The following is a 121876-nucleotide window of genomic DNA, read 5'->3' as shown; positions in this document are numbered from 1 at the left end:
AATTAATAACCAAAGTTACAACATACTTAGATACTAATACACTTATCCTGGGAGACTTGAACACGGAGCTCTCTGCAACTGATAGATCTTCTAAGCACAACATCTCCAAAGAAGCAGGAGCTTTAAATGATACACTGGACCAGATGGATTTCACAGATATCTACAGGACGTTACATCCAAACGCAACTGAATACAAATTCTTCTCAAGTGCACATGGAACTTTCTCCAGAATAGACCACATACTGGGTCACAAACCAGGTCTTAACAGATACCAAAAGTTTGGGATTGTGCCCTGTGTATTTTCAGACCATTATGCTTTGAAATTAGAACTAAATCACAAGACAAAGTTTAGAAGGATTTCAAACTTGTGGAGGTTAAGGACCATCCTGCTAAAAGATGAAAGGGTCAACTAGGAAATTAGAGAAGAATTAAAAAGATTCATGGAAACTAATGAGAATGAAGACCCAACCCTTCAAAATCTTTGGGATACAGCAAAAGCAGTCCTGAAGGGGAAATACACCGCAATAGAAGCATCCATCCAAAAACTGGAAAGAACTCAAAAAGAAAAGCTAACCTTGCACCTGAAGGAGCTGGAGAAGGAACAGCAAATCCGACCTTCACCCAGCAGAAGAAGAAAGTTAATAAAGATTCAAGCAGAACTCAATGAAATAGAGACTGGAAGTACTGTGGAAGGGATCAACAAGACCAGGAGTTGGTTCTTTGAAAGAATTAATAAGATAGATAAACCATTAGTCAGCCTTATTAAAAAGAAGAGAGAAAAGACTCAAATTAATAAAATCACGAATGAAAAAGGAGAGATCACCAACAAAACCAAGCAAATACAAATGATTTTGAAAACTTATTATGAGCATCTATACACCAATAAATTAGGCAACCTAGAAGAAAGGACGCATTTCTAGAAAACCACAAACTACCAAAACTGGAACAGGAAGAAATAGAAAACCTGAACCAGCCAATAACCAGGGAGGAAATGGAGACAGCCATCAAAAACCTCGCAAGACACAAAAGCCCAGGGCCAGATCTCTTCCCTGGGGAATTCTATCAAACGTTTATAGAAGAAACAATACCTATTCTATTAAAGCTGTTCGGAAAGATAGAAAGAGATGGAGTACTTCCAACCTCTTCCTATGAGGCCAGCATCACCTTAATTCCAAAACCAGACAAAGACCCCACCAAAAAGGAGAATTATAGACCAATATTCCTGATGAACACAGATGCAAAAATTCTCAACAAGATACTGGCCTATAGGATCCAACAGTACATTAAGACGATTATTCACCATTTCTAAGTGGGATGTATCCCCGGGACGCAAGGCTGGTTCAGCACTCGTAAAGCAATCAATGTGATTGATCATATCAGCAAGAGAAAAAACAAGAACCATAGGATCCTTTAAATAGATGCAGAGAAAGCATTGGACAAAATACAGCGTCTGTTCCTGATCAAAACTCTTCAGAGTGTAGGGATAGAGGGAACATTCCTCAGCATCTTAAAAGCCATCTACGAAAAGCCAACAGCAAATATCATTCTCATAGGTGAAACACAGGGAACCTTTCCCCTCAGATCGGGAATAAGACAGCGATGTACACTCTCAACACTGCTATTCAACATAGTACTAGAAGTCCTAGCCTCAGCAATCAGGCAACAAAAAGAAATAAAAGGCATTCAAATGGGCAACGAAGAAGTCAAACTCTCCCTCTTTGCAGATGACATGCTACGGGCCATAGAATACCCAAAAGCCTCCACCCCAAGATTGCTAGAACTCATACAGCACTTCGGCAATGTGGCAGGTTACAAAATCAATGCCCAGAAGTCAGTGGCATTTCTATACACTAACAAAGAGACTGAAAAAAGAGAAATTAAGGAGTCAATCCCATTTACAATTGCACCCAAAAGCATAAGATATAGGAATAAACCTAACCAAAGTGGTAAAGGACCTATACCCTACAAACTACAGAACACTTCTGAAAGAAATGGAGGAAGACACAAAGAGATGGAAAAACATTTCTTGCTAATGGATCGGAAGGATTAATATTGTGAAAATGTCAATGTTCCCCAGGGCAATGTACACATTTAACGCAATCCCTATCAAAATACCATGGAATTTCTTCAGAGAGTTGGAACAAATCATCTTAAGGTTTGTGTGGAATCACAAAAGACCCCGAATAGCCAAGGGAATATTCAAAAAGAAAACCATAGCTGGGGGCATCACAATGCCAGATTTCAGGTTGTGCTACAAAGCTGTGGTCATCAAGACAGTGTGGTACTGGCACAAAAACAGACACAGAGATCAATGGAACAGAATAGAGAATCCAGAAGTGGACCCTCAACTTTATGGTCAACTAATGTTCGACAAAGGAGGAAAGACTATCCGGTGGAAAAAAGACAGTCTCTTCTGTAAATGGTGCTGGGAAAATTGGACATCCACATGCAGAAGAATGAAACTAGACTATACACAAAGAATGAAACTTGCACCATACACAAAGATAAACTCAAAATGGATGAAAGATCTAAATGTGAGACAAGATTCCATCAAAATCTTAGAGGAGAACGAGGCAACACCCTTTTTGAACTTGGCGACAGTAACTCCTTGCAAGATACATACACGAAGGCAAGAGAAACAAAAGCAAAAATGAACTATTGGGACTTCATCAAGAAAAGACGCTTTTGCACAGCAAAGGATACCGTCAACAAAACTCAAAGACAACCTACAGAATGGGAGAAGATATCTGTAAATGACCTATCACATAAAGGACTAGTTTCCATGATCTATAAAGAACTTATTAAACTCAACAGCAAAGAAATAAACAATCCAATCATGAAGTGGGCAAAAGACATGAACGGAAATCTCACAGAGGAAGACATAGACATGGACAACATGCACATGAGAAAATGCTCCCCGACACTGGCCATGTATACAATGGAATATTACTCAGCTATTAGAAATGACAAATACCCACCATTTGCTTCAACGTGGATGGAACTGGAGGGTATTATGCTGAGTGAAGTAAGCCAGTCGGAGAAGGACAAACATTATATGTTCTCATTCATTTGGGGAATATAAATAATAGTGAAAGGGAATATAAGGGAAGGGGGAAGAAATGTGTGGGAAATATCAGAAAGGGAGACAGAACGTAAAGACTGCTAACTCTGGGAAACGAACTAGGGGTGGTGGAAGGGGAGGAGGGCGGGGGGTGGGAGTGAATGGGTGACGGGCACTGGGGGTTATTCTGTATGTTAGTAAATTGAACACCAATAAAAAATAAATTAAAAAAAAAAACCACAATGAGATCCCACCTCACACAAGTGAGAATGGGGAAAATTAACAAGGCAGGAAACAACACATGTTGGAGAGGATGTGGAGAAAGGGGAACCCTCTTGCACTGTTGATGGGAATGTGAACTGGTGCAGCCACTCTGCAAAACTGTGTTCAGGTTCCTCAAAGTGGTCAAAATAGAACTACCCTACGACCCAGCAATTGCACTGATGGGGATTTACCCTAAAGATGCAGATGCAGTGAAACGCCGGGACACCTGCACCCCAATGTTTATAGCAGCAGGTTCCACAGTAGCCAAACCGTGAAAGGAACCTCGATGTCCATAGAAAGATGAATGGAGGGATCACGCCGCCTCCCCGAACCCGTCCCCGAAGCCGTCCCGGAAGCCGTCCCTGCAGCGAGCGATTGAGCGAGCCCCAAGGCGTGGGGAAAATGGTAGACAGTTTTTCACTTAATGATGCTTTATCTGGGTCTAGAAACCCAAATCCTCAAGGATGGCCTGGTCCATGGGGAAACCAGCCTGCTGGAGCAGGGGGATACTCAGGGGCCTCTTATCCTGGTGCCTACCCTGGCCAGGCACCTCCCGGCGGCTACCCTGGCCCCACAGCACCTGCTTATCCTGGCCCAACAGCACCAGGAGCCCAACCTGGGCAACCGAGTGGACCTGGGGCCTACCCGCCTCCTGGACAACCAAGCGCTTCGGGAACCTACCCTGCTGCTGGTCCCTTTGGCATCCCTACTGGACCACTGACTGTGCCTTATGACCTGCCTTTGCCTGGAGGAGTCAAGCCTCGCATGCTGATAACAATTCTGGGCACAGTAAGGCCCAGTGAAAACAGACTTGCTTTAGATTTCAAGAGAGGGAATGATGTTGCCTTCCACTTTAACCCACGCTTCAATGAAGACAAGAGAGTCATTGTTTGCAATACCAAGCTGGATAATATCTGGGGAAAGGAAGAAAGGCAGGCGGCTTTCCCATTTGAAAATGGTAAACCATTCAAAATACAAGTGCTGGTTGATTCTGACCACTTCAAGGTTGCGGTCAGTGATGTCCATTTGTTGCAGTACAATCATCGTCTGAAAAATCTCCCAGAAATCAGCAAATTGGGTATTTCTGATGACATAGATCTCACCAGCTTCATATGCTATGATATAATCTTAAAGGAGAAGATTTTAAAAAAAGAGAGAAATCGAATATTCATTTAAACTTACACATGTAGACTTCATGTTTCAACTGAAAAATTTTACCTTTATTCATCACTATCCTTCTTGTAAATCATCCATTTAATAAACATTCTAAGAGTTAAAACAAAGAAAGATGAATGGATAAAGATGCTGTGGTCTGTGTACACAATGGAATATTACTCAGCCATTAGAAATGACAACTACCCGCCGTTTGCTTTGACGTGGATGGAACTGCCGGGTATTATGCTGAGTGAAATAAGTCAATCGGAGAAGGACAAACATTATATGGTCTCATTCATTTGGGGACTCTCAAAAAATAGTGAAAGGGAATAAAGGGGAAAGGAGAGAAAAAGAGTGGGAAATATCAAAAAGGGAGACAGAGCATTAGAGACTCCTAACTCTGGGAAACGACCTGGGCGGGGTGGAAGGGGAGGTGGGAGAGGGGTGGGGATGACTGGGTGATGGGCACTGAGGGGGGCACTTGATGGGATGAGCACCGGGTGTTATTCTGTATGTTGGCAAATTGAAACCAATAAAAATAAATTTACATATAAAAAATTAAAAAAATAAAAAAACAATAAAATATTTTTAATTAAAAAAAGAATGGGGATCCCTGGGTGGCGCAGCAGTTTGGCGCCTGCCTTTGGCCCAGGGCGCGATCCTGGAGACCCGGGATCGAGTCCCACGTTGGGCTCCCGATGCATGGAGCCTGCTTCTCCCTCTGCCTGTGTCTCTGCCTCTCTCTCTCTCTCTCTCTCTCTCTCTGTGTGACTATCATAAATAAATAAAAATTTTTTAAAAAAAGAATGTATTTACTCATTTGAGGTTGTCAGGGGATGAAATAAATGTCAACTGTTTCATCACTAAGTACACTATGTACTGAGTATTGCCTCTCCATGCTCACATAAAACCAGATGTCTTGGTATCAATACGAGAACTTTCATGGGGACCTTTGGAGTACTTTATTTTTGCCTCTATAGCTACTGGAAAACTTCCCAAATGAGGACCTTCTTAGATGTTTGGAACAGAACTTCAGACACATATACCAACACATGATTTGGCTTAAAAGGAAACTTCTTTACGAACATGTGAAATTGGGCAATTAATTTCTCCCTGTAATGTCAAAGATTGGATAGCGGTGGAGGACTCATTTGTTCCTGTATACATTACTGCAGTTAGAAAAAGATATTCTGTAAGGGCTTATGTTTGAAAACTTGCAAAACCTTAAAAAAAAAGAAGGTTGGTATACAGGGTTCAGAATTGACAGTAAAAAACAAAACAAAAACAACCCACGACACCATGCGGAAAGACTGGAGAAAATCATTCCTCTCCTCCAAATGGGATTGTTTTGTTTTGAATGATTCATGGGAGGAATTTCAGTAAGTCAGAAAAATACATTTAAAGGGCTTATTCCAAATATATTCTGAAACAATGCCATGTTTATTAAATAACGTGCCCAAATGAAGATGGTGTTATGTTATCAAATGTTAAAGAAAAAAGGCCGGTACAAAAAGAGAGGTATAAGAATCAATTATTCAAGTTCTTAGCTCTCAAATATCAAATCAGTGTTCCATATACTCAACGAATATTAAACTTGAAAACGAAGCACTGTATGTGATTTATCTTTAAAGACAGATGTGAGGGGATCCCTGGGTGGCTCAGAGGTTTAGCGCCTGCCTTCTGCGCAGGACATGGTCCTGGGCACCCGGGATGGAGTACCACGTCAGGCTCCATGCATGGAGCCAGTTTCTCCCTCTACCTGTGTCTCTGCATGAATCAATCTGTCTCTCTCTCTCTCTCTCTCTCTCTCTCTCTCTCCCTCTGCTAAATAAATAAATAAATAAATAAATAAATAAATAAATAAAATGCTTTAAAAAAACAGATGTGAAATGCATAAGCCCTAAGTAATTAAGTACATGCGCATATTAGTGAAATATGTTCGATAAATGCTAAGGGCAGGTGTCATTTAATAGTGAACCAACACCAATTAAATGACATTTTGGTGTGCTTGTGGAAATGACACATTCACAAACCCATGTCTCAGCACTGATATTTATATACGTAGTTCTTTTCTCCCAGCGATTGTAGGCAGTTTAATGGATTTTAAAACACAATCTTATGTTTGCTTGCAATCCTTTTTATAAGGCAGTAGAGTACGTTTTCTTCTGAAACCATATTGGTATTGGAATTGGCTCAGTAAACTAATGAGTAAATATAAGCGGGTGCACGGATAAGACAGATTTTATATTCTTTAATTTTTTCCCTTTAGGCAAAGCAAAGGAGCCTTCTTTCTGTACTTGTGGTTTGAGCCTTTTGGGGATAATACAGATCCACTGAGGGAAAGCTTAAAATTAAATCATCCTTACTGCTAACAGCTAATTGACAGTGTTAAGTACAAAAAGTCTTCATTACTAACAAAGGGTTGAAAGCTTAATACGTATATAATTGTGGAACTGCTGCTCCTCACACAGCTTTTTAGGGTCGGGGTTTTAACAAGAAAAGATTCTTGCACTTAGCAAGCAAGCTATGATAAACAAGACGTACCAATTTCAACTACAATCTTTAAACTACTACAGTGTGGTTCAGTGCAGCTAATGTCATACTTAATAAAACGTAGCTTCCCGTTCTTTCGTTCTCCAAAGTCGTCAGAACAACAGGGAATGAAGAGACTTCCGAACCATTGCCAGCTCTTGCTGCTGCTGTTTCAAGGAAGGAAATATTGGACATTCACCCGTTATTCAGGTAACTGTCATATACATTTTCGCAAACCAAATACCCCAATGCTCACATCCCTCCTTGGGTCTTAATATTAAAGAACTACTACTACTTACAGCTTCCCTCATAATTTTGTTTTGCAACTTGGTGATTTCTTCCCTGACTTCACTTTGTTCATCAGTAAGAAAATGTTCATGGTCCTTGTCCAAAGCCTGTGATCTCTAAAACAAGAAGCCTAGTTCAGGTATAAAGCGCCACTTTTCATCTCATGCTGCAAACATGTAAAATCAAATTTCAGGGAGCGCCTGGGTGGCTTAGTAGGTTAAGAGTCTGCCTTCAACTCAGGTCTTGATTTCAGGGTCCTGGGATTGACCCCGTGTCAGGCTCTCTGCTCAGCGGGGAGTCTCCTTCTCCCTCCCCCTCCGCTTCTCCCCCTGCATGTGCCCTCTCTCAAATAAATACATATATTTTTTTTAAATTCAGTTAGATTTCAAAGGTAACAACCCTTAATATTCAAGGGATGCTCATTAATTTTTCCAAACAAAACACTGTACCTGATACATGGAGATCGGAATGCCCACTTAAGAAATTTTTACAATGTTGGGTTTGAGTCAAATATTATTATTATAGAGGCACAACAGTAGTACACTTGGCTCCAAACAATGCGTTAATAGACAGTTAAGGTCAAGGTGGTGGAAAAACAGATAAAGACTGAACTGGAGAGTATTATGCTGAGTGAAAGTCAATCGGAGAAGGACAAACATTATATGGTCTCATTGATTTGGGGAAATATAAATAATAGTGAAAGGGAATAGAGGGGAAGGGAGAAGAAATGGGTAGGAAATAGCAGAAAGGGAGACAGAACATGGAAGACTCCTAACTCTGGGAAATGAACTAGGGTTGGTGGAAGGGGAGGAGGGCAGGGGGTGGGAGTGACTGGGTGGCGGGCACTGAGGGGGGCACTTGTTGGGATGAGCACTGCATGTTATTCTGTATGTTGGCAAGTTGAACACCAATAAAAAATAAATTTATTATTAAAAAAATAAAGACATTTCTTATCCTGGAAAAAAAGAAAAGACTGACCGTCCCACGGAATGATAATCCATAAACTTAAAACACTCTAAGGAACTTCCTAAACATCACGGAACCCTGCACTTATAATGACTAATAATCAATCTAACAGATTCCATTGGAGGGAATGAAATGATCTGTAACACGGCCTCTTAAGTCATGAAAAACAAACATGGTCTAATCTTTACTGTTCACTTAATGAGTCGCGATCTAGTGCATCCTGCGTAAAAGGTACCGTTAGGTGCCGTGGACTAATTTGAAAATGAATGTCTCCTGCACCCTGATTTTTTTTTTTATGATAGTCACAGAGAGAGAGAGGCAGAGACATAGGCAGAGGTAGAAGCAGGCTCCATGCACCGGGAGCCCGATGTGGGATTTGATCCCGGGTCTCCAGGATCGCGCCCTAGGCCAAAGGCAGGCACCAAACCGCTGCACCACCCAGTGATCCCCTGCACCCCGATTTCTATAGCAGCAATGTCCACAATAGCCAAACTGTGGAAAGAGCCTCGATGTCCACAGAAAGATGAATGGATAAAGAAGATGTGGTTTATGTATACAATGGAATACTACTCAGCCATTAGAAATGACAAATACCCATCATTTGCTTTGACGTGGATGGAACTGGAGGGTATTATGCTGAGTGAAATAAGTCAATCGGAGAAGGACAAACATTATATGGTCTCATTCATTTGGGGAATATAAAAAATAGTGAAAGGGAATAAAGGAGGAAAGGAGAGAAAATGAGTGGGAAATATCAGAAAGGGAGACAGAGCATGAGAGACTGCTAACTCTGGGAAACGAACTAGGGGTGGTGGAAGGGGAGGTGGGCGGGGGGTGGGGGTGACTGGGTGACGGGCACTGAGGGGGGCACTTGATGGGATGAGCACTGGGTGTTATTCTATATGTTGGCAAATTGAACACCAATAAAAAATAAACGCATATATAAAAAAAGAAAATGAATGCACGGTCTCTTCCTCCCTTATTCCAGGGAGAATAAAAAACACGTAAATTAAAAACCACACAAAAACTTTGTAACGATTAAGGAAATACCCCTTGCCATGACTGTGTGCTGGAAGATAAGATTGACTCTGAGTTAGTTGGCGAAAGAATAGGATTTCAGTAGGTAAAGGGAAGAAGGAATTTAAAGTATTCCAGAAACAAGGAAGTAAAGGTGAGTTAGTTCAGGGAAAGCAACCAATCTGGAGGAGTGGGAGGAAAGGAGGAATGTCGACATAAAACCAGGGAGTTCTGTTACTGGGCAGGGGCAGACGCTGAATACCTGAGGTTTTAACATGAGAGGCTAATGACAGGTTTTCAGGTGGGAAGATCATGTTGCAGAACTGTTAAGGATGGACTGGAGAAGAGAGCACTCAGGTAAGCGTTTAATCGGAGGAGCAAGGAATGGTGAGATCCCGAACTAGGGCAGTAGCAGTGGGAATTCAAAGATACAGTTGCAGAAAGGTTGCAAAGAAAGGTACAGATCAAGAGGTAAATGGCGCACAGGGCACACAAACACACACGCACACACAGACACACACACACAGCGCCCATAGGCACACCAAGAAAAAAGAAGGGGAATGTGCAGGATTCCATCACTTCCTAAAGAAGTATATCTCTGCCTGAAGAAGAGGTATGTGTCACTGAGGACAATCTGCTGATGTGCAAATATCACACCAGATCATTCTCAATTCACAAACGGTTAGTCTTCCTCTGGCCTTTTCATTATGATATACATTCTCTTAGACCTTTCCTTATGATATTTTTAAACTTTTTAAAAATTTTGCTTATTTATTCATGAGAGAAAGGGAGAGAGAGAGAGAGAGGCACAGACACAGGCAAAGGGAGAAGCAGGCTCCATGCAGGGAGTCCAACGCGGGACTTGATCCTGGGACTCCAAGAACACGCCCCGCACCAAAGGCAGGCTCTAAATCGCTGAGCTACCCAGGGATCCCTTAAGTCTGTGTATAAAGTCACTATTCCTCTAGTATTCCAAAAGCAAATGTGCCACAAAATACTCATGTAACACATTTGAATATAAAAATCAGGATCCATCAATTACAACTGCCTACTCGTATTTAACAGAAACCATCAATACAAGGAAAAGACACGTAGAAGTGATTCATAGAATTCCTAGTTTTCACTATATGTTTATTGCTGATCTCAAAACTGATGATCGAACCAAAAAATCATGCTCAAAGTGTTAATAGAGTACCAGTATTCTTCACGATACGTGTATTTCTAGGTAAAAGTCCCACGTTGCCATTCCCTGTTTTAAACGACTCCCATCTGGTACACTTAGGATATTTTTTTTTTAGTATTTCTGTATTTTTTTCCTTTTTACAGTCAAGATCTTTAAATCTTCAACATTGTGGGAAAAAAGTTCAAGATCTCAATATCATACATAATCTAATTTACAAAAATAAGAGTTAAATGTGTGTTGTAATAAATAGTGTGAAATCAAAGCAAAAAATTAAATAAACAACTCCCATAAAAGTATTAAGTAATGCTAAAAATAAGAAAATGCATTTCCCAATTATGCTAAATCCAAAGCAGTGAGGTCCTACTGGAAATTGGTTGAAAATTTAAATGTACAACCTAAATGGTTTTCCACCCACAGACTCAGAAAGAAACTATCTTCTACTTTTATATACATATTATGGTTTTTTTCAAGATTTGTTCATTTATTTGAGACACGCACAGCACACGTGCAAGGGGGCAGAAGGGCAGAGGGAGAGAATCTTCAAGCGGACTCCCTGCTGATAAGGGAGGCCCAGCGGGGCTCCATCCCACAACCCATGGGATCAGGACCCACAACCTGAGCCAAAACCAGGAGTTGGTCGTTCAAGCGACTGAGCCACCCAGGCACCCCTACATCTTGTGTTTTCTAAGAGCGTATTGTGTTGCCAAATACAACAGACCTTTAAGAATTCTTTGTATACGTTTCTTAATTTTTCCAGCCTCTGGTTCTGAACAATTCTAGCTTGTTGCAGAATCTTTTGTTGCTCTTGAAACATACCCTAGGAACATTAAAGGAAAAGGTGACAAAATGTGGGTCATGTTTAGTATTCAGAGAACATAATTACCCATCAGGTTGAAAAGGAAGATTCCTTAAATCGATACCTGTCAGCATTTCCTGTTTTAACAACTTTTGCGACCAAGTTTAGATCATTGTGTTCACCACGCATATACAGAAACAATACACGATGACCCTACCCAGTAGCCATTAAGTGGGAAATTGTCTTCCTCACCGATATTGAAGACATGTATTAATTCTGGACTTCCAAGTCCACAAATGGCCCTTTCAGTAATCTGTTTACCACAAGTAGGCAATAACTCTATACAATAATCCTTCCTAACAGTAGTCACAGAGGAGAGATTCCTTCTTAACAACCTTCAAAACATGTGTTAATTCTTGGTGCTTTCAGGACGCATACAGACGATCCTAGCCTCTCTGTTCCTTGACCTGCTCTCCAACAATAATTCTGTCCTCTTCCCTACTTTAGTCACTTACGTAGTCAGACCCAGGATTCCCAATAACTGCAACATCTACATAAGATTAATTAGAGCAAAGACTTGCATAGCAGCTCTGTGACAGGTACTGTTCGGAACCATTTCAAATAGACTTATTACATACGATCTCATTCAACCCTCAAAACAACTCTAAGAGGCAGATGCTCTTACCAGGCCTCCTTTCCTAGCTGAGGAACATGAGTGAGATACAAACAATTTGTCCCTGAGGTCAAAGTACTGGTCAACCAGGATTGGATTAAAAAAAAAAAAAAAAAAAAGCTAAAAAGGTTCCGGGGCCCAGGCTCCTGACCACTGTGCTATGCTGTTTCTCCACCCTGCCCCTCCACCAACATTCTACCTTTACCTCCCTGTTTGTTGTTCTCTCCCTTTCTTACTATGGTTCAGTACTCTTTCAGGATTAATATCCCATTGATCCAAGGAGTCTTCCTTGTCCCCAGTCCCCATTCTCCTAGTCTCTCTTTTCCTCCTTCTTGGCTTAAATTCCATGGTCAATCGTCATACCTCTGCACTTGCGCGTGTACCTTGCCCCCTTTCCACTCTGTCAATCTGTGTGGCCGAACCCCAACCCTGGAGGATCCAGCTCTCTAGCCACTCTGCCACAACCGTGCAGTGTGGTCTCACTTTTAAATTCATGATCACTATGACAGTAACCAAAGCCAGACCCATAATGCTGCTTGGCAATGATATTCCCCTAGTGCATTCGCTGGCCCGCTCTCAGGAAACAATTCCTGGACTTCCTCTCTGCCGCCCAAAGGCAGCGCCTCCTCCACCACTCTAACTCTTAACTGGCGACCTTCCTGTATCACTAAATAGAAGCCATCCAAATAGAATGTTCGGCCTCCCACCACTACCCATCTGGGCTATCTTCTACCCACCCTTACCCATCTGGGCTCACGGACTCTACATTCTCTCCTATGTTTTTGCATGACCTCCTGATACTTGAGACTTTGAAACAGTAAAGAAATCAACAGAATAGATCAATTTTAAAGCCAAGGCTGATACCAACAGCTAGTTTTGCTTCCTGTTCCTGGGCTTTCCTCATGTCGGTATCCCACTCCCATAACAGAGTCAGAAACTGCTGAGAATATTTGAAATGAAGATTCTGCCTGTAAAACATGATAATGAGCACTGTCACACTCCACAAAGAGATGAGAAAATTAACCATATTTTGCAGGAATACTGTAACAGCACAGTATAGTCTCACGGGAAACAGAAAAGGCACACAAACAATTGACTCTTTTTTTTTTTTTACAATTGACTCTTATTTCCAAAAGTATTGTTCCTAAGTGACCAATATAGAAGCCTTCTCACATGCCTTGCCTCCTAAACACTAGCGAGGATTTACCATAAAATCAATTTTCCAGAAAGACTCATTTTATCTAAAAGCAGCTTACTTTTCATTTCTTCTTCCTGAAGAACCTCTACGTTCGGATGCGGTAAGTAGATTCAACAGGACGTTTTATCGAAGATTCCCGAACAGGAATATTTAACTTAAACCGTTCCCCTCTTTGGCACAATAATGATTTTTAAGAAAGAACACTGAATGCAACTTAGCTACAATGTGCAAATTCTTTATGATATAAAGTTAACCTTTTCTACGTGAGGGAATATAGTTAACTTTCACCGGGATAACACTGTAAGACGTTTACCCAAGGTTCGGCTAGTGTAGGTCCAGAATGACTATGAATTAAAAGAAAACTATATAGGAAAAAAACTCCTACAGGAAGAGAACTCAATTGTTCTTTGAAAGGGGGTAGGAAAGGTCACCTTACTGGCTCCTGGAATTACACCCCAATGCTGATAAGGAGTGAGGTTAAGAGAATTTATCCGCTTAGAAAACAATGCAGCAAAATCTCTTTTTCACTGGAAAACTCAATATAATAGCATCTGCCTTCCGTTATTTGCACCAAGGAATACTAAGAAATGATACAAGGGTCCTCGTGGCTTAAAAACAACAACCTCACCTTTGTTCTTGTTGTATTTTCCAACCCTGCTCGATTTTTTCGTTAGTGGTTTTCAGAGAAGCTTTTGCATTTGCTTCAAACATTTTTCTTTTTGCCAGAAGAGCCTGTTTAATGCCAACTGTATAGAACATAGATACTCATTGAAATTTCATGCCGAAAATTATTTGGTTTTCATATATACGATTTGATAGAGGTAAATGTTGCCTCGGCAATAAGCAAAGGTGCTTCAAATCTGTAATGCAGGTATTGCAAATATCTGATCAGTATGTCGTATACCTTTGAAATAATGTCATGTTGTGTGTGCCAATGACGCTCCAAAAAAAAAAATAAATAAAACAAGGAAAATAAAACCTATAACACAGGCGTGGTTTGAAAAAGCCCAGATTTGCTCGCTATTTTCGGTAAAGTCTTTGCAGTACTAGTATCCTGATTCTCATTACTCTAACTGCGGGTTCAGAGATAAGGAAAGGGGGATAATAATCAAACGACATTCCATTCTCAAATGCGTATAAAGAATCCCAAAGATAGACTTTAATGTCCTTGTGATAAGACAGGTAAAAAGCAAACTATTCTGAATTTATAAAATATCCTGCAACTCAGGGGACATGTTTAGATGGATTACCATTAGGATGCATTATATAAAACATCACAAGAGCATTTTCTTAAAAACGACCCCAAAAGGAGAAAAATCATCATATCGCACATTAAAGAATCATTTTTCAAGCGATCTAGTGAGTGATGCTTTTAACTGTGCTTTACTAAAAGAGAGCAAGGCTGTGACTGTAAAAACTCTAACTGGAATAAATGAGTTCAGAAACTCTTTTAAAATATTTTCACGGGGTAGCCCTGGTGGCTCAGTGGTTTAGTGCCGCCTTCAGTCCAGGGCCTGATCCTGGAGACCCGGGATCGAGTCCCATGTCGGGCTCCCTGCATGGAACCTGCTTCTCCCTCTGCCTGTGTCTCTGCCTCTCTCTCTCTCTCTCTCTCTCACCCCTCTCTCTGTGTCTATCATGAATAAATAAATAAAATCTTTAAAAATAATAATAATAAAAAATAAATAAAATATTTTCACGGAGCTTTTTCCATAGCACTTTTATCCATAAGTGCTGCATTTCACCGAATCTTAATACTTCAAATAAAGCTTTGCAAATCGCATGATTTGACTTTTTGGATCTACAGTCGATAGTTACTTTTCAGCAGTCATGAAGGATCTGCAGTCTGATAAAACTATTTTACACACCCGGAATCCCTCTACAGTAAGAAGTTTATTAGACAGCTCACAAAGCCAGCCCTTTGTCGCCACCAAATAGAGCAAAGCTGTCAAAACATACTTGCTTGTAAGGGCGATCCTTATCGAAGAGCCACAGATTGACTTGGGACTCTTTGCTAAGTGTCCCGTCCTGTAGTGCAGATGGTGTGACTGACCTCTGACCAAACAACAAAAAGCTTAGGAGTCTGGATATGACATTTCTCTGCAGCTACGGGAGTTCTCTAGTTTGCAGCTATACGGTTTATTAATGAGAAATGACGACAAAGAGGGTGCTTTTTTGTTTGTTCTTTTGGTTGGTTTTGTTTGATTGATTGATTTTGGCAGGATTCAGTGTGTGCTGCTACTCCAAAGAACAGAGCACTGGAAAGTAATGAAAAGTAACTAAATTAAGAAAAATTAAATTTGACATAAAAACCTGATATGCCACCTAATCTGTGCACACCAAAGGAGGTACGAAGTTTGCTCCGTCCACTCGCTCGCAGAGTACGTTGACGTACCCGTGCATAAAATAACGGCGTCACTCTTACCTCCTCTTGGTGAGTACCATTTTTACCCTTCCAGATCAACAATGGAAAAGGTCAGCACAGAAAGTGGCAAAGTTGAATCACACTAAATACTTGTGTAATATCCTACATATGAGAACAAGGCATGAAAATCAGTCTTGCAGGCCACTCATTAAGATTTCCACCTGTAAAAGCTGTAGGATCTAAAACTTTCCTCTTCCCTGCGGATATCACTTATGCATACCTCCAAGTCCTTGCAGCATCTCCTGTATTTCGTTTCTGTGAAGAAGTTACAGCAAACATTACCGAGGAGACGTAAACCCAGGTCGTATTTGTTTTGGAAGAAATGTCTCATTCTAGGATTTTACAGAGAACAACGGGCAGGCAAGCCGAGTTGACTTGATGTGGCAAGGGAAAATACTGTAAACACGTTACCCCACGTCTTCCTCACGCGGTCCGGGAGAAGACCTCTTTCGCCCATGTTTATCGGCTACTGGATTGTTTCCTGCGTTGAAATAAAAGTGGAGAACATTTTTTTTAATAACACATTTATTTTTTATTGGTGTTCAATTTGCCAACATACAGAACAACACCCAGTGCTCATCCCGTCAAGTGCCCCCCTCAGTGCCCGCCGCGCAGTCACCCCCAACCCCCGCCCTCCTCCCCTTCCAACACCCCTAGTTCGTTTCCCATAGCTAGGAGTCAGAAAGCATTCTTGAGGGAAGGGTGGCCTTTCGATCAGTTTTCGAGGGGGCAATACCGTCACCGCGTGGGCTGCGGGGCCTCTGGCAAACCAACAGCCTTTCAAGGCAGAGCTAGGAAAGGCTGCGTGTCTGTCTGTGCAAGGGCAGAGGAAAGGAGATCGGGGCCCAGGACCACGCGGCGGCGAAGGTGTTCCGGGCCTTTGGCGCGCTGAAACGGCAGAGAACAGCACCCGGCACGTGGGAGGTATTTGGGAAAGAGGGCCTGCAGGGCGCGGGGTGGGGTCGGGGTGGGGTGGCGGCGCTGCAGAAGAGCTGCGTGCGATCTCCGCCTCTGGAACCCTGGTTTGGGACAGGAGGATCCAGCGGGCAGCCTGCGGCAGGTGAAACTGCGCTGGCGCGCACACACACGTGCGGGGGCGCGCACGCTGGAGGACTGTACTGTTGACCTCGCGGAGGACTCGGAGGCAGAGACCTGCCCCGCGTGCGGTCATCTCCGAGCGAGCGCTGTGTCCGCAAAGGTGTGGGGCAGACGGTACCTTCCGCAGCAGCAGCCTCTGGCCCACTCAGCTCTCTGCTGCCTCCTCCGCCCGAATCACAGGCTGCCATTCTCTGAGGCTCCGCAGGGGCTTTCCTCCCCAGGCGCTTCCTGCCAGCCGGAGGCATCCGCAGAGGTGTCTGTCCTCCCTCCGAGGTGTCTGTGTGTCCTCCGAGTTGTCCCGCACCTTGTGAGCCCGAGCACGCGACCGAGAAATGGGGACACGGTCAGCGAGCGTCGGCAGGCAGGGGGCCTCTGCACAGACCGGGCTGCGCGTGTCCTCGTGTGTCTGGCCGGGCCAGGAGGGAGCAAGGAGGATGCGGCCGGCGCAGCCCTGCCCCCCACCGTCCCCCGCCCCGGGGACGGCGACCCGGGGCACGTCAGCTGCCCCGGGCCATCTGCGTGCCGCGCCCTTCCGCCGCACTCTTGCGCCTACGTTGGGACAGAGGCCGGCCCGGCCCCCGAGGTCCCTCCCCGCAGGGCTGTGCTGGCCTGGAGACCCGACCGTGGCCGGGACGAAACCCCCCCGCGTCCCCTGGGGATGCGCGGGGAATAAGCCGTTCTGCACCCGTCGGCAGACAGTCAGGTGGAGGGGGCTCCTCGACGGGCCACCTGGACCCCCAGGACGAGCCGTGGCCCCGCCCCCGGGGGCCAAGATGTCGGGCCCGGGCGGTGGTGTGGCCGGAGGGCCAGGCGCAGAGGGCCCCTCCTCACCAGGTGTCACCCTCCCGGGCCATGAGGGCCCTCGCTCCCGCTCCCCGCCCTGCCAGCTCTGCGCTCAGGGGCCTGGTCGTATCCCGTCGGAGCCCCGGAGGACCCCGTGGGGACGTCACCTCAGAGGTCAGCCCCGCCGCCCCCGTGGCCGCCCCACGCCCTGGTCCCGGACGTTCCAGGATACCCCCCCCCCCGCCCGCCACGGCCACCCAGTGCCACCGGGTCCGCCTGCCTGCCTGGCTGGGCCCCCCAGGGGGTCGCTATGCCCGGCCCCCGGCCCGGCCCCCGTTTGTCTTGACCCTTCCTCTGTCCTATGCCCCTTCCTGTGCCTATGCCCCAGCGCTAGCCCCAACCCCTCTGTCTTGCCCCTCGGTCCTGCGAGCCTCCGTCCCTATGGCCCACCCCCGCCCCGCCCCACCCCCTGTCTCTGTCGGTCCTCCCTGCGTCCCTCCGTCCCTCCGCCCCACCCCACCCCACCCCCACCGCCACTCGCACCCCCACCCCGACCCACCGCGTCTCTCGACGCCCTCCTCCCTCCGTCCCTCCGCCCCACCCCCACCCCCATCGCCTCTGTCTTGTCCCTCCCTCCGCCCCAGCCATCGCCATCGCCATCGCCATCGCCATCGCCATCGCCATCGCCATCCGCATCCCCATCCCCCGCCCCTCTCAGGCCTCCGCGCACACAACGACCTCCACAGCAGGTCCTCCGCGGCGACGACCAGGCTCCTCTGAGGGCCTCGCGACTGACTGGGAGGAGCCAGTCAGCCTCGCCTGCGCGGGAGCGTCGCTGAGCTGAGGGGCTGGCCCAGTGCGCATGCGGGAGGCGGGACCTCGCCAGAGACACGCCCCTCGGGCCCCCTGCCCTCCGGGCGCCGGTGCCTGCCGGCCCTGAGGATCGAGGGTCGAGGGTCGAGGGTCGAGGTTCGAGGGTCGAGATTCGAGGGTCGAGGGAGGTCGAGGTACGGGGCTCACGTGGCGAGGGCCGAGGGTCTTGGGTCAGGACCCAGGGTGGAGCGTCGAGGGCCGCGGGCCGAGGGTCGGTCGAGTGCTGAGGGCCGAGGGCTGAGGGCTGAGGGCCGAGGGTTGAGCCCCGGGGCCCAGGCTGCGCGTTTCCGGCTCTGCAGCCCGAGGACGTTACTTTCATCTTCCTGGGAAATCACTAAAGGGTACTGGGTTGTGGAGCAGGTGGCCGCTCAGGCCTCCACCTTGCTGACCTGAGGCGGAAGGCTTTTCGCAGGTCCTCGTCGGGCTCCTGGCGGGGCCCTTTCCACCCAGCGCTTCCGCTTCCCGGAGGAATAGCCGTCTCCCCGAGGGTCCTGAGCAAACGACCCCCTCCGTTGTCTCGGCTCCGCTCTTGGGTTGGCGGTTGGTAGGTTGCCTTTGGTGCTGTTTCACAGACCCCTGCGCGTGTCCTTCACTGTGCTGGCCTCCCGCTGGGTTGCCCGGGTAGGAGGACTGAACTCCTGTCAGCGTCCTGCCTGACGTTGGCGGTTGCGCCACGTCCCTTTCCACCCAGCATTGTGTCCTAACAGGGTCTGTGCTATCCCGTGGAGCCCCGGGAATAGGCCTGGAAGCGGCCCCCTTCCCCCTCCCCCTGGGAGCACACGCCCCCGCCCCCCGGGAACCGCTCGGTGGAAGCGGCCCCCTTCCCCCTCCCCCTGGGAGCACACGCCCCCGCCCCCGGGGAACCGCTCCTCAATGCCTTCGCCCCATTGCTCCTCCGTCCACGTGCCCTTATTTCCACTGCAGCGCCCTGGACGGCAGCGATGCTACGAAGAATCTCACGTCTGCCGAACGTGTGCGATTACGCTCTGTGGTGTTTAAATGAGCCCAAGAGAAACACATAAAAATAAATGCGCCCAAGGCTTCAGAGGACTTGATGACCTGTTCACAGTCCTACCAGCAGTGCACAGTGGTTCCCCTTTCTCCACATCATGCCAGCTCCTGTAATTCCCAGTTGTTTGGTTTTGGCTTTCGTTTGGTTGTTGCCTCGTGTTTCTCTGTTTGAAAACAGGCATCCTACAGGGTGTGAAGTGCTTGCTGCTTGCGGTTCTGACTTTTCATTCCACTGGCGATTACTCACGCAGACCACCTTTTCAAGTGCCTACGGGGACGGGGCCACGGGTGTCCTTTCTCTAGACATATGCCCATTCAGGTCCTTTGCCAATTTTTAATAAGGTTTCTGTCTTTTTGGGGTGCGCGTTGGTTTTCTTTCTTTCTGTTTTTTTTTTGTTTTGTTTTTTTTTTTTTTCTTTGCACCGCGGGTGAGTTGTAGGACCTCTTTAACGGTTCAGGATTTTATTCTCTTACCGGGTCGGTCATTTGCAATGATCTTCATCCATTCCTCGGGTTGCCTGCGTGGCCTGTTGATAATGTCCTTTGATGCGCAAGGCGTCTATAAACTGTGACGTTTCCGATTTACCCAGGTGCTTCCTGGCCTCCCGGGCCTTTTAGGATGAAAGCTGCCTGTACTCCGAGGTCATAAATGTTTCTTCAAAATTGACTTAAGGGCTTATTTTGTATCTTTTAGTCTCTGCTCACGTGAAATTGGTTTTTGTGCTTGCTGTCCGGTCGTGATCTAATTGCTTCTGTCCCCCCATGGAAAAGAAGAAAAAAAAAAAAAAAGTCACCGTACCGTCCCCATTTTTCTGAAGGGTGCACGCTTTCGCCACTATCAGCTGTGCCCGGTCACACATCAAGGTTCGCTATGTCCCCGATTCTGGTTCTCTGTCCCGTCCCACCGCTCCTTTCGTTTATCCTGTGCCAAAAGCCACAGCCTGTGGCACAATGAAGATTCCTAAGTCGGGGCCGCCCGGGCGGCTCAGCGGTTTAGCGCCACCTCGGCCCCGGGCGTCATCCTGGAGACCCCGGATGGAGTCCCACGTAGGGCTCCCTGCCTGGAGCCTGCTTCTCCAACTCCGCCTCTGTCTCTGCCTCGCTTTCTCTCTGCGTCTCTCAGGAAGAAATAAATAAACACAAATCTCTAAAGAGTAAAAACAAAGATTCTAGGTCAGGCCCAACTCCGAGTCCTCCGGTATTAAGCTTACACTCTGATGACTCAGATCCTTCCGTGATTCCTGACAGCCTCCACACGAGGGTCGACCCTACATACGAGGACCCTTAGCACCTCGTCTCCTTTGACTCCCCCCTTTATCCTCCCCATCCTGAGCTGCTTGCCACCGCCCGAAGCACACCGTGGCTGTTGCCTGCCACTGGGCCCTCGAACGAGCTCAACCAACTTCTCTGCCGAGACCCTTGGTTGACACTCCTTCCTCTGCCTGTCGCTGTGACTTGTGCCGCCTCGCTCCTCTCCCTGCACTGTAATCCAGTCCTCTGTGTGCTAACGGGACCCTATTCCCGTGCCTCACTTTGACCATGCGGGAAGCCTCTATCATTCTACCAAGCAGATTTGGAACTCACAATTCGTATTGGTCACTGTTTGCCCATGAATACAGACAACACTTCAGCGAGCTATGCTGCCCTGGCCTGAAGGGATACACACCCGTGACTCATTGGATGACCTTAATAACCCTCTGGAAGGTGAATTGGTGCAAGGCCCCTTTATAAGTTAAGAGGACCATGGTCAGAGACTACAGATGCTTACCCAAGTTTGCAGAGCCGCACAGTGGAGGAAGGGCCAGACCTTTGGCGTGTTTGTTTGTTTGTTTGTTTTTAATCATGAATTTATTTTTTATTGGTGTTCAGTTTGCCAACATACAGAATAGCACCCAGTGCTCATCCCGTCAAGTGCCCCCCTCAGTGCCCGTCACCATTCACCCCCACCCCCCGCCCTCCTCCCCTTCCACCACCCCTTTGCCCACCCCTGGCCCTCGCCTCTTCACTGTTTTGCGTCCCGTTGCTGCTCTGGGGCTACAGCACGTCTTCAGCTACAAGCCATGGTCTCCAGTAGTGCCTGCCTGTCCCAGTACTGCAGAAAATGGTTTGAAGGCTGTGACTGAGGAGGTGGAAGTCCTTTACAAAGTTCTTGTTTTCCATGTAAATTTCAAAACATGTCAATCGAGAAAGGTGCTGCCTCTGGCATTTTGGAGTGCACCTAAGCGTTATGAAATGACAAACCCATTGAAGAGTCCACGCAGACCAGACCAGATGACGGGAACAAGGGTCTGTCCTCGGTAGAGCAAGGGCCAGTAGCTCAACCACGGCTTTCGGGTTCCAAATTGTCAGGGACATTCTGGTTCCCTATGGCTGGCACCGGGACAGGAATCGCGATTTGTCAGAAGCTCCCACTGGGGATTTGGATGATCAGTATAGATACGTGTAAGTGCTGTGGCAGGTCCTGGACCTCCCCGAGCACCCCTTCCCTCACCCTTTCGTCCTTACTAACAGAACCCTGACCCCATTGCACAGACAGGTGAGCGCGTGGCCCAGTCCAGCCCCTGGGCTGGCCGTGATTCGTGTCCCAGATGACGCCGGTGGCATTCCTAGGAAAGCCCCTGGAACTGGAAAGACGCAGCCGGCATTCCCCTTTGATCTTTCCCACTTGCTCCTGCCAGTGATACAGACGCAGTGCCCGTGGCCCTGGAGACAAAAGCCACATTTAAGGAGAGAGGGGCGAGAAGAGAGGAGATCCTGGCTTCCCGAGGTGTAGTACCAGCCCTGGATTATGTATTCCTACCGTGTGTTACCTGGAATAAACAAAGCCCCTGTATGAGCTGCTTGATTCAACAAGCAGGAAGACGCAATTCACGGTGACAGAGCAGCGCATACCTGAAATTTATTTTTGCCCAGCTTGTGTCAGGGGTGGTAGACTATTACCCTAACACCTAAACCCAAACGTGTACAGGGACTCAACTGGTTTATCTCAACTAGTTTATCTATTACTCTTGGCACATTACTGGGAAAGTGACTGGGTCCTCCTGGCAGGCACTATCCATGCACTTCCACAGGGACCCCGGCTGTCAGAAAGTCTGCCACACCCAACGTGGGGCTCCCACGGGAGCCCCGGAGGTGGCCCCCTTGGCAGTTTGCTAGAAGGGGCAAAGAGCACAGAGGTGCACCAGGTACCAGGTGTTTACAAGTTAGGCCTGGCAGTGGCACGCCTCATTTCCGCTTGCCGTCCCATTGCCTGGATCTCAGGCACACGGTCACACGTAACAGCAAGGCAAGCCGGCGAATGATGCCTAGATGGGGCCCAGGAAGAAGAGGAGAGCAAGGATTTAGGTGGCGACCGGGAGGTCCCTGCAACCTGTGCCTTTCTGAAAGTAATGCAAAACTTGACTACGTTGGGTTTTCTTAAAGGGAAACTCACAAAAATGCTCAAAGCACCAACTGACAGTCCAGCATGCCATTAAACGGGGCTGTCCCGCTCGGGGACTGTGAGACACCGAGCTGACTTCTTGACTTCTCTCTCGAAGCCTTGATCACTTTCGTACTATCTTAAAGGCATACCGACAGTATTTGTCTCGTGATATTTTGGATGCCGCTAAGTGAAATAATGCATAAAAACTCGTACGGGCCCTCAGTAATATCCGGGAACCAGTCAAATATTAGTAACAGTATAGCAGCATTACTGTTTCTGATTCATTCTATCGTAATGGTGATCGGCGTTTCGTGTTTATTGTATTGCCATTATTGTGGCCACTTTGTGAGCCACTGGCACACAATTTCCTGAATATCAAACATTGAATGCAAGCCGGTGCCTGCTACATATTTCAAAGCGTAAAAACTAACTGATTTTCATCATCAGGATTAACTGTAACATTTCATTAACAAATGTGGACTTGGGACGGGAAATATATATTTCAAGTACATGAATAACTTAGGGTGTGTCAGACATCACAAGGGCATTTTTACTCTTTTTTTAAATTTATTTTTCCGTGAGAGACAGAGAGAGAGAGAGAGAGAGAGAGAGAGACAGGCAGAGACACAGGCAGAGGCAGAAGATGAGCACGTGGCTCAGTCCAGCCCATGGGCTGGCCATGATACGTGTCCCAGATGATACTGGTGGCATTGCTAGGAAAGCTTCTGGAACTGGAAAGACGCAGCTGGCACGGATGCAGCTGCATAGGCAGCTCCCATGCAGGGAGCCCGATGTGGGACTCGATTTCGGGACTCCAGGATCACACCGTGGGCCGAAGGCAGGCGCTAAACCGCTGAGCCACCCAGGGATCCCACATTCTTACTGTTTAAGGCAGTATTTCTTCCAAAGAAGTCAGAGAAGATGATGACGGATGTGTGAATAAACTCGATCAAAAATGCATGCAGTCTGGTTGACCCTTCTTATCTCCTTTTTTTCCCTCCCACTCTCTCTGTTTTCCTTTGGCCTCCATAACTGCATAGTCTCCCGTTATCTCCTTTCATTCTGGCGACTTCTTCTTACCATTGCTAGCTCCTTCTCTTCAAATGAGCCTTCGCATGATGATGTTCCTCAGGACTTGGTTTTACTTGATTCTTTTCTCAATCGATACACGTTCCCTAAATGTTTCCACCTATGTGCATGATTTCAATGGCCATTTACATCAGAGCTTCTCAAAGGGTGGTGCATGGGATCACCGATATATCAGAATCCCTGAAAGGAGAGTGTTTAGTCCAGATTCCTTGGATCTGTCCTAGGCCTGCCCAATCAACCATGTGGGCGTGCACTAGGAATCTGCATTTTCAGTAAATTCTCCAGGTTGCTCTCAAACTTGGAACCACTGTATTAGTCAAGAAGGACCTGACTGTCACAAACAGTGGCAGCTCAATATCTCCATCTGGCGGCTTCATAAAACCACTGTCTTTGTTTTGCAAATGCCCACCAAGGATGTGAGGAAAATATTAAAAATCTGAAAATCAGGAAAGAAATTGGAACAAGGGACTTTAGTGGACCATCTGCTCCATGACTAACCAAGATGAGTTATGACACCTTTTGAGTCATAACAGCTTTTGACTTTTCTAACACCGACCGTGAACTTGTCTGTTTTACACTTGTAAGGAGAAATCAAATTGATACATCTCAGAGGTCCTCCGACTATAGAAAAACACAGGTATTGGATGACTCCTGTCTATAGATCATTTCAGCACGTTGTGATTTCTTACGGCAGTGCCAAGAGGTTTTCAGGAATTTTGAAGTTATCCTTCCAGAGGTTAGCTCATAAAGAACGGTCTACTTTCCAAAAATAACTTAATACAGAGCGCTCTTTGTTAACTTAAGTTCTCCTGTCAAGTCTCTCTTCTAATTATAAAAGCAATAAAGACTCACGATAGGATAATTTTCACAAAATAGAAAATTTACAGAGGAAATGAAATTCATGCTTCATTCCACTACTCAGATGTACTATACGATTTGAAAGTGAGGGATACTATCTGCTTCCATCCTTCTCCCCCCCCTCCCTCTCTCTCTGCCCCCTATATTATTTTCTTTGGACCTTTCACCTTTTGGTGCCTGCCTTGATTTGCTACCAGCTCTGGGCTTTTATTTTTTCCGTCTGTTTTTAATCACACATGTTACTTCTTTCATCTAAGATTTGGAAGCAAATCTTCAATATTTTATTCAGTCCGATCCTTCTTCCATAGTGTCTACTTCGAGTTAACGGTCCAGGCTAAGCCAATGATTTATGTTGTACTTCTGATCCCCTTCCTCATAATGCTCAGCATTTCACTGGTTCCCGTAACTACACCAATATGTTGGGTGAGGGATGACTGATGATGACCATCCAGGGGGTAAGGATAGTCTCTTCAACAAGTGGCTCTGGGACAGCGGTATATCCACATACAAATGAACAAACTTGGACACTCTAGTCACAGGATACACAAAACGCCTAAACGTGAGAGCTAAAATTATAAAACTCTTAGAATAAAGGATAGCAGTAAACCTCCATGACCTCGGATTTCTTAAACATTAGACCAAAAGCAACAAAAGAAAAAAAAAATGGGTAAATTGACGTTCACCAAAATGAAAACAAGCTTTTGCATTAAAAGACACCATCTTTGGGCACCTGGGTGGCTCAATCGGTTACCATCTGCCTTTGGCTCGGGTTGTGGTCCTGGGATTGAGCGCCGCATCGGGCTCCCTGCTCAGCGGAGAGCCTGCTTCTTCTGCTGCTCCTCCTGCTTCTGTTATCTCTCTCTCTCTCTTTCTCTTTTTCTCTCCCTCTCTCTCTCTGTCTCTCTCTCTCTCTGTCTCTCACTCTCTCTCTCAAGTAAATTTGTAAAATCTTTTTTTAAAAGAACAAAAAATAAATGACTATCGAGAGAGAGAGAAAGATATCATAAAGATGGGAGAAAACATTGTCAAATCATATGTCTTTTTAAAAAAGATTTTATTTATTTATTCATGAGAATACGCAGAGAGGAGAGAGAGAGAGGCAGAGACACAGGCAGAGGGAGAAGCAGGTTCCATGCAGGGAGCCTGATGTGGGACTCGATCCCGGGTCTCCAGGATCATGCCCTGGGCTGAAGTTGGCGCTAAACCGCTCAGCCACCCGGGCTGCCCATATGATTTTTTAAAAAGTATTTTATGTATTTATTCATGAGAGTCACGGAGAGAAAGAGGAAGGCAGAGACACAGGCAGAGGGTGAAGCAGGCTCCATACAGGGATCTTGACTTGGGACTCGATCCCAGGACCCCAGGATCACGCCCTGGGCCAAAGGCAGGCACCAAACCGCTGAGCCACCCAGGGTTCCCCTTGCAAATCATATGTCTAGGGAGAGTCTAGCAACCAGAGTATAGAAAGAACCCTTACAACTCCAACCAAATGAAAAAACAAATAAAGATGGGAAAGAGATCTGAGTACGTATTTCCCGAAGGAAGATAAACAAATGGCCAAAAGTCACATGATAATATGCTCAATATTATTAGTCAGTCGGAATTGCAAACCAAAGCCTAACAATAGCTGTTAACGCCCCCTAGAATGTCTAACATTAAGGGGAAACAGTTGGTCTTTCAGAAAGCATCTCTGATTTGAAAAGATTGGCCATGGGTGCTTCCCACTATTTTCCCACCCCTAAAACTACATAGGCTACATACATGGAGGCTCTTGGTATGCCTCTTCCTCTCCTCTTCACCAAGAACCTTTCGAAAGCCTTCATTCAGGTGGCACACAGTTCTGTGTAAGAGTCCAGCTTGCCCTGCTCTCGTGGATTGCACGTAGAACGAGAGGGCTTTGTCTGGCTCTGGAATCTGGGGTCCATGGCTGTGCTGGGTCTGTCTGGAACCGTCACCTTGTGAGGGCTGATTTGGGGCATCACTTGCCAAATCAGCATTCGGTGACATCGTGTCAGTGGTTTGAATTCGGCCATAATGGTAGTACTTACAACATGGAAATAGGAAAACCCTGGAGCTCGGAACTGCAATCTCCCCTCCCGAAAGCCTGTTCCCAGCACATCACACTGCCCAGGACTGGCCACAGAAGAATTGCCTGGAGCTCATTAACAGGAAACAAGAGCTACATCACAGGGCAGCTCTGTCCCCTGATGTAGATGACAATGAGAGAGGAAGTGTGCGCTGTGTGCCCTTCTGAGAGGAGCCCTACCTCTGGGCTTAGCCTTCATTGGCAGTGTGGTTGCGGCAGTACAAGCTGAGCGCACATCCCAAATGTGAGAGGCTCATCTCTATCTCCCTATTGTCCTCCATCGGGGACATTTTTGGGGACTCGCCTCTCTTCTCAGGAACCACTGGTGTCCCGAAAACCTTGTCAGTACACAGTCGTCCGAGGGTACACTGAGGGTCATTTGGTCTTGTTGCAACCCGAGTTTCTAGTTAAGGCAAATGGACCTCTGACACCCAGGGCCTTTGTCCTGACACGTCTTCTCCTCTTGGGTCATTTTCAATTGACTGAGAGTCCTTGAATCCCACCCACACAAACACACACGGCCTCATGTGTCTTGGCACGTTGAAAGGAGGTCCTTAACGGAACCTGGATCCTAAGCGTGTGTGTGTGTGTGTGTGTGTGTGTGTGTGTGTGTGTGTGTGTGAAGGGAAGACAGAAGCTGTTATCTTTCCACTTTATTTCTTCCATAACCCATTTTGCAAAAACTCCCCTGCCCTCAGTGCCTTTTCTGAGACCATCAGATATTGTCTTCAATGTTTCATTCATTCATTCACTCACAAACTCATTCATTCATTCACTGGATTGGTCAGGGTGTAATTGACTGAGACCACGATCGACGCTCTGCATCTGAGGAGGTATTAGTACTTCCTGGTTTCCATAGAAAGCGAACATCAGGAAGACCTTTTCTGATGACATTCTGGTTTCCATGACAACTGGGGTAAGCCATTCTTTCCTGGAGACAGAAGAAACATTTAACAAGGATATTTACAGACTGGAGAGATGGAGTACCTGTAGAAACGTCGGACTAGTCAGTGTCTGCTATCAATGTGTGAGTCGTGTGTGTGTTTGTGTGTTGCCAGTGTGTGGGTTTTAGTTGGACTTTAAGAGCTCTAATCCCTCCTGTTTTATCAGAGGGGATGGCAGCTTCTCTTGGGGCTGGGGAGCTTAGGTGACTGAATACCTCTGTCACACCAGGGCCCCTTTCTGCTGTCCTAAGGTGACACCATTGCCCGAGGGCATTGTTACCTGACTTCTTGAAAGCAGAGATCCCCAAATATTCCTCATCATGTACCTCTGCTTGATGATTGTCCCATGAACCCTTAAAGATGTAAGTTGACTCGCTTGCACTGACTTAGAGTCAAGTTATTATGTGTGTGAAATGAGAGGGAGAAAGAAGTCAGCAAATGAGGCAAATGGGTAGGATTGGAAGATCTAATGTGACTCTGTGTAGCCTAGGGGATGATATTGTGCTCACTCTGAGTAGCCGACACACACATGATCTAAGAAACATCTCTAACAGACAAGGTCGGAGCCCACGCTCTGAGGTCTCCTCTTCAGACGTCACGGCTTCTCAGAACCACCGTATCCTCCGTTGCGCTCTCTGGAACTACAAGTGCCCACTCTTCCTGTCATGACACTCTTGCGTCATTGCTCAATTGTACTTTTTTTTTTCTTTTTTGATCTCCAAATGACTCAAGTTCTCTTTCATAAAAATAGGAAGAGAGTGTTGCCTAAAAGTCATGCTGGTTTTCCCTCTTTGCTTTTAAAGCTGTTCTTTTCCCACTGGGTTCTAGAAGTTTAACCATGATGAGCCTAGACCTGTGTGTGTGTGTGTGTGTGTGTGTGAATGTTAGAGAGAGAGGAAGAGAGAGGGAGAGCAGGGAGAGGGACGGAATATATTATGCTTGCAGGTTGGCATCTCAATACACCATCTGATATTTTGGAACATTGTTGCCTATTGTTCCTTCACACATTCAGCAGCCCTTCTCTCTTCTTGGACCGCAGTACAATATATCTTCTGTGGTTAAATATATACATTTTAATAATGAACATTTCCTTTGATCCATAGAAAATGTACCTCAAAGACATTTGCAATGTATTTGCATCGCTTTCTATGCAATGGTTGGTACTGTTTTGCTTGCCTGCTTTTTGTTCACTTACATCCAGGATTTCATTTCATATCACCTTAGAATCTTTGCAAAGTAAGGTTTCGGTGCCTATGTACACGTAAATGTGTCCTCCGTGTAATGTTTTAAAACATTTGAGAAATGATGTCTACCCTCACCACCCACTTCTGTCCTTTTCCTTCCTCTCTTGCCAATGCAACAGTGCCATGACATTTCTGTTTATCATTCTGGACTCTTCTCTTGCATTGACATGTCTTTGTATCCAAAGATGAAGTAGACACCGTTGCTCTCATGTGAATGTGTGCCTTACGGAAAGCGTATTACTTGCGCTTCACTGGTCTCTAGATATATTTTTTTTGGGGGGGGGGGAGTGAATGAATTTTTGTCCTCTGTCAGCACATGAAGGTCTGCATCAGTCCTTGTGTTGGATGCATAACATGCCCTTGTTGGCTTAGATTATCGGTTTGTTAGTCTATTCCCATGGGTAGCAAGCACCTGGCAGACACCCAATGCCGTTATGACAAGCTACGATGCAGTGAGTTGTCTTGTGAATTAGGGCACCTTTTTCTCCTTGTGCACGACACAGGGAAATTAATAGGTTCTGAAATACACACTTTGTCCGCTCGCCGGGCTATCAGTAATTATGGAAGTCTCGCCTGCAGGAAAGACCAGGATGCCCTTGACTTTTTCAGTCCTAAGGCTGTGCATGATTTCATCACTGTTAGAGAGGGAAGTGGAGGTCTCCCTGTGGCAGGTAACAGTGACTGGAGGGGTAACAGAGAATCTCTGGAAGAAAATTGGCCTGCTTGATGGGAGAAACCACCTGAGTTTGCTAAAGGAATGGGACAGAAGTCACTCTAGTCTTAAAATAAGGCCCTGAGGGGAACCTTGATGTTTGTGTCGTCCTTTGCACAAGCACTCATGGTTCTGCTCCTCTGGGCAGCTCTAGAGCTCTTGATGGTGTGTGCCTGCAAGCGTAGTTGCTGTGGTTCCTTCTTTCTTAAGGGAAAATGGGGGGCAGAGTTTGGCAATTTGAATGTGTAGGTGCTCTGAGTGTTGTAGCTGATCATTGGTAGGTGAGAAGCAAGCCTAGTTTTTTTCAGTTCTTTGGTAGAACTGAGGGCGGTTCACGATTTTTCAGTCTGCGCTACTTGCCATTGAAATGTTTATACAAAAATGGTCCACATTTCCAAATAGGTGTGACCTCCATGAGTTTATGAAACTAGTGAGCAACATAAGGGAAAGGTTTGAAGATGCAATTCCCACTCAGTTGCTCTACAAATGGAATGAGGTTAAAAACTTTGACAGGTGGAAAGTTCATGCTGGATTCATGGGGCACTGGAAAGGTGTAACAGTAGGCAAGAACGTGTTTTCTCTCTAAGTGAAATTGCGTGAAATGTGCCTTTATAGCCAAAAGGGGGAACTGCTAACTCGTCCATTCATGGAAATACATGTTTTGGGGACAGTTTAAGGTCACAAAGCCTACAGCTTAAAAGAAGCTCCAAGGTGTGCCTGGGTGGCTCAGTCGGTTGGGGTCAACACTCTTGATTTCAGCTCAGGTTATGATATCAGGGTCATGAGATCGAACCCCGTGTGGGGCTCTGCATTGGGCATGGAGCCTACTTAAGATTCCATCTCCCTCTACCTATGGCCCCGCCTTCCTCCTCCATCTCAGAATGAAAACCACACACACAAAAAGTCCAATAAATAAGCACTGGTTTTAGGGAAGGGATGAGAGGGTGTTGGGGTAAAGATGAGAGAAGTTCTGCCTCTGGGGAGTGGAGGGGTGCAGGAGTCCTATCAAGGACAGTGCCCTTGTTTTGAGACAACACGTTCAGAGGGTTGTTTTCGTTTTTGTTTGGAAGTGATCACAGCCCTCAACGGGGAAAGGAGTTAAGGAACAAAGCTTCCAAAATCATTCTTCCAAAAGTCACGGCGATTGATTGGAGAAATAAATATTCGTTGCCACCACGTTCTCTCATTCCTTAGCCAAGGAGCAAATGGACTAGAGTTAACAGCAGGACTTAAAAATTGAAGCTGGTTCATCTGAGGGTTCTATTTCTTGATGGTCTGGAATTGACCCTGAAGTTACAAATCGTGGAGTTGTTACTTCTACGATTCCCCTTCTGTTTTATTCTATTCATTTTTACTGGGCAGGCATGTTTGGTATGACTGTAAACTAGAATTGTGGATACATGTTCAGATCCAAGCCCTCCGAGAATTGGGGGTCACTTTAATAGTTACTTCAGTGTCATTCAGGGTTCTATTTTTAATACTTGTTCCTGGTGTGCAGAAGAGGATCAACATTTACATGTAATTCCCTCTATCTGTCCCTCTTTCTCTCCAACTGCCACGTGTCTGTCTACACACCCACCTGGATGCACCCTTAGAGGGAAAGAAGAGAGCTGTGCTCCTGTCAGGATGAAAAAATAAGGAAATCATCTGCAACATTATGTGCCAACCCTTCAATGGAAGCTGTTTGGACAGTGGGCCAAAGCACATGGTGAGTAGGCCATGGAGGATTTTATATTTTCATTAAAAACCCTTTCCTTCTGAATGCGTCTCTCAAGGGTGCATCGTTTTGGTAACCGGACAAAATGATTGCAATTGATATTTTGGTTGTCCGCTGCAAGTTACTCCATTAAAGTGCTTCGTAGTTGAACAGATGTACACAAACGTGAATGGGAGAGAATATTCAAATAGGTGCTATGGTTTTTAAAGCCCTTTCTATAGAAAATAGGTTTAAACAGAATTTAAAAGTGCGAGACTCATATATTTGCAGTTCGCATTCCTTCTGGGTGATCAGCTTACTGATCCTTAATGGTTTTCCTACTTTATGGTGTTAAACAGCATTTTAGATTCTCCGTGTGTAATTCCGAGATAAGGAACTGAGACGAGCTGCCCTGGAAGCAACAACATTTGCATGCATGCGTAGAGCAGAAAACATGGATTCCATGCATCAATATCAGGCATCTTGCGTCTCTAACCTCATCACTCTGAGTCTGTGTATGTATCTGTGAGTGTGTGTGTGTCTGTCTTGGGGGTCTGGTTGGAGCTCAGGTGACTCAGGCACTCCTGTTCTGTGTGAGAGACTGGCAGGTCATGCTGCAGGGAGACTGCAGTTGGTTGAGTTACCTGTTTTTCCTTCTCCTCTCTGTTCTGTGTCCTCACCCGACACCCGTGATCTAAGAGCCAGTACACTGAGTTCTGTAAAGCAGAGGACACAATACCTGCATGATCATACATTCTGGCAAGAAAGGGTTTGTGCAGGCTGGGCCCAAAGTCTGTGTCATTAGTCATCATACGTTTCATATTGTAGCTAGGAGTATGTGTGAACAAAGTCCTGCATACATGTGTTTTCTTAGGGAAATAATCTGTTGTAAATCAAAGCGTACCATTTGAAACCGATACTGGATGAACTAAAATCTGTAAGCGAACTGTGATACGTAATTGAACAGTATATGTGGAAAAGTAGAACCCATTAACAGGTATTTCCTGACGGGTCGGAAGGGGGATTGAGAGAACAACTGCATTTTCTGCATGACACACATCTAAAAGTTTGAAATGTATTTAAATGAAGTTTTTAAATGTCAGGGAAACCGCATTGCAAAAAGTGATTCACAAAACTGATGCAAAAAATCAGATTCCCACGAAACAGTGATCCCATACTGCTCTTGAGTGAAGAAATACAGTGCTAGGCATATGTGCACGCGTGTGTAGATGGCGCATTGGGAACATGCGCTGAACGCTCACACCATCATGTTGACAGTAAGCATCTATCATGTATTGCCCCCGTGTATACCCCTCTGCATGGTTTTTCTCTTCACAATTTTACTTTAGAAACACCAACACACACTTACATAATAGACACCGTTTTGTTGCGCGCGCACACACACACACACACACACACAACGCTGCTACTACTAAATCCTTGCATTTAAGACGGACAAAAAGGCTATTATGAAAGCTGTAGTAGTGGCCATGGTTCTGAAATAGGAGGACCAGCCTAAACTAAACAGGTTAACATGGAAATATTTTTGAAATTCAAACGAAGGAAGCAGAGAGACAGGTCTACATTCCAAATGAGATGTAACTAACATTTCTGCTTCAGAATAGCCTGTATTCCAGAGCTGGGGAAGGGAAAATGATGACTCCATCCCCATTTCGTTGACTTAATTTCCCATCTGCCTTTCTGATTTTCTAGATTAACATTAGAGGTACGTACGTCCTGGGTATCTACATTTGAGGCCATTTGATCCCTGGAAGGACTGTGCACCTCAGAGGCACAGAGCAGAGGAAAGGGTCTGCCGGACAAGCAGTTGGAACGTGTGAACCAACAGGTGCCGCGAAAAGACTCACGCCTCCCTCGATCTACGTGCTGTTTTGTAAGACGTTCCTATTTTACTAAACATTTCACTTGCAGTCATTTCATGTTGACATTTGGAGTGTGGCTTATTCTGCTCCTCGCTCTACAGCCATCTCTTTCCGAAAATTTAGCTCTGGGGGCGGGGAGGGGGGTGGGCAACAGCCTTTTGAGCCACCGTAGTGCAATGCAAAAGGGCAGGTCAAGCCAATGGCCCATGCCTGTAGCAATCCTTATGAAGGATGGCACCAGTAACCACCAGGATGATCTTCGTGAACCTCTGGATTCTAAGCTCATGCTCTTGAACCCAAGATTGGGCTGGCTGGCATTCAGGGTCTGTAGGCTGGAGATCGTCCCTGGCTTCCTTGGGTGCACAGGGTGGCATCAGCGCCCCCCAGAAAATAAGGACCGAGTGAAGCATCCCCCCAGGATGAGCCCCAGGGAGCACAAAAGGCACAAGACGGCCAATAACACAAATGAGATCTGGAAAACGACACCCGCCTCCCCACACAGATGCTCTTTAATACGGAGTGGCAACAAGCAGGGCAAGAAGTTGGGTATGGAAGGTTAAAAAACTCCTCAGGTATCTTCTGTATGTTCCCCGATACTTGCCTTGTATTTACCCCCCCTATCTGACACACAAACTCGTTATAGTTCTTTGTTTTATCTCCTTTCAATTCTCAGTGACCGATGTTCTTCTACGTTCACAAAAGTAATTTTTTCTCCTAATGGTTTTCTTCTCTTCCTTTTCCACCTTCCAGTGTTCTCCTATACAGTCCGTTCCGTGACTCTGGGAGACTCAGGTGAAGAAGGAGGGTCCACACAAGCAGTAAACCCTTTGTGGCCCGAGGGCAAAAGGCGTGCTGAAGGACATTGTTTTAGGGAAGATGTGCCGTGCCTGTGTGTCTGACGGCCAGAACCCTCAACCTCTATTAGTCACCTCTTGAGAGGACACCCAAATCACAATGGATGCTGAGTATGTCCTGTGCAACTGGAAAGGCCACTTGTGGCCAGCAAGGGTTTTGTCCAGATCCGGGGTCTCACCAAGAAATAAGAGGAAAGGAGCACTTTCTCTAGAAGTTGAAATACTCTCGGTAGATGAAAAAATGAAAGTGAAAAGCACAGACGTAAAGATCCTAAACGAGTCTCAGATTGAATCCATTACCTCCTTGCTAACAGCCCAGTCGAAGGCCAGTGTCCCAGCGGGACAGGAAGTGCCTTACAGAAACGCTCTTTCAGTGGCATTGGAGATTCTGAAGGAGAGAGCAGATGTGCGCCCAGCAGGAGCATCGGATGATCCAGAGACCACTACACCGTCCCGAAGGGGACCAAGAAAGCGATCTCTTAAAGACTACCGGAAGGCCAAAGGGATCTTACTGAGGCGTCTCAGGAAACGCAGAAACCTCAAATCGCGGCTGGTGCATTCTCGGAGACAGGATGCCCCAGATGGCGGCCAATCACAGGCACACACAACCCTCACTCCCCTTCCAAGGAAAAGGCAAGCAAAGTCCTCACCAAGCTCCAGCAGGCGCCCGAACTTACCGTCACTTTCAGAAGATGGTGGTGAGAAAGAGGGCAAGGAAAAGAGGGACACCTCAAGAGTTAGGTCTTTGCATCGCATAGCCAAGGAGGCGGGTACCGGGGCTGAAGATGGAGGCATCCTTCCATCTCCGCCACCAGGTTTCAACCTCACTGTGCCCGAAGAGGCTCTGAAAGAAGAGGCACCTGACACCCACGCAAAGACCCCGGATGCCTCCTCTGAGCGCTCTGCCTCCTCCGGGAATGTTGAGGACCACGGAGAGGGTCCCTGGGAGCCAGGCATGGAAGGTGCGGCAGCCTCCTCCAGCGCCCCTAACCTGAGGCCGCGTTGTTCACTCCGTCTGGCAAACAGGAGAAGGAAGCTGCAGGTACCAGAGTTTGAGAAAGGGCTGCAGGAATCTCGACCTTCGGCCAGCTCAAAGGCTGTGAACCCCACCACTGCTATTAAGAAGGATGTCAGCCAGGAAATGGGACAACTGACCAGCACGCTTTCTCCACAGGAGCCTTGTCCCATTGAAGGAGGAATGATGGTCTGGTTTAAATTTCAAAATCACCCCTTTTGGCCAGCGGTGGTAAAGAGCGTCAGCCAAGCAGAGCAGACTGCAAGGGTGCTTTTGATTGAGGCAAACATGCACGCTGAAATGAGTGGCATTCGAGTTCCTCTTCGAAGATTAAAGCCCCTGGACTGCAAAGAGAAAGAAACACTGATGAAGAGAGCCAGGAAAATGTACGAGCAAAGTGTGAACTGGTGTTTCTCCCTGATTTCTCACTACAGAGAAGGGCTCACTTGTGGGTCTTTTGCAGGCTCCTTCCTGGACTATTATGCTGCTGACGTCAGTTACCCAGTTAGGAAAGCCATCCAGGACGGGGATCTGGAGGCTGACTTCCCAAAGGTCAATTATGCCGACCTGGAGGATTCTGAGGAGGAGACCTCCGTGGGCGGGAAGAGGCCCCGCAAGAAGATTCTCCCTGACCGGATGAGGGCTGCTCGGGACCGAGCCAACCAGAGGCTCGTGGACTTCATCGTGAAAACGAAGGGGGCCGATCACCACCTTCTGGACATTGTCAAAGGCAGGAAACAGTCCAGGTGGCTGACATCGTTTCTGAATTCCAACAGGTACACGCTCTGCGTTGAAACATACCTGGAGGATGAAGACCAGTTGGATGTCGTGGTGGGACATTTACAAGAAATCTACAAACAAATAGACAAGAAGAGGCTGACTCTGGCAAGGGACGACAAAGTGAGTTTTGTTCTGGAAGTTCTTCTGCCAGAAGCAATCATTTGTTCAATTGCTGCACTTGACGGATTAGGTTATAAGGAGGCAGAAGAAAAGTACCTACGGGGCCCACCCGTGCATTACCGAGAAAAAGAGCTGTTTGATAAAAATATCTTAAAGAAAATGCGATAGAGATCGGCACCAAGGGGCAAAGCTAATAAGTAAGCCCTCCTGTGCCCACACTGCAGCAGGGAGACCTCTCATTGCCTGTCTGTATGCAATGCGGGATCCTTCCATTCTCTATGCCATGTACATACGTTCTAGGAGTTTGAGACCCCGGGAACATGCTGGGTTCATTTTGGATCCATCTGTGGCACTTGTGCGTAGCACGGCCACCATCGTTTCTAGTTCTCAAACGCCTTGCAAACTAATTTGATAAAAAAAAAAATACTGCAGACCGTTGTACTTCTCTCTACTTACTTGGATGTGTCATTGTCTAGATGTTTTCATAAGGTTGCTTTGGAGAGCACTTCATATTTTAAATACGGGACGCACGATCTCTTATGACGTGAAAGAGCCCTGGTGTCAGACATGAAGCAACAATCGCTTTTAAAATGTAAGATGGATTTTCGCAGAAACATCACATGGATTTCTCACTCTCTCTGTGACACCTCGGTGTAAATGAGTGCATTGGTTCTTAGGATAATTCCTTGAATTCGATCTGCCATGCTTATCTGTGTGGAAGAAAAGCCCTGAGGGGTGAAGCCAACGGCACAGATGTTTGCGATTACTGTCACTACCTTCTCATGGTTCCTGGAAAAGCCGTCTGAAACCCAAAGGTAATGACTGGTCATCTGCATGTAGTCCACATGGGAGTGAACGACATCTCAATGTGCGGTGAACATTTTGTCGGCCTGTGCGAGACTGTGACCTCTACACTTGCCTGAGATTCCACTTAGGGAAGCAGTTCTTGCTCAGTGGCTAAGTGGTTTCCTAAAACAAACAGGCTCCTAGCTGTCTTCCTGACTGATGGGATGCTTTGCATGTAGTGGCTTATTCCTCTGTGGAAGACAACTAATCAGACACACAGTTTAGCGATTTTAGACCTAGCTGGAGTCCAGGTTCACTGCTGGGAGCCCATCTAAGTGGCACACATTGTAGGAAAGCATGCACTTTGTTCTGGAACTGTGTCCCCTAAGATGCAGTCATCTATCTCAAACCAAGCCAGCGTTCTCTTTTGATTTATTCACTGGCTAACCCTGACAGGTTCCGGCAGTAATATATGCAGGCTGGTAAGTCGTTCCAAGCTGTGTGAGCAATAGATGGACCGGGATCTGGGAACCAGAAATGAGCTACAGAAAAGCCTCCATTTGGCTAACTGTGGCTGTTTTCAGGGTACAATGAAACGTGCGTAACTAAAAGATAAACCCTGAATCCTATGAATTGTTATCTTAACTTGAAAGTGGGGATAGTAACTTTAGGAAAGTAAGGTTTTTTGAGGAAAAAAATGTTAGAAAAGCTAGTTTGCTTTTAAAATGTGATGTGGAAATGAGCACTATTGGTCTGACATGAACCCGAGTGCATTTCTATTCTTAGAGGGACTCAGCTGTCACTCACGGGCCTATGTTATATGTTCACACGGCCATGTGATTTGTGTGAATATGTGTGTAAAATTTGCAAGAGTTAGCTGTTTTGATTCCCAATAAAACGTTGTATCTTTCACTTTGAACTTGTGCTTCTTCACACTTTAGATTGTACAACTACACAGTTGTGTCTTAATCCATGCACACACACACCTGTGTGTGTGTACATGCTATATTGGAATTTCAGTGATTTAGTCATCATTTTTAAAAGTTCATTATGAATTTTCTTCACATCCTAAATCAATATTCGCTTTCATGTTCATTTTGCATAAGTTTAGAAGAGGGCCTTCCAAATTGTGTAAGCTTCAGGCCCAAAGGCAACTTCTTTGGATGCTGCCTGAGAGATGCCAATGACTCCTGAGGCGTTCTGCTTGGGCTAATCCACATGACATCCTCATGGTCCTGGAATGTACTTGGAAACACACCATCTCATGCTGTCTGTGGACCTTTCACACTGGAACAATACACTCTAGTTCTTCTATGAACATCGTGTCTCCCGAGCCAAATAGACCACTCAACTTCAGCCTTCTCATATGGCCATATCTGGCTCTACATTCTAATATTTTCTTCACTACCTCATCCATCCATCCATCATGCATCCACCCACCCAGCCATCCAGCCATCCACCCATCATCCACTCCTGGCACTGTGAGTCAGTAGATTAATTAAGATACAGTTGAAGACTCTCTCATTTGTAAGGTGACTGTGAGGCACTACTTTGCCTTCTTAGTAAGAAATCGTTATCAGTATCATGGTTTGATGGCCTACATGTGAAACCAGAACCCCAGATTTCCCCATGCCTGTGAAATTGCGGGTGTCCTTTGGTTTGGCGTGAAGGGTGAGGACCCTCTCCCTCTTGGAGTGTCATGTATGCCTGAGGCATCCACTGAAGAGGGCGGACATGCCTAGGACATGCATCTCTTCTCCTCCACAAAGATCCCATGTGAACCAGGATCACATTCGGGATGTGTAGCCGAATTGGGGGGCTGGCTGTGTGGACTCTGAGATACCTTCCAGCCTGAGCAGTTGTTAGGGGGTTCTAAGATCGCCCTAATCTGTTTCTGTAGCATGGGTGCGTGCGTGTGTGTGTGTGTGTGTGTGTGTGTCTGATGGGCTAGTCCAACCTGTCACCCACCCTAACCTCGTGGATTAAGGAGGCCTCCTCTCCTACGGTCACAAGGCAGAGGGTGGAACATCGGGTCCTGACTCTGTTGGTTGGCAGAGCTGCATGGAGACGGCATGCACAGAATTGACAGGTCTCCATATTTAAGTGTGCATCTGACAAAGACATAGTGGAACCTCGAGACACACTAAGGTGATGAGCATGGAAATACTGAATACCCAGAACCCCCTGAAACCTCACCTGGGCATTAGCAACCCCCTGACCCTTGCTACTGGAGAGTAGCTTCCTTGTTCTCGGAGACGCTGAAAAGACTTCATCTAAGGTACCTGCTGGGACAGATGTTGCTTCACTTATTCGACATTAATCTCGGCTAACCTCCATTACCATTGGAATAATAACAAGGGTAGGTGAGACTAGGTTAGAAAGCACCAAAAAAAAAAAAAAAGAAAGAAAGAAAGAAAAAAGGAAGTTCGCTTTGGATGGGAAATGCCTTGTATTCAGAAGAAAACTGTAGGACCTGGCTCTTAGGTACTTGCATGAAGTGAGACAATGTATGTGCAATGGATTTTGAGAATGCTGGACCCCCAAGAGAGAGAACAGAATATAAGTCCGTATGGGGAGAACTTATTAACATGGGGGCACAGAGCTGTGACTCGGGGTTTGATGTCCTGAAAGGGGCCAACTCAGCAGCCTCCTGTACACGTGATATAAGCGTGGACAAGTGTTTGCAGCAAATGACACGGAAATACTAGAACTTCCTAGGCAGAGAAAATGGAGGAATAGGTGAGAAGGTCCAAGGGAGTAGGTTTTTAGATATGATATATAATGTAAGATCAGATGTCCTACCTCCAGCCTCTGTTTCGTCGGAGGGCTGCTCAGAAATCCCTGCTCAAAAAAAGGAATGTGCTGGTGAAGTAGTGGCACCGGCATCGTTGAGAAGCCCAGTGCCGACTCTCCTCTGCAAACCATTGTTGGAAGCAAGAGATGCTAGCATGGGACTGGCAATCAATGGAGACAACAGGATTCTCAAGAGGCAGAGTCCCAGTGGTGGCACAAGCCTATGCAGGGCAAGGTAGGCACCGTTACCATACTGGACTGCAAGGCCCTGGTGGGCCAGTCTCTTGTGACTGACCAGAATCTGCGGCAAGAGAGATAGTATAGAGAGTACATAGTAGTGTTCTGTGGTCTAGATATAGGGGCAGCTGGCTGGGGTATTACTTGATTTCTCTAAGGAGAACATAATGAGAACTGGCAGGCAGAAAGCTGATGTTAGCAGCTTTAGTGGAAAACTCTGGTCCCCCACCAAGTGTCCAGTTCTAAGTCAGCCCATGGGCCCAGGGCCCTGTGAGGAAAGTGGAGGTCAGAAAACACCGGTCAAGCTTTTCCCAAAATCCTGTGTCTATTTACGAAGGTAAGGTTAATGAGCACTGTGGTAAGGACCATACCTGCATTAAAAAAAGGAATATTGAATATGAGTTCTCTACTTATAAAGGGACTTATGAAGTCTAGTCTGCCTCATTTCACCTGACAGGAAACCCAAAGTTTCTGTCGATCACCCAAGGTTTGTTTTTTTCTCTCCAGACATTCCATGTACAGCTGGCATTAATGGACTTGGTAGGTGGTAGGACCATCACATTAGCACAAGTGGCATTATATGGAAAGACACACATGGAAGCCTATGAAGCTGATATGTCCTTAGAATATAAGGAAATAAAAGCAATAGTATACTAGGAAAGGAGAGAAGAGTCAGATTACTAAATTCAGAAATGTTCCCACTAAGATCAGAGTGGGGACATTACTATCAGCCTTGCAGAGATTTATAAAAAAAAAAGATTGCAAGGAAATTCCATGAACAATTGTACACCAAAATTTAGGCAAGTTCGGTGAAAAGGTCAATTTCCTAGAAACACACAATGTAACAAAACAGACTCATGAGAAAATAGAAATTCTCCATTGACCCATGAAAAAAGTAAAGAGAGCGAATCCATCCAGAAGAACTTAGAACAAAGAAAAGCTCAGGACCTGTTGGCTTCGCTGGTGAATTCTACCAAATGCCTGAAGAATTATACCTACTGTTGGTGGGAATGCAAGCTGGTGCAGCCGCTCTGGAAATCAGTGTGGAGGTTCCTCAAGAAGTTAGGAATAGAGCCACCCTATGACCCAGCAATTGCACTAGTAGGTATTTACCCCAAATGTACAAACGGAATGATCTGAAGGGGCACATTCACCCCATTGTCTATAGCAGCCATGGTCACAATAGCCAAACTATGGAAAGAGCCAAGATGCCCATTGATAGATGAATGGATAAGGACCTATGTTCTCTCTCTCTCTCTGTCTCTGTCTCTATCTCTCTCTCTCTCTCTCTCTCTCACACACACACACATTATACACACACAGAGAAGGAGACAAAGCATGAGAGACTCTTAACTCTAGGAAACAAATTCAGAGTCACTGGAGGGGAGGTGGGGGTGGGGTCATTAGGTGATGGACATGAAGGGGGGCACGTGATATGATGAACACTGGGTGTTATAGGTAACTGATGAATTATTGAACTCTAACTCTGATACTAATGATGTACTACTATATGTTGGCTAATTGAATGTAAATTTTTTTTAAAAAGAAGAATTATAAATCCTTCTCAAAGTCTTCCCAAAAAATAGAAGGGGGAGGGGAAAGTTCTGAAATCATTCTATGAGGCCAACTTTACCCTGATAGCAAAGTGAGACTAAGACACCACAAGAAAAGTGCAGACCAATACACCTTACGACTACAAATGCAAAAACATAAAAAGTACACTGGCAAACCAAACCCAGCAGTTTCCTTGATTAAAAGAATTTTAACTAAAAGGAATATACATCATGGCAAAGTGGGATTTATCCCACGATTGTAAAGGTGGCTTAACGTATGAAAATCAACATGATATGCCACATTAATAAAATGAAAGGAACAAACCACACGATTACCACAAAATGATGCAGAAAATGCATGTGACAAAATCCAGTACTCTCTCAGGATGAAAAGCATTCAGAAAACTAGGATTAGAAGGGAACTTCCTCAACTTGAAATTGGGCATTTATGAAGAACGCACAGCTACTATCCTATTCCATGGTAAAAGAATTGAAGCATCCCCCTAAGACCACGGACAAGTCAAAATGTTCACTCCTGCCACTTCTATTCAACATTGTACTGAACATTCTAGGCGGAGCAATCGGTCAAGGTAAAGAAACAAGACGCACCAAATATGGAAAAGAAAGAAAACTATTTGCAGATGCCAGAATGTTATATATTAAAAAATCCTGTGCTCGTCACCAAGTCACCCCCAGTCCCTGCCCACCTCCCTTTCTATCACCGCTAGCACTGAGTGTTATTCTATATGTTGGCAAACTGAACACCAATAAAAAAATAAATATGTAAAAAATCCTAAGAAATCCACTACAAAAGCTATTAGAGCTAATATTTGAACTCACCACACAAAATCCAGTTGTGTATCCATCAGTATACTAGCAGCAAACATCCTTAAAAGGAAACTAAGAGGGGTGCTGCGTGATTCAGTTGGTAAAGCATCTGACTCTTGATCTCAGGGCCTGAGGTCAAGCCCACATTGGGTGTGGAGCCTACTTTAAACAAAAAAGGAAACTAAGAAAATAATTCCATTTACAAAAGCATTGAGACGAATAAAGTACTTAGAAATAAATTCAGCTGAGGAGATGCAAGGGTTCTACACTGAACACTACAAAACATTGCTGAAAGAAGGCAAAGAAGGCCTAAATAAATGAAAAGACACATTGTGTTCATGGATCAGAAGGTGTCCTATTGTTAAAGTTTCAACACTCTCCCAATTTATCTACCGTCTCAGCGTGATTCCTATCAAAATTCCAATGCTCTACTTGTAGAAGCAGAAAAAGTGATCCTCAAATTCATGTAGAAGTGCAAAGGACTCCCAACACCAGGACAAACTTGAGAATAAAAGGCAAAGTTGGAAGACTCACATTTCCCGATTTCAAAACTTACTACAAAGCTGCAGGAACTAAGACAGTATGGTATTGTCACAAGGCTAGACATTTAGACCAGCAGAGTAGAATTGAGGGCACGCAAATGAACCCATACACACATGGCCCTTGATCTTCAACAAGGGTGCCAAGACCATCCGGTGGGAAAAGGACAGTCTTTTCAAGAAGTGGTGCTGGGAAGTTTTGCATGTGGGGATGCACATGCAAAAAGAAGGAAGCTAGGCCCTTCTGTCAGAACGGACACAAAAATCAACTCAAAACGGACCAAAGACCTAGCTATAAACACTAAAACTATAAAATCTTGAAAGAAAACACAGGGGTAAATCTTCATGACCTTGGGTTTGGCAATAGTTTCTTAGATATAGCACCAAACACACAAGCAATGAAAGAAAACAAAATACATACATTGGACTTCATTAAAATTTTAGCATGAAGGGACACTTGCACAAGAGTGAAAAGACAACGTGTAGCATGGGAGGAAATATTTTCAAATCATGTATCTGACAAGGGTCTAATATCTAGAATACAAAAAGAGCTCTCACGACCCGACAACAAAAGGACGACCACACTTTAAAATGGACAAAAGACTTGAACATAGACATTTTTCCAAAGAGGAGAAGATCCACAAACAGCCAACAAGCACAGATGAACAGATGCTCAACACCATTAGTCCTTAAGGAAACGAAAATCAAAACTGCAATGAGACATCACTTCACACCCTCTAAGAATGCTGTAACTTTTTTAAAAGGAAAATAATTTCTTGAAATAAATTTTCTGCACTCTTCCCTTCTCCTTCTGGGATCCCTATAATACAAATGTGGTTCTGCTTGATGATGTCACTGACTTCCTTCCACCCACTCTCAGTTTTTATTCTTCATTTTTCTTTCTGCTGTTCAGCTTGGTTGCTTTCCATTACCCTGTCTTCCAGATTGCCAGTCCGTTCCTCTGCATCCCAGGTATTGAATTCTTCATCTCGGACAGGTTCTTTTTTGTATTCCGTCCATCTTTTTAGAAAAGATCTTATTAATTTATGAGAGAGACAGAGACAGAGAGACAGACATAGGCAGAGGGAGAAGCAGGCTCCCTTCGGGGAGCCCGATGCGGGACTCCATCCCAGGCCCCTGGGATCACGCCCTGAGCCTAAGGGAGATGCTCAACTACTGAGCCACCCAGGCGTGCCTCTTTCCTCCTCCTTTATGGAAGGTCTCACTGCAACAACGTGGATGGATCTAGAGGGTATAATGCTAAGTGAGGTAAGTCAGATAAAGACAGATACCATATGATTTCACTTATGTGTGGAATTTTAAAAACAAAGCAGATTAACAAAATGAGAAAAAAAGAGAGAGAGAAAGCAGACTCTTAAATACAGAGAGCAAAGTGGTCGTTGCCAGAGGGGAGGCAGGGAAGGGAGACAGGTGAAACAGATAAAGGGGATTAAGAGTACACTCATCGATTGCAAAGAGTAATGTATAGAATTACAGAAGGATTATATGGTACACCTGAAACTAATATAACACTTTATGCTAACTTTTAAAAAATATGAAGGGAAATAAGAAGTGTTGGCAAAAATGTGGAGAAATTGGAACCCTCATGCATCGCTGGTGGAGCTATAAAACGGACAGCCACCATGTAAAACAATTTGGTGATTCCCCAATCCATTAAAGATACAACTACCATAGGACTCATCAATTGCATTCCTAAATATACACCCAAAATAACTGAAAAGAAGCATTTAAACGAAGGATGTACAAGAATTTTTGTAGAAGCACTATTCACAACAGCCAAAAGATGGAAAAAGTGCAAATTTCCACCAAATGATGAATGGATAAGAAATTTGGTATACCCATACAATGGAATATTACTTCGTCAATTAGAAGGAAGGAAGTTCTGATATATGCTACAACATGGATAAACTTTAAAGACGCTATGTGGAGCCAACGATGCCAGAGGCAAAAGACCACATGTTATTTGATTCCATTTATATGAAATATCCAGAATAGGCAACTCGCCAGAGACACAAAACACATGCGTGTTTGCCAGATCCTGGGAATTGAGGGAATGGAGAGTGACTGCTTTTTTTTTTTAGGTTTTATTTATTCATGAGAGACAGGGAGAGAGAGAGACAGAGACACAGGCATGACGGAGAAGCAGGCTCCATGCCAGGAGTGTGATATGGGACTCGATCCCGGGTCTCCAGGATCAGACCCTGGACTGAAGGTGGCGTTTAACCACTGAGCCACCCGGGCTGCCCAGAGAGTGACTGCTTAATGGGTAAGGGTTTCCTTCTGGAGTGATGAACATGTTCTGAAGCTAATTAGTTGTGATGGTTGCACATCTTTGTGGGTGTACTAAACACTCCTGAATGATTAAGGTGGCAAATGTTATGTCAACTTTAGCACAATAAGAAAAGAAGGAGAAACAGGAAAAATGGGAACAAAGATCCTATAGATTAAAAGGGGCCTTAAGAGACACCTGTCCCCATCTCAGTGTATGGTACTTATTTGGTTTCTGATTCAAATAATCAAACTGTTTTTCAAAAATCTTTATTTTTTTTTTTACTGTTGCTTCCTGTTGCTTAATGGCTCTGAAGGGTTTTTAACACAATTGAAGAAGAAACGTTATGACTAACTGGATATTTAACAATATTAAGAAAATAGTTTGATAGGGGGCAGGCAAGATGGCAGAGGAGTAGGGTCCCCAAGTCACCTGTCCGCACTAATTTACCTAACCTTCAAATCATCCTGAAAACCTACGAATTCGGCCTGAGATTTAAAGAGAGAACAGCTGGAATGCTACAGTGAGAAGAGTTCGCGCATCTATCAAGGTACGAAGGCGGAACAAAATAAAGAAATAAAAGAGCATCCAAGGGGGAGGGGCCCTGAGGAGCTGGGCTAAGGCCAGGTGGCAAGAACCTCCAGTACAGGAAAGCCTAGACCCAGAGAAGCAGGAACTTTACCAATCTTCCCCGACAGAAAGGCGCTCACAGGGAGCTCCGGCAGGATCCCAGGAGGGGCAGTGGAGGCCCCAGGATCCCGGGGTCACTAACAGAGGAAGCACGCCCCTGGGGAGAGCGCGCCACACTCCGCGGCCGAGCTCCCTAAAGGGCTGGAGCGCACGCCCGGCGGGGCCCCGGGAGCAGCTCAGGCGGTGGCTCCATCGGCGGCTCCATACAGAGGGGGCTGCGCGGCCCCGGGATCAGCTCAGGTGGCAACTCTGCAGAGGGGGCTGCGCGGCCCGGGAGCGTGATTCCAGCGACGCAGGCCCCGGAGCCCAGGGCGCTGCGGAACACAGCCCAAGATCCGTCACTCCCCCCCGGGACAGGCAGAGGCCGGGAGGACACAGGGCAGCAAGGACACTCCTGCCGCCAGGCGGCCCTGAGCTGTGCAGGTCCGCGACCCCCGCCCCCGGAGCATCCAGGCCCCTGCAGACTGGGAGACTGCGGTAGTTACTGCGGGAGCTGACTTTAGGGCTGGGGAGCTGGCCGCTGCCACTGTGGTTGTTTCTTCTGGTGTCACCTTGTGCCTGGGACTGAGCGGGGCCGCCAGGAAGCAAGGGCCTCACAGGGTCAACAGATCCCACTGAGCCGTGCACCTGGCAGGGGGCGGGGCAGCTCCCCCAGGTGCACACACCTGAGAATCAGCACAGCAGGCCTCTCCCCCAGAAGACCAGCTGCAAGGACAGGGGAAGAGCAATTTCTTGCCCAAGGAGCGCTGGAAAGCTCCAGGGGAATTTGAGAGACTTAACAGTATATAGAATCAGAGTATACCCCTCCTTGTTCTTTGTTTTTGTTTGTTTGTGTTCCCCTTTTTCCTTCCTTTTTCCCGTACAACTTGTTTTTAGCCGCTCTGCACTGAACAAAATGACTAGAAGGAAGAACTCACCACAAAAGAAATAATCAGAAATAGTCGTCCCTCCCACAGAGTTACAGACTTTGGATTACAATTCGATGTCAGAAAGCCAATTCGGAAGCACAATTATAAAGCTACTGGTGGCTCTGGAAAAAAACATCAAGGAATCAAGAGACTTCATGACTGCAGAATTGAGATCTAATCAGGCCGAAATTAAAAATCAATTCAATGAGGTGCAATCCAAACTGGAGGTCCTAACGACGAGGGTTAACCGTGGTAGAAGAACGAGTGAGTGACGTAGAAGACAAGTTGATGGCGAGGAAGGAAGCTGAGGAAAAAAGAGACAAACAATTAAAAGATCATGAGGATAGATTAAAGGAAATAAATGACAGCCTCAGAAGGCAAAATCTACGTTTAATTGGGGCCCCAGAGGGCGCCGAAAGGGACAGAGGACCAGAAAGTGTATTTGAACAAATCATAGCTAAGAACTTATTTAGTTTCTGATTCAAATAATCAAACTTAACATTTTTTTTTTTTACTGTTGCTTCTGTTGCTTAATGGTTTTGAAGGGTTTTTAACACAATTGAAGAAATTTTATCACTAATTGGATATTTAACAATATTAAGAAATTACTTTTAGTCCCAATAGTTTATTTTTGCCTTAGTTTCCCTTGCCTGGGGAGACATAAATATGTTCCTAAGGCCGACGTCCAAGAGATTTAGGCCCATGTGTTCTCTTAGGTGTTTTATAGTTTCAGGCCTCACATTTAGTCTATAATCTGCTTTGGGTTTATTTTTGTGTATGGTGTAAGAAGGTGGTCCAGTTTCATTCTACATGTTTCTGTCCAGTTTTCTCAGCACCTTTGTTGAAGAGATGGTCTTTTCTCTATTGTATATCCTTGCCTCCTTTGTCATAGATTGATTTGCCATAGAAGTAAGCGTGGGCTTATTTCTAGGCTCTTTGTTCTGTTGCAGCAGCCCATGTGTCTAGTTCTGTGCCGGGACCACAGTTTTGATTACTATAGCTTGTTGTACAGCTTGAAACCCGGGATTGTGATACCTCTGGCTGTGTCCCTCTTTCTCAAGATTGCTGTGACTACTCAGGGTCTTTCTTTATTATTTTTTTAAATTGATTTTTAAAATCCATTTATTCATGAGAGACACACAGAGAGAGGCAGAGACATAGGCAGAGGGAGAGGCAGGCTTCCTGTGGGGAACCGGACACGGGGCTCCATCTCAGGACCCAAGGATCATGCCCTGAGCCCAAGGCAGTCACTCAACCACTGAGCCACTCAGGAATCCCTGATCCTGATTGTACACAAATTTTGATTGTATTTTTTTTTATTGTATACAAATTTTAGGATTCTAGTTCTAGTTCAGTGGGAAATACCATTGTTGATTTGATAGGGATTGCATGGAATCTGTACATCATTTTAGGTCATGTGGACATTTTAACAATATTAATTAATTAATTCTCACAATCCATGAGCATTATATGTCTTCCCATTTGTGTCATCTTCAGTTCCTTCCATCAATGTCTTACATAGTTTTCAGAGTATTACGTCTTTCACCTCCCTGGTTAAATTTGTTCCTACATATCATGATTTTTGCTGCATCTGTAAATAGGTCTGTTTTTCTTGATGTCTCTTCCTCTTTCTTCTTTGTTAGCGTATAGAAATGCAACAGACGTCTATGTATCAATCTTATATCCTGCAACTTGACTGAATTCATTTCTTACTCCTCATAGATTTTTGGTGGAGTCTTTAGTGTTTTCTTCTAATATATATATATATATATATATATATATATATATATGTTCAATTTGCCAACATGTGGCATAAGACCCAGTGCTCATCCCGTCAAGTGCCCCCCTCAGTGCCCGTCACCCAGTCACCCCAGCCCTCTGACCACATCCCTTTCCAGCACCCCTTGTTCGTTTCCGAGTTAGGTGTCTCTCATGCTCTGTCTCCCTCACTGATATTTCCCACTCATTTTTTCTCCTTTCCCCTTTATTCCCTTTCACTATTTTTTATACCAAGCAATTCTTTTAATGTACTGTTGGATTAATTGGCTAGTGCCTTGTTGAGAATTAGCAATTCTTTTAATGTACTGTTGGATTAATTGGCTAGTGCCTTGTTGAGAATTTCTGCATCCATGTTCATCAGCGATATTGACCTGTAATTCTCCTTTTAAGTGAGGTCTTTGTCTGGTTTTGAAGTCAAGGTAATGCTGGCTACATAGAATGAGTTTGAAACTTTTCCTTCCATTTCCATTTTTTGGAGTACTTTGAGAAGAATAGGTACTAACTCTTCTTTAAATGTTTGGTAGAGGGATCCCTGGGTGGCTCAGCAGTTTAGCACCTGACTTTGGCCTAGGGCATGATCCTGGGGTCCCAGGATCGAGTCCCGCATCGGGCTCCCTGCATGGAGCCTGCTTCTCCCTCTGCCTGTGTCTCTGCCTCTCTCTGTGCGTCTCTCATGAATAGATAAACAAAATAAAATAGTTGTTTGGTAGAATTCCCCTGGAAAGCCATCTGGCCCTGGACTTTTGTTTGTTGGGGGATTTTTGATTACTGATTCATTTTCTTTGGTGGTTGTTGGTCTATTCAAGTTTTCTGTTCCCTTCTGTTTCAGTTTTATACTTTATGTTTCTAGGAATTTATACATTTCTTCCAGACTGCCCAATTTGTTGGCATATAATCTTTTATTTTATAAAACCATCTCTCATATTTATATAATCTCGAACACACTAAATGTGTATCACAGAGGAAAATAATAATAATAGTTTTTCAGTGGAGCATCCTGGTAGATGCTACTTTAAACAAATGGTCCACATTAACATAAACAAACGTAAACAGTAATAGTACATCTGTATGTCTTCTTTCTTTCTTTTTATTTTTTAATTATTTTTTATTGGAGTTCAGCTTGCCAACATATACCATAACACTCAGTGCTCATCCCGTCAAGTGCCCCACTCAGTGCATATAATCTTTTATAATATTCTCTTATAATTGTATTTCTGTGGTGTTGGTTGTGATCTCTCCTCTCACATTCATGATTTTATTTATTTGGATCCTTTCTCTTTTCTTTTTGGTAAGTCTGGCTTGGGTTTATTAATTTTTTTATTGGAGTTCAATTTACCAACATATAGCATAACACCCAGTGCTTATCCCATCAAATACCCCCCTCAGTGCCCATCACCCAGTCACCCCCACCCCCCACCCATCTCCCTTTCCAGCACCCCTTGTTCGTTTCCCAGAGTTAGGAGTCTCTCATGTTCTGTCTCCCTTTCTGCTATTTCCCACTCATCTTTTCTCCTTTCCCCTTTATTCCCTTTCACTATGTTTTATATTCCCCACATGAATAAGACCATATAATGATTGTCCTCCGATTGACTTATTTCACTCAGCATAATACCCTCCAGGTCCATCCACGTCAAAGCAAACGGTGGGTATTTGTTGTTTCTAATGGCTGAGGAATATTCAATTGTATACATATAACACATTAATTTTGTTAATTTTTTCAAAGAACTAGCTCCTGGTTTCATTGATCTTTTCTACTGTGGGGTTTTTTTGTTTGTTTGTTTCTATACCATTTATTTCTGCTCTGATCTATCATTATTATTTCCTTTCTTCTGCTGGCTTTGGGCTTCATCCTACATACATAGCAGCATTGTCAACAATAGCCAAATTATAGAAAGAGCACAAATGTCTACTGACAGATGGGTGAATAGAAAAGGAAGTTGTGAAAAAATATATATATTATATATATTATATATATAATGGAATAATGATGGAATGTTACTCAGCCATAAAAATAATGAAATCTTTCGATGGACACCGAGGCACCTTCCACAGTTTGGCTATTGTGGACATTGCTGCTATAAACATCGGGGTGCAGGTGTCCCGGCACTGGGTGTTATTCTGTATGTTGGCAAATTGAACACCAATAAAAAATAAATTTATTATTTAAAAAAAGAATGAGGGATCCCTGGGTGGCGCAGCGGTTTGGCGCCTGCCTTTGGCCCAGGGCGCGATCCTGGAGACCCGGGATCGAATCCCACGTCGGGTTCCCGGTGCATGGAGCCTGCTTCTCCCTCTGCCTATGTCTCTGCCTCTCTCTCTCTCTCTGTGACTATCATAAATAAATAAAAATTAAAAAAAAAAGAATGAAATCCTGCTATTTGTAATAACATGGATGGGGCTAGAGTGTATTATGCTAAGTAAAGTAAGTCACACAGAGAAAGACAAATACCATATGATTTCACTCATATGTGGAATTAAAGAAATAAAACGGATGAATATAGTGAGAGAAAAAGAGAGAGGCAAACCATAAAACAGACTCTTCACTATAGATAACACACTGAGGGTTGCTGGAGAAGGGAGGTTGGTGTGGGGATGGGTTAAATGGCTGATGGGTATTTAGGAGGGCACTTGTGATGAGCACTGGGTGTGGTGTGTACATGATGAGTCACTAAATCCCACACCTGAAAATAATAATACTCTGTATGTTAACTAACTGGAATTTAAATTAAAACGTGGAAGAAGAAAATAAAAGAAGTAGAAATACCATACAATCCAGTAATTCCAGTAAATCCACTACGGGGTATTGAACCAAAGAAAATGAGAACACTATTTCAAAAAGACAGATACACCTATGTTCATCACAACATTATTTACAACAGCCAAGATATGGGAGCCACCTAAGTGTCCATTGATAGACGAGTGGATAAAGAAATGTCATAAATATATATTATATTCCATTATATTACTCAGCTCCTAAAAAGAAAGGAGATCTTGGCATTTGTGACAACCGGATGAACCTAGAGGATATGATGCTAAGTGAAATAAGTCAGACAGAGAAAGGCAAATACAATATTATTTCACTTATATGTGGGATCCAAAAAACAAAGCAAATGAACAAACAAAACAGAATCAGACTGGTCAATGTAAAGAACAACCTGGTGGTTGCCAGAGGGGAAGGGGTGGGAGAGGGGCATAATAGTTGAAGGGGACTAAGAGGTACAAACTTCCGGTATAAAATTAATAAGTCGGGGAGATGAAAAGTATGACATAGAAAATATAGTCAGTAATATAGTAATAACCTTGTACAGTGATAAATGATAACTACACTCATCATGGTGAGCACTGTGTAATGTATAGAATGGCCAACTCACTCTTTTGTGTGCCTAATATATTTTATATCAAATAAACTTCAACAAGATACAAAGCGCAAGATAGGCCAATGGATTTAGTGTAACAATATATGAAAATTTCAACACACTGGAAGGGATGAGCACTGGGTGATATGCTATATGTTGGCAAATTGAACTCCAATTAAAAAATAAACAAAGTTTCAGATTCCACCTTGCAGCTAATGTTAAAGAAATGTGTGGGAAATATCAGAAAGGGAGACAGAACGTAAAGACTCCTAACTCTGGGAAACGAACTAGGGGTGGTAGAAGGGGAGGAGGGCGGGGGGTGGGGGTGAATGGGTGACGGGCACTGGGGGTTATTCTGTATGTTAGTAAATTGAACACCGATAAAAAATAAATTTAAAAAAATAATAAAAAAGTAAAAAGAGGGGACCTCAGCCCCCCCAAAAAGAAATTACCCTTTGTTGAATTTTATATAGTTCCAAATTAAAAAGTCCACAATTATCTCAAAACGCTCAACCACTTCTCCTAGAATTAATGGACATCTCTAGAGAAAAGTGACCACAATACCAAGTTTTTTTTTACCCAGATATAACTTCTCTTTGAAAATTTGGCCTGAAAATGTTTACTGTCTTTTATTTATTTATTTTTTTGTAGAACTTTATTTTTTCTATTGTAAAACTTTTTTTTTGTTTCTCATCCTGAAATTTATTATTTATTATTTATTTTTTTTATTGGAGTTCAATTTGCCAACATATAGCATAACACCCACTGCTCATCCCATCAAGTGCCCCCCTCAGTGCCCATCACCCAGTCACCCCCATCCCCTGCCCACCTCCCTTTCTACCACCCCTTGTTCGTTTCCCAGAGTTAGGAGTCTCTCATGTTCTGTCTCCCTTTCCGATATTTCCCACTCATTTTTTATCCTCTCCCCTTTATTCCCTTTCACTATTTTTTATATTCCCCAAATGAATGAGACCATATAATGATTGTCCTTCTCCGATTGACTTATTTCACTCAGCATAATACCCTCCAGTTCCATCCACGTCGAAGCAAATGGTGGGTATTTGTCGTTTCCAATAGCTGAGTAATACTCCATTGTATATATAGACCACATCTTATTTATCCATTCATCTTTTGATGGACACCGAGGCTCCTTCCACAGTTTGGCTATTGTGGACACTGCTGCTATAAACATCGGGGTGCAGGTGTCCCAGCGTTTGGCTGCATCTGTTTACTGTCTTTTAAATTGTCTTTAAATTCAATTTTAAAAAATGTAAGGCTATTAAAATACCTCTCCCTTTTCCAATGATATGTCTGTATAAGGCCCAATTTTCCTCATGTATATCGACCAAAATAACACATCTCAAACGTTTAAATGCAGAAACAGTTAATAGAGTTCAGTTGTCCTCTATGAAGCCTCTTTAATATAAGAGATTTGCAAAAATGTAAAATAATACCACTCTTTCTCTAAACTTTTTGGTTTTGAATTTTTCAGAAATTTTTTATCCTTACATAGTTATTTTGATTAAATTAATAAGTAAATACTTCAAAAGTGTCTTCATCTCAAGTCTGAATACACTAAATATTGATGGACATAATACATAACCCCAAAGGTACCTCTTCAATAATCCTTAAGAGTCTAAAAAGGTCATGAGATCAAAGTGTTTGAGGTCCACTGAACTATATATATATATGGGGTCACTTTGCTGGTTTCCTTGGGAGAAAATCTTTATGGATAGGAGACAAGTAAAACTGCAACAAGAGAAATAAATGGTGTAGTTACATGTCCAGAATTTGGGAATCTGGAGGCTTCATTTCTATTCTGGGCCCGACAATTTGACCATGAATAGATCACTTGGCCACTGTGTAACTCTATTTCTTTCTTCATGACTTGACACTCATTGTAACTGCTCACAGCTCAGCCTATTCAGAGGACAGAAGCAGAGGCACACTGGCAGTACTATGGAGCATTTCTCTGACTTGGCCTTCTCAATATTTTCAGGACTTTCAGGTCTCATCAAATCTGTCACCACTGTTTCTAACAGCACTCGATTTATTTCTTGGAGCAAGTTTACAGAGAACACTACAGAGCAGAGTCTAGGTCCGCTTCCTTTAGTTGCCCTGTACACATATTCTGATCAGTGCATGAACAGAATCATTGGGCTATTAAGTTTCCATTTTCCAGGCTCTACTACCTCTTCCACTCTAGAGGTCCCAGGAGACTTCCAGGAATTTCTTGTCAGCCTAGGATGATGGAAGGAACTCTATCTTGGGCAGCATGCATCCTAGTTCTAGTCTTAGCTCTGCTAATGGCCAGCCCAATAACTACTGGAAAGTTGCTCAAACTTGATACTGGAAAGGGATATGTAAAAGCATCTAAGCCAGTGACCTATGCCCAGACCCTGTGAAAAAAACTCTTTACAACAGGTCAAACCCACTTGAAGAGAAGGAGGTTAAGGATTTGGATTTCACTGCCAATCCCCTCAAGCCTCCAGGTGTGGCTCCCTGACTTTCTGCTCTCAACTGTCTGGGACCAAAAGGTAATCCCTTAACCAGGCTTTGGAGTTGGGCTTTTAGGGTATCAGGAAGGGTACAGAATTCTGACAACTAAAATCTAGCAGGAGGCCAAGGGGAAGCATAAATTCAGAATGAAAAGTAGAACCATAGCCAACAAAGGTGTCAGGTTGACATTGGGATACAGACAACATTTACTGCTTTGGACACCAAGTAAAAGAGGAAACTGACTTATGCGTGTGATTCATAAAAGAACTTATTCAAAAGGTAATTTTCAAAAATATACATGTGGAATTTGAATTCTATGTATTCAACTTGATAAGAATAAGTCTGAGGATGCCTGGATGGCTCTGCCTTTGGCTCAGGTCATGATGGTGGGTCTGGGATCAAGCCCTGCATTGGGCTCCCTGCAGGGGGCCTTCTTCTCCCTCTGCCTGTGTCTCTGACTCTCTGTGTGTGTCTCTCATGAATAAATAAAATCTTTTTTAAAATAATGAATTTGGAATACAAGAGAAAGTTGCTAGACCTATTTCACTATTACTTAGATAGGAAAAAAACAACAACAATAACAAACTGTATTATAATCCGCAACCTCTAATTTGCTACCCTAATATTGACAAATTTGAAACTTTACCATGTACCAAGTTTCCATGTACCAAACATATATATAAATGTTACGTAACTTCAAAACATTTGAAAAGCCATAGACTAGATGGCCCCAAATAACCTTCCAAATCCATGGCTTCCCCAACCCCCTCATTTCAGAGTCCTCAGTGTTCTTTACTGAACTTTTCCACATTGCACAATTCTACCCATTGTTAATATCACTTCATCTGTCCCAGCCTAAACATTTTGAAATGTCAAGTGGCAGTCACTGTAGGACTTTTTTTTTCTTCCACTGTAGGATTTTTATAGGGAACAAAAGTACACACACATAATGGGTCAGACCATCATGCCCTGAAAAATCTCAACTGTATTTTCTTTATTTTTTTATTTAGATTCAATTAGCCAACATACAGTACATAATTATTCAGATATAGAGCTCAATAATTCATCAGTTGCATATCATACCCACTGCTCATCACTCCTTACTGTATTTTATTTAAAGTTTCAAATAATACTTTTAACTCAATATTTAAATTTAAGCCCATATTTGAATTTAAACCCCAACAAGTGTTACTCATCAATTCATGCTAACTTACAGGGAGAGAGAGAGAGAGAGAGATTTGCAATAGTGTCCTATCCACACGCCATGCAACACAATCCTGGGCAAAGAGGAGGACCCCAACATTTCTTACGATGACATCTCAGGGTGAGAAGGAATGTTAGAAGTTACTCTGAAGTAATCCTCACATCCAGTGGTCCCACTGAGCATCTCCATTCATTCACAGACTCTGTCTCCAGTATTAACATTCTAGTGCTTTAAAAAGGCCAAGGATTCAATAAAGGAATTATAATATTCATAGGGCTTTTTTGTGTTATGAATTTTCTGATGATGCATAGGGATGCCCACTGGGTGAAGGCTTTTTTACATTCCTTGCATTTATAGTTTCTCTCCAGTGTGCACTCTTAGATATTTTATAAGGTGTGAGCTCTAGCTGAAGGCTTTCTCACATTCTTTACATTTGTGGGGTTTCCCTCTAGTGTGAATTCCCTGGTGTCCAATAAGGCATGTATTTCTAACTAAAAGCTTTTCTACATTTTGTGCATTTATAGGGCTTCTCCCCTGTGCATGTTCTTTGATGCTGAATAAGCTCTGAGGGGCCACTAAAGGCTTTTCCACATTCATCACATCTATAGGGTTTCTCTCCAGTGTGAGAAAAAGAGGTGTCTAGAAAAGAACAAGGTATCAGTGAAGGCTTTCCCACATTCACTGCATTTATAGAGTCTCTTTCCAGTGTGTATCCTGTGATGCTGCGTTAGGTATGTGCTGTGGCTGAGGGCCTTCCCACACTCATTGCACTTGTAGGGCTTCTCCCCTCTGTGGAAGCGTGTGTGGCGAATCAGGAGTGTGCTTTTGTCGAAGGCCTTCCCACATTCACTGCATTGATAGGGATTTTTTCCTATGTGGATTCTCTGGTGGTCAATGATGAGCTCTGGCTGAAAGCTTTGTCACATTCACTACATTTAAAGGGTTTGTCTCCTACATGATATCTTTGATGCTTTGTAAGAGATGAGCTCTGGATGAAGGCTTTTCCATATTCCTTACAAATATATAGTTTTTCTCCAGTGTGAATGCCCTGATGCCCAATGAAGGTGGGATGGTCACAGAAGGACTTTCCCCATTCACTACATTGCCACAGCTTCTTTGCTGCACAGAAGCCTGCTGAATAACCAGGTTGAAATTTGGTGTCAGTCTCCCTACATGTGTACAAGATGTAGGGAGATATTTTTCTCCTGTAGGAACTCCCTATTGTCAAACAAGAACTGACTATAGACTGAAGCGTCCCTCGAAAGCACTGCATTTATAGGTAGTGATCTCCCTGAAATTGTTCTTTGTCAGTATGACTCCTTGTCCTGAATGTCTCTGTAAGTGATCCTCCCATCCCCAAATTTCATGTACCAGAGTCCCAGGTACTGTTTCCTGTTAGTCTTTCTATGGTTGTTCCCTAGAATGAATCTTCTTCAAAAATGTCCCGCTGGGAAGTTGATCCCTTAGTCTCAGGTCTGGTTTCTCAATCTGAAAGCAATACAAAAGTGGCAGTTGGGCCAGGGACATGCAATGAAAAACAGTACCTGTAAGGCATACATGCTGCCAACAATTTTCAGAGTCATCTCTGTAGTTTATTTTTTTACATTTTTTAAATTTAAATTCAATATGCCAACAGATAGTATAACACCCCGTGCTCATCCCATCAAGTGCCCTCTTCATTGCCTGTCACCCAGTTACCCCATCCCACCACCTACCTTCCCTTCCACAACCCTTTGTTTGTTTCCCAGAGTTAGCAGTCTCTCATGGTTTGTTCCCCTCTCTAATTTTTCCCACTCAGTTCCCCTCCTTTCTCTTATAATCTCTTTCACTTTTTCTTATATTTCACGTATGAGTGAAATCATATGATGATTATCCTTCTCCAATTGACTTATTTCACTCAGCATAATGCCCTCCAGTTCCATCCATGTCAAAGCAACGTCTCTGTAATTTCAAATGGGGATTAGAATAGAGAGGTGGACAAGCACGCAGATAAACAGATAATACAAGTGGCACATAAGAAAATCAGAGAGGGGGACAAAACATGAGCGACTTCTAACTCTAGGAAAAGAACAAGGGGTAGTTGAAGGGGGGGTGGGTGGGGGGATGGGGTGACTGGGTGACGGGCACTGAGGGGGGCACTGGATGGGATGAGCACTGGGTGTTGTACTGTATGTTGGCAAATCGAACTCCAATAAAAATAAATACAAAAAAAAAAAAAGAAATGAATTCCAAGGAGAGTACTATGGTCTGAATGTTTGTATCCCCACAAAATTCATATGTTGAAACTTAATCCCCAAAGTGATGGTACGAGGAGGTGCGGCTTTTAGGAAGTAATTAGGTCATGAAGATAAAGCTCCTATGAATGGGATTAGTGGCCTTTATTAAAGACAGACCAAGAACTCCCTTATCCCTTCTGCCGTGTGACATGGAGAAAAGATGAACCAAAAAGATGGCCCTCATCAGAACCCGAGTCCACTGGTGCCTTGATCTTGGACTTTCAACCTCTAGAACAATGAGAAATAAATGTCTGTTGTTTATAATTCACCAAGTCTGTGGTATTTTTTTTTTTGTAGCAGCCCAAAGTGACTAAAACAGACAGCTGCACTAGGCTATAGGGTCACTTGGAAAGAAAGCCATGAGAAAGTCTGTAAGAAGAATTGGAGATAATGAGTAACAGCAGAAGATGATCCCAGAACTTGGCCTGGGAGGACAGGGAGATATGACTGTGCAGGGCTGAGTCTTTTTCTGTATTCTTCTCTATTTTCTTCAGTCATCTAACTAATAGCCTCTTGGTGATTCCCTTCTCTCCAGTCTCTCCTGATTTATCACAATCAATCTTGCATATTGTCAGGCAGAAAACTAAGAACTTAGGGATAAAGGTAGTATTTTCCTCTCTTATTCTAGTGCATACTAGAAACAGAGCATATAGGAGCATACAGGAAACAGATGCTGTGAATTTGCTGGTTAAAATTTTGGAACATGCTTTATAATACTACAATAGACATCTCTTGGCAAAGGACAAAGAGCTTATCTGTAAATGACTTTTAGAACATGTTAATTTTATAGGAGATTCATCAAACTGATAAGGAGTTCTAAACACAGAGAGCAAATTGATGGTTGCCAGAGGGAAAAGGGGTGAGGAGTTGCATAAAATGGGTGAAAGGAAGTGGGAGACACAGGCTTTCAGTAATGGAATGAATAAGTCACAAGAATGAAAGGCATAGCATAGGGAGTATAATCAATGATATTGTAATAGTGATGTATGAAGACAGATGGGCTATGTTTCTGGTGAACAAAGCATAATGTATGAACTTGTCAGATCACTAGGTTATACGCCTGAAACTAATGTAACAATGTGTGTAAAATGTACTCAAATAATAAAATTGAATTAGGAAAAGATTAGAGAAGAAAAAAAAACTGCTGGTAAAACTAAATACCAAAGTGGCCAAGATGCATGACTTGGAAAAATACTGTCTAGTCATTTTCAAGTGACAAGGTAAGACTAGTAGTGCAAGATCTATCTTAAGTCTTCAGCTGTCTATATATAATACACAAAATAGCGGGCACAAAGTTCACATGAACAATTTCAGTATAATTAAACTGAAATTGAAAATAACAAACTGAGGCGGGGAAAGATGGCGGAAGAATAGGGTCCCCAAGTCACCTGTCCCCACCAACTTACCTAGATAACTTTCAAATCATCCTGAATACCTACAAATTCAACCTGATATTTAAAGAGACAACAGCTAGAATACTAGAGTGAGAAGAGTTTGCGCTTTTATCAATGTAGGAAGACCGGAAAAAATAAGAAATAAAAAAGCATCCAAGGGGGAGGGGTCCCCACAAGGAACCGGGCTAAGGCCCGGCAGCAAGTACCACCAGGACAGGAAAGCCCCTTCCCAGAGAAGCAGAAGCTTTTTTTTAATGTTAAGCAAAACGTATATTAATACTAATAAATATTAACATCACATACATTTTTCCTTGTAAAATGTGTAGAACAGAAGATGAAATCCATCCACATGACAGCACACACCATCATACTAGGTTATAGGAAATATTACATATATACGTATATTTTTTTCTTTTAAGATTTAATTTTTCAGTAATCTCTACACCCAGGTGGGGCTCAAACCTACAAGCCAAAGATCCAGAATCCCACCCTCTAGTGACTGAGTCAGCCGGGGCTCCAATAGATGGATGTTTTCTTTTTTAAAATTTATTATTTTATTGGTGTCCAATTTGAAAACATATAGAATAACACCCAGTGCTCATCCCATCATTGCCCCCCTCAGTGCAGGTCACCCAGTCACCCCCATTCCACACCCAACTCCCTTTCTACCACCACTTGTTCGTTTCCCAGAGTTAGGAGTCTCTCTTGTTTTGTCTCCATTTCTGATATTTCCCACTCGTTTTTTCTCCTTTCCCCTTTATTCCATTCCACTATTTTTTAGATTCCCCAAATGAATGAAACCATATAATGTTTGTCCTGCTCCGATTGACTTATTTCACTCAGCATAATACCCTCCAGTTCCATCCACGTCGAAGCAAATGGTGGGTATTTGTCATTTCTAATGGCTGAGGAATATTCCATTGTATACATAGACCACATCTTCTTTATCCATTCATCTTTCGTTGGACACCGAGGCTCCTTCCACAGTTTGGCTATCGTGGCCATTGCTGCTATAAACATCGGGGTGCAGGTGTCCTGGCGTTTCATTGCATTTGTATCTTTGGGGTAAATCCCCAACAGTGCAATTGCTGGGTCGTAGGGCAGGTCTATTTTTAACTCTTTGAGGAACCTCCACACGGTTTTCCAGAGTGGCTGCACCAGTTCACATTCCCACCAACAGTGCAAGAGGGTTCCCTTTTCTCCGCATCCTCTCCAACATTTGTGGTTTCTTGCCTTGTTAATGTTCCCCATTCTCACTGGTGTGAGGTGGTATCTCATTGTGGTTTTGATTTGTATTTCCCTGATGGCCAGTGATGCGGAGCATTTTCTCATGTGCTTGTTGGCCATGTCTATGTCTTCCTCTGTGAGATTTCTGTTCATGTCTTTTGCCCACTTCATGATTGGATTGTTTGTTTCTTTGCTGTTGAGTTTAATAAGTTCTTTATAGATCTTGGATACTAGCCCTTTATCTGATACATCATTTGCAAATATCTTCTCCCATTCTGTAGGTTGTCTTTTAGTTTTGTTGAGTTTCTGTTGCTGTGCAGAAGCTCATGTTCTTCTCATTTAGGACCCTTTCTGGCCTGCCAGGTCTCTGTGGAGAGGTCTGTTGTTAATCTAATATTTCTCCCCATAAAAGTTATAGATTTCTTGTCTCTTGCTGCTTTAAGGATCTTCTCTTTATCTTTGGAATTTGCAAGCTTCACTATTAAATGTCGAGGTGTTGAAAGGCTTTATTGATTTTAGAGGAGGATCTATTTCCTGGATCTGAATGCCTGTTTCCCTTCCCAGATTAGGAAAGTTTTCAGCTATGATTTGTTCGAATACACTTTCTGGTCATCTGTCCCTTTCGGCGCCCTTGGGAACCCCAATTAAACATAGATTTTTCTTCCTGAGGCTGTCATTTATTTCCCTTAATCTATCCTCATCTTTTGTTTTTCACATTTTTCCTCAGTTTCCCTCTTTGCCATCAACTTGTCACCTATGTCACTCAATCGTTCTTCTACCTCGTTGACCCTCGTCGTTAGGACCTCTAGTTTGGATTGCATCTCATTTAATTGATTTTTAATTTCAGCCTGATTAGATCTAAATTCTGCAGTCATGAAGTCTCTTGAGTCCTTTATGCTTTTTTCTAGAGCTACCGGTAGCTTTAAAATTGTGCTTCTGTATTGGCTGACATGGAATTGTAATCCCAATTTTTTTTTTATTGGTGTTCAATTTACTAACATACAGAATAACCCCCAGTGCCCGTCACCCATTCACTCCCACCCCCCGCCCTCCTCCCCTTCCAACACCCCTAGTTCGTTTGCCAGAGTTAGCCCAATTTTGTAACTGTTAGAGAGAGGACTGTTTCTGAGTATTTCTTTTGAGGTTTTTCCTTCTAGTCTTTTGCTCAGTGCTGAGTTGCCAAAACAAGTTATATTGGGAAAAGGAAAAAAAGAGAGAAAAGAAAGAAGAAAAGAATAAGAAAAAAAAAAGGAAGAAGAAAAAGAGAGGAAAAGAAAGAAAAAAACAAAAGGGGCGGGGAGCAAACAAAACAAAAAACAAGGGGGAGTATCTTCTGATTCTATATACTGTAAATCCCTCGACTTCCCCCTTTTCAGTGCTGCTTGGTCAATAAATTGCTTTTCCCCTGTCCGTCTAGCTGGTCTTCTGGGGGAGGGACCTGTTGTGCTGATTATCAGTTGTGAGCACCTGAGGGAGCTGCTCAGCCCCCTGCCTGGTGAACGGCTCAGTGGGAGTTGTTCCCTCCTGTTTATCCTGTGAGGCCACTGTGAGGCTCAGTGGGGGTTGTTTATACTGTGAGGCCCCAGGAGGAAAAACAGTGGCTACAGCCAGCTCCCAAGCCCTGGAGTCAGCTCCCGCAGTAACTACAGAGCTCTCAGTCTACAGGGGCCTGGATGCTCCAGGGGCGGGGGGCACTGATCTGCACAGTTCGGGACCGCCTGGCAGTAGCAGCATCCTTGCTGCCCTGTGCCCTCCTGGCCTCTGCTTGTCCGGGGGGGGGGTGCGGAGTGCTGGATCCTGGGCTATGTCCCCTGATTCCCTGAGCTCCGGGGCCTGCGCCGCTGCAATCGTGCTCCCAGGTCCGTGCAGCTCCCTCCCCGGGAGCCTCTGCCTGAGCCCCTCTGGGCTGCTCCCGGGGCGCGCAGCCCCCTCCGTGCAGAGCCTCCGCTCGAGCCCCTCTGAGCTGCTCCTGGGTTCAGCCCTGCGGCACTGCAGCCCTTTAGGGAGCTCCGCCGCCGCGGGGTGTGGAGCACTCCCCCGGGCGCAGGCGCTCTGTTAGTGACCCCGGGAGGCTGAGGGCATCCCCGCCCCCCACCATCCTGCTCCAACACCCAGCAAGCACCTTTCCGACTGGGAAGATTGGTGAAGCTCCTGCTTCTCCAGGGACGGGGCTTTCCTGTCCTGGGGACACTCGCCGCCGGGCCTTAGCCCAGCTCCTCGGGGACCCCCTCCCCTTGGATGCCTTTTGTTTCTTTATTTCTTTTTTTCTCCCATCTTCCTACCTTGATAGAAGCACGAACTCTTCCCACTGTAGCATTTCAGCTGATCGCTCTTTAAATCTCAGGCCGAATTCCTAGGTTTTCAGGATGATTTGAAAGTGATTGAGGTAATTTGGTGGAGACAGGTGACTTGGGGACCCAACCCTTTTGGCATCTTGTCCCACCTCCCGAGAAGCAGAAACTTCACCAATCTTCCCAGACGGAAATGTGCTCACAGGGAACTCGGGCAGGATCCCAGGAGGGGCGAGGATGCGGGCCAAGCTCCTAAGCGCCCAGCAGGGCTCCGGAGCAGCCCAAGAGGCGGCTCCGCGGGAGGGCCTGCGCCGCCCCAGGAGCACGAGTCCAGCGAAGCTGGTCGCTGAGCCCAGGGCGCCGGGGGACACAGCCCAGGATCCGGCGCTTCCACTGGGACAGACGGAGTCCGAGAGGGCAGCAAGGACGCTCCTGCTGCGGGGCGCCCAGAGCTGTACAGGTTCATGCCCTACACCCCCAGAGCATCGAGGCCCCTACAGACTGGGAGACTGCGGTAGTTACTGCTGGAGCTGACTCCAGGGCTGGAGAGCTGGCCTCCGCCAGTGTTGTTGTTCCTCTTGGTGTCACCTTGTACCTGGGACTGAGCAGGGCACCAGGGAACAGGGGCCTCACAGGGCCAACAGCTCCCACTGAGCCCGACACCTGTCGGGGAGCTGGGCAGCTCCACCAGGTACTCACATCTGAGAATCAGCACAGCAGGGCCCTCACCCAGAAGACCAGCTGGAAGGACAGGGGAAAAGCAAGTTCTTGACCAAGCAGTGCTGAAAAGTTCCAGGGAAAGTCTGGGGAAATACATATATAGAATCAGAGGATACACCTCCTTGCTTTTTGTTTTCTATTTGTCCCCACCCCTTATTTCTCTCTTTTTCTCCTTTTTCCAGTAAAACTTCTTTTTAGCCACTCTGCACTGAGCAAAATGACTAGAAGGAAGAACTCACCACAAAAGAAAGAATCAGAAACAGGCCTCTCTCCCACAGAGTTACAGAATTTGGATTACAATTCGATGTCAGAAAGCCAATTCAGAAGCACAATTATAAAGATACTGGCGGCTTTGGAAAAAAGCATAAAGGATTCAAGAGACTTCATGACTGCAGGATTTAGATCTAATCAGGCAGAAATTAAAAATCAATTAAATGAAATGCAATCCAAACTGAAGGTCCTAATGATGAGGGTTAATAAGGTAGAAGAACGAGTGAGTGAAATAGAAGACAAGTGGATGGAAAGGAAGGAAGCGGAGGAAAAAAAGAGACAAACAAAAGATCATGAGGATAGGTTAAGGGAAATAGACAGCCTCAGAAAGAAAAATCTACATTTAACTGGGGTTCCGGAGTGAGCGAAAGGGACAGATGACCAGAAAGTGTATTTGAAATCATAGCTGAGAACTTCCCTACCTTGGGAAGGGAAACAGGCATTCAGATCCAGGACATAGAGAGATCTGCCCCTAAAATCAATAAAAACAGTTCAACATCTCAACATTTAATACTGAAACTTGCAAATTCCAAAGATAGAGAAGATCCCTAAAGCAGCAAGACACAAGAAATCCCTAACCCTTATGGGGAGGAGTATTAGGGTAACAGCAGACCTCTCCACAGAGACCTGGCAGGCCAGAAAGGGCTGGCAGGATATATTCAGGGTCCTAAATGAGAAGAACATGCAACCAAGAATACTTTATCCAGCAAGGCTCTCATTCATAGTAGAAGGAGAGATGAAGAGCTTCCAAGATAGGCAGAAATGGAAAGAATATGTGACCACCAAACCAGCTCTGCAAGACATACTAAGGGGGACTCTGTAATAGAGGATGTCCAAGGGAACAATCCACAAAAACAGGGACTGAATAGGTACCATGATGACACTAAATTCGTATCTTTCAATAGTAACTCTCAACGTGAATGGGTTTAATGACCCCATCAAAAGGCGCAGGGTTTCAGACTGGATACAAAAGCAGGACCCATCTATTTGCTGTCTACAAGAGACTCATTTTAGACACAAGGACACCTACAGCCTGAAAATAAGAGGTTTGAGAACCATTTACCGTTCAAGTGGTTCTCAAAAGAAAGTAGGGGTAGCCATCCTTATATCAGATAAATTAAAGTTTATCCCAAAGACTGTACTAAGAGATGAAGAGGGACACTATTTCATACTTAAAGGATCTATCCCGCAAGAGGACCTAACAATCATGAACACTTATGCCCCGAATGTGGGAGCTGCCAAGTATATCAATCAATTAATAACCAAAGTTGAGACATACTTAGATAACAATACACTTACCTGGAGATTGAATATGGTGAATTCTACAACTGATAGATCTTGTAAACACAACATCAACAAAGAAACAAGAGCATTAAATGACACAATGGACCAGATGGATTTTACATCCAAACGCAACTGAATACACATTCCTCTCAAGTGCACATGGAGCTTTCTCCAGAATAGACCACATAACTGGGTCACAAGTCAGGTCTTAACCAATACCAAAGGACTGGGAATGTCCCCTGCATGTTTTCAGACCATAATGCTTTGAAAATTGAACTAAATCACAAGAACAAGTTTGGAAGGATTTCAAACACGTGGAGGTTAAAGGACCATCCTGCAAAAAGATGAAAGGGTCAACCAGGAAATTAGAGAAGAATTAAAAAGATTCATGGACACTAATGAGAATGAAGACACAACCGTTCAATATCTTTGGGATGCATTAAAAGCAGTCCGGAGGGGGAACTACATCGCAATACAAGCATCCATCCAAAAACTGGAAAGAACTCAAATACAAAAGCCAACCCTGCACCTAACAGAGCTGGAGAAGGAACAGCAAATGAAACCCTCACCCAGCAGAGGAGGACAGTTAATAAAGATTCAAGCAGAGCTCAATGAAATAGAGACCAGAAGAACTGTTGAACAGATCAACAAAACCAGGAGTTGGTTCTTTGAAAGAATTAATAAATAGATAAACCTTTAGCCAGCCTTATTAAAAAGAAGAGAGAAAAGACTCAAATTAATAAAATCATGAATGAGAAAGGAGAGATCACCACCAACACCAAGGAAATACAAACGATTTTAAAAACTTATTATGAGCAGCTCTATGCCAAAAAATTAGGCAATCTGGAAGAAATGGATGCATTTCTGGAAAACCACAAACTACCAAAACGGGAACAGGAAGAAATAGAAAACCTGAACAGGCCAATAACCAGGGAGGAAATTGAAGCAGTCATTAAAACCTCCCAAGACACAAGAGTCCAGGGCCAGATGGCTTCCCAGGGGAATTCTATCAAACGTTTAAAGAAGAAACCATACCTATTCTACTTAAGCTGTTTGGAAAGATAGAAAGAGATGGAGTACTTCCAAACTCGTTTTATGAAGCCAGCATCAGCTTAATTCCAAAACCAGACAGAGACCCCACCAAAAAGGAGAATTACAGACCAATATCCCTGATGAACACAGATGCAAAAATTCTCAAGAAGATACTAGCCAATAGGATCCAACAGTACATTAAGAAGATTATTCACCATGACCAAGTGGGATGTATCCCTGGGATGCAAGGCTGGCTCAAACTCATTAACCAATCAATGTGATTCGTCATATTAGCAAGAGAAAAAAACAAGAACCATAGGATCCTCTCAATAGATGCAGAGAAAGCCTTTGACAAAATACTGCATCCTTTCCTGATCAAAACTCTTCGGAGTGGGATGAGGGGCAAGATGGTGGAAGAGTAGGGTCCCCAAGTCACCTGTCCCCACCAAATTACTAGATAACCTTCCAATCATCCTGAAAATCTATGAATTCGGCCTGAGATTTAAAGAGAGCCCAGCTGGAATGCTACAGTGAGAAGAGTTCACGCTTCTATCAAGGTAGGAAGAGGGGGAAAAAGAAATAAAGAAACAAAAGGCCTCCAAGGGGGGGCAGCGAGAAGCCGGGCTGAGGCCGGGGCGAGTGTCCCCAGGACAGGAGAGCCCCGTCCCAGAGGAGCAGGAGCTGCACCAACCTTCCCGGGCGGAAAGGGGCCCGCAGGGAGTTAGAGCAGGACCCCAGGAGGGCGGGGATGCTCTCGGGCTCCCTGGGACACTAACAGACACCTGCGCCCTGGGAGAGTGCGCCGAGCTCCCTAAGGGCTGCAGCGCGCACAGCGGGGCGCGGAGCAGCTCGGAGGGGCTCGGGCGGCGGCTCCGCGGAGGGGGCTGCGCGGCCGGGAGCAGCCCGGCGGGGCTCGGGCAGAGGAAGAGGCTCGGTGCACAGGGGGCTGCGCGGTTCCAGGAGCAGCTCGGAGGGGCTCGGGCAGCGGCTCCGCGGAGGGGGCTGTGGGGCCTGGAGAAGCTCGGAGGCGGCTCCCGCATAGGAAGAGACTCCGTGCGGAAGGGGCTGAGCGGCTCCGGGAGTAGCTCGGCTGGGCTCCGGCGGCGGCTCTGCGGAGGGGGCTGTGCAGCCCCGGGAGCAGCTCGGAGGGGCTCGGGGGCCGGCTCAGCAGAGGGGGCTGCACGGCCGGGAGCGCGAATCCAACAGCGCAGGCCCGGGAGCACAGGGCGCCGGGCCACAGCCCAGGATCCGACATCCACCCGAGACAGGCAGAGGCCAGGAGGGACCAGGACCGCAAGGACGCTCCTGCCCCGAGCTGAGCAGATCAGCGGCCCCGCCCCCGAAGGCTCCAGGCGCTGCAGACGGAGAGCTCCAGAGTTACTGCAGGAGCTGAATCCAGGGCTCGAGAGCTGGCCGCCGCCACTGGGGTTGTTCCTCCTGGGGCCTCACGGGGAAAACAACCCCCACTAAGCCCTGCACCAAGCAGGGGGCAGAGCAGCTCCCCCAAGTGCTAACACCTGAAAATCAGCACAACAGGCCCCTCCCCCAGAAGACCAGCTAGACAGACAAATTCCAGGGGAAGTCAAGGGACTTAAAGTATACAGAATCAGAAGATACTCCCCCGTGGTTTGTTTTTTGTTTTTTGTTTTTTATTTTTGATTTCTCTTTGCTTTCCCCACCCTTTTTTCCCCTTTCTTTCTTTATCTTTCTCTTTTTCTTCTCTTTTTTCCTTTTTTCTTCCTTCTTTCATTTTTCGTTTTCTCTTTTCTTTCCTTCTTTCTCTCCTCTCTTTTTCTCCTTTTCCCAATACAACTTGGTTTTGGCCACGTTGCGCTGAGCAAAATGACTAGAAAGACAACCTCACCTCAAAAGAAAGAATCAGAAACAGTCCTCTCTCCCACCGATACAAAATTTGGATTACAATTCAATGTCAGAAAGCCAATTCAGAAGCACTATTATAAAGTAACTGGTGGCTATAGAAAAAAGCATAAAGGACTCAAGAGACTTCATGACTGCAGAATTTAGATCTAATCAGGCAGAAATTAAAAATCAATTGAAGGAGATGCAATCCAAACTACAAGTCCTAACGATGAGGGTTAACGAGGTGGAAGAACGAGTGAGTGACATAAAAGAGAAGTTGATGGCAAAGAGGGAAACTGAGGAAAAAAGAGACAAACAATTAAAAAACCATGAGGATAGATTAAGGGAAATAAACGACAGCCTGAGGAAGAAAAACCTACGTTTAATTAGGGTTCCTGAGGGCACCGAAAGGGCCAGAGGGCCAGAATATGTATTTCAACAAATCATAGCTGAAAACTTTCCTAATCTGGGAAGGGAAACAGGCATTCAGATCCAGGAAATAGAGAGATCCCCCCCCCCAAAATCAATAAAAACCGTTCAACACCTCGACATTTAATAGTGAAGCTTGCAAATTCCAAAGATAAAGAGAAGATCCTTAAAGCAGCAAGAGACAAGAAATCCCTGACTTTTATGGGGAGGAGTATTAGGGTAACAGCAGACCTCTCCACAGAGACCTGGCAGGCCAGAAAGGGCTGGCAGGATATATTCAGGGTCCTAAATGAGAAAAACGTGCAACCAAGAATACTTTATCCAGCAAGGCTCTCATTCAGAATGGAAGGAGAGATAAAGAGCTTCCAAGACAGGCAGGAACTGAAAGAATATGTGACCTCCAAACCAGCTCTGCAAGAAATTTTAAGGGGGACTCTTAAAATTCCCCTTTAAGAAGAAGTCCAGTGGAACAATCCACGTAAACAAGGACTGAATAGATATCATGATGACACTAAACTCATATCTTTCAATAGTAACTCTCAACACGAACGTGCTTAATGACCGCATCAAAAGGCTCAGGGTTTCAGATTGGATAAAAAAGCAGGACCCATCTATTTTCTGTCTACAAGAGACTCATCTTAGACAGAGTGACACCAACAGCCTGAAAATAAAAGGTTGGAAAACCATTTACCATTCAAATGGTCCTCCAAAGAAAGCAGGGGTAGCCATCCTTAGATCAGATAAACTAAAATTTACCCCGAAGACTGTAGTGAGAGATGAAGAGGGACACTATCTCATACTTAAAGGATGTATCCAACAAGAGGACTTAACAATCCTCCATATATATGCCCCGAATGTGGGAGCTGCCAAATATATCAATTAATAACCAAAGTTAAGACATAATTAGATAATAATACACTTATACTTGGTGACTTCCATCTAGCGCTTTCTACACTCGATAGGTCTTCTAAACACAACATCTCCAAAGAAACGAGAGCTTTAAATGATACACTGCACCAGATGGATTTCACAGATATCTACAGAACTTTACATCCAAATGCAACTGAATACACATTCTTCTCAAGTGCACACGGAACTTTCTCCAGAATAGACCACATACTGGGTCACAAATCGGGTCTGAACCGATACCAAAAGATTGGGATCGTCCCCTGCATATTCTCAGACCATAATGCCTTGAAATTAGAACTAAATCACAACGAGAAGTTTGGAAGGACTTCAAAAACGTGGAGGTTAAAGACCGTGCTGCTAAAAGATGAAAGGGTCAACCAGGAAATTAAGGAAAAATTAAAAAGATTCATGGAAACTAATGAGAATGAAGATACAGCCATTCAAAATTTTTGGGATGCAGAAAAAGCAGTCCAAAGGGGGAAATACATCGCCATACAAGCATCCATTCAAAGACTGGAAAGAACTCAAATACAAAAGCTAACCTTACACATAAAGGAGCTAGAAAAAAAGCAGCAAATAGATCCTACACCCAGCAGAAGAGACTTGATTAAGATTCGAGCAGAACTCAACAAAATCGAGACCAGAAGAACTGTGGAACAGATCAACAAAACCAGGAGTTGGTTCTTTGAAAGAATTAATAAGATAGATAAACCATTAGCCAGCCTTATTAAAAAGAAGAAAGAGAAGACTCAAATTAATAAAATCATGAATGAGAAAGGAGAGATCACTACCAACACCAAGGAAATACAAACGATTTTAAAAACATGAACAGCTATACGCCAATAAATTAGGCAATCTAGAAGAAATGGACGCATTCCTGGAAAGCCACAAACTACCAAAACGGGAACAGGAAGAAATAGAAAACCTGAACAGGACAATAACCAGGGAGCAAATTGAAGCAGTCATCAAAAACCTCCCAAGACACAAGAGTCCAGGGCCAGATGGCTTCCCAGGGGAATTCTATGAAACGTTTAAAGAAGAAACCATACCTATTCTACTAAAGCTGTTTGGAAAGATAGAAAGAGATGGAGTATTTCCAAATTCGTTCTATGAGGCCAGCATCACCTTAATTCCAAAACCAGACAAAGACCCCACCAAAGAGGAGAATTACAGACCAATATCCCTGATGAACATGGATGCAAAAATTCTCAACAAGATACTGGCCAATAGGATCCAACAGTACATTAAGAAGATTATTCACCATGACCAAGTAGGATTTATCCCCGGGACACAAGGCTGGTTCAACACCCGTAAAACAATCAATGTGATTCGTCATATCAGCAAGAGAAAAACCAAGAACCATAGGATCCTCTCATTAGATGCAGAGAAAGCATTTGACAAAATACAGCATCCATTCCTGATCAAAACTCTTCAGAGTGTAGGGATAGAGGGAACATTCCTCGACATCTTAAAAGCCATCTACGAGAGCCTACAGCAAATATCGTTCTCAATGGAGAAGCACTGGGAGCCTTTACCCTAAGATCAAGGAACAAGACAGGGATGTCCACTCTCACCACTGCTGTTCAACATAGAACTGGAAGTCCTAGCCTCAGCAATCAGACAACAAAAAGACATTAAAGGCATTCAAATTGGCAAAGAAGAAGTCAAACTCTCCCTCTTCGCCGATGACATGATACTCTACATAGAAAACCCAAAAGCCTCCACCCCAGGATTGCTAGAACTCATACGGCAATTTGGCAGCATCGCAGGATACAAAATCAATGCCCAGAAATCAATGGCATTTCTATACACTAACAATGAGACTGAAGAAAGAGAAATTAAGGAGTCAATCCCATTTACAATTGCACCCAAAAGCATAAGATACCTAGGAATAAACCTAACCAAAGAGGTAAAGGATCTATACCCTAAAAACTATAGAACACTTCTGAAAGAAATTGAGGAAGACACAAAGAGATGGAAAAATATTCCATGCTCATGGATTGGCAGAATTAATATGGTGAAAATATCAACGTTACCCAGGGCAATTTACACGTTTAATGCAATCCCTATCAAAATGCCATGGTCTTTCTTCAGAAAGTTAGAACAAATTATTTTAAGATTTGTGTGGAATCAGAAAAGACCCCGAATAGCCAGGGGAATATTCAAAAAGAAAACCATATCTGGGGGCATCCCAATGCCAGATTTCAGGTTGTACTACAAAGCTGTGGTCATCAAGACAGTGTGGTACTGGCACAAAAACAGACACACAGATCAATGGAACAGAATAGAGAACCCAGAAGTGGACCCTGAACTTTATGGTCAACTAATATTCGATAAAGGAGGAAAGACTATCCAGTGGAAGAAAGACAGTCTCTTCAATAAATGGTGCTGGGATAATTGGACATCCACATGCAGAAGAATGAAACTAGACCACTCTCTTGCACCATACACAAAGATAAACTCAAAATGGATGAAAGATCTAAATGTGAGACAAGAGTCCATCAAAATCCTAGAAGAGAACACAGGCAACACCCTTTTTGAACTCGGCCACAGTAACTTCTTGCAAGATACATCCACGAAGGCAAAAGAAACAAAAGCAAAAATGAACTATTGGGACTTCATCAAGATAAGAAGCTTTTGCACAGCAAAGGATACAGTCAACAAAACTGAAAGACAACCTACAGAATGGGAGAAGATATTTGCTAATGACGTATCAGATAAAGGGCTAGTTTCCAAGATCTATAAAGAACTTAGTAAACTCAACACCAAAGAAACAAACAATCCAATCATGAAGTGGGCAAAAAAACATGAACGGAAATCTCACAGAGGAAGACCTAGACATGGCCAACATGCACATGAGAAAATGCTCTGCATCACTTGCCATCAGGGAAATACAAATCAAAACCACAATGAGGTACCACCTCACCCCAGTGAGAATGGGGAACATTAACAAGGCAGGAAACCACAAATGTTGGAGAGGATGCGGAGAAAAGGGAACCCTCTTGCACTGTTGGTGGGAATGTGAACTGGTGCAGCCACTCTGGAAAACTGTGTGGAGGTTCCTCAAAGAGTTAAAAATAGACCTGCCCTACAACACAGCAATTGCACTGTTGGGGATTTACCCAAATTCAGATGCAATGAAACGCTGGGACACCTGCACCCCGATGTTTATAGCAGCAATGTCCACAATAGCCAAACTGTGGAAGGAGCCTCGGTGTCCTTTGAACGATGAATGGATAAAGAAGATGTGGTTTATGTATACAATGGAATATTACCCAGCTATTAGAAACAACAAATACCCACTATTTGCTTCAACGTGGATGGGACTGGAAGGTATTATGCTGAGTGAAGTAAGTCAATCGCAGAAGGACAAACATTGCATGTTCTCATTCATTTGGGGAATATAAATAATAGTGAAAGTAATATAAGGGAAGGGAGAAGAAATGTGTGGGAAATATCAGAAAGGAGACAGAACATAAAGACTCCTAACTCTGGGAAACGAACTAGGGGTGATGGAAGGGGAGGAGGGCGGGGGGGTGAATGGGTGACGGGCACTGAGGGGGGCACTTGACGGGATGAGCACTGGTTGTTATTCTGGATGTTGGCAAATTGAACACCAATAAAAAATAAATTTATTATAAAAAAGAAAAAGAAACACTGGGACACCTGTACCCCGATGTTTATAGCAGCAATGTCCACAATAGCCAAACTATGAAAGGAGCCTCGGTGTTCATCAATACCTGGAAGGTATTATGCTGAGTGTAATAAGTCTATCAGAAAAGGACAAACATTATGTGGTCTCTTTCATTTGGGGAATATCAAAATTAGTATAAGGGAATAAAGGGGAAAGGAGAAAAAATGAGTGGGAAATACCAGAAAGGGAGACAGAACATGAGAGACTCCTAACTCTGGGAAATGAACAAGGGGTTGTGGAAAGGGAGGTGCGGGGTGGGTTGCGGTGACTGGGTGATGGGAATTGAGGGGGGCACTTGGCGAGATGAGCACTGGGTGTTATGCTACGTGTTGGCAAATTGAACTCCAATAAAAAAATATTTAAAAGAAGAAAAATGTAAACTGAAATTGTTTATGTGAACGGAGTTTAACATTAACTGAGATATACTCACTAATTGATTATAGCAACAGAAGTGAAACTGGAGGAATATGAAAGTGATGAAAATATCAGAAGAAAGTACCCAACTTAACTTTGAATTAGTAAAAGTGGGTAAAAAGAACAGAGTTTGTGACTTTATACAGTCAAACCATCTGACCTCCCTCTGCCCTGTTCACCAGCTCCAATAAACCCTCCCTGATCCTACTTCTACTCTTTCCAATTTAAAATGATCCTTGCCTCTTCTTTGGTGGGGAGGGTGTGTTAAATATATTTTTAAGTTATTTTTTTTTAAATTAATTTATTTATTTATGATAGTCACACAGAGAGAGAGAGAGTGAGAGGCAGAGACACAGGCAGAGGGAGAAACAGGCTCCATGCACCGGGAGCCCGACGTGGGATTCGATCCTGCGTCTCCAGGATCGCGCCCTGGGCCAAAGGCAGGCGCCAAACCGCTGCGCCACCCAGGGATCCCTATTTTTAAGTTATTATTTTCATTCCTGTTAGTTAACATATAGTGTAGTATTTAAATTCTAGTATACAATATAGTGATTCAACACCTCCATACCACACTCAGTGCTCATCAAAAGTGCCTTTCTTAACCCCCATCACCTATTTTACCCATCTCCCCACCTACCTCCCATCTGGTGACCATCCGTGTTTTCTCTATAGTTAAGAATCTGTTTCTTGGTTTGCCTCTCTTTTCCCCACACAATGTTCATTTGTTTTGTTTCTTAAATTCCACATGAGTGAAATCATATGGTAATTGTCTTTCTCTGACTGACTTATTTTGCTTAACATTATACTCTCTAGTTTCATTCATGTCATTACAAATGGCAAGATTTCATTCTTTTTTATGCCTGAGTAATATTCCATTGTGTATATATGCCACATCTTCTTTATCCATTCATCAGTCAATGGCTGTTTCCATAATTCAGCTATTGTATATATACAATGCTGCTATAAACACTAGGGTGCATGTATCCTTTCAAAATAGCATTTTTGTATTATTTGTGTAAATACCTAGTAGTGCAATTGCTGGATTGTAGGAGAGTTCTACTTACAAAGGCTCAAATCCTTCTGTAAAAACTCTCAAACTCTCAAATCCCCAAACCTGTGCCTCCTATATCATCCCCATCTCAGTTACGTCAACTCCTATATACTTCTAGTTGTCAATACTTCTAGTTGTTCAGGCCAAAAACCTTAAAGTCATCTTTGACTATTTATCTCACACCGTACTATCTGACTTACCAACAAATCCTGTCAGCTCTATCTTCAGAGTATCTCTGGAATCTGGCCACCTCTCACCTCCTCCATGGCCACCCCTCTAGTCCAAGTCACCATTACCTCTCTCCTAGATTATTGTTAGAGCATCCAAACCGGTCACTCTGCTTCTGTTTTACTTCCCAACATACCCTCCTCACAACAGCCCAAAAGATTTTTCTTAAAATATTATGGCAGATCATGTCACTTGTCTGCTGCTCAGTCCAGCAGCTTCCTCTCTGGCTCGGGGTCAAAGTCCAGGCCTTTACAATGCTGTAGGAGACTCACTACATCATGGACTCTGGGAAGCTCTTGAACTTATCTCCTCCCACTCTCACCTGCACTCCCTCTTCTTCAGTCCCACTAGCCTCACTACTTTTGCTATAACATATCAGATGCCCTTCTTTCTGCAGGGCCTTTGTCTGGAACCTTCTATAATATATTTGCATGTGTTTTTCCCCAAAACGATGTCTTGATCCAGTTTTGAGGCCTTGGTTACAGGCCAGTCAGTTCCCTTTCTTGAGCAGCTGATTAAGTCTGTACTGCAACTACTTTTAATATCGTGCTGTCATACTCCAGGCTACCTGTCCTAATAATCCTGGGGCCAGATACCAGACAATTAGGGATAGCCTTTATGTCCTGGAACCCAGGAAATTGTGTACTTTATCAAATCCACAGAGATCCCACAAAATCTAGCTAACCTACCCAATTGCCATGTATGACTGCCGCCTAAAGCTCCAGCTTGCTGTTACCCTGTCTCTGACTACCCTCCTTCACCACTGTGTGGTTTCTGCCTGACAGTGTTCTATTATTTGGAGATATAAGTAACAGAGTTCTGCCTTTCATCTATCTGAGTGTCCCACCATCAAAAGAATCTTTAAATCTTATAAAACACTCTCTTCCCTGGGAAAAGTTCGTGGCTTGCTCTCTTAACACTCTCAGGTGATTGACCAACCATTTCATACCAAGGCTTTCCCTGACTGCCTATGAAAATCTGTAGCTCCTAGGCCTGGCACTCCATATTCCCTCTCTGCCTTACCTTTCTTCACCACTTGCCAGGTATCATATACTTACTGTGTCAATTGTTTGCTCCCACTCATTTTTAAAATTTAAATTCAAGTAGCCAACATATAGTACATCATTAGTTTCAGATGTAGTGTTCAATAATTCATCAGTTGCATATAACATCTAGTGCTCATCACATCACATGTCCTCCTTAATGCCCATTCAAATAGCACCTCTATGAGGGCAGAAGTTTTTGACCCATAGCAGGTGTTAAATAAATAGTTGTTGAATAAATGAGTGGATGCATGAGTAAACAAAATGCTAAGAGTAAACTACAGAAGTAGCAGAGATACTTAAGTCTTAAATGAGCTATGACTGCAAACACACACACACACACACACACACACACACACACAGTCATTAATTTCCCAACAAAACAAGCCTCCAAGGGCTTTTTAAGCCATGCATGAAACAAGTCATTTAAAGCCCCTCTAGTAAAAGGTCCCTGTAGTTCACATAGTTGCTCACCAGATATCCTATTTGCTCCTTTACCTTTCCCAGTCCCTCCCTCCCCTGCTTGACCCCATGCAGTTAGGAAGAGCTATATGATCAGTGCTGGCCTGGGGGACATAAATGCTTTGTTCTTTTTTTTTTAATTTATTTATTTATGATAGTCACAGAGAGAGAGAGAGAGGCAGAGACACAGGCAGAGGGAGAAGCAGGCTCCATGCACCGGGAGCCCGACGTGGGATTCGATCCCAGGTCTCCAGGATCGCGCCCTGGGCCAAAGGCAGGCGCCAAACCGCTGCGCCAGCCAGGGATCCCCAAATGCTTTGTTCTTTGAGTATGAGGAGGTCATGAGTTCCAGAGGATGAAGCTACAAAGTACATGGAGCCCCTCCATTAACCAGAGCCTCTGTTGACCTGTGATGAACATCAAGCATGGGCTTTAGAAGGTAAGGTTTTGTGATGAAAAACCACTGGGATTGGAGGCTGTCAGTTTTGTTGCATAACCTGTCCTATCCCGAACAATCTGCATAGTCTGTTGTTAGGCATATGGTCTAATGGAGCTGCTGATTTCTATGTACATTATATGAATATCTATGGGTGGCATCATTTGTGTGGTTAATAGAAATTATGTTTTGGTTCAAAATGGCTCCTTTTTTCACTTGGGAGGCATGCAATGGTGCTTAAGAGTCCAGTCTCTGGCACCAGACTGCCTGGGATTCTGTTCTTGCTTTTCCATTTATAGTTTCACTCTCTGGCCTCCTTATTCTACTTGAATAATGGTAATGATAATGAAATCTAGGTTGATAAGAATTAAGAGTTAAAACACGTACCTTATATATTTGGACAAGAATGTGATGCAAATCTCCTTCTGAACCTGATACTTATTGTTACTTGCAGATCATTCTCCTCCTCTCTTCCATAGAAACACCAAACTTTGACCATCCTCTCATCAGACTCTACTAGCTTCTACCCTTCCCTGCTGCAGGAGATTGACTAACTCCAGGTCAGTATCCTTGCAGACTATAGCTCCTGGATGAATGTTTGATCTCCTCTTCAAGCCATGAAGGGGGATGGCTCTTTCCTTCTATCTTCTGTTTATCTTTCCTCTTACTTTCCTACCCCTGAAGTGTGATGGTTCCCAGAGTTTCCTTCTCTATCCTGTGTTCACTTCACACTACGGTCTCCCTGAATAATCTCATCTTGGGTTCGATTATGACATTTAACAATATCTTCCAAATCTCTCCCTCTAGCTTCTACCTCTCTCCCAAGCTTCAATACAATTTCTAAGACTACTGAAAATTCCATGAACATCTTGCTTTCAGCGTGTCCAAAATCAAACATTATTTCCCTTACTATTCTTTTTTTAAGATTGTATTTATTTATTCATGAGAGATACAGAGAGAGAGGCAGAGACATAGGCTGAAGGAGAAGCAGGCTCCCTGTGGGGAACCCGATGCCAGACTCAATCCTAGGACCCCAGGATCACAACCTGAGCTGAAGGCAGATACCCAACCACTGAGCCACTTGGGTGTCTCTTCCCTTACTATTCTTGAAATACCTTCGGAAAAAGTAAACCCTTCAACTCCATCTCTTCTTTGCATGCTTTGCAACTGTGCATCTTCATTACTGGGACTGCTTTAATTTAACTTTAATCCAACAAATATGTAATAAGCATCCACTAAAGTGTCAAACTCCATCCAATTCAGTCCCAAATCTATACTGGCTGCCTCTTGTATACCTGGCCCAGGAGAACAAAAATGAGAAATAAATAGCCCTGCTCCATCTAGGGTGCATGCGTGTGTGTGTTTGTGTGTGAGAGAGAGAGGGAGAGAGACAGAGAGAAAGAGAGAGAGAAAGCATATATACACAAGTTACTATAGTACAGTGCTGAGTTAAATGCTCTGACAAAATTGAGGGGGTGAATCTACTGGGGGAGAGAGATCAGTGGATCAGAAAAAGCTTCACAGATGAAATAACATCTGGATTGGGTCTAGAAGGATAGATAAGTAGGTGTGTGTGTGTGTGTGTGTATGTGTGTGTGTGTGTGTGTGATTATAAATATGTGTGAGGGGCAGCCCTGGTGGCTCAGCGGTTTAGCGCCGCCTTCAGCCCAGGGCATGATCCTGGAGTCCCAGGATCGAGTCCCGCATTGGGCTCCCTGCATGGAGCCTGCTTCTCCCTCTGCCTGGGTCTCTGCCTCTCTCTGTGTGTCTCTCATGAATAAATAAATAAAATCTTTAAAAAATAAATATGTGTGAGAATGTGCATGTGAAAAAATGAGTAGGAGTTATGTGAAAGTAGTATTTATGAATATGTGTGAGAGAATATGTGTGTATGAGTACGCATGTATATGTGCTTGAGTGCATGTATGTGAAGGCACAAGTGTGTGTGTGAATGTATGCAGTATGTATATGTGCAAGCATATACATGCAAATAAGAATGTGTGTGAGAGAGAGAATGTGTATGAGTCGTATGAATGTGTGTGAGTGCATATATATGAGGGCATCTGTGCATGAGACTGAGTATGTGTGTGAGGGATGGGCATATATGCATGTAAGTATGAGTGTGTGAGAATGTGTGAGTGTATATAAGAGAATGTATATGAGCGGTGTGAGTGTATGTGTGAGTGTACACAGGTGAGGACATATGTGTGTGAGAGTAGGTGAGTCTATTTGAGTGTGTGTGCAGCCATCATGTATGTGAGTATGTGTTTAAAAATATATGTGAACCCGATGTTTCTAGCAGCAATGTCCACAATAGCCCAACTGTGGAAAGAGCCTCGGTGTCCATCGAAAGATGAATGGATAAAGAAGATGTGGTTTATGTATGCAATGGAATACTACTCAGCCATTAGAAACGACAAATGCCCACCATTTCCTTCGACGTGGATGGAACTAGAGGGTATTACGCTGAGTGAAATAAGTCAATCGGAGAAGGACAAACATTATATGGTCTCATTCATTTGGGGAATATAAAAAATAGTGAAAGGGAATAAAGGGGAAAGGAGAAAAATGAGTGGGAAATATCACAAAGGGAGACAGAACATGAAAGACCCCTAACTCTGGGAAACGAACTAGGGGTGGTGGAAGGGGAGGTGGGCGGGGGATGGGGGTGACTGGGTGGCGGGCACTGAAGTGGGCACTTGATGGGGTGAGCACTGGGTGTTATCCTGTATGTTGACAAATTGAACACCAATAAAAAATAAATTTATTAAAAAAGAAAAAAAATGTATGTGAAAATGTGTGACAGAATGTGTGTGTGAATGTATGTAGAATATAAGTGAGAGTGTGTGTGTGTGTGTGTGTGTGTGTGTGCGTGTGTGTGTGTGTGCATTGGAGGGCTTGGAGCAGGGCAGAAGAGGAATTTCAAACAGATAGGAGCCTGAGTGAGAACAGAGCCAGAAATAGGGGTAATTACTAATGGTCATCTTTGATTTGTTTTCTCTTTACTTGGCAACACCAACATAGCACCAGTCTCACCTCAGACCTTTCCTCTATAGCCTCACTACCACGGGTCAGGTCCTGCTCATTTTTCACTGTTAGAAAAATAGTGAAAAAACTAGCCAGCTAGTTAACTGGCTTCTGTGATTCTACTCTCTTCTCTAGACATCGAGCCACTAAAACTTTTGATTCTCAATCTCTGGGGAACTTTCTCTAAAGTACAATAAAGATGTAACAGCACTGTTAAATTGCTGAATAAAAGTTTCTGAATTCTTACTTTCTGTTTCTATATTCATCTCAGCATAGACTGGTACCAAAGAGCATATGGCCTGATACAAGTCTGTGGAACTCTTTTTGAGTAGGGCTCTTCTAGACAACAAGACAGAACTTAGCAAAGCCTGGTTGCTTTGAGGTATAATAAAGAAGAAAAATAAAAGAGACTGGGTAACTAGCAAAATAGCCTGAGTACTGCATTTAGCTAGAAAAGTAGCATGAGTATAGCATTTTGACTGCTTACCAGCCAACATGGAATGGAGAGTGTCAAACTAATAGAAAGGACAGAACAAACTGGAGGGTATGGGTATTTGATGATGTAGAGTACTCTTTTTGTTTGAAGATTTGTTCTGTCTGTTGTTCTGTTGAGACTTGTATTATTTATTTAAAGTTAAATATAAACACGTTTAAGGGAAGCTAGTGAAGAATATATTGGAACCCTGTAATGTCTTTGCAGTGGTTCTGTGAATTTAAAATTTATTTTAAAATAAAAAGTTTTTTAAAGAACATTCAGAAGCTATTTTAGCTAATAAAAATAAATAAATTCATTCAATTACTAGAATAGTGTGTTTCTGAGATTAATAATTTTTCATTCTCAATGTTGACTAAACCTCAAATTATTTTCTTTTGACTTAGCCCTCACACCTTGTGAAAAGGGGGTTACCAATCTCACAGTACTACTGGCTAAATGAAAGTCACACATTCAGTCATTTGGTGGTCAACCCACATCACAGTTTGCCTGGTTTACTCTGGTTGTCCTGGAGTCCCATCCAGTTTAGCCTTCTAGCATTCTCTAAACTACCCTGGTTTGGACAATAAATTATATAGCTACTCTTGGTAGAACTATCACAGAGAAGGTGGCCAATAAATGTCTGGAAAAAAATATAAGATTTCCCCATGACACTTATCAGTGGGTATATATACCTAGTTAGGCTGGGGGAAAAAAGCCCCTTACCAAAGTATTGTCATCCACAGTTCCCACACTACCTTGGGTGACAGATCTGGGAAGAAAGCCACTATCTCCCAATCACTTTTCTTGTGCATCCTGAGAAATTCCCAACTCATTGCAAGTACATCAGAGTCTGCCACCCACTATCTTTCTCAGTTGCAATAATCTTTCAACACCTGCCTCTGTCACTCCCTACTCCCATTCCTGTGTTTCTCCCTACTTCTATGTCTGTTGTTACTTCTGGCAAATTCATTGTCCATGTGGGTTTCCATTCCTCACCTGGCCTTTCAGTATTCTGACCACCACTACCTTTCCCTAAAGCCCATCTTAGCCACTCACTTCCAAGGTCACACCCTTGCCATCACCTTGTTGCTACCAATAACTGCAGTGCTTCCAAATCCTTGGTTTCAAGCATTCCATTCTCTGATCATCACCTCCTGTTTTTTAGCTTCCCACTGGTGTCAACAGTCCACCAATCCATCAATCTAACCCCCTTTCCCTATCCATTACCCAGTACACATGCATGTGTACACACACACACAGACACACATATACATGCCACATTCACCTGCTCCACCACCACACACACTCCATGCCCACACTTCCCTGTTTATCCAGTTAGATGTTATGCTCCAAGCCCATAAATGCTCCTTTGCCAGCACTCTTAGTTTCTTTGCACCCTTTCCCTCCAGTGTCTTTGCTTATCTAAAGCCCCATGGCTTCCTGAACCCTGGGACAAGCCTACGTCCTAGCTGTACCTAAACAGTTGAATTTTGTTGGGGCATATATCTCTACAGTTCTGAATAGCTTTAATTTTAATGGCCCATTTCCTGGTTATACTCCTAGTCCCTCTCTCTAAATTACTCTTTAACAGTATCTCCTCTCATCAAAATTCCAAACTCCCGCCTAATGACTTTGCCCCATACTTCACTGAGAAGACAGGTGCAATCTGCCAAGATTCATGTCATCTTCCCACCATCATACCTACCCATTGCCTGTGTCTGTGTCTCTATTTTTAGCCTTGACCTGGTGATAATAAATGAACTGTCTCTACCTCTAAGGCCAACTTCCATTCTTTCCCACCTCCTAGAAGCATTCTCATGCCCTTCTCCCCTTCTTTTCTCTGCATCATTACTTCTTTTTTTTTTTAAATCAAATCTATCCCATCAGCACACACACATGCTCTTTATCTCACATCCTTAGAAGACTCTCTTTTGTCTTCACATTTCCCTCTAATGACAGCCCTGGTTTTCTGTGCTCCTTCTCAGCAAAACTCTTCAATAAAGTCATCTGCACAACTTTTCTCTTCCTCCTTCACCCACTCCATGAGGACTATTTTTACTCTTGGGAGTGGTGGAGGGGATGTAGGTGCACTAGGGAAAGAGGAAGCACATGGGCCACACGAGGATAGCCTCAGGCTGACAGAGTTCCAGGCCTTCAGTGTGAGCAGGATACGGTGTCATTTCCTCATTATACAGATGGGGAAACTGAGGTCTAGGGAAGAAGTGGACTTGCTCTATGTCCCACAGTGATGGGACTGTATAGCTAAAGCTGAAACATATTCATTTTCCTAGTTCTCATATATACCAGGCTGCCTTCAATTATTATAGTGACTTTCGTGTTTTTCATGGTTTTTGTCCTATAGTAACAGTACAAAATATTATATGTAAAAGAATTTAAACAGTCTAGATTTATGTGGAATAAAATATAAAGAACACACCATGGACTTCTTACAGTTCCATATACTATATCCCTTTCCCCAGGGGTACCCACTGTCAATGATAATAATGACAAAAAGGGTCATATTCCACTGAATTGCTGCTGGAGAGTTTGTTGCACTTTCTCAGACTCCTTCGTCCTGGAGGTGAACTTGACTTGGGCCTGTTGCACTTTCTCAGACTCCTTTGTCCTGGAGGAGAACTTGACTTGGGCCAGCTCCTCTCAGGCTGAGAGCTCACTCTGCCAAACCCACCACTTGGCTCCCTTTTATTGCTCATAGAACAGTCTTTGGGTTATTTTTTCCCTGAAGGACCTCACTATGTCCCAGCAAGACTCCTCAATTTAGAAATGGCCCTTCCTCCAGGTCCTATGATCTTGATAGCTCTCTTCCCCCCCCCATCCCCACCTCTCTGTTCCTAAATGATAACCATATCCCTGTGATAGTCCAAACTAGTGCCTGAGACTAATTTCTCACTTCTCCTCTCCCTCATTCACCCACACTTACTCTATCATCAAGTCTATCTATTCATCTTTCAGCTGTCTTCCAATTATACCAACATCTTTTTATGATTTTATTTATTTATTCATGAGAGACACAGAAAGAAGGCAGAGACATAGGCAGAGGGAGAAAGAAGTAGGCTCCCTGCAGGGAGCCCGATGTGGGACTTGATCCCGGAACCCCGGGATCATGCCCTGAGCTGAAGGCAGACGCTCAACCACTGAGCCACCCAGGTGTCCCCTAATTCTACCAACTTTTATCTCCACAGCCACATCCTAAGTGAAAGATGCCACTATCTTTCTTTTTTAGATTTTATTTATTTATTCATGAGACACACACACACACACACACACACACACACACACACAGGCAGAGACACAGGCAGAGGGAGAAGCAGGCTCCATGCAGGGTGCCCGACGTGGGACTCGATCCAGGGTCTCCAGGATCACGTCCTGGACCAAAGGCGGCACTAAACTCTGAGCCAGCCGGGCTGCCCAGATGCCACTATCTTTAGCCCAAACTACTGGCTACATTCACCTCCTATTTCGTCCTCCTGCAACCTCTCTTTCCCCCTCCATCTTTCTTTCCCAAGGTAACTAGAGAGAGCCTTTAAAAATAAATCCAAACCTGTCACATCCTTCTCTGAAAATATGCCAGGCAGGGGCTTCCTACCACCTTTGGATATAAATCTTGACTTCTTTCCATGGCATTCTGCCTCACTGCCCCAAGTGCCCATCTGACCTCCCCTCATGGTGATGTCCCTACTTACTGCTCCATCCATTCAGATCTCCCAGTTCTGGGGACATACCAGGCTTTTGTGTGTGTGCTATTTCTTCCTCTGGGAGCATTCTTCCTCTTCAGATGCCCAACACCTCTCCATCCCTCAGGTCTTCATCCAACACCACTGTTTCAGCATATGTGGTATGAACATTTGTTTGATCACAAGTCTCCGTTCCCTTCCTGTCCTTGCTATAGTTCACTGTAGGTGGAATATACTTCCATGCCCCATTGCCTTTGGGCTTTGATCCATGACTTACATTAGCCAATAAAATGTGAATAGAGACATGAGGTACACCATGTGCAGCCAGAGGCTTTAATGTGATTGCATGGTTTGGCTTGCCCTCCTCCACCCTTGCCCTAGACCATCGGGAGACCCTGCCTTACTCAGGTGGCCAGTGCTCCCTCCATCTGGGTCCCAGAATGAGAAGACACATGAAGCAGACCTGAAGCTATGTCCACACAATGATGCACACCACAACTGATCTAAAAAGGCCAGTGCATGAGAAATAAATGTTATAAACCACTGAGGTCTGGCAACTGAAGTATTGCAGCAAATGCTGATGAATACCTTGGGGTAGAGGCACTTACTCAAAACTAGAGATTGAAGTGAAAGTCTAGATAGATGGACAGTGAGACGCCCAGCTCCAATTCTCACCCAGCTCCCAGACCACTAGCAATAAGGTGAATATCTCTCAGGCAGAATATGAAAAAGAATTTCTCCATTGAGAAGAAAGGAGGAAAAAAACTAGGTCAAGAGAAAAGACCTGTAGACAGTAGCCTTAAGATAATCCACTATAAGAAAGCCAGTTAACCTCCTTGTGACTCCACAATCATGGCCTCCAGTGAGTAGAGCTCCCTGACCCTTATACACAGAGGCTCCAATCAGTTCCAATCCATTTTTAAGGGCCTCACTCTTTTGTTTTAACAAAAAATGTACAAAATGTTCATTTTGAAGCGGAGGGAAAAGTGAATGTTCATCAAAAGAGGCTCTTTTTCCTTTGCAGAGGGCTATAGTACACAGCTTGGGGCCTAACCATTCGTGCCTTACTGGAGTGTTTCTGCATTGCTCCATGGCCAATGCCTCTCTCCATGCATGCCACTGACATATTTACCCTGGACAACTCACTATGCTCCCAGCCACTGTCTTCTTGTCTGGGTTTCTTCTGCACCCATTTCCAAAAAGGCAGTCAGGGGGTTATTCTAAAACACCTATCTAATCATGTCACTGCTTGGCTCAGAACCCTCCAGTGGCTACCAGACTCCTATCCATGGCCTATGAAGCCCCGTGCCTAGCCTTCCAAGTACAGCTCCCACTCATATCCCTTTCACTGATTCTATTCCAGGTAAGGGGCATAGGCCTTTTTATATCTTGAAAAGCCTGTCTCAGAGATTGCACCCTTGTTGTTCCCTTCACTTGCCTGGGCTTTTTCCCCAGTCCTCCCCAAATTGGGGCTCCTTTTCATCCTTCTCTCATCTTGTTAAAGTGGCTTTTTATTTTTCTTAAGATTTTATTTATTCATGAGAGTCACACACAGAGAGAGGCAGAGACACAGGCAGAGAGAGAAGCGGGTTCCATGCAGGGAGCCCAATGCGGGACTCGATCCTGGGTCTCCAGGATCATGTCCTGGACCAAAGGCGGCGCTAAACCGCTGAGCCACCCAGGCTGCCCTTAAAGTGGCTTTTTAAAACTCGTCTATAGTAATTCTTCCTCAATGCTTAAGTTTCATCTTTTTGTCTTCACACTGACCATGATTTGCAATGACATAAATTTTTTTCCTTGAGTTACTGTCCATTCCCCCATTGACTGTAAGGACCACTGGAGCAGGATTCACTATGACACTCACTGCAGAATTCCCTGTATCTGGTGCAAGGCTTGGTCCAGAAAGGGCCTTCCAGAAATGGCTCTGAATGAAAGGGGATGGTGGCATCAGTATTAGGGTACAAAGTACTTGATGTACATACTGTGTGTCTATGTGTGTGGTTGGGGTGAGCAGGGGCAGGCTTATGGACAAATAAAATCTGAGTGTTTCTCTGCCCCACTGTCAACTCTTCTGCCTTCCCTCTGTAGCATTTCTATCCCCTTGCCCCACCTCTGAGTCTCTGGGCTGAGGACTACAGCAAAGGCAGAGAAACTGGATAAAAAGGAGAGGACTGTGTCCTGTGTATTGAGCAAGGTTCCTGGAGAAAGCGGGAGACCAAAGGGGCTACAGAGAAAGAAGAATACCATCTCACACCAGTGAGAATGGTGAAAATTAACAAGACAGGAAACCACAAATGTTGGAGAGGATGTGGAGAAAAGGGAATCCTCTTGCACTGTTGGTGGCAATGTGAACTGGTGCAGCCACTCTGGAAAACTGTGTGGAGGTTCCTCAAAGAGTTAAAAATAGACCTGCCCTACAACCCAGCAATTGCTCTGCTGGGGATTTACCCCAAAGATACAGATGCAGTGAAATGCAGGAACACCTGCACCCCGATGTTTCTAGCAGCAGTGTCCACAATAGCCCAACTGTGGAAGGAGCCTCGGTGTCCATAGAAAGATGAATGGATAAAGAAGCTGTGGTCCATGTATACAATAGAATATTCCTCAACCATTAGAAACGACAAATAACCACCATTTGCTTTGATGTGGAGGGACCTGGAGGGTAGTATGCGGAGTGAAATAAGTCAATCGCAGAAGGACAAACATTATATGGTCTCATTCATTTGGGTAATATAAAAATTAGTGAAAGGGAATAAAGGGAAAGGAGAGAAAATGAGTGAAAACATCAGTGAGGGTGACAAAACATGAGAGACACCTAACTCAGGAAATGAACAAGGGGTAGTGGAAGGGGAGGTGGGCAGGGGGTTGGGGTGACTGGGTGATGGGCACTGAGGGGGACACTTGGTGGGATGAACACTGGGTGTTATGCTATATGTTGGCAAATTGAACTCCAATAAAAAATTTTTTTAGGAGAAAGAAGAGAAGAAGGAGAAAACTGGATCCACAGGGGGAAGGAAAAGGGACCGTTCCACAAGTGGCAGGGGCTCCCTGAAGGAGGTCCCCACCTCTACTTCCCGATGGCCCCAACACCCCTAAGCCCCCAAAACAGAAGAGGGACATTTGAGCCCTCTTCAGGGGTGATGGCCACAGGAAAGGGGAGCCTTGGCTTCGGTCAAGGCTGGACTGGATAGACTCAGTGAGACAGCACCCTCTGAACTAGGGTGTCACGAATGCCACTCCCACCTGTCCGTACTTAAACAACAGGGAAAAGGAAGACCCCCTTCCCCTCACATCTATGTCAGCAGCTGGTGTGCACCAAGTTGGGCCTGGGGGCAGCCACTAAGAGCCCAAGGTCTCTCAGGAAATCCTGGAGAGACGGGGACACGGCCAGCTCAAGCTGTGCCACTGGGGCCCCCGGAGAGGGAGGAGCTGTCCCAGATCCCCCAGGGATGGGGGTGAGGGGACAGGACAGGGATGTGTCCTGAGGGTTGTGCCCGACAAGCTTGAGGGCCTCCGACAACAGGTGATGTGCTTGGCTCTGGGTAAAGGAAGCGCTGCCCTGGGAACACCAAGTACAATGCACGGCATGGGAGCTCCCCGTTTCAAACTGTGTGGTTGCTGTGGGCCGACGGGGGGGAGGGGGTGAGAGGCCGAGCAAGGGACAGGGTCCTTGGCACAGATGCTGGCTGTGGCCTGGCCCTGCTCACCCCGAGGCCCTGTGCCCTATCTGGAACCTTCCCTGGGCCTCTCCTAGGAGCCAGTTTCTGCCCGGGGAAGGACCCCGAAGGCCCAGGGACAAGCTGGGTGAAGGTGTCCCCTTGGCCAAGCTGATGCCTATTCGCCCCATGGGAGGCTCCCCGTCTCCCTATGCAGCCTCACCTGGCCCCCTGCCCGCGTGTCCAGGTCCCCTCCAATTGTGAAGCTATGCCAGGCCCTTGCAGACTTGCTCCTTAGTCTCTACCAGGGAGCCTGGCTCCCACAATGGGGTGGGAGTGGAGACGGGGGGCATGAGTCCTGTCCGACATACACTTCACACCCGAACCACCAATCTGGCTTCCCTCTGGATGCCCCAACTTGCCCTAGGCACCCACAGAGCTCTGGTACTGGTCCTCACACCTTGTGGTCTGAGGGCAGCCACAGCACAAGACAGAGGGCCTGGGAAGGACGTAGGGGTTCCCCAAGGTCAGGTACAATGGGGTTAGAGCTCACATCTGCAGGCCCCATGTCTGGCGTCAGGTGTGATTTCCGGAACAGGAACTTAGTAAGGTACACTGAAAGGCCCATTCCAGTTCTGCCTTAGCCCCTCTTGCTCTCTTCCTTTCCATTTCCGGCAGGATCTGGCCACCTTTGCTTGGCACCAAGGTTGGACCAGGGTGCCACGTGTGCAACAAGTTTGAGCTGGCTGAGAGTGAGCAAGTGGTGTGCACAGAGAAATGGTGGACAAGGAGATATCCAGCAGGGCCCTGAGTACAGGGAAAGGACGACAGTCCAAAAAATGCCAGAAAGACACCCAACACCAGCCCCAGCAGAAGGCTGGCAACAGGGCCATGCCTAGGAGCAGGTGGGATCTGAAGACCAGGGCCCACCCCAGTGGAGCTCCTCTGCCAGTGCATCTAGAAATGTGCACTTGACTGGAGGCCGCAGAAGAGAAACCGAGAACTCACTGCTGTCATGTCTTCTGCACAAGCACTTGCCATGAACATGTGGCACATGTACATCCAGTCTTTTTCTCTTAGAGGCTTTTAAAAGACATCGATGTTCTTGGGTTTTTGTCCTGATTGCAGAAACAACAACACGTTTACTACTCAGGGAGCACCTGCCACTGCTACCCACATATGGTAGGTCCTTCATTCAGGTATTTCCCAGGACTGTCACCATTACCAATCTGCTGTGTGGCCCTCAGCTCTGCTTCTATGACTGTCATTGCTACCCACATGCCTCGAGGGTCTTTCCACCATTTCCATGGCCTGGGCTATGCAGCCTGTTAGCCTGGCCCTATAGTCCCAGTGCATCCACTGCGGAGCTGTGGGACTTTGAGCAAGTCTCCAAATCTTTCTGCGCCCAGTGTTCTCATTTGGATAAAAGGGGTCATAACAGTGCCCACCTCCACCCAAGACTTCTCTAAGGACTCCAGCACAGTCCTAGTTGTTCAGCCAAGTGTCTGGCATGTAATATGAATTCATGTTACTTTCAGCTATTTTTTCACGGTTAAGGTTATGCTATCTATGTGTACAATTTCATATTTTGGTTTTTTCTTTAGCATAATATTAGCCATATACTCCTGTTCTTCAAGTCTTTATTTTTACATGATTGATTGGTATATTCTATCATATACTATCATATCTAACACAATTTTATGCTTTTGTAATGTTTCAACTAAGCATCTTTTTGCATGACTGTTTATTTGCATTTTAGGTGATCTCTTAGAAATACCACTGGAGGGTTAGAGAATAAAAACATCTTTCAGAGTGTTGATATCTTCTCTAGTAGGCCTTCTGGCAAAAAATATCTATCTGTTTTCCTAATGCCAGCAAATGAAAGTGCCCATTGTTTTCCCACAAACTATCATTTTTGATTGCTCTTTCACAAATGGCAAAACTTATCCCCTATTTGTATTTCTTTGATGACTAATTATAGTAGGATTTTACTTAATGGCTACATGTATTTCTTCCCTGGTAAATTGCCCGTACCTATCAATTACCCATTTAGCTGCTAGAAATTAGTATTTTCATTTTCTAATTTTAAGACTGATTCATATAGTAACCTTTTGTCAATTATATTTGTTGCAGATGTTTTGCTCCACCTTTCATTTACAATTTACTTGTTATGATGCTTGATGTAAAGATTTTTTAAAAATCTTTTATATTGTTGAATTTATTAAGATTTTCCTTCTAATTTCTTTCACTGTTTTTTTTTTTAATTTTTATTTATTCATGATAGTCACACACACACACACACACAGAGAGAGAGAGAGACAGAGACAGAGACAGAGACATAGGCAGAGGGAGAAGCAGGCTCCATGCACCGGGAGCCCGACATGGGACTCGATCCCGGGTCTCCAGGATCGCGCCCTGGGCCAAAGGCAGGCGCCAAACCGCTGCGCCACCCAGGGATCCCTCTTTCACTGTTTTTAAGCTCAGAATATTCTTTCCTATCCAGAGACGATGTAAATATTCACTGGTGTTTTGTCCTAATATTTTTCTTAATATTTAGCCTTCAATCCTTTTGATATATACATTAGAGTATGGCATGTCTTAAGGCTCTGCACTAATTTTTCCTCCAAATACCTAAATGTCCTAATACCATCTTTTAATCATCCTTCCATAGCAATGATTGCAGTTTCCCTTGTGTATATTGTACATATGTGTATACCACATGTAGTCTCTCTTTGATCCACTTATTTGTTAATTTTGATGACACAGTGACTTGGTTACTCTATAATCTAGAGGTCTGTCTTGTAGCACTAGTAGAAATATCAAATTATGACATCAAATGAAGCATAGCCAAAAGCATATGAAAAACAATTTGTAAGTATCAAGTTTGTTGTGAAGATAATCTAAGTTGACACTGTGTTAGTGCCTAAGTTTTAATTTGTTTTAATGAACTGAGTTCAGTTTTGTACCACACATTGGCAAGGAAACTCAATCTCAGCAAGGAGGCAGGAAATCCCTCTTCCTAACTTACAACCCTGAGGGCCACCACTCTCAGAATTTACTGTTTCCCCCATCGATGACAACATTCAATTACTACAAGGCAATCACTAAAAAGGTCTATGTGTCTTCTAAAGTAAACCAAGTGAATAGCAGCTGTGTGCAAGGCACAGTTGGTAAAGGGAAAGGAACCAAGGAACATTTAGAAGAGTCCCAGAAGTAGGCAAAGTTATAGAAAATGTGGCACAATGTGACAAAGCAAGTGTTTTTAAGAAAATCAGCACTATCCAACATGGCAGAGAGGCACAAGAGAACAATGGTGAGAGCCAGCCAGTATAGATCTCATCTCCTTAAGGGGTAGAGGTCACACACTGAGTACACAAGAGGAATTTCACAAATTACACAGACATACTTCATATTAGAAAAGGTAATAGGAGGGATCCCTGGGTGGCGCAGTGGTTTGGCGCCTGCCTTTGGCCCACGGCGCGATCCTGGAGACCCGGGATCGAATCCCACGTCGGGCTCCGGGTGCATGGAGCCTGCTTCTCCCTCTGCCTGTGTCTCTACCTCTCTCTCTCTCTCTGTGACTATCATAAATAAATAAAAATTAAAAAAAAAAAAAGAAAAGGTAATAGGAGTGAGCATGAAGTTCTGATTTTATTTATTTGTTTTTTTAAAGATTCTTTTTTTTAAATTTTTATTTATTTATGATAGTCACAGAGAGAGAGAGAGAGGCAGAGACACAGGCAGAGGGAGAAGCAGGCTCCATGCACCGGGAGCCCGATGTGGGATTCGATCCCGGGTCTCCAGGATCGCGCCCTGGGCCAAAGGCAGGCGCCAAACCGCTGTGCCACCCAGGGATCCCCGAAGTTCTGATTTTAATGGAAGGCAGACATTAGAAACGACAAATACCCACCATTTGCCTCGACATGGATGGAACTGGAGGGTATTATGCTGAGTGAAATAAGTCAATTGGAGAAGGACAAACATTATATGGTCTCATTCATTTGGGGAGTATAAAAAATAGTGAAAGGGAATAAAAGGGAAAGGAGAGAAAATGAGTGAAAATATCAGTGAGGGTGACAAAACATGAGAGACACCTAACTCTGGGAAATGAACAAGGGATAATGGAAGGGGAGGTGGGTGGGGGGTTGGGGTGACTGGGTGACGGGCACTGAGGGGGGCCCTTGGCGGGATGAGCACTGGGTGTTATGGTTTATGTTGGCAAATTGAACTCCAATAAACAATAATAAAGAAAAAATAATGGAAGACAGAGCAGGCATGACTTCAGGAGCAAAGGATGAAGTTTCTGAAGTTACTTGCCCCCATAATTATTACATTATATATGTAATAATTGTACCCTGGAGCCCATCCTAATACCTCCTTGTACTCTTGCCTCCATAATTATTATTACACTCTGGAGCCCATCCTAATACCAAGAGTACAAGGAGGTATTAGGATGGGCTCCAGAGTGCAAGTAGAAGGGCACACTTCAAAGAGGAAACTAGGAGTGAACAAGTCTAGATGTTCAGGTTAAGGGTCTATGGTTCCCCATATCCCCTGTCATTAAAGGGGAACCTGGGGGAACAGGGGAATAAAGCAAGAAGTGCCCAATAAACACCTGAAAAAAGTTCCAAAATAAAACTATTTTGCCCTCTTCAAGCTGGCAGGGATTTTTAAAAACTCTAATACATGCTGGCAGGGTGTGGTGACATACACATTCTCACATACCACTACAAGAATATAAACTGGAAAGCGTTTTGATAAGCAATTCAAAGCACAAATCAAGTATCTTGAAAATTCCTGTTCTAGTTATTCTAGAGGAGAAAAAAAAACAGAGCTGTAGAGATACATCTAAATGCAAGGATGCTCAAAACAGTGTGAGTAATCACTGTAAAAAGGGAAAAATTAAAGTTTCCCATGACAGAGGAATGAATAAATAAATTATATCTAGATGATGAAATACTCAGCCTTTGAAGATCATGATTTTAAAGAATTTTTAATGACTTGTAAAAGTGGGTATGATATAAAATCAAACAAATATTTAAAGGCCAAATAAATAAATAATCAATAATAAATAAACAAAAATCAGTATACTAGCGGCACTTGGGTGGGTCAGGCAGTTAAGCATCTGCCTTCAACTTAGGTCATGATCCCAGGGACCTGGAATGGAGCACCCACCCACCCCCATCAGCGGGGAGTCTGCTTCTTCCTCTCCCCACTCCCTTGTTGGTGTTCTCTCTCTCTCTCTCTTTCAAATAAATAAATACAATCTTTTTTAAAAATCAGTATACAAGTACATGACCATAATCTGTTTATAATTATGATGCATAACTTTAAGTACATACATACTTACATGTGTACATTTAAAAAATGGTAGGAAATACACCAAAACATCAATAGTGCTTTTCTCTAACAAGTGATTTTGTTTGCTTCTTTATATTTTTCTGCCTGTTAAATCTTTTTATGCAACCAGCACATCACACTTTTATGATTAAAGCAAGATTAAGAAACTCTGCCAATAGAAGACATCATTTACAAACTAGAAGGGGAGAAATCCCAGTTTCTTCCAGCCCTGAAGCTTAGAACTGCATGAAAGAATCGAGCTCCTATGCAAAATTGCCCACTGGCTTGAACACAGAACCAGAAGTGAGTTTTGTTCTGGCATGAGTGGGGTTGAACTTGGCCTTGAACAATGGGGAGGGGAAAGAGATGTAGAAAGCAGGATCATATATCAGCCCTGGAGGGTTCATTCACACACAAGAAGAGGCATATGTCCTATCAAGTGAGCACAGGTCACTGCCACATCTGAATTCAACTGGGATGGTGGGGGAGGAGGAGATACCTCTGGCTGCTTACAGAAGTTGGCTAGCTAGAACATGGAGCACTTGTGTCTAACACCTTTGTGAACTGGAAAGGGAAGGCACATTGGCTTAGATGCACCCATAAATGTCTCAAGCCAACTGTACAGGTCTTAACTCCTGGCTCAACCACATATTTTCTGTGTGAATTTGGACCAATTAGGCTTTCAGGGCCGCCATTTCCTCATCAGTGAAATGAATATGAGGGCAACTACTACCTAAGGCTTTCTGGACCATGAACTACGTTATAGAAAAGTATATAGAACTGCATGCCTGGCACACTGGAAATGCTCTACAAGTGTTTGTTATTATTTGTTGCCATTACCCACATACTGATTTGAGATGGCCTGAAATACAAATAGTGAATACTAAGGGGCTCAGTTCTAACATGGAGGAAGTCATTGATCTGTCAGGGAGGCCCAGAAGAAGTAAAAACAAGAAAGTAGAGACTTGGGTGAAAATTAGGAAGTTAAAGAGAACCCCCACATCCCAGCATCATCAATCTTCATCACAGGCCTGGGGAACTGTTTAGAAAATGTTGTCAATTAATTTTTTAAGATCAATTCAAGTAGATTTTGCATTTGGTTAGCAATGATCCAGGATTGTTTTGAGTTTAAAGGAAAGAACATATTTTAGATGACTTGAACTCCACCACTTGCTCCATTAATACCACTGCAAGGAATTTATCCACAGGACCTAGACTGACAAGTCTGAAAATATGTGGTATAAGTTTGTTTAATTTTGGTGTTGCACAGAATAATGTAAACTTGGAAACAACTTTGTTATCAATTGTGGATTGGGGTAGATAGATTATGACATGCTGGTAAAGTGGAATGCTATGCAGCCATTAAATGGGATGAATCTCCATCTACATCTATATATGCACTGGCACAGAAAGCTGTGCACAGCACATTATTGAAGGCACAATACCGTTCTGTAGTTGTACAGAAAGAAAGGGATCAGAAGAATATATAAAGATTGATAGTGATTGTCTCTGGGAGGTAGGGTTTGAAGACATTTATGTTTTCTTCTTTATGTCTCTATTTTTTTAGTTTCTAGAATGAGCATGTATTATCTTTGTCATAGGCAAATCTGATTGTGTAAAAAAAATTTTTTTGTGAAATGAATGAATGTCTTTTAAAAATCCACAACAAATAGTTCCTTTTGTCACCCTCCTCCCACCCCTTTCTTTGGGGCCAAGTTGCCATTATTAAGCATGCTGTTCTTCTGACTGGAATGTAACTATCCAGTGAGGGAGAACGCAATTGGGAATATCTCCCAGATAATTATGAATGCTAAATGTGAGTAGGTGAGCAGACAAAAAAAAAAAACAAAAAACACCATACAACATTTAGAATTCTTAAAATGTTCATTTTTCTTCTCAGAACTAAAATTGCAAACTCTATTTCAATTCAGGGGCTCCAAATGCTTAGTTTTCACTTTCTATGAATGGATTGGGTATGAGTACCTCCCATGGGGTATAAAAATAAACATAAAACTTCTCACACTACCAGAAATTGAAAAGGGCCATTGTACTCTTTTGCTGACCATAAGCGTATCAACTTATCTGGCTTTCACTCAATCACCTGCACAGAAGCCTCATGGCACTACTCTTTTCAGCATCCATAGTTCCTCTGCTGGCTGTAACTTGGAAATTATGTAGTTTGGAAATTGGAATCTCTGATTTTTGAAAAATAAAGAGGATGGCTATTTGTTGTGGGGACACAATGGCATCCCAGAGATCCATTCCAATCACTTGGCCTTCAGGAGGAAAAGGTACTCTAGGATACCCCACAGAGTGGTACAAGAATATCTTCACAGGGCCCAATCTGACTTCTAAGAAGGACAGGAGGAAAAAAAAAAAAAAAAAAGAAGGACTGGAGGAAAGAAAGGAGGATGTGTGTGGGAGCAGGAGTGGGAAACTCCGCTACAATGAACAACTGGCTTTGCCTTCCCAGAAAGAATGGAAATCTGGTCATCTCCAGAGGAGTCTGACATCGAGGATCAGAGGACAGAGAGACCAAAACCTGAAGCAGCATAAGGAAGTTTATCAATAACTCCATTTGCCACTGGGCTTGCAGAAGGAAAGAGAAACAGAAACTATCAGTTTCTGGCTCCCAAGAAAACACAAATCTGAGCCCTGGCTCTCCAGTCCTAGCTCATAGGATCCACAGAAGGAATGCTGTACTTACACAGGGAGACCAGGGTCCTATACTTCACCAGTGTCCCTTCCTTACCTACATCCCTATCAGAAGGGTCCAGCTCACTCCTACCCTCCTGGCAGAAGTCTGAGGGCACATCTGTGAATATCACAGACTCCAAAAAGATCCAAACCATTCCTACTTACCCTGAACTTCCTTTAGGAAGGCTGAAGTTGGTAGTGCCAGAGGAAGAGAAGAAGATGGACAGGAAGGTCTCTCTGCTCCAAGTCTGATGCCTACCGAGGACCTAGTATGTGTCTAGCCAAGTACTTTACTCCGTGGAAACTACAAAAAAGAGTAAACACATATCTCTCAAGGAGACAGTCATTTAATCAGGAAGAAAAGAGCTTAAGCAGATTCTAGTAAGTCCCTACATGCTGGGCATGGTGGAGATGGGAAATTCAGCAGCAAGGAACTGGCTCAATTTGCCCCTCGCGGTATATGATGAGGACTCCCAATTCCAATCCCTTCCAGCCCCAGATCTCTGCCTCCTCAATAGATATCTGTCAGGTGAATAATTAAAACAATCTGAGAACAAAAGCCCTGAGTGCAAAGTCAAATGATGAGTTTTATTGTAGAGAACACATGGCCTGCTGGAGCAACAGAGAAGGAAGTGAAGTGGGGGTGGGGATGATGGATGACTGAGAGTGACTTTAGGAAGGAGGTGGTCTTTAAGGGAGGGTGACACTTGGATGGGACACTTCACACCTTTGGCCCATGGCATCAGAAGTCCTTACAACAGCAGTTCTGCCACTGCTTTGCAGGGAGGGGTCCCCACTGCCAAGCCTTCTGCTGGATTACTGCAACTGTCCTGTAACTGGATTTCTTGCCACTTCAACTCATGTTCTACCATTCCATTGTCTACACTGGAGTGGCCATTCAAAGTGCAAACCTAGGTATGGCACGCTTCTTTTTAAAAATCCTCTGTAAGCATTCTTTCTCAGATGAAGAAACTACATTCCTTCCGATGACATTCTAGGCCTTTGGCAACCTGGGCCTGATGTACCTGTCTGGTCTCATCTCCTCCTACTCCAGCCCACATAGACTCCATACTCCAGGGAAACAGTCCTCCTCACCGTTCTTGGAATGCATATGTTAATTCTCTTCTAGGTTTCCAATGCTTTTGTACTTGCTTTCAAATACATTCAAGCTCAAAGGTAATTACTATCTGATCTTAAAAACACCCTCGGGGATCCCTGGGTGGCTCAGCGGTTTAGCGCCTGCCTTTGGCCCAGGGCGCGATCCTGGAGTCCCGGGATCAAGTCCCGCGTCGGGCTCCCGGCATGGAGCCTGCTTCTCCCTCTGCCTGTGTCTCTGCCTCTCTCTCTCTCTCTCTCTCTCTCTCTCCTCTCTCTGTCTATCATGAATAAATAAATAAGTAAATCTTAAAAAAAAAAAAACACCCTCAACTGTCTCCTTGGGGATTTAAAACATCTAGAACCTCATAATTACATGCATAAGTGAAAAAGATGACCTGATGACAAAAACAGACACACAAATGGACAAAGATTAGAAAGAAGTGCACAAATGTGAGATAAGGCTTGTTGAGTAATAGAGTTATAAACAGTTTCTTCTACAAGAAGAAATATGTTAGTGTCACTACAACATATTTTTTACTGATTAAAAAAACAGCAAGCAATAGTGTACCAAATGACAGGAGGCATTAAGGTAAAGAATCTGCTTTGGGGGTAATTAATTATTTAACCAAAAGAGCACAGTGGGCTAGACACCATTATGGAAGAGACAATTTTTCAGTTAACAGTAGGAGGGAATGTCCTGAACCGTGTCATAACAGCTAGAAAGAGCAAGAGGCTTGTGCTCAAGACACAACCAAGACTGCTGCCTGTAAGGGGTGGCGGGCGGTGTCAGGGACCACAATGACTCTAGGAGTACAGGCAAAAGGACGGAAGTCAGACAACTCCTAGATGAGAGATAATGTGATCATACTTGGTGCCTGGAATGGCCACTGATATCTAGAAATGGTACATGGCTGTTACCTGAGAACACACTGGTTTTGCTGCAGTTACCAGGGTTGTATTCTTGGGGGTAGGGGAGTAGTGAATTCCCAAGAAGCTTTATGTTCCTTTGGGAATAGCAGAAATATCTGAGAATGAGAGGAAACAGGAAGGAAAATAATATTTGTTGAGTATCTACACATGCTAAGCACCATGGTCAGAAGTTACATATGGTAGGCCATGAAACCTTCACAACAACCCGGTGAGGTATAGACCTCTTATACCCTTTCACAACAGAAGTACATTCAGAGTGGTTCTAGAACTTGCCTAGCCCCTAGCATGTAAGTGACAGAGCTAACAAGTGCCTGTGTATATTTCTGAGCAACCGGAAAGGGATCATAGACAAATGAAAGTAGAGATCATGTTGAGATCATGGGTGCTTTCCTGATGACTTCTATTTTTCTTAATGTTGTTATAATAATGTTAAAGCAATTTCTTCTGACTGGAAGTTATTTTTAAGATTTTATTTATTTGTTCATGAGAGACACAGAGAGAGGCAGAGACACAGGCAGAGAGAGAAGCAGGCTCCATGAAGGGACCTCGATTCGGGACTCGATCCCAGGATTCCAGGATCATGCCCTAGGCCGAAGGCAGACAGACGCTCAGCTGCTGAGGCACCCAGGCGTCCCTTGACTGGAAGTTAAAAAGGAATTAGTTTGATGGGTTCCTAGATACCCTACCCCATATCTATTTAATGTGATCTGAAGACCAGTTTAACAAATTTAAGAATTAGGATTAAAGTCTCAAAAGGCAACTGTTATAATTTTTCAAGTAATTTTTAAAAAGATAAAATAATAGGGACATCTGGGTGGCTCAGCAGTCGAGTGACTGCCTTCGACTCAGGGCATGATCCCAGATCCAGGGATTGAGTCCCATGTCAGACTCCCTGTGAGGAGCCTGCTTCTCCCTCTGTCTGTGTCTCTGCTTCTCTCTGTGTGTCTCTCATAAATACATAAATAAGCAAATAAATAAATCTTTAAAAACAGGTAAAATGATAAAAGCAAGCTTTATAAAAGACAATACAAACTAGGGATGGTAGAAAGGGAGGTGGGTGGTGGGTGGGGGTGACTGGGTGACGGGCACTGAAGGGGGTACTTGATGGGATGAGCACTGGGTGTTATTCTATATGTTGGCAAATTGAACACCAATAAAAAATAAATTTATAAAAAGAAAAAAATAAAAATAAACGTATAAAAATAAATAATAAAAAAGACAATACAGAAAGATCCTGAAATGCCAAAAAAAAAAAAAAACAATCATTAAACTCTATAATCAATTTTTTATAAATAAGAGAATGAAAATATACGACAGTTCCCTAAGAAGCAACCAGAGGCCAGGGATCTTGGCTCAGATAACTGAAGCACTGCAGTGACTGACGCCCTGTGCCAACAGGGCAGGAGAGAATCTGCATGTTGGTGTTCCCAGAGTGAAGAGATTTTTCAAAGTGAAGTGTGTAGAGGAGCTGGCTTTGCCAGAGGCTGCATCTTTGAGTCCCACGTCACATTCTAAATGCAAAACCCACAATTTTATATGATGGGGGCAATAAAGACTAAAAAGGTTTATGCTCCAACTAGTCCATAAAATGCAATTAATGCCTGTTTATTCTCATATCTGTGACAAAACGGATTCCTTTAAGCTGCTTCTCAAATTCTATGTCTCAGGTGTATAAGTCATGTTTAACAAATGGGCCTAAATTACAGAAAGCAATAGTCTTGTTTAGATCTTAAAGTGTCTGAAAGCCTTGTGGCAATTCCTATGCCCAACACAAGAAATGGAGATAAACAAAACTTGAAATCTGTTTATTTTTTGCTCCAAAAGACACTTCTCTGGTCTTGAAAAGAGCTGCGCTGATACTAGATTTGTAGATGTGTATTTATATGCAATGTGAAATGTTTAAAAATTTGCTACTTTGAGGGGCACCTGGGTAACACAAACACAGTTGGTTGATTGTCCAACTCTTGGTTTCAGCTCAGGTCAGGTGATCTCAGGGTCCTAGGATGGAGTCACGCATCTGGCTCCATGTTCAGCAGAAAGTCTGCTTGAGATTCTCTCTCTTCCTCTGCCCTGCTCCCCTTACATAAATAAATAAAATCTTTAAAAAATTTGACACTTTGAAAATTGACCTAAAGGTCAACCTAAAATCACAGTAACTAAAGGTCTTCTTTATTGTGGGTAATACAGTAAAAGACTAAACTCTCTTCTGCCTGTTTTCTTCAATCCAGTGAAACAACTATCTGGCACCAAAAAACTAAGCATTTCCTCTAGGTCTCTGCACAGGCCTGACCAGGCTGTGCCTTTTTTTTTTTTTTTTTTTTTTTTTTGGCTGTGCCTTTTTAGTGGATCACAGGAAATCCTGCAGGAATCCATCAGTGACTACTTAACTGTCCTGGAAAAAGTGGAGGCTTTTCAAAGAGTTAAAAATAGATCTGCCCTAGGACCCAGCAATTGCACTGCTGGGGATTTATCCCAAAGATACAAATGCAATGAAACACCGGGACCCCATGTTTATAGCAGCAATGTCCACAATAGCCCAACTGTGGAAGGAGCCTCGGTGTCCATCGAAAGGTGAATGGATAAGGAAGATGTGGTTTATGTATACAATGGAATATTCCTCAGCCATTAAAACGACAAATACCCACCATTTGCTTCGACATGGATGGATCTGGAGGGTATTATGCTGAGTGAAATAAGTCAATCGGAGAAGGACAAACATTATATGGTCTCATTCATTTGGGGAATATAAAAAATAGTGAAAGGGAATAAAGGGGAAAGGAGAAAAATTGAGTGGGAAATATCAGGGAGGGAGACAGAACATGAGAGACTCCTAACTCTGGGAAATGAACTAGGGGTGGGGAAGGGGAGGTGGGCGGGGGTTGGGGGTGACTGGGTGACCGGCACTGAGGGGGGCACTTGATGGGATGAGCACTGGGTGTTATTCTATATGTTGGCAAATTGAACACCAATAAAAAATAAATTTATAAAAAAAAAAGTGGAGGCTTTTTTTTTTCTTTTACACATTGGTAAGGTAATGTAAATTAGATATTTGAAACCCTTCTTGGGGAAGAAATGTGTGGGAAATATCAGAAAGGGAGACAGAACGTAAAGACTGCTAACTCTGGGAAACGAACTAGGGGTGGTGGAAGGGGAGGAGGGCGGGGGGTGGGAGTGAATGGGTGACGGGCACTGGGGGTTATTCTGTATGTTAGTAAATTGAACACCAATAAAAAATAAATTAAAAAAAAATGAAACCCTTCTTTTTTTCAGTATATTTGTTTTTTTAATAATAAATTTATTTTTTATTGGTGTTCAATTTGGCAACATACAGCTTAATGCCACTGAGCTGTACACTTAAAAATGGCTAGAATGGTAATTTTTGAGATATATAATTTTTAAAAAAGAGTATAAACACCATCTGGGTCTATTCTTATGTATAAACATCAATTTATACTCTGACATACCTTCTATTCTAGCCTGTCTTCTCACTAGTTCTTGAAAAAAAAACTGTTCAGAGGGTACCTGGGTGGCTCAGTGGTTGAGCATCTGCCTTTGGCTCGGGTTGTGATCCCAGGGTCCTGGGATCGAGTCCCACATCAGCTTCTCCCACAGGGAACCTGCTTCTCCTTCTGCCTATGTCTCTGCCTCTCTCTGTGTGTCTGTCATGAATAAATAAATACAATCTTTAAAGAAAAAAAAAAAAAAGAAGAAAGAAAAAACTGTTCATTTCTTCTCCTGAGCATTTGTCATAGTATTATCTAGCTTAGAAACTATCATTTCTACATCTCCAAAGGCAGCTTAAATTTCTCCTTCTTTTGTTTCCCATACTACTTCTTATTTAAACTTGCGATATGAGTGGTTAATCATGCAGTTTCTTAATATTTCATCATTGCATATTCAGATCTTGTCCTGTTTTCTCTCCCCCAACAGGCCCTAATTTCCTTCACACCCAGGACTGGGTCTCACATGTGGCATAACAGAGAACTCTGAGGCACAGAGTAGATGTCAAAGGTGTAGTGAATGATCAAATGGTGGGTGGAGAGGAGAGAACTGCAGAAGGGTGTCCTATGGACTCCATCTTCTTTCAAGATGGGCAATCTGTGAGGAGTTTGAAGCTCAACCTCTTGGCGGCCACTGGCTTAGCAGAGACACTGCAGGGCAGAAAGGATGATACACTCTCTACCTAAGAATTGAGGAAGCCTTTCAGAGAGGAAAAAGAAATGCAAGCTCACATCTAAATATCCTGTCAGGAACCTAATCTTTCCCTATTTTTCTGGGTTATGCTTCTGGGTAAGAACAGGGTCCTAGGAAGGTACTGCTGGAGGAGGAGGAAGAAACTGTGAGAAACTCTGGCCCTGTCCTGAAGAAATCTAAGGTAAAAATTGATTGGGTACTACTACTCCCCTGTGAAACAGTGTTATCACCTACCCCCTACCTGCCTTACAGGCACTGAAGTTCAAAACTAGGTAAGAGACATGGCAGTGCTTTGCTCAGTGGCGCCAGAATGAAATAAAAGGAATGACCTAACGCCTAAGTGGCAGAAACCTTGGCAAGGCAGGGTTTACACCAGGCAGCAGGTGACATCTGAGCTACTCCTGTATACCCTGCCCCATTGAAGGGGCAGCCCAGAGAACACTCTGGGCTGCGCTGTCCAGTGGGGGCAGCCATGCAGTCAAATGCGTCTGTGTGCTGAGTATGACTTGAGATGTGCTGTACGGGTCAAATACACATTGGATTTTGAAGAGTTGGTGAAGGAAAAAAGAATGTAAGATATCTCGTCGCTAACTTCTTATATTGATCACATGCTGAAATAATACTTTTGGATATGGTGGGTTAAGTAAAACACGTTATTAAAGTTAATTTCACCAGTTTCTTTTAACTTCTAATACAGCACACAGGCAGCTCACATTGTGTTTCTATTGGACAGCGCTGCCCCCTAGGGGATGGTGGTGGCCTGACATCTCCAAGGCTACGGATGCCTTCTCTGCACCAAACATCCAGTCCTGCAGTCCTCCCACACCTCCCCACCCCAAGCATCGGTTTTCTCTTCCCTCATTCTGGGGAAGAGCTGGCCCCCCTCCTTCATCCGTAGACTGAGGGGCTCGCCTCTCTGCCCGCACTATCTGAGTTGGTTCCTTCACATCACTTTTCCTTCCCATCTGGAGTGTGGACTCCCACACTGAGCGCTTTAGGTTCCCAGCACTGTGGTAGAGGGGCGCCCCCGGGGGCAGTGCAGGCAGCCCGTGCACCAGCTTACCTCCGGCGCTCAGCATCGCCGATCTCCTCCAGCAAGCTCTCATCTAACTGTCACGCGCGGCCACGCACGGCCGTCACCACGGCAACTCAGTCTCACAGGCCACCTGAGTCACTCGACAACTGTGAGGCCGCAGGCTCAGAAAGGTCGCCAAGCCGGCAACAGGCACACAGGGCGCTTGCGCTCTACAGCCACCGCCGCCCCTCCCCCCCCCAGCTCCTCCAGGGCCCGCCATCGCGTCTTCGGAGTCCAAGCCTATCTGTTGCACGCTCCTCAGAGAGGGCTATTAGCTACCCCTGGCCCCTGAGGGCGCAAGGAGGTACTCCAGCCTTCCCTAAGGATCCTGGGAGTTGTAGTCCGCAGCCCAGACACAGGCGGGGTCTACCGGGCACCGTCCTTCCACAAGTGGCTAGAGAGGAGGTCGCTACCTTGGCAGCTGCGTCAGCCCCAAGGAACTCAAGGACCAGGACCTCCGTCCTGAGCTAGCACCCACCAGCTCCCTAGGCCCAGCTGCCTGCTAGCACACCTGCAGCCATGGGCGTCCAGACAGAGAAGGCGCCAGTGTAATTACAGGACAAGCACTTGGTGTACCAGCAGACTACAGGGGACAGAGTGAGGTCGTGAAGATTAACTTCCGCCACAGCTATGGGTTGACTGCCTTGCATGAGTCAGATACTATCCCAGGCTCAGGAGTGCAGAGAACCCAGACAGGTATGGGCCCTGCCCTCGAGGAGTTAATCAGTTGCTGAGCAGTTGAGTCCTCGTGCAAGGATATAGGAAGTTACTAAAAACAGTAGCTAATCCCTAGCCCACAGCAACACTAGAGATGGGATCCCATAGGAGACTTTCAACCAGAGAAATGCCTGAGACACCCAGGCCTCGACTCCACAGATACCGTCGGCTCTGGGTCTATAGACCACCTGCATGTATCAAAGCACTGCTGTAAGGAACAATAAAATTTAGCCAGGCAAAGGTGAAGGGCAAATACCAGTTACATGAATAATCTCCCAAACACTATGCAATGCAATGAAAAATTATGTTCATTCTACCTTCAAACTATCAAATTCATTTACTTTTCTCCACTTGCCTAAATACCACCATAGTCCGTCCACCTGAGGGGTCTACAAAAAAAGGGGTCTGTGTGCTTCTTGGGATGTGCACACTTTCCAAGGGTTAGGTGGGAAAGGCTATGTTCAATTTTCACATTCGGGTGCTTAAAACTTGACACTTTGTTGGTGCATGTCCATCTCCACAATCACTTTCTTTCTTTTTTTTTTTCTTATTTTTAAAAGATTTATTTATTTATTTACTTATTTATGATAGACATAGAGAGAGAGAGAGAGAGACAGAAACACAGGAGGAGGGAGAAGCAGGCTCCATGCCAGGAGCCCGAAGTGGGACTCGATCCCAGGTCTCCAGGATCGCACCCTGGGCCAAAGGCAGGCGCCAAACCGCTGAGCCACCCAGGGATCCCCCTCCACAATCACTTTCATGAAAGTTACAAAGGAAAGCATATTCATTATTCATCTTGAAATATTCATGCCGATAACTGAAGTGTACTTTCCCAGGATTTAAAAATCTCAGTGGCCCCGATGTTTATAGCAGCAATGGCCACGATAGCCAAACTGTGGAAGGAGCCTCGGTATCCAACGAAAGATGAATGGATAAAGAAGACGTGGTTTATGTATACAATGGAATATTACTCAGCTATTAGAAATGACAAATACCCACCATTTGCTTCAACGTGGATGGAACTGGAGGGTATTATGCTGAGTGAAGTAAGTCAGTCGGAGAAGGACAAACATTATATGTTCTCATTCATTTGGGGAATATAAATAATAGTGAAAGGGAATAGAAGGGAAGGGAGAAGAAATGTGTGGGAAATATCAGAAAGGGAGACAGAACGTAAAGACTGCTAACTCTGGGAAACGAGCTAGGGGTGGTAGAAGGGGAGGAGGGCGGGGGGTGGGAGTGAATGGGTGACGGGCACTGAGGGTTATTCTGTATGTTAGTAAATTGAACACCAATAAAAAATAAATTAAAAAAAATAAAAATAAAAATCTCAGTGGGCGGGCAAAATACAGGAACACCACCAATTATTAGTTTGGAAAAACCCTCCATCAGTGAGATAATCAAATCATCAATTCTTTAGGACTTGAAATATCCTATCGTACACACACTAATTTCTGCTGGGAATGATGCATGGTTCCAAAACATCAGTATCTTAGGCTGCGTTGAGACATTATGATTTCATATATTACTGTACAATGGGCCATACGCATGATTTGACACCTAATGCGCCACAATATTATTATATAATTTATATTTTCTGAAAAACAGACTCCTACATTTTCCCCATAATAATTGTCTTTGCCAATTATTCTTGATGCTTGAGCCTGCAAGAGAAAATCACAGAAAATAACTTAATCAGGTTAGAATAATAAACATTTTCAGATTATCTGGACTATTTTATTATTTTATTTTATATCTGGAGTATTTTCTGATGATACCATGTATCGGAGATGCATGGATGATGATGAATGATACCAACAATATTTTCTGATGATACCATGTATCGGAGATGCACTGAATGATACCAACAAATTAAAAGTTTGCAAGATTCTTTGAGATAAATTAGCTTCTTAAAATAGTTAAAACTATTTAGTACAAATTAAATCAATAAGTATTCCAATTATCATTACCTTAGTTCATCTTACAAAATATTTTATGTCTTCCACCTCTTTTAAATAAACAAAAGGCCAGCTACAAGACAATTTTTAGCAGTATATCCATTTCTCTGTCTTATTTATTTATTTATATATTTATTTATTTATAGAAGAGCATGAGCAGGGGAGGGGCAGAGGGAGAGGGAGAGAAAGAATCTCAAGTAGACTAACAGTGAGCATGGAGCCCCACTGGGGCTCGATCTCACAACCCTGAGATCACCACCTGAGCAGAAATCAACAGTTAGGTGCTTAACTGACTGAGCCACACAGATGCCACCATTTATCGTTCTTCATGACATGACAAAGAGTTGACCATAATACCTAATAAAATTAATGAACTTATTTCTGAGGTTTACATGATTGTGATTTATTTATTCCTGAAAGATCGCTGGAGTGAAAAACATGGATGCATGTCATGCTTTCCCCGTTATAATGCCTTATTTGATAACATAAAATTTTAGGTACATATCACATAGGTTTATAATACACTCAATGATGATAAATAGCCTTTTTAACAAGTTTTGCAATTGATTAGAAGATGGATAAAATATCATATAAATGATCTATATCATTTAAAGCTCAATATCGAAGACTTCAGTAATATGCTTATTCAAAGAAGTATCCTATCATGTATTTCTTAGTAGTTTAAAAAATATTCTTCCAGGGGCATCTGGGTGGCTCAGTCAGTTAAACATCTGCTTTCAGCTCACGTCATGATCCCCAGGTCCTGTGATGGAGACCCACATTAGGCTCCCTACTTAGCGGGGAGTCTGCTTCTCCCTCTACCTCTACTTCTGCCTCTGCCTCTGCCCCTCCCTGCCTGCTTATGCTCTCTCTCATGCTCTCTCTTGTGATCTCTCTCTCTCAAATATACAAATAAAATCTTTAAAAAATATTATTCCAACTGCATATTAGCACAATTATTTAATTTGGAAAGAGAAAGAGTCATACTGATCTGACAGAAATTAAGGCCAATGTGCTTCATTGGTGTGACAATGATAAAGGCCTTTTCCAGTAAAGTTCCAGGGCATATATTTCCCATACACTGAATGAGCTAGATCTGCAACTTTAAAGTTTTAGCAACAATATGTAGAAAACATGCATAAGATATTTTTATCCTTTTTATCATTTTTATAAGGAACTAATTATTGGCAAAATAATTTTCATCAAGAACTAATTATTGGCAAAGCATATATTTAAATCAATTCTCAGTATACCTGGACTTTTCCAAGCAAATCAAATGAAAGAGTAGTTCTAACTGAAAGAAAAAGAGATAGAATTTATAGCTACGTCTTTGCAAAGGCTTTTTTTAGCATATTTTATTTTTTTAATATTTATTTATTTTTATTGGAGTTCAATTTGCCAACATATAGCATAACACCCAGTGCTCATCCCATCAAGTGCCCCCCCTCAGTGCCCGTCACCCAGTCACACACACACCCCCGCCGCCCACCTCCATTTCTACCACCCCTTGCAAAGGCTTTTTGATATGTTTCTCAGAAATTGTGAAACAAAGGACTCTAATGAGTGGAGGATCCATCCTTTTTCAGGCCAGGTAGTTTCCAAAAGGACTTAATAGAGTTGTCAGCTGATTGATAGATCCTTAAAAACAATTTTAAATGAGAGATTGTTGTGTGATTGTGGGTTAACCTCATGGAAGGAATTCAAAGAATGAGATGACATACTACATTAAATCTGCTTTTGCTCCCACCCGCTTCTTCTTTTTTTCCTTTGAATTTTTGAGGTTTTTAAATTGGAGAATAATTGACATATAATATCATATCAGTAAGACAGTGATTGGACATTCATATAATTACAAAATGGTCACCATGGTAAGTCTCATTACCATCTGTCACCGTACAAAGTCCTTACAATATTTTTTAAGTCATTACAATATTATTGACTATATTCTCTATGCTGTACATTACATCCCTGTGTCTTATTTATTTCATAACAGGAAGTTTTTACTTCTTTTTTTTCTTTTTTAGGAAGTTTTTACTTCTTAATCCTCTTCACCTATCTCATCCATATCTCTCCCCGTCTGGCAACCATCCTTTTGTTCTCTGTATCTGTGAGTCTGTTTCCATTTTGTTTCGTTTATTTGTTTGTTTGTTTGTTTGTTTGTTTGTTTTTTAGATTCCACATGTAAGTAAAGTCCCATGGTATTTGTCTTTGTCTGGTTTATTTCACTTAGCATGATACCCTCTAGGTCCATCCATGTTGTTACAAAGGGCAAGATGTCCTTTTTCTGTGTGGCTGAATAATATTTCATTGTATATACACCACATATTCTTTCTTTATTTATTTTTTTATGGGTGTTCAATTGGCCAACATATAGCATAACACCCAGTGCTCATCCCATCAAGTGTCCCCCTCAGTCCCCATCACCCAGTCACCCCCCACACCCCACCCACCTCCCTTTCTACCACCCCTTGTTCCTTCCCCAGAGTTAGGAGTCTCTCATGTTCTGTCTCCCTTTCCGATATCTCCCACTCATTTTTTCTCCTTTCCCCTTTATTCCCTTTCACTATTTTTTATATTCCCCAAATGAATGAGACCATATAATGTTTGTCCTTCTCCGATTGACTTATTTCACTTAGCATAATACCCGCCAGTTCCATCCACGTCGAAGCAAATGGTGGGTATTTGTCGTTTCTAATGGCTGAGGAATATTCCATTGTATACGTATACCACATCTTCTCTATCCATTTATCTTTTGATGGACACCGAGGCTCCTTCCACAGTTTACACCACATATTCTTTACCCATTTATCTATCGATGGACATTTAGGTTGCTTCCATATCTCAGCTATTGTAAATAATGCTGTGATGAACACAGGGGTGCATATTCTTTTTTAAATTTGCTTTTTTAGGGCAGCGCAGGTAGCTCGGCAGTTTAGCACCGCCTTCAGCCCAGGGTGTGATCCTGGAGACCTGGAATCAAGTCCCACGCTGGGCTCCCTGTATGGATCCTGCTTCTTCCTCTACCTGTGTCTCTGCCTCTCTCTCTCTCTGTGTCTCTCATGAGTAAATAAATAACATCTTTAAAAATAAATAAATTTGCTTTTTTATTTTCTACTTTTTGATAAATACCTAGAAAGGGAATTATTGGATCATATATATTTCTATTTTTAGTTATTTGGGGAACCTCCAAAATGTTTTCCATAGTGGCTGCACCAATTTACATTCCTACCAACAGTGCACAATGGTATTAAAAATAGAACTACCATATAATCCAATAATCCACTACTGGATATTTAACTGAGGACAAAGAAAGCACTAACTTGAAAAGATATGTGCTCCCCTGTGTTTATTGCAACATTATTTACAGTAGCCAACATATGGAAGCAACCTAAGTGTCCATTAAAAGAAGAATTGATAAGGAAGATGTGGGGTACATACACACACACGCAATGGAATATTGCACAGCCATTATAAAAGAATGAGAGGGGCAGCCCAGGTGGCTCAGTGGTTTAGCGCCACCTTCAGCCCAGGGCCTGATCCTGGAGACCCCGGATTGAGTCCCGCGTCAGGCTCCCTGCATGGAGCCTGCTTCTCCCTCTGCCTCTGCCTCTGCCTCCCTCTCTCTCTCTCTCTCTCTCTCTCTCTCATGAATAAGTAAATAAATAAAATCCTGAACATTAAAAAAAATAAAAAAGAATGAGATCCAGCCATTTGTGACAACATGGATGGACCTGGAAGATATTTTGTTAAGTGAAATTAGTCAGACTGAGAAAGACAAATACCATATGATTTCACTCATGTGTGGAATCTAAAACACAAAAAAATTAATAAACAAGCAATCATCAGAATCAGACCTGCAAATACAGAGAACAAAATGAAGGTTGCTGGGGGTTGATGGGGGGTTCGGTAAAATGAGTGAAAGGATGCGGGAGATAGACTTCCAGTTGTGGAATGAATATGCCACAAGAATAAAAGGTACAGCATAGGGAATATGGTCAATGATATTGTAATAGCACTGTTCAGTGACAGATAGTAGCTACACCTGTGGTGAGTATAGTGTAAGGGATAGAGAAGTTGAATCTCTATGTTGTACACCTGAAACTAATATAACTTTGCATATCAACTATACTCTAATAAAAAATTAAAACAAAAAGTTTTCCCCCAAACTCCAAAAAATCCCCACCCAAAACAAAACAAAAAACCCAAACCAAAAAAAAAAAAAAAAAAAAAACAATGCACAAGAGTGCCCTTTTCACCACTCCTCGGTAATACAGGTTAGTTTTTGTCTTTTTGACAGTAGTCATCCTGACAAGTGTGAGATGTTATCTCACTGTAATTTTGATTTACTCACTGATGATGAGTGATGTCAAGCATCTTTTCATGGGCCTGTTGGCCATCCACATGTCTTCTTTGGAAAAATGTCTACTTAGGTCCTCTGCCCATTTTTCATCAGCTTAGGGTTTTGGGGGGACTGGTAGGGGATATTGAGTTTATGGCTTCTTTATATATTTGATTTTCACTCCTTTTCATATATCAATTGTAAATACATTCTCTCCCCTTCAGCCGATTGTCTTTTTGTTGTGTTAGTGGTTTCCTTTGCTGTGCAAAGCCTTTTTAGTCTGATTAGTCCCAGTTTGTTTATTTTTGTTGCCCTTTCCTGAGGAGACAGATCCAAAAAAATCCATCACTAGGAGCAATGTCAGACCAACAGAGCTTACTGCCTGTACTCCCAGGATTTTTATGGTTTCAGGTCTTACATTTAAGCCTTTAATCCATTTTGAGTTTATTTTTGTATATGGTGTAAGAAAATGGTCCAGTTTTATTTTTTGCATGTAGTTGTCCAGTTTTCCAAACACCATTTATTGAAGGGACTGTGTTTTCCCCCATTGTATATTCTTGACTCCTATGCCGTAGGCTTTTTGAGCCATACAAATATGAGTTCATTCCTGGGCTCTCTATTCTGTTTTTACTGAACTATGTTTCTGTTTTTGTGCCAGGACCAAACTGTTTTGATTACTATAACTCTGTGGTATAACCTGAAATCTTGGGGCATAATACCTCTAGCTGTTTTCTTCTTCCTCAAGATTGCCTTGGATATTTGGGATATTTTGTAATTCCATACAAATCCTAAGGGTCCCTGTTTTAGCCCTGTGGAAGACAGCCATTGGTATTTTTGATAGAGATTCCTTTGGATCTGTAGATTGCTTTGGATGATATGGATATTTCAATAATATTAATTCTTCCAGTCCATGAGCATGGTATATGTTTCCATTTGTTTGAGTTGTCTTCAATTTCTTTCAGCAGTGTCTTATAGTTTCCAGAGGTCAGGACTTTCACCTCCCTGGGTAAGTTTATTCCTAGGTATTTTATTCTTTTTGGCACAATTGTAAATAGGATTGTTTTCTTAATTTCTCCTTCTGGTAGTTTGTTATTAGTGTATAGAAGTGCAACAGATTTCTGTATGTTGATTTTGTATCCTGCAACTGTACTGAATTCATTCATTGTTCTAAAAGTTTTGGGGTGGAGGCTTTAGGGTTTTCTATATACAAGTAGTATCATGTCATCTGCAAATAGTGACAGTTTTACTTTTTCCTCTCCAATTTGTTTTTTTAAAGATTTTATTACTTTATTCCTGAGAGACAAGAGAGAGAGAGGCACAGAGACAGGCAGAGGGAGAAATGGGCTCCATGCAGGAAGCCCCACGCGGGACTCGATCCTGGGTCTCCAGGATCACACCGTGGGCTGCAGGAAGCACCAAACCGCTGAGCCACCCGGGCTGCCCCTTTCCTGTCCAATTTGAATGCCTTTTATTTCTTTTTGTTTTCCAACTGCTGTGGCTAGTCTCATCTGATTCTTTGGATTTAAAAAAAGGTAAATGATCCTGCCTCATATTCTCACTCCTCATACTTATCCATGAAAATATTAATTCATTGAAAAAAAAAATCCCATCCATCTCTCCTACCGATTCATTTCCATCCAAATTTTACTTTTTACTTATTTCTGAAAAAAATTTACTAAGTTATTCTGAGCAGCTGGGTAATATGATCAATAATTGTGCTGGTGGAAAATTCAAAAATGAAGAGTCTTAGCACAGTGAACAAATATTGCAATGGAGAAAATAGCATTTCAATTTATTTATATATTTTTGTTGCAGAGAACCACTATAGGGTTCGGTAAAAGATGTTGAGGATGAAAGAGAGATTTCATTCAGATAAAATTATGTGAGGGAGGGGGAGTAGAGATAAAATGAAGATGTCGATTTTCCAACTTAGGACAGCTGTTTCTTGTATTTTTAAGTAGATGATGATGGGTGTCAAATTGCCAGGATATTTAGATTTCACTGGGTAGCATCAATATAGTAATGTTAAACTTTTGTTTTAAAATGTCCACACTGGGGCAAGCAGCCCTGGTGGCCAGGCGGTTTAGCACCGCCTTCAGCCCAGGCTGTGATCCTGGGGACCTGGGATCGAGTCCCACGTCTGGCTCCCTGCGTGGAGTTTGCTTCTCCTTTTGCCTGTGTCTCTGCCTCTCTCTCTCTCTCTCTCTCTCTCTCGAATAAATAAATAAAATCTTTTTTAAAAGAATGACCTCATTTTAAAATAAATAAATACATAAATAAATAATAAATAAATAAATAAATAAATAAATAAATAAATAAATAAATAAAAAATGTCCACACTGCTTGAAGGGGGCAAGATGGCAGAAGAGTAGGGTCCCCAAGTCATCTGTCCCCACCAAATTACCTAGATAACTTTCAAATCATCCTGAAAACCTACGAATTTGGCCTGAGATTTAAAGAGAGAACAGCTAGAATGCTACAGTGAGAAGAGCTCACACTTCTATCAAGGTAGGAAAACGGGAAAAAATAATAAAGAAATAAAACAGCATCCAAGGGGGAGGGGCCCCACGAGGAGCCGGGTGAGAGCCCCCAGGACAGGAAAGCCCCATCCCGGAGAAGCAGGAGCTTCAGCAATCTTCCCGAAGGGAAAGGCGCTTGCAGGGAGCTCCGGCAGGACCCCAGGAGGGGCAGTGAAGCCCCCAGGTTCCCGGGGTCACTAACAGAGGAAGTGCGCCGCTGAGGAGAGCACACCACACACCGCCGGCCAGGCTCCCTAAAGGGCGGAGCGCCCCGATGGGACCCGGGACCCAGGAGCAGCTCGAAGGTGGCAGAGGCAGCGGCTCCGCGGGGAGGGGGCTGCGGGCCCGGGAGCGTGATTCCAGCTGCGCAGGTCCCGGAGCCCAGGGCACCAGGTGACACAGCTCAGGATCCGGCACTCCCCCCCACCCCCCGGAAAAGCAGAGGCCAGGAGGGCACAGGGCAGCAAGGACACTCCTACCGCCGGGAGGCCCCGAGTTGTGCAGGCCCACGCCCCCGGCGCCCGAGGCATCCAGGCCCCTGCAGACTGGGAGCTGCAGTAGATACTGCTAGAGCTGACTCCAGGGCTGGAGAGCTGGCCGCAGCCACTGTTGTTGTTCCTCCTGGGGCCTGACAGGATAAACAACCCCCACTGAGCTTCACAGCGCCCAAACCGGATAAACAGGATAAACAACTTGCACTGAGCCAGGCACCAGGCACGAGGCCGAGCAGCTCCCCCACGTGCTCACACCTGAGAATCAGCACAGCAGACCCTCCCCCAGAAGAGCAGCTAGAAGGACAGGGGAAAAGCAAGTTATTGAACAAGCAGCACTGGAAAGATTCAGGGGAAGACAAGGGATTTACAGTATATAGAATCAGGCAATACTCACACTTGTTTTTTTTTTTTTCTCTTTGCTTCCCCCCACCTTTTTTTTTCGTTTCTCTTTTTTTCTTCTTTTTTTCTTTTCTTTTTTCTCGTCTCTCTTTTTCTCCTTTTCCCAGTACAACTTGTTTTTGCACTGAGCAAAATGACTAGAAGGAAAAACTCACCTCAAAAGAAAGAATCAGAAACAGTCCTCTCTCCCAGAGAGTTACAAAATTTGGGTTACAATTCAATGTCAGAAAGCCAATTCAGAAGCACAATGATAAAGCCACTGGTTGCTCTAGAAAAAAGCATAAAGGATTCAAGAGGCTTCATGACTGCAGAATTTAGATCTAATCAGGCAGAAATTAAAAATCAATTAAATGAGATGCAATGCAAACTAGAGGTCTTAACGACCAGAGTTAACGAGGTAGAAAAACAAGTGAGTGACATAGAAGACAAGTTGATGCCAAGGAGGGAAACTGAGGAAAAAAGAGAAAAACAATTAAAAGATCATGAGGATAGGTTAAGGGAAAAATATGACAACCTCAGAAGGAAAAATCTACGTTTAATTGGGGTTCCCGAGGGTGCCAAAAGGGACAGAGGTCCAGAATATGTATTTGAACAAATCATAGCTGAGAACTTCCCTAATTTGTGGAGGGAAACAGGCATTCAGATCCAGGAAATAGAGATATCCCCCCCCCCCAAATCAATAAAAACCGCTCAAAACCTCGACATTTCATAGTGAAACTTGCAAATTCCAAAGACAAAGAGATCCTTAAAGCAGCAAGAGACAAGAAATCTCTAACGTTTATGGGGAGAAATATGAGATTAACAGCAGACCTCTCCATAGAGAACTGGCAGGCCAGAAAGGGCTGGCAGGATATATTCAGGGTCCTAAATGAAGAAGAACATGCAGCCAAGAATATTTTATCCAGCAAGACTCTGATTCATAATAAAAGGAGAGATGAAGAGCTTCCAAGATAGGCAGAAACAGAAAGAATATGTAACCACCAAATCAGCTCTGCAAAACCTAAAAAGGGGGACTCTGTAACAGAGGAAGTCCAAGGGAACAATCCACAAAAACAGGGACTGAATAGATACCATGATGACACTAAACTCATATCTTTCAATAGTAACTCGAACGTGAATGGGCTTAATGACCTCATCAAAAGAGGCAGGGTTTCAGACTGGATAAAAAAACAAGACCCATCTATTTGCAGTCTACAAGAGACTCGTTTTAGACATAAAGACACCTACAGCCTGAAAATAAAAGGTTGGAGAACCATGTACCATTCAAATGGTCCTCAAAAGAAAGCAGGGGTAGCCATCCTTAGATCAGATAAACTAAAATTTACCCCGAAGACTGTAGTGAGGGATGAAGAGGGACACTATCTCATACTTAAAGGATCTGTCCAACAAGAGGACTTAACAATCCTCAATATATATGCCTCGAATGTGGGAGCTGCCAAATATTTAAACCAATTAATAACCAAAGTGAAGAAATACTTAGATAATAATACACTTATACTTGATGACTTCAATCTAGCTCTTTCTACCCTCGATAGGTCTTCTAAGCACAACATCTCCAAAGAAACGAGAGCTTTAAATGATACACTGGACCAGATGGATTTCACAGATATCTACAGAACTTTACGTCCAAACTCAACTGAATATACATTCTTCTCAAGTGCACATGGAACTTTCTCCAGAATAGACCACATACTGGGTCACAAATCGGGTCTGAACCGATACCAAAAGGTTGGGATCGTCCCCTGCATATTCTCAGACCATAATGCCTTGAAATTAGAACTAAATCACAACAAGAAGTTTGGAAGGACCTCAAACACGTGGAGGTTAAGGACCATCCTGCTAAAAGAGGAAAGGGTCAACCAGGAAATTAAGGAAGAATTAAAAAGATTCATGGAAACTAATGAGAATGAAGATACAACCATTCAAAATCTTTGGGATGCAGCAAAAGCAGTCCAAAGGGGGAAATACATCGCAATACAAGCATCCATTCAAAGACTGGAAACAACTCAAATACAAAAGCTAACCTTACACATAAAGGAGCTAGAGAAAAAGCAGCAGATGGACCCTACGCCCAGCAGAAGAACAGAATTAATTAAGATTCGAGCAGAACTCAACGAAATCGAGACCAGAAGAACTGTGGAACAGATCAACAGAACCAGGAGTTGGTTCTTTGAAAGAATTAATAAGATAGGTAAACCATTAGCCAGCCTTATTAAAAAGAAGAGAGAGAAGACTCAAATTAATAAAATCATGAATGAGAAAGGAGAGATCACTACCAACACCAAGGAAATACAAACGATTTTAAAAACATATTATGAACAGCTATACGCCAATAAATTAGGCAATCTAGAAGAAATGGACGCATTCCTGGAAAGCCACAAACTACCAAAACGGGAACAGGAAGAAATAGAAAACCTGAACAGGCCAATAACCAGGGAGCAAATTGAAGCCGTCATCAAAAACCTCCCAAGACACAAGAGTCCAGGGCCAGATGGCTTCCCAGGGGCATTTTATCAAACGTTTAAAGAAGAAACCATACCTATTCTCCTAAAGCTGTTTGGAAAGATAGAAAGAGATGGAGTACTTCCAAATTCGTTCTATGAGGCCAGCATCACCTTAATTCCAAAATCAGACAAAGACCCCACCAAAGAGGAGAATTACAGACCAATATCCCTGATGAACATGGATGCAAAAATTCTCAACAAGATACTGGCCAATAGGATCCAACAGTACATTAAGAAAATTATTCACCATGACCAAGTAGGATTTATCCCCGGGACACAACGCTGGTTCAACACCCGTAAAACAATCAATGTGATTCGTCATATCAGCAAGAGAAAAACCAAGAACCATAGGATCCTCTCATTAGATGCAGAGAAAGCATTTGACAAAATACAGCATCCATTTCTGATCAAAACTCTTCAGAGTGTAGGGATAGAGGGAACCTTCCTCAACATCTTAAAAGCCATCTACGAAAAGCCCACAGCAAATATCATTCTCAATGAGGAAGCACTGGGAGCCTTTCCCCTAAGATCAGGAACAAGAAAGGGATGTCCACTCTCACCACTGCTATTCAACATAGTACTGGAAGTCCTAGCCTCAGCAATCAGACAACAAAAAAGACGTTAAAGGCATTCAAATTGGCAAAGAAGAAGTCAAACTCTCCCTCTTCACCGATGACATGATACTCCACATAGAAAACCCAAAAGCCTCCACCCCAAGATTGCTAGAGCTCATACAGCAATTCGGTAGTGTGGCAGGATACAAAATCAATGCCCAGAAATCAGTGGCATTTCTATACACTAACAATGAGACTGAAGAAAGAGAAATTAAGGAGTCAATCCCATTTACAATTGCAACCAAAAGCATAAGATACCTAGGAATAAACCTAACCAAAGATGTAAAGGATCTATACCCTCAAAACTACAGAACACTTCTGAAAGAAATTGAGGAAGACACAAAGAGATGGAAAAATATTCCATGCCCATGGATTGGCAGAATTAATATGGTGAAAATGTCAACGTTACCCAGGGCAATTTACAGGTTTAATGCAATCCCTATCAAAATACCATGGACTTTCTTCAGAGTTAGAACAAATTATTTTAAGATTTGTGTGGAATCAGAAAAGACCCCGAATAGCCAGGGGAATTTTAAAAAAGAAAACCATAGCTGGGGGCATCACAGTGCCAGATTTCAGGTTGTACTATAAAGCTGTGGTCATCAAGACAGTGTGGTACTGGCACAAAAGCAGACACAGAGATCAATGGAACAGAATAGAGAACCCAGACGTGGACCCTGAACGTTATGGTCAACTAATATTCGATAAAGGAGGAAAGACTATCCACTGGAAGAAAGACAGTCTCTTCAATAAATGGTGCTGGGAAAATTGGACATCCACATGCAGAAGAATGAAACTAGACCACTCTCTTTCACCATTCACAAAGATAAACTCAAAATGGATGAAAGATCTAAATGTGAGACAAGATTCCATCAAAATCCTAGAGGAGAACACAGGCAACACCCTTTTTGAACTCGGCCACAGTAACTTCTTGCAAGATACATCCACGAAGGCAAAAGAAACAAAGGCAAAATTGAACTATTGGGACTTCATCAAGATAAGAAGCTTTTGCACAGCAAAGGATACAGTCAACAAAACTAAAAGACAACCTACAGAATGGGAGAAGATATTTGCAAATGACGTATCAGATAAAGGGCTAGTTTCCAATATCTATAAAGAACTTAGTAAACTCAACAGCAAAGAAACAAACAATCCAATCATGAAATGGGCAAAAGACATGAAGAGAAATCTCACAGAGGAAGACATAGACATGGCCAATATGCACATGAGAAAATGCTCCGCATCACTGGCCGTCAGGGAAATACAAATCAAAACCACAATGAGATAGCACCTCACACCAGTGAGAATGGTGAAAATTAACAAGGCAGGAATCCACAAATGTTGGAGAGGATGCGGAGAAAAGGGAACCCTCTTGCACTGCTGGTGGGAATGTGAACTGGTGCAGCCACTCTGGAAAACTGTGTGGAGGTTCCTCAAAGAGTTAAAAATAGACCTGCCCTACGATCCAGCAATTGCACTGCTGGGGATTTACCCCAAAGATACAGATGCAGTGAAATGCCGGGACACCTGCACCCCGATGTTTATGGCAGCCATGTCCGCAATAGCCAAACTGTGGAAGGAGCCTCGGTGTCCATCGAAAGATGAATGGATAAAGAAGCTGTGGTCTATGTATACAATGGAATATTCCTCAGCCATTAGAAACAACAAATACCACCATTTGCTTCAACGTGGATGGAACGGGAAGGTATTATGCTGAGTGAAGTAAGTCAATCGGAGAAGGACAAACATTGTATGTTCTCATTCATTTGGGGAATATAAATAACAGTGAAAGGGGATAAAGGAGAAAGGAGAAAAAATGAGTGGGAAATATCAGAAAGGGAGACAGAACATGGAAGACTCCTGACTCTGGGAAACGAACTAGGGGTGGTGGAAGATGGGGAGGGCGGGGAGTGGGGGTGACTGGGTGGCGGGTACTGAGGGGGGCACTAGACGGGATGAGCACTGGGTGTTATTTTATATGTTGGCAAATTGAACACCAATAAAAATAAATTTATAAAACAAAACAAAACAAAACAAAAATACAGATGCAGTGAAACGCCAAAACACCTGCACCAAGATCTTTATAGCAGCAATGTCCACAATAGGCAAAATGTGGAAGGAGCCTCGGTGTCCATCGAAAGATGAATGGATAAAAAAGATGTGGTCTATGGATACAATGGAATATTCCTCAGCCATTAGAAACGACAAATACCCACCATTTGCTTCAACGTGGATGGAACTGGAGGGTATTATGCTGAGTGAAATAAGTCAGTCGGAGTAGGACAAACATTATATGGCCTCATTCATTTGATAAATTTTGATTAATTCATTTGGGGAATATAAAAAATAGTGAAAAAGAATAAAGGGGAAAGGAGAGAAAATGGGTGGGAAATATCAGAATGGGACACAGAACATGAAAGACTCTTTAACTCTGGGAAACGAACAAGGGGTGGTGGAAAGGGAGGTGGCCAGGGTGTGGGGGTGGCTGGGTGACAGGCACTGAGGGGGGCACTTGATGGGATGAGCACTGGGTGTTATGCTCTATGTTGGCAAATTGAACACCAATAAAAAAAATAATAGAATAAAATGTCCACAATTATGATGTAGTATAAATGACATATTTACAATTTAGACGTAGATTGAAATATTTTATTTTTTAATAATAAATTTATTTTTATTAAAACCACAGTGAGATACCACCTCATATCAGTGAGAATGCGAAAATTACAAGACAGGGAATAGAAATATTGGCGAGGATGTGAAGAAATAATAACTGGTGTTATTTCATCAATATTTGATAAAATTCACTAGTGAGACAAACTGAGATAATCCTAATTCTGTGACCAAAAAAAAGGTGGTATCTCACTGTGATTTTGATTTGTACTTTCCTGATGGCAAGTGTTGCGAAGCATTTTTCATATGCTTGTTGGCCATGTGTAGGTCTTCTTCGGAGAAATGTCTGTCCGTGTCTTCTGCCCATTTCATGACTGGATTGTTTGTTTCTTTGGTGTTGATTTTGATAAGTTCTATATAGATCTTGGATACTAGTCCTTTATCTGATAAGACATTTGCAAACACCTTCTCCCATTCTGCAGGTTGTCTTTTTTGTTGTTGTTGACTGTTCCTTTGCTATACAGAAGCTTTTTATCTTGAGGAGGTCCCAAGAGCTCATTATTGCTTTCGTTTTCCTTCCCTTCATAGATGTGTCTTGCAAGAAGTTGCTGTGGCCAAGTTCAAAAAGGGTGTTGTCTGTGTTCTCCTCTAGGATTTTGCTGGATTCTTGTCTCACACTTAGATCTTCCAAGCATTTTGAGTTCATCTTTGTGTATGGTGTAAGAGAATGGTCCGGTTTTATTCTTCTGCATGTGGCTGTCCAATTTTCCCAGCACCATTTACCGAAGAGACTGTCTTTCTGCCCCTGGAGATTCTTTCCTGCTTTGTCAAAGATGAGTTGACCATAGAGTTGAGGGCCCATTTCTGGGTTCTCTACTCTGTTCTATTGATCTATGTGTCTGTTTTTGTGCCAGTACCAGACTGTCTTGATGATCACAGCTTTGTAATACAGCCTGAAGTCAGGCATTGTGATGCCCCCAGGTTTGTTTTTGTTTTTCAACATTCCTCCGGCTATTTGGGGTCTTTTCTGGTTCCATACAAATTTTAGGATTATTAGTCCCAGCTCTGTGAAAAATGTGGATGGTATGTTGATAGGGATTGCACTGAACGTGTAGATTGATCTGGATAGCATAGACATTTTCACAATATATATTCTCCCAATCCATGGGCATGGTATGTCTTTCCATCTCTTTACGTTTTCCTTGATTTCTTTCAGAAGTCTTCTGTAGTTTTTAGGGTATATATATCCTTTACCTCTTTGCTTAGGTTTATTCCTAGGTATCTTATGGTTTTGCGTGTAATTGTAAATGGGATTGACTCCTTATTCCTCTCCCAATTTCTCTTTCTTCAGTATCGTTGTTAGTGTATAGAAATGCAACTGATTTCTGTGCATTGATTTTGTATCCTGCCACATTGCTGAATTGCTGTATGAGTTCTAGCGATCTTGGGTGGAGTCTTTTGGGTTTTCTATGTCCAGTATCATGTCATCTGCGAAGAGGGAGAGTTTGACTTCTTCTTTGTCAATTTGAAAGCCGTTTATTTCCTGTTGTCTGATTGCTGAGGCTAGGACTTCCAGCACTATGTTGAGTAACAATGGTGAGAGTGGACGCCCCTGTCATGATCCTGACCTTAGGGGAAAGGCTCTCCGTTTTTCCCCATTGAGAATGATATTCGATGTGGGCTTTTCATAAATGGCTTTTATGATATTGAGCTATGTTCCCTCTATCCCTACACATTGAAAATGTTTAATCAGGAATGGGTGCTGTATTTTGTCAAATGCTTTCTCTGCATCTATCGAGAGGATCATATGGCTGTTGTCTTTTCTCTGATTGATGTGATCTATCACGTGGATTGTTTTATGAATGTTGACCCACCCTTGCATCCTGGGGATAAATCCTCTCAATGTACAGTTGGATCCTATTGGCTACTATCTTGGTGAGAATTTTGGCATCCATGTTCATCGGGGATATTGGTCTGTAAATTCTCCTTTTTGGTGGGGTCTTTGTCTGGTGTTGGGATCAAGGTAATGCTGGCCTCATAGAACGAGTTTGGAAGTAGTCCCTCCATTTCTTCCCTTGAAACAGCTTTAGTAGAAGAGGGATTATTTCTTCTGTAATCCTTTGGTAGAATTCCCCTGGGAAGCCATCTGGCTCTGGACTTTTGTGTCCAGGGAGGCTTTTCATGACTTCAGTTTCCTCAATTTCAATTTCCTCACTGGTTATTGGCCTGCTCGAGTTTTCTATTTCTTCCTGTTTCAGTGCTGGTAATTTGTAGGTTTCCAGAAATACATCCATTTCTTCCAGATTGCCTAGTTTGTTGGCATATAGTTGTTCATAATACGTTTTTAAAATCGTGTGTATTTCCTTGGTATTGGTTGTGATCTCTCCTCTTTCGTTCGTGATTTTACTCATTTGAGTCTTTTCTCTTTTCTTTTTAATAAGGCTGGGTAGGGGTTTACCGGTCTTATTAATTCTTTCAAAGAACCAGCTCCTGGTTTCGTTGATCTGTTCTACAGTTCCTTTGGTCTCTATTTCATTGAGTTCCACTCGAATCTTTATTATCCCTCTTCTTCTGCTTGGTGTAGGCTTTATTTGCTGTTCTTTCTCCAGTTCCTTTAGATGCAAGGTTAGCTTGTGTATTTGAGATTTTTCCAATTATTTGAGGGAGGCTTGTATTGAGATGTATTTGCCCCTTCGGACCACTTTTGCTGTATCCCAAGGATTTTGAAAAGTTGTGCTTTCATTTTCATGAGTTTGCATGAATCTTTGGAACTCTTCTCTAATTTCCTGGTTGACCCATTCATCTTTTAGTAAGATGCTCTTTAACCACCAGGTATTTGAGTTCCTTCCAAATTTCTCTTGTGATTGAGTTCTAGTTTCAAAGCATTGTGGTCTGAAAATATGCGGGGGATAATCCCAATCTTTTGGTATCAGTTGAGACCTGATTTGTGACCCAGTATGGGGCCTATTCTGAAGAAAGTTCCGTGAGCACATGAGAAGAATACGTATTCAGTTGCATTAGG

At 43.6% G+C, this 121876-nt stretch overlaps 2 protein-coding genes and 1 pseudogene across 10 annotated transcripts; 2 read left to right on the top strand and 1 right to left on the bottom strand.

Moving 5' to 3' along the window:
- Nucleotides 1-3612: 3612 nt before the first annotated feature.
- Nucleotides 3613-4516, top strand: LOC140629694 (galectin-3 pseudogene; annotated as a pseudogene).
- A 2200-nt stretch (nt 4517-6716) lies between these two features.
- Nucleotides 6717-102883, bottom strand: LOC140629690 (synaptonemal complex protein 3-like). 4 transcript variants are annotated; one of them, XM_072819249.1, is made up of 9 exons: nt 102686-102883; nt 16775-16960; nt 15970-16039; nt 15779-15813; nt 13762-13879; nt 12804-12903; nt 11185-11283; nt 7312-7416; nt 6717-7179 (listed from the first exon to the last, which is right to left on the bottom strand). In XM_072819249.1, the coding sequence occupies exons 1-9, from the start codon at nt 102726-102728 to the stop codon at nt 7126-7128; spliced, it is 810 nt and encodes a 269-aa protein (XP_072675350.1). In that variant the 5' UTR covers nt 102729-102883; the 3' UTR covers nt 6717-7125. The 4 variants fall into 4 exon arrangements, with proteins under 4 accessions (XP_072675350.1, XP_072675348.1, XP_072675349.1 ...); XM_072819247.1 differs by lacking the exon at nt 102686-102883 and adding an exon at nt 18178-18669; XM_072819248.1 differs by lacking the exon at nt 102686-102883 and adding an exon at nt 18175-18668 and having other exon boundaries at nt 6717-7176.
- On the top strand, nt 18313-37733 carry LOC140629689 (PWWP domain-containing DNA repair factor 3B-like). 6 transcript variants are annotated; one of them, XM_072819245.1, is made up of 5 exons: nt 18313-18446; nt 31276-31388; nt 31736-31891; nt 33090-33270; nt 34010-37733. In XM_072819245.1, exon 5 carries the CDS (start codon nt 34214-34216, stop codon nt 36194-36196), a length of 1983 nt encoding a protein of 660 aa, XP_072675346.1. In that variant the 5' UTR covers nt 18313-18446; nt 31276-31388; nt 31736-31891; nt 33090-33270; nt 34010-34213; the 3' UTR covers nt 36197-37733. The 6 variants fall into 6 exon arrangements, with proteins under 6 accessions (XP_072675346.1, XP_072675342.1, XP_072675343.1 ...); XM_072819244.1 differs by lacking the exon at nt 18313-18446 and adding an exon at nt 27690-27807; XM_072819241.1 differs by lacking the exon at nt 31736-31891.
- Nucleotides 102884-121876: the final 18993 nt, after the last annotated feature.

This window comes from Canis lupus (genome assembly GCF_048164855.1).
Source record: "Canis lupus baileyi chromosome X unlocalized genomic scaffold, mCanLup2.hap1 SUPER_X_unloc_3, whole genome shotgun sequence".
Taxonomy (NCBI): Eukaryota; Metazoa; Chordata; class Mammalia; order Carnivora; family Canidae; genus Canis; species Canis lupus.
This window is presented reverse-complemented; position numbering and strand designations above follow the sequence as displayed.

What these genes read in the sequence shown, in the direction of transcription:
- LOC140629690 (XM_072819246.1), bottom strand. Translation starts at nt 18,631, where the DNA reads ATGAAAGTAACGTCCTCGGGCTGCAGAGCCGGAAACGCGCAGCCTGGG. An exon ending in AGAGGCTGCTGCTGCGGAAG is followed by an intron (nt 16,040 to 16,774) that starts GTACCGTCTGCC and finishes ATTTCAACGCAG; the next exon opens with GAAACAATCCAGTAGCCGAT. An exon ending in TATACAAAGAATTCTTAAAG is followed by an intron (nt 7,417 to 11,184) that starts GTCTGTTGTATT and finishes TTCTTGTTTTAG; the next exon opens with AGATCACAGGCTTTGGACAA.
- LOC140629689 (XM_072819241.1), top strand. Translation starts at nt 34,214, where the DNA reads ATGGATGCTGAGTATGTCCTGTGCAACTGGAAAGGCCACTTGTGGCCA.